Below are 131107 nucleotides of genomic sequence, written 5' to 3'. Positions count from 1 at the left end.
CTAAAGGTAAAGGTAAAGGTTCCCCTGCACATGCATCTCCGTTTCATAGCCGAAGAGCCAGCGTTTGTCCGAGGACGTCTCCGTGGTCATGTGGCCGGCATGACTAGACGCCAAAGGCGCACAGAACGCTGTTACCTTCCCACCGTAGTGGTCCCTATTTTTCTACTTGCATTTTTACGTGCTTTCGAACTGCTAGGTGGGCAGAAGCTGGGACGAGTAACAGGCGCTCACTCTGTTACGCGGCACTCGGGATTCAACCCGCCAAACTGCCGACCTTCTGATCGACAAGCTCAGTGTCCTAACCCACTGAGCCACCACGTCCCTTCATAAAACTAGACATACCCATTTCCACCAACCGTTCTTTAAATGTTTTAGCCTCCAGTCCCCTAAACATCTTTGTTGCTCTCCTCTGAACTTTTTCTAAGAGTCTCAATATCTTTTTTACATTGTGGTGACCAAAAGTGGGTGCAGAATTCCAAGTGTGGCCTCATCGGGGCATTATAAAGTGGTATTAACATTGCACCTGATCTTGGTTAATTGTCCCCACTGTTAGGAAGTTTCTCCTTAATTCCAGGTGGCTTCTCTCCTTGATTAGCTGCCATTTGTTGCTTCTTGTTCTGCTTTCAGGTGCTTTGGGGAATGTCTTGCCTTCTGACGATTCAGATTGTGTTGCTCTCAGATGACTCAGTTGATTAGTTTAGTTTATTGAATTTATATACCGCCCTTTTCCCATAGGACTCAGGGCAGTTTACAAAGTATTTAAAAACGTCAATACAATACAAAAGGTAAAGACAGTTAAAATAATTAAATTTAATCCCTGAACAAATATAAAACCCCATTTAAAAACTCTCAGCCTGAGCCAGAGAGCTCGAAGAGCCAGGTCTTCAGGTCCTGGAGGAATGAACAGAGGTCGGGGGCAATCCTAAGCTGCATGGGCAGCTGGTTCCAGAGGGCAGGTGCACCCACTGAGAAGGCCCTACCCCTGGGTGTTATCCGCCGGCAGTCTTTTACCGGCGGCACCCTGAGAAGGCCCTCCCTGTGGGAGCGCACAAAACGAAGGGAACTTGATGCCAGCAGCAGGTGTTCCCTTAAATATCCCGGACCCAAGCTATTTAGGGCTTTATAGGTCATCACCAGCACCTTGAATCTCACCCAGAAATAAGTATAACCAATGAATCCAACAGTCTTGAGTTCTTGCAACCTAGAACTGCAGAACTGGAAACAGCAGTTCAGGTTGCAAAGTCAATTCATAGTCATAACAAATTATAAGGGCTTGTATGACCAATTGCATCTACTGGAGTGTATTTTCTCTGAAATAAGCTCAGTGCATATTTTAGCACAATCTTCTCCTTTGCTTTTTACTTACAGTATTTGGTGACTGTTCAAAGTTACAATGGCACTAAAAAAGGGACTTATGACCGTTTTTCACACTTACAACTGTTGCAGCGTCCCCGTGGTCACACGTGATCAAAATTTGGATGCTTGGCAACTGGCTCCTATTCATGACAGTTGCGGGGCAGTGCCCCGAGGTGAGGTGATCACATTTTGTGACCTTCTGACAAGCAAAGTCAATGGGGAAGCCTGATTAATAGCCGTGTTACTAATTTAACAACTGCCGTGATTCACTTAACGACTGCCGCAAGAAAGGTCATAAAATGGGGTGAAATTTACCTAACATCTGTCTTGCTTAGCAACAGAAATTGTGGTCACAAATGAAGGGCTACCTGTATGTCAATTGAACTCAATGCTGAACAACCGAAGTGTTTCAAAATGGATTTGATTTAGCATTGAAATCCACAATAAAAAGCATACAGGCAGAATTCAGAAAAACACACACACATATTTCTGCATTACCAGCCTTGCTGCCTTGAATCAGTTACCTTGTCTGACCCTCAGCATATCGGCTGTTTTTTGGGGGTGGGTGGTGGGTGGAAATATGTATTTGTTTCAATAGCAAAACATATCTCTTCCTGTTTATCTGAGCTTCTGCTTTATCTTGGAATTGGGGACTAGACAAAAGTCAGCTTGTTCTGCTTTGAAGATAAAGACCGGATATCCCTTAACTACAGAAGATGCTAGCTCTCCCTGTTGGACAGTTACCAGAGATAAGGAGTCTGGAGCAATTCTGGGTAGCTTCTTAAGCACTTGTCCATACTCTGTGTCTTGCTTCCAAACGACAAATGGTGAAAGCTTTGGAAAGAAGCACGTGATTATTTTCCCAGGTATGAACTTATCCTGGAACTGTAAGTAACATAGTATGGGGTAGCCCGCCCTGGGGGAATATCATCCAACTGGAGATTAAATTGGTCTCAATCCCGCTGGTCTTCTGCAAGGCTTAAAAGACCTATTTCTGTGCTCAGGCTAGCTAGGTGTTTGATGGAGGTTAGCTTTACTTCCTTTGGGATAACAGTAACACTATTCATAATATACACAAATCTACCAATGTAGAAAAACTGCATCGTAATCTCAGCTATAATAGAGAGAAGGCATTATAAGACCATGGGACGCGGTGGCTCAGTGGGTTAGGACGCTGAGCTTGTCAATCAGAAGGTCGGCAGTTTGGCGGGTCGAATCCCGAGTGCCGCGTAGCAGAGTGAGCACCTGTTACTCATCCCAGCTTCTGCCAACCTAGCAGCTCGAAAGCACGTAAAAATGCAAGTAGAAAAATAGGGACCACTACGGTGGGAAGGTAACAGCGTTCCATGTACCTTTGGCGTCTAGTCATGCCGGCCACATGACCACGGAGATGTCCTCAGACAAGCGCTGGCTCTTCAGCTTTGAAACAGAGATGAGCACCGGCCCCTAGAGTCAGAAAGGACTAGCAAGCATGTGTGAGGAAACCTTTACCTTTACCGTTATTATAAGACCACACTGGAATATTGCATTCAATTTTGATCACAATATTAAAAAAGATATTGAGACTCTAGAAAGAGTGCAGAGAGGAGCAACAAAGATGATTAGGAGACTGGAGGTTAAAACATATAAGGAACAGTTGCTGGAATTGGGTATGTGTAGTTTAACGAAGAGAAGAGTGAGGGGTGACATGATAGCACTGTTCCAATATCTCAGGGGCTGCCCCAAAGAAGAGGGAGTCAAGCTATTCTCCAAAGCACCTGAAGGCAGGACAAGAAGCAACGGATGGAAACTAATCAAGGAGAGATCCAACCTAGAACTAAAGAGAATTTTTTTGACAGAGCAATTAAGTCAGTGGAGTGTCTATGGAGATTCTCAATCATCCAGGCAACGGTTGTCCCAAACGTGCTTCAAGAAGCTTCTTGGATGAGAAGCGAAACGTCTTCAAAGAAAAACAAGAAAGTCCAGTTGCCTCTTGAAAAAGCACCTTTGGGATAATCAGTGAAGTGGCTTGCCTTCAGAAGTTGTGAATGCTCCATCACTGGAAGTTTTTGAGAACTTTTGAAACGTTTTTGGACAGCCAAAATGGTATAGGGTTCCCTGTATGAGCAGGTGGTTGGACTAACTGACCTCCAAGATCATTTTAATCCCATTTAATCCCATTTATATCCCGCCCTTCTCCGAAGACTCAGGGCGGTTTACAATCTAAGAAGCACAAATCAATGTGCTTAGCAGTAGCCTTCATTCTATGTATATGCCTGCTTATTAGGGCTTTCACACAAACCCCCCAAGCGGCATTATTACAAAGTCAGCTTCTTGCCCCCAACAATCTGGGTCCTCATTTTACCTACCTCGGAAGGATGGAAGGCTGAGTCAACCTTGAGCCTGGTGGGACTCGAACCTGCACTAATTGCAGGCAGCTGGTTGGTTATTCTGTTCTGAATTTAGGGAAACCTGGTTTAAAAACAGCAACTGTGAGAGGGACCTTGGAGTCCTAATGGACGATCACTTGACTGTGAGCCAGCAGTGTGAGGCAGCAACCAATAAAGCTAATACAATCCTCAATTGTATAAACAGAGACATAGAATCAAGATCATGCAAAGTACTAGTACCATTTTATAAAACCCGAGTAAGACCACATCTGGAATACTGCAGCCAATTTTGGTCACCATGTCACAAAAAAAGATGTTGAGAGCTTGGGAAAAAAATTCAGAGAAGAGCAACTTAAATGATCAAAGGCCTGGAGACTAAAACATAATAAAGAACAGCTGCAGGACCAGGGCCTGGCTAGTCTAAAGAAAAGAAGAAATAGGAAAGATATGATAGCAGTATTCCAGTACTTGAGAGGCTGCCACTAAGAAGAGCGCGTCAAATTATTCTCCAAAGCACCAGAGGGCAGGACAAGAGTCAATGGTTGGAAACTGAAGAAAGAGAGAAGCAACCTGGAATTAAGGAGAAACTTCCTGACAATGAGGACAATTAAACAGTGGAGCAGCTTGCCTCTAGAAATCGTGGGCATGCCATCGTTGGAGATTTTTGGGAGAAGGCTGGACAGTCACTTGTCTGAGATAATAATAACAATAACAATAACAATAACAATAACAATAATTTTATTTGTATACCGCCCTTCTCCCGAAGGACTCAGGGCGGTGAACAGGGCAAACATATAAAAGTACAAAAATACAAAAATTAAAAAAAGAATTAAACGAGATGCCCAAGTTACAACAATAGATTAAAATACATTTAAAACAACAATAAAATCCAAACCCATCCCCCATCAGGCCAGGCCGGCTTGTTCGAACAAATAAGTCTTCAGATCGCGTCCGAAGGAGCGAAGGTCGGGCGCCATCCAGAGCTCAACCGGCAAACAATTCCATAAATCCGGGGCGCCCACAGAGAAGGACAGGTCTCATGTACAAATATACCTAGAAATTTATCTGATTTTCGAATAAAGCTGTGTAAGTCAGCAATGAAACTTGTCACAATCCCACTTCCTCCCCCCATGTACATTCAACTGGAAACTGGAAAAGGCTGAATGTTAAAACCTATCACCGGTTTCAGAACTTACAGAAAATATCAGACTGAAAATTCACATCCTACCAATCAGCAATCTGATATCAATAGATTACCTGGAACTGGTTCAATGTTATCACAGAGCAGCTTCAAAATAAGCAAGTGTGGTTTACATCCCCCCCCCAGTTTCTACTGTAATGTTTGATGTTATATTAAAACTGAGGAAAAAGACAGAAGTCAATTGTGCATGTTGAGCCTGAATGAATGAACGATCAATCAATCAATGTGCTTTTTAGGTTCTCCTGCTTGAGAAGGGGGCTGGACTAGAAGACCTCCAAGGTCCCTTTCAGCTCTAGTCTAGTCTAGTCTAGTCTAGTCTAGTCTATATTGTAGGGCCATTTCAGTTATAAGAGAGAGCTTTAGCGATCCTGATGCACCCTCTGGTGGATCTAGATGGAACTCTGCAGCTCCAGTTCTGAGATTGGATTCTCCCTGCTTCACTTCCTTCTGGTAGCATAACAGCTTTTCCATTAAATCGTTGACCGTGCAGAGGATGAGGAGAATAAGGAAGAGCACACTTGGGGTGCAGGAGATGGTTATCCTCAACCACGCTCATGTCTTAATGGGAGTAGACATGATGGAGAGGGCCAGATTGAAGGTCTGATGGGCAACTTGTAGAAGTAGACACTTTTATATGCAGGAGCGCTGAACTGAAATCAAATCACATTGATCCCAAGTCACAAAGGCAGTGCTGGCTGAGAGTTATGGAACATCAGTTTCAAATGTATTTCAAGGACACTGCAAGGTTCGGAGGGCAGGCAGGAAACTCATTTAGTGACCACAATTGGGATCAGCCACTGCGTTGCTATGTAAAGTGATTGCTAAGTAAAACTGCTACTGTGCTTCTTTTTATATATATAGAGAGAGAAGTTTTTTTTTTAAGGGATGCAGTGGCTCAGTGGGTTAGGACACTGAGCTTGTCGATCAGAACGTTGGCAGTTTGGTGGGTCGAATCCCAAGTGCCACGTAGCAGAGTGAGCACCTGTTACTCATCCCAGCTTCTGCCAACCTAGCAGTTCGAAAGCACGTAAAAATGCAAATAGAAAAATAGGGACCACTACGGTGGGAAGATAACAGCGTTCCTTGCGCCTTTGGCGTCTAGTCATGCCGGCCACATGACCACGGAGACGTCCTCGGACAAGCGCTGGCTCTTCGGCTTTGAAACGGAGATGAGCACCGGCCCCTAGAGTTGGAAACGACGAGCACGCATGTGCGGGGGAACCTTTACCTTTACTTAGAAGTTTTTTATTCATTTTTCCCATACATATAGTAGTAAGTTTTCAACCAACGTGCTGAGTTTACATGCTAATACATATTTAATTCCTAATCCTTTCTTCTTTCCTCTAGCCAATGGTAAAATAAGTCCCAGGTTTGATAATAGTCCATTTCTTTTTTTTTTCTTTTAATCTCATAGTCAATCTGTCCATCTCTGCGGATTCTAGTATTTTCTTTTTAATTACCGTATTTCTTCGTCTGATGGGATTCCTTCATTTTTCCATTGTTGCGCAAATACAATTCTTGCCACTGTTGTGACATGCAAAGTCAAGTATAAGCTTTGTTTATTAGTCTTTTTTGGCATTATACCTAATAAAAAAAGTTCAGGTTTAAAATCAACATGTTCTCCTAACATCTTTCCTAGCCAACTATGTATCTTTTCCCAATAATAGCTACTGTGCTTCTTATCTTACTTCAGGTTTCCTTTGCTTTCTAGTCATGTGAGGATAAGTGGGTGCAGTTGCTCTTTCATTATTGTCATAACTGTAAATGGTTGCTAAACAAGGCAGTTGCTAAATGACGACTGCTTTTGGTTAAAAAGGAATCTTCACAGAGGAGAGACCATATACTGTAAATGCACAAGTGTGGAAAGAGCTTTACTCAGAACGGATAACTAAATTCTCATAAAAGGATCCACATGGGATCAACTGTATAAATGCACAGTGCAAGTGTTACACCTTTTACCTGTCATAATGGGATCCACACAAGGGAAAATTAAAAATGCTTGAAAAGTGGAACAAGCTTCACTGAGAATAATGCACTTACTTCTCATAAAAAGATGCACACAGGAAAACCATACGAATCCCTGGAATTTGAATATTTGAAACATTTCAAAATAATCAACCTACCCTCCTTGGCTCGCTTTTCCCCCCATCCTGAGCAGTATCTGTCACGCCTCTTATGAATCTCACATCCTCCTTAAAATGTGCTTCTCCCACGCTCCCTCTGATCTGCATTCTCATACACAGCCTCACACTCTCATGCACCCACTTTGACCCACACTGTGTCTCTTATGTACCCTCTGGCACTCTTGCGCAACCATAACACTATCAACGGACTTGGGGGAACTCAAGGAATAACAGAATAAAAGAGCTGGAAGGGACATCAGAGATCTTCTAGTCCAACCCCCTGTTCAACCAAGAAACCCTAACATTTCAGATCGGTTGTCCAATTTCTTCTAAAACATTTCCAATCCTGGAGCATCCAAAACCTTTGCAGCAGGTGAAGTACTGAGGTGGCTGCACTGCTTATAATATTGAACCCTTTCTCCTGACTTCTAAATAATATTGTGGTTTTTTTAAAAAAAAAATCTACGATATTTTTCATATGGTTTATTTTATGGTCTGTTTTTTTATTATTATTGTATACCACGCAGAATCAGATTTTCGGGAGATGGCAGCTCCATAAATCTGAGGAATAAATAAATAAATGAAATATTCACACAGGGAGAAAGGCCATCAAATTGGTGTGAAGGAACCCGGAAACCATTTACTGTACTTCCTTACTTAATAATCAGTGAATAAATTGACTTGCTGGACGTCTGTCCTGCGGCTCGTAGAAGCTAGAGAACATAGAATCGTAGGAAGGGACCTCAAAGGTCTTCTTAAGGCAAATCTTATACCATCTGGGTGAAATGGTTGTATTCTCTCCCCCACTTCTTCCACCTATCCCAAGAACACATCTGTATTTCCAAGAAGATTCCGGAACAGAGACACTCCAGCTGCACGGAAACAACCATCAAGCCGATTTCTATCCCAAGGCCTCTTTGCTCATTCCAGCTTCCATTGTGCCCATCATCCTCAACCTCTGCATCCTTCTCCACCCTTCGCCTATCCTCTCTTGCTCCCAAGCCAAATGCTTTGCCTGCACTGGAGCTGAGGCAGATTTCTAGTGTCAGTGGGCAGGAAAAGCACAAGTGCACAAGACCTTTGCCCTCGACTTACAGCGGTTCATTTAGTAAACCGTTCAGTTACAACAGCACTGAAAAAGTGACTTCATGACCGTTTTTCACAGGACCATTGCAGCATCCCCATGGTCATGTGATCAAAATTCAGACACTTGGCAACTGACTCATATTTATGACAGTTGCAGGGTCCTGGGGTCACGTGGTCCCCTTTTTGTGACCTTCTGACAAGCAAAGTCAACGGGGAAGCCAGATTCACTTCACAACCGTTTGACTAACTTAACATCTGCAGTGATTCACTTAACAACTGTGGCAAAAATAGTCGTTAAGTGGGGCAAGATTCACCTAATAAATGACTCACTTGGCGACAGAATTTTTTGACTTATGTGGGAAGTCAGCCCCCCCCCCACAGAGAAGGAAATATTAAAGAAGCAGAAAAGCATGCCCAGTTTTCTTAATAGCCCAAAGTCTCCCTAAGCAGAAATCAGCTCTGTAGAAATGCACATGTAAACAATCCATTCAGGAAGGTTGGTGACCTCCAGCTAGACGCTTAGTAAGACAAGGACACCTAAAATCTACATATCCCACCCAAACTCTAAGACAGGACATAATAAGATTAACCCACAAATGCCAAAGGGGCACACTCAGACTCAGGTCAAAATACATGACACAGGAAATACAAAGCCTCATACAGGAACAAGAAACAACCTCCAGAGCCCTAGAGGGTATAAAAACCCACTCCCTACATGTGTTCTCTCTCTCTTTTCTTCCAGATCCATCTTTCTGTCTGGCTCTCCTCTTCAATAAACTGCAACCTTCTTTCTAAAGCAGTCACCATGTTGTTTATTTCTGGCTTGGACTGAACCATGATGAAGTCTTTTCCTTCAACACGTATGACCACAATTGAGTCTGAAACATTTGTTGCTAAGTGAAACATTTCTTAAGTGAATTTTGCCCCATTTTACGAGCTTTCCTGCCACAGTTGTTAAGTGAATTGCTGCAGTTCTTAAGCTAGTAGTGATGCAGTTATGAAGTGCATCTGGCTTCCTCGTTGACTTTTCTAGTCAAAAAAGGGGACTGCATGACCATCATAAATATGAACCAGTTGCCAAGTGTCCAAATTTTGATTCCGTCACCTTGGGGATGTTGCAACGGTCATAAGTATGGAAAAGTCATAAGTCACTTTTTAGCGCCATTGTAACCTTGAATGGTCACTAACCACAGTCATAAATCAAGAACTACCTGCATTCTCTGCCGTGCAACCCCACGGTTCCACGCTCCCTCCCAGGTTCTCTAGCCAAGAGCAAAAGAAGGAGGGAGGCCCGGCCGCATTTTGCCCCTCTAGGAAGCAGCGCTCTGTGACCGGGACTGGCGGAAACCAGGAGCATGCGGCGGGACATTTTGACGGGAACGCTTTGCAGTGGCTCCTCTCTGGTACAAGGAAGACACGAAGAAGCTGAGCGGCCTTTTCACCCCTCCTGGAGACTGGGAAGGGGCTGTGGAGGGTTGTGGGGGGCTCTTCCTTGGATCCTAGGGCTGAAGGCGCTTGAGGGGAACGTCTCTTCTCCCCACCCAGGTTCCACTTGGCCAGGGCTCTTCAAACTCGACCTTTTATGACTCATGGACTTCAATTCCCAGAATTCCCCAGCCAGGCTTTCTCGAAGTCTTCGTGTTTCGCCAGTTCTTCACATCTTCACTTCCCTTTCGGCTAGTGGCGAAAAAGAGTGTCCAGGCGGAATGATAGCGCCACTTCTGTAAACGAAGTCCGAAAGCGCCAAGCAGGGGAACGGGACGAGAAAGCGCTTAAGTTCCCCGCGAAGTTTTCAGCACTGCGGAAAATGGAAAAATCGCTCGAGACCAAACTCGATGGAATCAGCTGTAGGTCAGCCTAGTAGGGGTTGAGGTCTACATTGTGGCACACACACACACACCATCCCTGGCTTAACCCCCCCCCCCCGCCCGGCCAGACTCACTCCCTGGGCAGCGCTCTGCTTCCTCCGTCCCTCGTGGGTTTTGGGGACTGATCGCCCCCCACTCCTCCAACGCCCATCGCTCCAGGCTCCCATCCGGGCAGAGATCTTCAGTGCAGGAATTTCTCTGGGCTCTCGTGCTCGGGCGGCTCCATCCGCGGGTGGGTTCTGGCGGAGTGGATCCCGCCGCTTACATTAACTTCATTTTCTCCATGGAAGTTTTAAATCCCCCGCCCGTCAGGGGCAGAGGGACCCTGGCCGGTGCCTAATTTAAAGGTAGGAACTCAACCGTCTAAAAGCGCAGCAGAGCCATCAAAGGACCCGCTTGGGGTCCGCTTCCCCTTCCGAAGGGCCCTCTCCCCGTCCGTGACTAGACCCCCACCTCTGCCCTCAACCCCCACGGCACGTTGGGCCCGCCAGAGCCCCGCCCTGCCCTCCTGCTCCCCGTCTGACCGAGGCAGATAGCAGCCTCCCCTCGCTCACGGTCTCACCGCGCTGCATCACGGCTGCCTCGCCCGACCGAAAGCCTGGAAGAAGAACCGGAGAACCGCCTCGCAGCTGCCGACTGCAACGATTCTAGGCTGCCCGGTGCCACAGAGCTCGAAAGTGCTCTGAGCTTCGGAAAGTTGTAGGCGTTTTTAGGCGTCGGCTGACACGAAGCGATGGGGCTCCTGCGCAACTGGCCAGAACCGGCGAACTGCTCGACAGCTCCACGCTGCAACAATCAAGATTCCCTCTTATTTATACACAAACTTCTGTAACAGAAAACCAATCAGCTGGCGGTGTTTTCCCGCCACGCGGCGGCAGCCAATCAGGCGAGATCAGCTGCGGTAGCCGCGGCTGTCAACGAGCTGTTGCTGTGGCCAGCTGGCAGCTTTGACAGCTCCGGTTGTACTGCGCATGCGCTGCCCAGGCAGGTTTGACAGCTGTCAGTGAACTGTGCGTGCGCGGCATTTTGACAGTTGTCAAAATCAGCCGCTTGCTGCGCCGGTGGGGGGGGGGGTGAGCGGCGGCAGCCCTTTTGGCAGCTGTCAACGGGCTGCCGCGTCTTCCTCACGAACGTGTGAGGAGAATGAACTCGTGTTTCCCTCACGAACGTGTGAAGTGTTTAATTAGTTTAACATTCGATATGTTGCATCCCCCTCGTTGCGAGAGGAGAGACGGCGAAAGTGGAGAGCGAGAGAAGAGAAGCAGGACCAGCTCCGTTCTGGTGCCACTGGGGGCATTGCACGCCTAACGGTAATTAGCCGGTAACCTCCAGCCCCTGATCGCTGGCCATTTCTGTGTACATGTTTCAGGGCGCCCAGTTGGTTTGCGGTGGGCCAGGGCTGGGGCAGGGTGGGACGGTTCCCTGCCATTTCTGCAACACTGGGGGCCAAACCTGGGCCCTCCCCGGGCCGGATCCGGCCCGCGGGCCTTCTGTTTGACATATCTGCTGCGTTAGGGGCCGGAAGAGCCGCTGCGTGTTGTGGCTGGGAGACACTTTGCCAGTGGGGAAGGAGCACTGCAAGGTCTGGAACAGCGCCTGGGGGCCAAACCTGGGCCCTCCCCGGGCCGGATCCGGCCCGCGGGCCTTGTGTTTGACATGTCTGCGTTAGGGGCCGGAAGAGCCGCTGCGTGTTGTGGCTGGGAGACACTTTGCCAGTGGGGAAGGAGCCCTGCCAGATCCAACCTGCCGCGGGGGGTGGGAGTGGGACTTTAGTCACGGACGGCGAGAGGAACCTTCGGAAGGGGAAGCGGGAACAAAGAGGAGGGTAGAGCGATCGGGGAGCCGGTAACTCGATTTCCCCGAGAGGTTTTCAGCACTGGAGAAAATGCAAAATCGCTCGAGACCAAACTCGAAGGAATCAGCTGCCGGTGGGAGCGAGGCGATCCATGGGGGGGCGGGCGGGGGAGGGAAACGCCGGCGGAAGCGAAGAGATCCGATCACGCGACGAGGGGCAGGAGCCCTGGAAGTCGTGGTTAGCCTTGGTATAAAAGGCAGAAGAGTTTCGATTCCCTTCAAACGGTCCCGTGACAGCCAGTCGGACAAGCAACGCGAAGAGCGGCAGGGCTTTATTTTTGCACCGTGGAGCTCCCCCTCCCCCTCGCCCCAAGCTTCCCCTCCCTCCCCCTCCCCCCCAACTTCCCAGAGCTGAATGCAGGGTAGTAACCGGTAATTACCGGTAACCGGTAATTAGCCGGTAACTCAAGTTCCCCGAGAGGTTTTCAGCACTGGAGAAAATGCAAAATCGCTGAGACCAAACTCGATGGAATTAGCTGCTGGTGGGAGCGAGGCGATCCGTGCGGGAGGGGGCGGGGGGGGAACGCCGGCGGCAGCGAAGAGATCCGATCACGCGACGAGGGGGAGGAGCTCTGGAAGGCGTAGTTAGCCTTGGTGTGAAAGGCAGAAGAGTTTCGATTCCTTTCAAGCGGTCCCGTGACAGCCAGTCGGACAAGCAACGCGAAGAGCGGCAGGGCTTTATTTTTGCACCGTGGAGCTGCCGAGCTGTTCGCCGCTTCCGGCCAATGGCGCAGGAGCCCCACCGCGTCTTGTGAGCCGACTCCCGAAAACGCCTACAACTTTTTTTATTATTATTTTTTTATTATTTTTAATTCCATTTATATCCCGCCCTTCTCCGAAGACTCAGGGCGGCTTACAAGCTTAGCAGTTTGCGAAGCTCAGAGCAATTTCGAGGTTTTTGGCACCGGCCAGCCTGGAATCGTTGCAGCCGGCAGCTGCGAGGCGGTTCGCCGGTTCTTCTTCCAGGCTTTCACTCGGGCGAGGCAGCCGTGATGCAGCGCGGTGAGTCCCTGGGCGAGGGGCGGCTGCTGTCTGCCGCGCTCAGACGGGGAGCAGGAGGGCAGGGCGAGGGGGCTCTTGGAGCTCCTCGGAGCGGCCGGATCCTTTCAGGGCTGCCGTCCACTTTTCTACCGCTTTCACCTTTGATGTTTCAATTCTACCCCGCCGGGGGTCCCCCTGGGACGGAGGAAAACGCCGACGTAGGACGTTTATTGGATTATAAAAGGCCATTTGGCTACCCTGTGGATTACAATAGAAGATATAGAGACAAAGATGAGACATTTCTTATCTAAGACCTTGAAACCTTTCTGAGAAAACATTGCCTTTCCTTTATTTGGCCTCACAAGAGAGGCTATATTGATAAATCAATGGTTCTTGGAGCCATCTGCTCCCTTGGATTAAAACGGCGGGTGAGGGAGAGAAGCCGGTGAAAGGGAGGCGATCCGTGCGGGGGGGGGGAACCGTGGGAGGGGAGGAAAACGCCGACATTGGCGGGGAAGCGGGGGGGGGGGAGCGGGGAAAAAGGTACTATAGGTTTCGCCTTATGCACTTGGAGCAGCCCTGCCAGGCAGTGGAGAAGGGATACCTCTAGGGACTCAACTCACCCTTCTCTACCCTGTCAAGTCCCGGCTGGCAGAAAGAAGAACAGGCGGAGAAGCCGAGGAATGGTGTTTGGGGCGCCAAACTCCAGAAACAGGGGAGAGGAGGAACAATTCTGCTGGTTTTTAGGCAATTCCGGGCTTGATCCCCCCTTGTCCCAAACCTCCCTTAACCCGTAAGATAAGAGGCTGCCTCCTCTTCAATTGCCCCCATCGCCGGAGGCAGCGAGGGCGAGAGGAGGAAAAGGCCGGAGGGAGCGAGGCGATCCGGTCCCTCGACGAGGGGAGGAGGATGAGGAGCTCTGGAAGGCGTGGTTAGCCTTGCTGTGAAAGGGCGAACAGTTTCGATTCCTTTCAATCGGCCTCGCGGCAGCCAGTCTGAATAAAATGGCAGGAGGGGAGAAATACTTGCAGGATTCTGCATTGCAACCGTCCTTTAAGAGATAGAGCTAATAGTAATTCTCAAGTTTGTTGTCTGGACTACTTTGAAGGGCTGACAAATGCCTCTTCCAATCAGGAATTTATAATAAAAGGTGTTTTACAAATCACATAAAAGTTGTATTATATTTTTTTTTCTTGATCGGGTGGACTGGTCAAAAGGGGTGAAGAACTCAGCAGAATTTTACAAGAAACTATTAACACTATGAAGTTTACATTTGCTGATCTCCTGTTTAATCTAACTCTGCAAACTCTCAGAATATGAACAATGTTTATCTGGATTTGGTGCAAGAGTGGGAGCATCCTATCCGAAATTTCATGGCTGTGGAATACTATCAGCGATATAGATTCGTTAATGTTGACCAAATTCGGTCTTTTGTACATGCTATAGATGCTATTCGTAATGCTATACAGAATCTTTTGAATAATGTTGCTAGAGACATAGGTGCAAATGATTTTGTTCAACTCCGGTTGGATGCAGATGGGTTAAATCATCCTCTCTTTTCTCTGAGGAAAAATATGGATGGTTTAAATGCTGATGATTTTCTGACCAGTATTGAAAATCTGCTTCAAAGTAAAGCAGACATATTGGGGGGGGGGGGGGAGATTTACAATTAGTGGTTACCATTGTGAGGAACAATGAGGGGGAGGGCTTAGGAAGTTAAGCACTGTGCTGCTCACCAAAGTACTGGAGAAAAAAAAAAGATGTCACCTAGTAGATTTCAATGTGGAAGGCGCGTTTCTGTGTTTTGCTAGCTGCTTGCTCTGGCTCATTGGTGGGGGTGTTAGTGATGAAGAAATTATTACCAGGGCCAGGGAACTTCACATCAGACTGGGTATTTCTGCAGAAAACATGGTTAACTTTTCTCAGATACACCTCTTTGAAAAAGCTTTAGGGGTTACCATAAAGATCTTGGTTTATCTTCAGGATGGATGGAGGTTTTTTGTTACACGCCTCCCACAGCAAGAAAAAATAGTGTTTATATTGTTACACGACAATCATTACTATGCCGTCAAAAATATAAAGGGTTTCCTGGGCCAACGCTATTTCTGTAAATCAGCACGTGGCTTTGTTTACTTTGATGAGTCACTGTTCAAAACTACTGATAATTTCCACTAAAAGTTTGTATGTACTTATACTACTGGTGGGATATCTAACTTCAGAGCCGTCCTCTCCAGCTGCGGTGGCCGGGGGGGGGGGGGGGGAGGGCAGCGCGGGGCTCTAGGTACTCAAGATATTTGGGGGGGTCCAACCTGCCGTGGGGGTGGGGTGTGTGAGTGGGACTTTAGTCACGGAAGGCGAGAGAAACCTTCAGAAGGGGAAGCGGGAATGAAGAGAAGAGGAGGGTGGAGCAATCGGGGAGCCGGTAACTCAAGTTCCCCGAGAGGTTTTCAGCACTGGAGAAAATGCAAAATCGCTGGAGACGAAACTCGAAGGAATCAGCTGCCGGTGGGAGCGAGGCGATCCGTGCGGTCCCGTGAGAGCCAGTCGGACAAGCAATGCAAAGAGCGGCAGGGCTTTATTTTTGCACCGTGGAGCTCCCCCTCCCCCTCCCCCCAAACCTCCCCTCCCTCCCCCTCTCCCCCCACTTCCCAGAGCTGAATACAGGGTATTGCCTCTAACAAGCTTGAGCTAAACTATGCTAACCATCTATAATTAAACTTTTAAATCCTATCACACTTTAACTCCACTTAAACACAACTAAATAATAATACATCTTTTTTTATTGAAAAGTTTTACAGTACATTTTATCTTTAACAATCCCCCCTCCCCCCACCCCTACCTAACCCTCCCTATCCCTCCCCCCATTCCCCCCTCCCCCCCCACTTCCCAGAGCTAAGTACAAGGTATAAGAACAAAGAACAATCATAAACATCCATATGCTAACAACAATAAACTATTATTTCTATCGCCCTCTAAAATGACTACAAGCAATACTAATATTACATATAAAAAGAAAAAAGAAGAAAAGAAAACTTATTCAAATGCTAGGTGAAACTTTTCAGTCCCAAATTTGTTCTGGATATAATCAATCCACTTTTTCCACTCCATAATATAACGTTCTTGCGAATGATCTTTCAAGTAAGCCGAAATCTTTGCCATTTCCGCCAGGTCAGAAACCTTTAGAGTCCATTCTTCTATAGTCGGCAGTTCCTCCTTTTTCCAATATTGACCTATTAAGAGTCTTGCTGCTGTGATTAAGTTCAACATCAACTTAATGTCCACAACAGTAGCATCTGTAATTATGCCCAATAAAAACAATTGCGGACAAAACTTTATCCTTTGCTTAAAGATCTTCTGCATATTCCACCAAATTTTTATCCAAAAAGCCTTAACCTTTTTGCAGGTCCACCATATATGAAAATACGTTGCATCTTCGCCACCACACCTCCAACATTTAGGTTGATAATTCAGATACATACTTGCAAGCTTTTTAGGATCTAAATGCCATCTATAAAACATTTTATAAAAGTTCTCTCTTAGGTTTTGGGCTTGCGTAAATTTTACGTTCCTCACCCAGATCTTTTCCCACGTGTCCATTGTAATAACTCCTTGAATATTCTGGGCCCATTTTATCATACAGTCTTTAACAAGTTCTGTTTCTGAGTCAATATCTATCAATGCAAGATAAATCCGTTTGATATGTGCTGGACCCTGGTTTCTAATTTGCTTTATCAAATTTTCATCAGTCATTGAGAAACCAATTTTCTGGACTTCTTTCCACCTGGCACATAATTGACCATATTGAAACCAAGTTTGAACGATCTTCTCATCTCGCAAAAGATTGTACGGCTTCAAACACCAGACGTTCCTCTCCAAGCTTAAGATCTCCTTATACGTAGTCACATCATGTTTGAAGCCAACATTTATGTTTTCTATTGCATGTTTCGGAATTGCCCACAACGGCATCTTGTAGTCTAACTTATGTCTATACTTTTTCCAAACTCTCAACAATGCCTGTCTTAAAATATGCACTTTAAACACATTATCTACCTTCTTATCATACAACAAATATGCATGCCAGCCAAATAACAAGTCGTGGCCCTCAAGATTTAATAATCTCCCTTGTGTCAAATTAATCCAGTCACTTATTCCTGACAACGCAGCAGCTTCATAATATAATTTAAGATTAGGCATTTTAAGACCACCTCTTTCACGAGTATCCTGCATAATCTTAAGTTTAACTCGTGGCCTTTTCCCTGCCCACACAAATTTATTGATACCCCGTTGCCATTCTTCCAAATTAGAGTCTTTTTTAAGGACCGGTATCATTTGAAATAAAAATAAAAATTTAGGCAGGACATTCATTTTCACTGCTGCAATTCTTCCCAGCAAAGACAATTGCAGTTTTTCCCAACTCTCCAATTCTTTTTGAATTTTTCCCCATAACTTTTCATAATTATTTTTATATAACTTTGCATTGGAGGGTGACAAATACACCCCCAAATATTTAACCCTTTTAACAATCTCAAATCCAGTTAATCCTTCTAAAAGGGCCTTTTGCGGTGCTGTCATATTTTTGGCCAAAATTTTGGTTTTTTGTACATTAATTTTAAATCCAGAAACCTTCCCATATTGCATTATTATCTCCATCAGGTCCACAACAGAGTTTTCTGGCTGGGTCACCGTAACAACCAGATAGTCTGTAAACGCCCTCAATCTGTAATCCTGATCTCTAATTTGAATACCCTTAATTTATTCCGAGTTCCGTATTTTTATCAATAATATCTCCAATGTTAAAACAAATAATAAAGGTGATAACGGACACCCTTGTCTTGTGCCCTTCTCAATATTGCATACTTCAGTCAGGCTATTGTTAAGTATTATTCGGGCAGTTTGTTTTTGATATAATGCCCTAATTGGTTGTAGAAATTTATCCCCAAAATTCATTTTATCTAAAACTTTCATCAGAAATTGCCAATCCAATTGATCAAAAGCTTTTTCAGCATCTAAAATAATTAGCGCCGCAGGGATCTGGTTGTTCCTTTCCAAAAACTCCACCACATCAACTATATGCCTCACATTATTTTTCATTTGTCTACCACTAATAAACCCAGTTCGATCCCCATGAATCATCTGTTGCAAAACCCTCATCAATCTGTTAGCTAACACCTTAGCAAATATCTTGTAGTCTGTATTTAAAAGTGATATTGGTCTGTAGTTTTTTACTTGAGTAGCATCTTGATCTTCCTTCGGAATCAAAGAAATAAAAGCAGTTCTCCAAGACGGAGGCACCCTTCCCCCCCTCTGAATTGTCTGAAACAATTCCCTTAATGGCTTTATCAGCTCCAATTGTAAATTTTTGTAGTAGACCGCAGTCAGACCATCCGTACCTGGCGCTTTGTCCACCTTCAATTCCTTAATTGCTAAAAGAATTTCTTCTTCTGTTATCAATTGATTAATCTCCTCCTTTTGTTCTTGTGTAAGAACCGGGATGCTAGCATTCTTCAAATATACATCAATATCTGTTTCATTAATCTTCTCCTTAACATATAATTTGGAATAAAAATCCACAAAGGCTTCCTTGATAAGATCCTGTTGAAACACAACCTTTCCTTTGTATTCAATTTTATCTATATTAGAAGCCCTTTGTTTTTTAATTTAATTTAATTTAATTTAATTTAATTTATTGAGATTTATATACCGCCCTTCTCCCAAAGGGACTCAGGGCGGTTTACAGGGCATAAATATAAATAACAATATAAACATTACAAACATTAAAAAACAATTAAATCAGTGCCCAAGTTAAAACAAGAATAAAACAAGCCAATAAAAACCCATGTACCCCCATCAGGCTAGACCCGCTAGTTCAAATAAATGGGTCTTCAACCCGCGACGGAAGGATCGGAGGTCTGATGTCGTCCGGAGCTCCACCGGCAGTTGGTTCCACAAAGCCGGGGCACCCACAGAGAAGGCCCTCCCCCTGGGGGCCACCAGTCGACACTCCCTGACAGGAGGCACCCTGAGGAGGCCCTCTCTGTGGGCGCGCACAGGGTGGAGGGGAGTCGACGCCGGCAGCAGGTGGTCCTCGAGGTATTGCGGACCCATGCCATGTAGGGACTTAAAGATCATAACCAAAACCTTGAACCTTACCCGGAAGACAACCGGTAACCAATGTAGCTCACGGAGCAAAGGTGTAACATGGGAGTACCGGGAAACTCCCAAGACAACTCTCGCGGCCGCATTCTGTACCAGTTGGAGCCTCCGAGTAGTCTTCAAGGGAAGTCCCATGTAGAGAGCATTACAGTAGTCTAGGCGAGAGGTCACGAGCGCATGAGTAACCGTACATAAGGCCTCCCGGTCCAGATAGGGCCGCAACTGGCGCACCAGGCGAACCTGGGCAAAAGCCCCCCTAGTCACGGCCACTATGTGATCCTCCAAAGTGAGTCGTGAATCTAGGAGGACTCCCAAGTTGCGAGCCCTATCCACAGGGGGTAAAAGCTCACCCCCCATAGAAAGAGATGGAACATCCCAAGTGTCCCGGGGAGACGGAATGCACAGCCACTCAGTCTTGTCAGGGTTGAGTTGAAGTCTGTTCCTCCCCATCCAGACCCGAACCGCCTCCAGGCAACGGGACATCACAGCGAGGGCATCACTGGGGTGGTTTGGGGTCGAAATAAAAAGTTGGGTATCATCAGCATATTGATGATACCCAACTCCAAAACCACGAATGATCTCACCCAGCGGTTTCATATAGATGTTGAACAGGAGAGGCGAGAGGACCTGTTAACCTGTAGGCTAACCACCTACCTGGTTTATTGGCATTGCAAAAAGTATTATGCCTAGCAAACCGTAGGCAGTAAGCCATCAACTTATCAAATTGTCCTCTTAGCAGGTTAATGACCTCCTTAATCTTCACATCCGATGGATTCAAAATTAGGGCCTTTTCTTTTTCCCTGATTTCATTCTCCAGTTCTTTCCTTCTAACTTCCAAATTACGTCTATATTTATTATTCATATATATTAACACCCCTCTCATATAGGCTTTGCTAGCATCCCAAACCATATCCATAGAGGTATCCTTGTTCATATTAATTTCAGAAAAATCCTTCATCTGCTTTTTACATTCTTCCACATTTCTCTGATTTCTAAACAAATTCTCATTTACGCGCCAGGAGCGCCTATCTCTATTGTCCTTGTTGATCTCTAACCAGACTGGACTATGATCAGATAGTTCTTGCACAAATCTTTATCTTCTTAGTCCTAGAAAAAAAATCATTAGTCAGTAATATAAAATCAATCCTAGAAAAAGATTGATGTCTATCAGAAAAAAAGTATAATCCTTTTCATGTAAGTGTGTATCTCGCCAAATGTCTCGCAATTCCAGGTCGTCCTTCATTTCAAAAAAAGATTTAGGCAATCTAGCATGACTCGGGACACGCTTAAAGAAACCAGCTTTATCCAGCTGTACATCCAGGACACCATTCCAATCTCCCATAAAAATAAAAGATTTATAATCCAACTGGGTAATCTTTGTATGTAGTAAACTAAAAAAATCAGTTTGTTGTTGATTAGGAGCATACAGTCCAACTAAAAGCGTTTTTTTGCCTTCTAGCAGCAAATCTATCATAACATATCTTCCTTGTTTATCTACTTCAATTAGTTCCGCTGTCAGAGTACTCTTGACATAGATAACCACTCCATTTTTCTTATTCATTGCAGAAGCAATAAATTGCGTGCCCAGCCTTGAGTTCAACAAATACTTTTGGTCCATAACCCTAATATGCATTTCTTGCAAACAAATAACATCAGTCTTAAATTGTTTTAAATATTGAAAAACTTTCTTTCTCTTCTGTGGTGAATTTAATCCATTAACATTCCAGGTTAGGAACTTAGTCGCCATTCTTGGCCTCCCGAAGCTTCTGGAGCACGTCTGCCAGGACCCCTTTAACTTCCTTAGGCTGCGCCCCTCCCACAGCTTCACTGTAACTACGCTTTGGAGGTTCCATAACTTTCTGCTGATCTTGCTCTTGCTCTTGTCTCACTCGTCTTAAGGCGGCACGCGTCATCCTCTGCTCTCCAACAGCTGCCGATAAAACTGTAATTTGATCCCCTCCAGCACCGTTCTCCTCTATCTGTATTCCTTCAGCATCTTGAGGCTTTCCCTCGCCATTTCCCTTTACAGATTCCAGAAGTGGTAGAGGGGTTGCTTTTAAAACTTTACTGTAAAAATCACGTGCCTGAGTCACTGTAACCAGACAATGTATTTTACCTTCGTGCATCACCACCATGCCCACTGGAATCTCCCATCTAAACTTGATGTCACATTTCTTAAGTTCCTGTGCTAGAAAGGCAAAATCTTTCCTTCTCCTTAAAATCTTTGGAGGAATCTCTTTTAAGACCAGAACTTCTTGCTCAGCAACCACCAACTTAGTATCATAAGCAACTTGAATAACTTCATCCCTAATTGCTCTCTTTGTAAAGTAAACCACCACATCTCTAGGTAGCTTCCTCTGCCTTGCAATCCATGAGTTCACACAAAAGATTTTATCTATACTTCCCTCAATTTCAGCTGCTGACTGACCCAGTACCACTTCCAAAGCCTCGGAGACCAGCTGCTTTAAATCTTCTTTAGGATTCTCTTTCAAGCCCCTGATTCTGATAGCAAACTCCATCTGATGGTACTGGACGAGGCTCAAGTCTCCATCCATTTTATCCCTTATATTTTCATTCTCTAGTACTTTTGCTTCTAATATGGAATTCTTTTGACTAAGATCCTCCACTTTTTCACCCAAGCGTTGCACACATACAGCCACACCTTCAATTGTAGACAAGATGTCTGCCCTCATTGCTCTAAACTTCTCTTCCATCTTCTCCTCCAGTTTCTCGTCCAGCTTTTCCATCATATCTGACATTAATTGTGAATGCTTTTCGAAGGCATCCTGTAAATCCTTAAGCGTCAATGCTGGAGCAGGTGCAGGAGGAAGCAGAGCTTGCAACGAAGTCTGTTGCACCGGGGAAGCCCCCGCACTCCGAAAAACTTTGGAGGCTTTCGTCGCCATCTTCCCCCACTTTCACTTGCTGCGCACTTTCACTTTAAAGCCATAAAATCCATTGAGCTAGAGAGTAAAGATAAAAGTCCACGTCACCTTGACCTCCTGTACCGCTCTGCCTGCGTCTTCATACTCAAGAGTCTTTCCTTCTGGCAGGAGTGGTTGCTAACGCTTGGCTCTGCTCCAAAAATCACGGAGCAGAGACGCTGCGCAGCCCGGAGCAAACCCAGGCTTCGGGGGGGGGCTCAATCCTTCAGCCGCCCAAACGTAAAGCTCAGGCGGCCCCGGAGAGCTCAACCCCTACCTGGGGCCTCACCCCCTCCTCTTCTCCCGGGGAGGGGGCTTCCGAATCACCAAAACAGCTGATCGGCGCTGTTTTCAGTGATTCAACAAAGCTGCGGAGCGGACAGCCCGGAGATGGCTGTCTTCAGCGTCGCGTCGCCAATGGAAGTCCAATAATAATACATCTTATAATTCTAATATTCATATCCTAAATGAAATTTTTTAGTCCCATATTTATTCTGGATATAATCGATCCATCTTCTCCATTCCGAAATATATCTCTGTTGCGATTGTTCTTTCAAATATGCTGAAATTTTTGACATTTCTGCCAAGTTTGAAACTTTTAAAAGTCCACTCTTCTATAGTAGGCAGTGAAAAGTTTTTCCTTCAAATAGCTCTGATACAATCATGATAATTCTGAGTCTGTTATTTGATATTTTAACAAGTTTCCTATAGTTACAAACAAAAAATATAGATTCATTTGTTTATCACATTCCACAGATATATGGCTTGATATTTAATATGGCTTCTGTGATCTTTTGGTCCCTATTTTTCTTTATATCAAGATACTTTAATTGTAAAAATTGCAATTGTCTTTGTTGGGACGGATTGCAGCAGTGAAAATGAATGTCCTGCCTAAATTTCTATTTTTATTTCAAATGATACCTGTTCTTAAGAAAGACTCTAATTTGGAGGAATGGCAGCGAGGTATCAATAAATTTGTGTGGGCAGGGAAAAAGCCACGAGTCAAACTTAAGATTATGCAGGATACTCGTGAGAGAGGTGGCCTTAAACAGCCCAATTTTAAACTATATTATGAAGCTGCTGCATTAGTAGGAATAAGTGATTGGATTAATTTGACACAAGAGAGATTATTAAATCTTGAGGGCCATGATTTGTTGTTTGGCTGGCATGCATATTTGTTGTATGACAAGAAGGTAGACAATGTGTTTAGAGTGCATATTTTAAGACAGGCATTGCTGAGAGTTTGGAAGAAGTATAGACATAAGTTAGATTGCAAGATACCACTGTGGGCAATTCCAAAACATGCAATAGAAAATATACATGCTGGATTCAAACATGATGTGACTACGTAAAAGGAGATCCTAAGTTTGGAAAGAAATGTTTGGTGGTTGAAATCATATAGCCCACAGGTCGGCAACCTGCGGCTCCGGAGCCGCATGCGGCTCTTTGAGCCGTCTCTTGCGGCTCCCAGCCGCCCGGTGCGCGCGCACCTCTTCCAACGGGCAGTGGTGCGCGCGCACCTCTCCAAATGGAGAGTGGCACCGCCCGTTTGGAGAGGTGCACGCGCACCTCCCAGAATGGGCGGAGGTGCGCGCGCACCTCCCCAAACCTTTGGAGAGGTGCGCGCGTACCTCTGCGCGAATGGGCAGCGGTGCCGCTCTTTCAGGAAGCCCGCCGCGGCCCGTCTGTGAAGCTGCCGAAAGCGGCAGCTTAGCAGACGGGCCGCGGCAGCTTCCGCAAAGAGCGGCGCCCCTGCCCATTCCGAGAGGTGCGCGCGCACCTCTCCGAACGACCGGAGGTGCGCGCGTACCTCCGCGCGAATGGGCAGCGGTGCCACTCTTTCAGGAAGCCCGCCGCGGCCCGTCTGTGAAGCTGCCGAAAGCGGCAGCTTAGCAGAAGGGCCGCGGCAGCTTCCGCAAAGAGCGGCGCCCCTGCCCATTCCGAGAGGTGCGCGCGCACCTCTCCGAACGACCGGAGGTGCGCGCGTACCTCCGCGCGAATGGGCAGCGGTGCCGCTCTTTCAGGAAGCCCGCCGCGGCCCGTCTGTGAAGCTGCCGAAAGCGGCAGCTTAGCAGACGGGCCGCGGCAGCTTCCGCAAAGAGCGGCGCCCCTGCCCATTCCGAGAGGTGCGCGCGCACCTCTCCGAACGACCGGAGGTGCGCGCGCACCTCCCCAAACCTTTGGGGAGGTGCGCGCGCAACTCCGGTCGTTCGGAGAGGTGCGCACGCACCTCTCGGAATGGGCAGGGGCGCCGCTCTTTGCGGAAGCTGCCGCGGCCCGTCTGCTAAGCTGCCGCTTTCGGCAGCTTCACAGACGGGCCGCGGCGGGCTTCCTGAAAGAGCGGCACCGCTGCCCATTCGCGCGGAGGTACGCGCGCACCTCCGGTCGTTCGGAGAGGTGCGCGCGCACCTCTCGGAATGGGCAGGGGCGCCGCTCTTTGCGGAAGCTGCCACGGCCCGTCTGCAAAGCTGCCGAAAGCGGCAGCTTTGCAGACGGGCCGTCGCCATCAGGCAACCGGGAACCGGTTCCATCTCATTTTTTAAAAAATGGCAGCCGCGTGCGTCCGCGCATGCGCAAAAAACCTTTTTGCGCATGCGCGTGCATGGACACACGCACGCGGCTCCCTCTTTTTTTAATTTGTGATGGAACCGGTTCCCAGTGGCTCTTTTTCTTTTTTAGGTTGCCGACCCCTGATATAGCCTCTTGCGAGAAGAGAAGGTTGTTCAAAACTGGTTTCAATATACTCAGTTACGGGCCAGGTGGAAAGAAGACCAGAAAAATGGTTTTACAATGACTGATGAAAATTTGATAAAGCAAATTAGAAATCAGGGTCCAGCACATATTAAACGGATATATCTTGCATTGATAGAGATTGACTCAGAAACAGAGCTTGTTAAGGATTGTATGATAAAATGGGCCCAGAACATCCAGGAAGTTATTACAATGGACACGTGGGAAAAGATTTGGGTGAGGAACGTAACATTTACACAAGCTCAAAATCTAAGAGAGAATTTTTACAAAATGTTTTACAGATGGCATTTAGATCCTAAAAAGCTTGCAAGTATGTATCCGAATTATCAGCCTAAATGTTGGAGGTGCGGTGATGAAGATGCAACATATTTTCATATATGGTGGACATGTAAAAAGGTTAAGGCTTTTTGGATAAAAGTCTGGTGGAACATGCAGAAGATTTTTAAACAGAGGATAAAGTTTTGTCAGCAGCTTTTTTTGTTGGGAATAATTACAGATGCTACAGTTGTGGACACCAAGTTGATGTTGAATTTAATTACGGCAGCAAGACTCTTGATAGGTCAGTATTGGAAGAAACAGGAACTGCCGACCATAGAAGAGTGGACTTTAAAGGTTTCCGACCTGGCAGAGATGGCGAAGATTTCGGCCTATTTGAAAGATCACTCGCAAGAACGCTATATTATGGAATGGAGAAAATGGATTGAGTTTATCCAGAATAAGTATAGGGTTAAGAAGTTTTATGTAGCATTTGAATAAGTCTTCTTTCTTTTTTTTTCTTTTTTTCTTTTAGTTTTTTTTATATATATTTAATATTACTAAGGTTTGTTTTATCCTATATAAGCTAGAGAGTGATGGATTTTAGAGTTTATAGTTGTTAGTATATGATTGTTTATGATTGTTTTTTTATATATATACCTTGTATTTAGCTCTGGGAAGTCGGGGGGGAGGGGGGGAGGGGGGAGAGGTAGGGGGGGAGGGAGAAGGGAGGGGGAGGGGGTTTTAAAGGAAAATTGTATGTTAAAACTTTTCAATAAAAAAAGATACTTTAATTGTAGTACATTCACATTTCAAGTAAAAGCAAATCTCAGTAGAAAAATATTCATTATTAAAGTAATATTTTCTATGTATGGAATCCCTGAGGTCATTTAAATTCATTCATAAAAATAATGCCATTTTTCAAGTGCAAAGTATTTCTAACAGCAGAATAAAAACCGAATGGACTTCAATTTAACAATACTCTGAATTCTAATAGTTCAAATTCAAGTAGCCCCAAAAATGCTGCTGCGTTGCTAATTTTTTGGGGGGGCGTGCTGCCACCATGCGGCTGTTTTTGGGAAAATTACAATGTGGGCAGCCAGACCCTCCTACCCTATGATGTATTTCCTCTCTCCTCCCCTTTTTTGGGATGGACTTCCTCCTCCCTGGAGACTCTCTTCCTCCATAACCAGGAGACACACATGTGCTCCATAACCGGCAGACACACGTGCAGATGCTGTGAGTAATTACCGTCTTCTGACCTTGGGAATACTGTCCAAATATCATCTTAACCCAACTCATCTGCTGTAATCTAGTCTACATGCAAATAAAGGTATTTCTAGATGATAAAAGGTGTTTCCACGAGTTCTGCTATCTGGAAAAGGGCTTTTAACTGTGATAGCATCTGTTTATATAGACCAAGCGCAGAGGTCTTAATAAGGGATTAATCACAATACATCAGCTTGATCCAGAATAGGGGGTTATAAACCTTTCACAGTAAAAAGGCAGGTAAACATCCTGATTACAGATAATCCTTTTGTTCCTAAGTTATGGTTGTTGCTTCTTTTTGCGACCTTTCTTGCCACCGTTGTTAAGTGAATCACTGCAGTTGTTAAGTTAAAAACACAATTGTGAAGTGAATCTGGCTTCCCCCTTTACTTTGCTTGTCGAAAGGTTACAAAAGGAGATCACATGACCCCGGGACACAGCAACTGTCATAAATACTAGTCAGTTGCCAAGCGTCTGAATTTTGATCCCAGGACCGTGAGGATGCTGCAACCGTTATAGGTCTCTTTTTTCCCCCTGCCAAAGTAGCATTGAATGGCCAAATGTTTCAAAGAGGAAAGTATTAACATAGTCTTCTTTTTGTTGACTCCCTGCTGATAGAGGAGCAGAAAAAAAACCTAGTTCGATACCAGCTGGATCCGGCCATGCAGAAGTGTGTGATTCCCTAGAATTCAATTTGGAAGAACATTAATTAGAATGGAGCTGAGTTCCCATCATCACTCATTAAAACAACAAGAATTGCATTAACTTAAGGTTGGTAAAAGAGAAAATTATCGGAAAAGAGGAAATTGAGTAAAGTTATTGTGTGGATTATAGATTATAGAAATCAACTGTTAGTGAATGTTTCTTAAATGTAAACCCAGACAACACACCGTTTACGGAATATTAAGGTGATTATGTTAAAAAAATAATAAAACATATCTTTTTTTTTTAAAGGGAGTTGAGTTCCTTTTGTAATCCCCAGGCATCCTCTGTCCTCTTTGGCATATATGTTAAGTTCTGAATGCGGTATAGACCTAGGCCTAAGATGAATTCCCTGTGAAAGCTACAAAAGTTGCTTTGCCTTTGCTCAACACTAGGTCCTCATAGCTATTTGTTCAACTAGACAATTGGCTATTTATTTATTTATTATTAGGACTTATATTGCCAACCTTGATCTCATTCTCCCTGAATCCTGGAATCTCTGCGGAAGAGAATCAACCGAGGGTCAATCTTTGTGGTTCAAAAGGACTTACCAACAAAGTTGGGGAATCTTCCTTGAAAGTCAGAAGATAACTGGAGGCCTCCTGGAATTCTCCTTTGGATGCAAGAAAACGAGAAAGCAGCATGAGGAACATTTTGAACTCCAAAAGGAGAATATCCAGGATTGATTGAACGGCAAATATTGTTCATATATTTTCCTGGATACAAGCAATCCCCGGAATTAAAAAAATCAGTTGGCTTCTGCATGTTTTCATTGTGAAGGACAACTCTAGGCTGGGGCCCAAAATGCTGACCCCAGGGACCTCTTGCTGTCCCTAGAACTACCCAGAAGGATGGGATGGATGGATGGATGGATGGATGGATGGATGGATGGATGGATGGACGGACAATGAGAGATAATTCTGCCCTTTCTCTGCACACAGACATATATCAAGGCTGAAATGGGCTACTTCCTGGAACTTACCACCAATTGCTGAATAGCCTCAGAGCATAATAAGATATGCTGTGTCACTGGATTCACCTTGTCCTGTAACAATGAATATGAGACATTTGGAGGAATCAAGAACTGGATTGGATTTTAAAAGGCTCCATCTCTGGATATGGGAATACCCTTGAAATTCATTATGATAAATTGATTGTAGGGAATATCGGTCCTTGGAATATATCCTTTTTTATCCTTGATTTTTTCTATGTATTACACTGCAGCATTGACTCCTCCGGAAATGAAAACTGAGATTTGGGAGAGGATGATGAAGTGGGGGTCCCAGTGGGGAGATTCCCAAGGCAAGAAAACAGAATTTGGGGCAGATCCTCTTCCAACCCTACAATGAGCAAACTGGGCTGCCATTAATAAACTCATCCCTCCTTTCTTCATTTCAGATATGTGCAATTCAAGATGGAGGTTTACATTTTCAAAGGATCCCACATTTGAGTAGATCCACTGAAAGGAGTGAGATTTATTTATTTATTTATTTATTTAGATTTATATACCGCCCTTTCCCGAAGGACTCAGGGCGGTTTACAGGGCATTTAAAAAACAGTCAATACAAACGTTAAAACAAATTAAAAGAGATTAAATAGAACCCTGAGAAAATTAAAACCCAGTTAAAATTAAAATTAAAAATATTCTCAGCCTGGGCCAGAGAGCTCGAAGAGCCAGGTCTTCAGGTCCCGGCGGAATGAACGGAGGTTGGGGACAGTCCTAAGCTCCGCAGGCAGCTGGTTCCACAGGGCAGGCGCACCCACTGAGAAGGCCCTACCCCTGGGTGTTACCCGCCGGCAGTCTTTAACCGGCGGCACCCTGAGGAGACCCTCCCTGTGGGAGCGCACTGGACGAAGGGAACTTGATGCTGGCAGCAGGTGTTCCCTCAGATATCCCGGACCCAAGGCATTTCGGGCTTTATTGGTCATCACCAGCACCTTGAATCTCACCCAAAGGGCAACTGGAAGCCAATGCAGCTCGCGGAGTAGAGGTGTTACATGGGAGTATCGGGAGACCCCCATCACGATTCGCGCTGAGTCTTGTCAGATTCTTACCCCAAACCAGAAATACCTCCCAAACTCAAATTTGCTTACCATTGCAAGAGACAATTGAAGTTCCAAGCAAGCAGAGATCCCCCTTGATCTGTGAAGAAACAGACATCAGAGAGTTGTGACAGTTTGAGGAAAGCTGACCGCAAAAATCATCTTTCCTCCGTGGGAATACCAATTTTTCTCCAGGGACTCAGCTGTGCCTCAGAGCTCTCTTTGAATCCTCTGTATCTTTCCCTTAGTTGTAGAATATCCAGCACTCTTTTTGCATTTATGAGACCCTGTGGCTCCCCAAAATCACGGGGGGGGGGGAGCTTCTGTGCAAGGAGCCATCATGAAGATAACCCCAATTGTTCCTTGCTCTAGGCAATGCCTCTGCAGGAGTGGCTGTCAGAGCATCCTCCCAACTTCTCCCCCACACTCACCTCCTATCCCATGATTCCCAGCTTGGATCTGAAGATGGGCTGCAGTTTGGAATCCACCACAAGCTACAAGAACACCAAAGAAGCCGCTTCAGGCAGTTGATCACCATCACCCTTCACGAAACAGCTGTGCCAGATGGGCCACCCGGGGGCCCCATGAACTGCCCTGCCACAGCATGCTGCACCAGTTCTACCTTCCAAATTGTCTTCAAGGGTAGGCCCAAGCAGAGCCCATTGCAATAGTCAAAACCTGAGATGACCAGGGCACGGTTTTAAAAAATGTTCACTTTTTCTGCATTTTTGTTTAGCAACCCGTGGCTCCGGAGCCGCATGCGGCTCTTTCACCCGTCTCCTGCGGCTTCCAGTCCTCTGCCATGTGCAGTCAAAAAAAAAAAAAAAGTGGGACTAAAAAAGTTTAACCAATCAATTCAAATATGCAGGGTAGGTGCATATCTCGCCTTCAGTCAAACCCTGTTCTGCACATTCACGCATGTACACACATGCGCCCACATTTTTTGCGGCTCCCAGTTTTTCCTTTTGTGAGGGAACCGGTTCCGAGTGGCTCTTTCACTGTTTCAGGTTGCTGACCCCTGCTCTAGGCTATGCCTCTGCAGGAGTGGCTGTCAGAGCATCCTCCCCACTTCTCCCCCACACTCACCTCCTATCCCATGATTCCCAGCTTGGATCTGAAGATGGGCTGCAGTTTGGAATCCACCACGAGCTACAAGAACACCAAAGAAGCCCCTTCAGGCAGTTGATCACCATCACCCTTCACGAAACAGCTGTGCCACATGGGCCACCCGGGGGCCCCATGAACTGCCCTGCCATAGCATTCTGCACCAGTTCTACCTTCCAAATTGTCTTCAAGGGTAGGCCCAAGCAGAGCCCATTGCAATAGTCAAAACCTGAGATGACCAGATGACCAGATGAACACTTTAAAAAATGTTCACTTTTTCTGCATTTTTGTTTAGCCATCAGACATACAGGTTGTGGTCAAATAAAGTCCGTAGATAAAGGACTTTACTGACAATTTCTTCCTTGCTACTTTTCCTCCCTTTCTGAATTGTAACTTTTTGTTTTGGGAAGGGGGAGGGTCTCTTCCGAAGGAGCCTTACCGGCTCTGCAAAAGATCTGACCCTGTTTTGGCCTTCTCTCTTCCTCAAGTAGAGACTGCAAAGGTCTCTCCAGGATGCTTTCATCTGGAGGGCGACTCTGAGCAGCCACCAAATTTGGGGGGGCCTAAAAAGCTTCCTCTAGGATTCTGTGGCCGGACAGTGGGGGTCAGTCCGGGTGGGGGAGGGCTGGGCTCAGCTACCTTCCCAGGGGCAGCTCCTCCCTTTCAGGGGCAGCCAAAATCCAGCTTTTCCCCAAAGGTTTCCCTGGAAGATCCCTCAAAAAGGGTGGATTTAAGGAAGCTGGATTCCATCCCCTGCCAAGAGTGTCTTTTTCCTCTTGTTTTTCTCTTGTCAGCCCTACTTTTTCCATCCAGGGGAGATTTATTTATTTTATTTTTATTTTTATTCTATTTATATCCCGCCCTTCTCCGAAGACTCAGGGCGGCTTACAATTTAAGCACAAACCAATGGGCTTAGCAATAGCCTTCATTCTATGTATATGCCTGCTTATTAGGGCTTTCGGGGGGGGCAAGCGGCATTATTACAAAGTCAGCTTATTGCCCCCAACAATCTGGGTCCACATTTTACCTACCTCGGAAGGATGGAAGGCTGAGTCAACCTTGAGCCTGGTGGGACTCGAACCTGCACTAATTGCAGGCAGCTGGTGTTACTTAAGGACGCATTAGCCCACTGCTCCACCAAGGCTCCTTGCACGTTCAATATGTAAAATGTCTGTGTGTTTTTCTGGAAAAGGTTCTAGTCCCTTCACCTTTTGTAGAAAACCCTGGGAGTTTGTGAGAATGTCGGGGCCTCTGGCAGGAGCTTTTTACAAAGCCTGTCTAGCAGAGGGAGGAAGGAGAGAGATTGGATTGGGGCAATCTGGTTTCAAGCCCCCCAGGGCTCCTGGGCAAATTGGGGGTATTCGGTCTCCCTCCGGTTTCTTTCCCAAGGTTGTTACTGATAACCTCCCGGGACAGGTGCCCGGACAACCTGGAGAAAGGGCAAAGGATGTTAATGCCTTAAGCCAGTGATGGCGAACGTTTTAGAGACCAAGTGCCCAAACTGCAATCCCAAACCCACTTATGTATCATTGGGTGCCGGGCAGGAGTGGCCCGTTGGGGGTGTGTGGCCCATTGGGTTGTCCTGGCCAGTTGGGTGTGTGTGGCTGCGGTGGTAAAGGCAGACTAGGTGGGACTAAAAACTTCAATCAATTCCAACTATGGGAGATCTTTTTTCTGCAAGAAGTTGAAATTGATTTATTTAAAAAAATTTTTGCACACAGTGGTGGAGGCCTAGTGAAAAGATTTTATAAAACCCAGCTGAAGGCCTAGGACTGGGGTGAGGGCGTGCGTGCCCACAGAGAGGGCTCTGCGCGCCACAGGTTTGCCACCATGGCCTTAAGCAATAAATAAAGCCACAAATACAGGGAGGGCAGAGGCTGACCTGAGACTAGAGAAAGGCCCAGTTGCATCCTCAGATCTGCAAGAGAAGAATTGATCAGAGATGAAAATAAAGGTAAAGGTTTCCCCTGCACACATACGTGCTAGTTGTTTCCACCTCTAGGGGTCAGTGCATTTCAAAGCCAAAGCCACGTCTCCGTGGTCATGTGGCCGGCATGACTAGACGCCAAAGGCGCACGGAACACTGTTACCTTCCCACCTTAGTGGTCCCTATTTTCCCAGTTGCATTTTTACGTGCTTTCGAACTGCTAGGTTGGCAGAAGCTGGGACGAGTAACAGGCGCTCACTCTGTTACGTGGCACTCGGGATTCGACCCGCCAAACTGCTGACCTTCTGATCAACACGCTCAGCGTCCTAACCCACTGAGCCACTGCATCCCTTGAGATGAAAATACATACACACAAACATCAAGATGCTCCCCCCCTCTAAACCCCTGAGAGAGCCAAGACAGAAGCAGCCAGCAGAAAACAGCCCAAGAGGATTTTGGCTTCTCTGCCAACTGACCTCCGAATGTGGGGGGTTCTGGTGGGAGAGCCAGGGACAGGGACACCTCCAGTCTCCTTGGTCCTGCAACAAGGAACAGAGTAGGAATGACCCAGTTGATCCCACAGGAAGATTCATCCAAAATCCACAGGACTGTTTGGAGGTTCCCAGAAGTCCCTCCAGACCAGTCTAGATTCCCCTTCCGCCTTTCAAGGGGTTTTGATCTCCGATGGAGGGGGGAGAGCTGCAGGGAAGAAGGTGGAAAGAGAGATCAAGGTGGGGCCCTGGAGCCGGCTTCTGGCCAGGAGAAAACCATCAATGGCAGGAGGGGCATCTTTTACGTCCCCAGGATCACACAACGCCCCCCCCCCGCTGCTTTGTTTGCTGCTCTCAGAGCTTCCTCGTTTTCATGTGGACTAGCACTGATGCTGTTACCAAGTCTAAGGAATGAAGCGTCTGCAGGGAAAAAAAACCAAGCTCCGAGACCACCAAGGACCCCCTCATTTTCTCCCTGAGTCACAAATATTCTCCCTTATTCTTGAATGCCCCTCTCCCAGCGGGGGTGGGGGGTGCAGCTGCCATGCCGCGGCTGGAGTTGTGCGCAGGAAAATGTGGTGACTTTTTCTGTATTTGGGGAAGACGGAGAAGGAGGGGTGGTCTCTCATGGGGAGGGGGGAAGGGAAGGCCCAGCCCCATTCCAGAGCGGCTCAGTCAGGGACCAACTTGCTCCCTGTCCTTCTTACAACCCCGAGTCAACCCTGGCTTGGCGCACAAGGTTTTCGCTAAGTCTAATCCTAGCGCCAGTGATTCACACGTTCCTGCCGGCCACTCCCTCCCCTTTCTGCTAGCGGGGAAAGAGAGTCCAAGCGGAGCGGGAGGGAGCAGCTGCAGCAGCGGCCCCTTCTCTGAATGCGGCCAGAATGGCTCAGTCAGGGACTCGCTGCCCCAACTTCCTCCCTGTCCTCTTTACAACCGCTGGACTTGGCACACCAGGCTTTCTCGAAGTCTTCGCCTTTCGCCAGTTATTCACAGCTTCACTTCCCTTTCGGCTAGTGGCGAAAAAGAGTGTCCAGGCGGAATGATAGCGCCACTTCTGTAAACGAAGCCCGAAAGCGCCAAGCCGGGGAACGGGACGAGAAAGCGCTTAAGTTCCCCGCGACGTTTTCAGCACCGCGGAAAATGCAAAAATCGCTCGAGACCAAACTCGACGGATTCAGCTGTAGGTCAGCCTAGTAGGGGTTGAGGGGCAGCAACCTCGCCAGAGGCCGCGCACAAGCCATTAGGTAAGGCGCGCGAGCCCTTGGGGAGGCAGGGCGGGAGCGCGGTCCGGCCGCTAGGCTTCCTTTCCATCTTGTCCGCATCGCTGCAAGGAATTGCGTTGTTTGGGGACGGCGACGCTCGCCCATTCACACGCTGTCCAAACGCTGGTCATTTGCTACGGGGCTCCCGCTGGGAAGGGAAGGGAAGGGAAGATTTGTGAGGGGAAGATGCCCTATCGGGGTGGACATAAGGATCCTCCTCCTGAAAAGTGTTACCCCAAGTATTTGAGCCAGTCTGTCCCAATAAACTGCGAAGCCTTTCCAAATCCCAGGCTGGTTGTAGTCAGGGTGACCTTCGCGCATCTGGAAGGCACCGAGAGAGCGTTTTTTGTTGAATTGGAGCCATGGGCTAGTCGTGGTTAAGGCACTTGTAGGCGAAGCAAATCACAAAAGCCCCCAAATCCTTCTAAATGCAGCCCACGGGCGAGCTTCCCAAGTTGGTTTAATTTAGTTTGGACGTGGCAATAGAAATAAGCTTTTTTCCTCCTCAGCGGATCGGTGCCGTGAAGAGGCTGGGCTTCCCTCGGGGGAGGGGCCTTTCATTCCTGTACAAGGGGGAAGGGGAACTCTGTGCTTTTGTGTGCGCGTGTGTATGTGTGTGTGTGTGTGGCCCATCTGCAAAGCTGCCGAGGAAGGAGAAGCGGGATACTGGTTGGGTGGGGGAGCGGCAAAAGCGGGGGGGGGGAGAGAGAAACGGCTCCGCCTTTGATTCCCCCTCCTAAAGCACAGGGGCGCTAGAGAAAGTTTGGAGTTGGGTAAGGAAGCGCAAAATTCAGGAAGGAAAGCGGGGCGGCGGGCGAACGGGAGACCTGCCGACGTTTGGGGAGGTGCGCGCCGGGGAAAAGGCCGGGAGAGGAGGGGGTCCGGGCTGGGGGGGGAGGGATGGGGTGGTGGAGAAGGACGCTGTTGCTTTCCGCTTCTCTCCCCTGCCCTGCCCCCCCCCGCCTGCCCTCCTTCCTGCCTTCCTCCCCTCCGCCTCGCCTTCCCCGCTCCCGCGTTTTCCCTCTCCCCGCCTCGGATTCGGGGTGATTCCCCGGGAGAGGGCGATGGGATTCCGGCGAGCTTTCAAGCCTTCTCGGCGGTCTCCGGCACGGCTCAGGAAGCGTTTCTGCACCGCCCGGCCGGAGCCTTTGCTTTCAAGCCTTCTCGGCGGTCTCCGGCATGGCTCAGGAAGCGAGGAGGTGATCGACTCGCCCGATGCAGTCCACGCGGCCAGCCCCGTAAAGTCCGAGCTCGCACCGCGGGCGGAGAGGCAGGAAGCCGATAGGAAGACGACGCCAGGAAGCTCCGCCTCCTCCTCCTCCAGCGGCGACACCCCGGTCGGGCCCCAGTGGTGGAGGAGGCAGTGGCGGCGGCGGAAGGCGGCCGCAGCACAGGCAGCCTTCCTAGCAGCGGCAGAGACAGAGGCGGTGGCGGCGGCGGCGGAGGAGCGATCGGGGAGCCGGTAACTCAAGTTCCCCGAGAGGTTTTTGTCACTGCGTGTTTTTTAGTTTTGCCAGCTTCGCTCATTCCTAAGTGTACATCTCTTTCTGCTCTGTACCTTATCTTATCTTGTAACCATAGTGACTCCAGCTATGTCCAGCCAATGTTTTGGTTTTAAACTGCTTTGCGCGCAGGTCTGAAAAAGTTCACAGTTTCAGTTTTACTTTTTTTTTCTTCTTCTTCTGCCTGATGAAAGAATGTGGTCAGTCTAGGTCTTTTGTTTTCTCATTAAAAGTTTTACTATAGAATATGCCTTGGTTTTCTTTTCTTTGATATTGACCATGCAAATGAACCACGGTCCATCCACCTCTGGTCGGACTGTTAATTGTTCCGCGACATTTGGTAGCAGAGGATGGTTTATTTTTATTTTCAAGATTTATTGATAGGCAATTAGGCAGTTAGTCCAGCACTGAGGAGGCTGTGATTCATTGCTGAAAATATGCCCAGGAAAAGCAGAAAGAAGAAGGCCTGTTATCTGTCTGCTAAGGAGGAGGCAGCCGTTCCACAGAGAGATCTTCCTTCAAGTTTACAGACTCCCTTGGCATCAGCTACACGTCTTGAAGAAGCAGCCTCTGAGCCAAGGTCAGTTTCACCATTTTCTGTTTTTACAGACTCTCAAGCTGATGCCCCAGTTGTAACCTCTGCTCATGGGGATCAGGCTGATTATGAGAGATTTGGTACTAGACCTAAGGCTTCACTAGGGAAGGAGGTGAGCCATTATCCTCAAAATGCAGTTTCACAGATGTCCCTTCAGCAGGCATCGCTCCAAGCTGCCACACCTCCTCATTCATTGAGAGCTTCAGCTAGAATGCCTATTAATACTGCTACTATTAAAGTTCCTGTCTCAGATGGAGCACAGCAGCCTTTACCCCAAGTGCAGCCTCCACTGGTTCCTCAAATACAAAGGCCAGTGCTGACTGCAGGCCAACTTAATGTAGCAGCCCAAGCACCAGCACCTTCTGCTGGCCAGGGTGGTATTGCAGCTCAGGTACAGCCACCCCCAGCACCAGTACCTGTAGCAGCTTCAATGCAACTGCCGCAGGCTCTGGCTCAGGCACCACTGGTGCCCCCTGCTGGTTATGTCCGGATGGCACAGCCTACACAACCAGCGCCTCCTGCAGGCCAAGTCCCAATTGTACAACCTGCACAGCCAGTACCCCAATTGCATGTTCCTCAACAGGCATCCTCTATTGTACCACTGGCTGGTGATTCAAAACTAAAGCGGTCAGGACAAAATTACAGGGTATGGGTCAGTCAAGTTGGACTTTTGCTTCGTAGAGAAGGTACCCATGTGATGGTGTTTAATCCTCCTGCCCAGCCATGGCCTCCTGACATATGGGACTTGAATAATAGAGCATGCACAACATTATTGATGTCTATGGACACTGAATTGCAGCTCACTTTTTCACAAGATGCAACTGCCCAACAAATTTGGGCTCAATTAGAGGCATGTTACCGGCCTACGTCCATTGAGTCTACATGTTTGCTTTTGTCTGAGTTCCATGGTTCTAGATTAAAACCTGGTGAACATATTGGAGAACACTTAACTAAAATGAGAGGAATAAGAAAAGAACTGGGTGAAAGAGGCTATCCTATTGATGACTTTCAAATGATCAGCATTATCATTAACTCTTTGAATTATGACTGGAAAGATGCTATTTCTAAGATTAATCAAGTGCCTATTGCTCAACGCACAGTGGATCATGTATGCAGAATTTTAACCGAAGAAGAGGCACTTATGCAAGCCGCGCCACATTTAAGGGAACCACCTGCATCAAAGGCTTCAGTGAGGCGTTCCTTCCGTGGAAGGGCCTACGTTCCAAGGATGCCAAGATGCTACATCTGCAATCGTGTGGGACATGCCACCCGGGATTGTCCCCAACGGTTTCCAGCGCCCGCCATGTACCAGCCCAGAGGAACAGATTCCAGAGGAGGCAGAGGTAGAGGCGGACGACAAGGTCGTGGTCGTGGTCCCAGGCGTGATCCTCAAGCTCCACTTGCCACATTGGTTGTAACCAACGATCCACAGCCTCAACCAGAGTATGACAGACGCCTACTTTGGACTTTGGACAGCGGAGCAGCATTGTTGTGACTCAGGGCCAGCCTGTGGGTCCGACAGCCGGCTCCGAGGTATCGGAGGACTCAGATGTGGGGGAGGAGGGAAACGAACCGGCTGATGATGATTTGGAGACTTTGCAGAGTCCTCAGCCGGGAACCTCTGCTCAGCTGTGTGAGCCCGAGAGTGCGGAGGATGATGACCCACAGCTGGCCCTGTTCAAGGACGCCCGACGCAGGAGGCAGTCGAGCAGGGACAAACAAAGAAAGGCTATGGGACTCCTCGGGAGGAGGCACAGGGAGACCACGCCCTGAGCTCTCTATAAAAGGAGTGTTTGGGGAGGGGCTGGTTGCTGAAAGCAACTCTTTTGCTTGAGAAGATAAGCTCTTGTGTGTTTACTATTAAATCTTGGCAGAAGCCTTTTAACCTTGGACGCTTTCCAGTCTCTTCTTTTGAAATAGGGGTTGCGAGAAGAGGGCTGGTTCAGAACAAGCATTACATGTTACCTACAGAAAAGAGCTTTACACAGAGATGCACGAGCCTGAACCTGAACTTCGTGAACTGTACTCTTTTTCAAATCATCCTGTTCAGGTCATGGGAAAAGGAACTGTCTACATTGAAGAGCTCGGTGCATTCATTCCCGATGTTTACTACGTTCCGTCTGCCAGTAGTAGTTTGCTTAGTCAGAGTTACTTGTCTAGGGTGTCAAAATTCCAGGTTCACCATCTCAAAAAAGCAAGTTATGTAGTTAAAGATGGAGATATTGTTGCTGAAACCATGTTGATTGGTGGTGTTTATTACTTAAAACCAAAGTCTAAGCCGCAAGAGCAGGCAAGTATACAAGCTCCAAAAAGGGAGAGCACAGGCCCAGTGAGAGATGTCCCAGAGAGAGATCCTGTTACTATTTCAAAGGCTCCTAAAGCCAATAAAAGGACAAATAAGACACAGGTTACTCACAGCAAGCCTGAGGTTCCTAATAAAATGCTAATGTTGAGAATTCACTAACAGGTAAACCTTTGCATTCCAGGTGTATCCATAAGTGGCATAGAAGATTGGGTCATGTCAGTTTCTGTGTTCTGAAGAAGATGCCAGAGTTCACAAGAGGTTTGGATCTAAAGGGGTGTAAGGTGTTCTTGGACTGTGCTGTCTGCAAGAAAGCCAAATCTAAAGCAGCAGCAATTCCAAAACGCGCTACACGCCTGTCAACACGCATTTTTGATTTGGTACACACTGACATAGTGGGTCCTTTTGCACCAACAATTGGTGGTAAAAGATATTTCTTGACAATTGTTGATAATTACTCTAGATATGGTTATGTATTTCCTATGAAAGAAAAATCTGAGACCTTTCAGATCTTTAAAGACTTTGCCAATCTTGTCTATACCCAATTCGAAGTCAGCATTACCAGAATTCAGAGTGATCGTGGTGCTGAATTCATGTCTCAGCGTTTCCAGGACTGGATGTGTAACAGTGGGATACTACACCAGACCTCAGCTCCTTACACTCCAGTTCAGAATGGAGTGGCAGAACGCAGAAATGGAGTTCTGCAAACCATGATGCGTTGCCTTCTTGAAGATGCTAACCTCAGTCTTCCATACTGGGGTGAAGCTATCAAATATGCTAACCATATCATCAACCGCACTTGGAGTAGTGTGATAAATCAGACCCCTTATTACATGTTAAATGGACACAAGCCTGACCTCTCACGTCTCCATATTTTTGGTTCCTATGCTATGGTCAATATTCCTTTAGCCCAAAGGAAGAAAGGGGGTCCTGCAGCAAAAAGGATGAGATTTATGGGCATTGATGATAATTCAAAATGGAGCAAATACACTGACTCTCATCATGTCGTAGTGATTTCACAATCTGCTGTTTTTGAGGAAGATGCTGACTGGTCCAGGATTCATTCTAACGATCCTGGAGTTTATTTTCCTAGAGATGATGCTGCTGATGCCACACAGCCTGATGGTCAAGATGCACAGGTGAATGTTCCTTCCACGAGTTCTTCTCAACCCACTGTTCCGTCTTTGCAAGCCGCCGATGCTGCTGATGATGAAGACAAGGATGAAACGGAAGAAGAATGGACAGTTGTTCCGAGACGTTCCAAGAGGACCACAAAGGGAATTCCACCAAAACGGTATTCGTGGCAAGTAACCAAAGCACCTTTACCTTTGATTTGTAATGTTACACTTCCTCCTGAGACGTTCACACAAATCAAACATCTTCCTGAATCAGAGCAAGATAAATGGTTTGAGGCAATGCAGGCTGAAATGGACAGTCTAAAGAAACTTCAGGTGTTTACGCCTGCAAGCCCTCCAGCAAACAAGAAAGTTATTGGCACTCGGTGGGTCTACAGAATTAAAAAGAAGCCGAATGGTGAGTCGTTGTACAAGGCCAGACTTGTAGCCCAGGGTTTTGCTCAACGTTATCCTGAGGACTATACAAATACTTATTCACCCACAGTGCGGATGGAGAGTGTGAAAATCGCCTTAGCCACTGCAACTATCCTTGGCCTAGAAGTTTTCCAGTTTGATGTTGAAACAGCTTATCTACACGCTGATCTTGATGAAGAAATTTATGTCAAAGGTCCTCCAGGTTTCCGACAGCAAGAAGGGGATACTTGGTTTCTACACAAAAGTCTTTATGGTCTGAAACAGTCTGGTTTAATGTGGTACTTATGTCTTTCTGACAAACTAAATTCAATGGGCTTTATTAAATCCGAAACAGATGAATGCGTGTTTACAAAAAGATCTGATAATAGGTATGAGATAATTCTTGTTTATGTTGATGATATTGTTTATATTGGTTCAAATAAGCAGATGAGTGAATGTTTTGCTAACGCTTTACAACAGTTTTTCACATTGAGGTCTTTAGGACATATTAACACTTATTTAGGTGTTCAAGTTACAAAAACTCAGAAGGGGTTCAGTCTTACACAGGAAGATAAGATTGAACAACTATTGCATCACTGCAACATGAAGGATGCTAAACCTGTGAGTATACCCATGCAAACTGATTTTCACAACTTGACACATGAACCGAGTCCTGAGTTCGAGGATCAAACACTTTATCGCTCAGTCATTGGGTCGCTGCTATATATTAGTAGTTGGACTAGACCTGACATTGCACTTAGTGTTAATCTCCTATCACGACATGTAGGCAAGGCAAAGCAGTTTCATTGGACATGTGTTAAGAAATTATTGAGATCTAAAACACACCAAAGACATGAAGTTGTTGTTAGAACCCACACATACTGACTATGCAGAGTTATGTTGTTATGCAGATTCAGATTGGGCAAGTGATAAGAAATCACGTAAAAGCACTTCAGGTTATATGATGTTTTTGAATGGATGTCCTGTTTACTGGCATGTGCGTAAACAGAATTTTGTTTCTTGTTCTTCTACAGAAGCTGAGTATGCTTGTGTTTCAGATGCATGTAATTCTCTAACGTGGTTTGATGCCTTAGTCACAGATATCTGGACACCTCCGATTCGACCAATCACTGTGATGGAGGACAACGAATCTGTGGTCTATATATCTGAGAATCGCTTTACAGGTTCCAGGTCTAGACACATTGACATCCGTTACCAAAATATAAGACAAGCAGTTAAACAAGGTTTTGTCAAATTGCAGTATGTGCCTACACATGACCAAATTGCTGATATGCTGAACAAACCACTTCCTACAGCCCAACATGAGTACCTGCGCAAGAAGATGTGCCTTATCTGATTTTCTGCTTCGCTGAGAAAAGAAGGGGATGTCACTGCGTGTTTTTTAGTTTTGCCAGCTTCGCTCATTCCTAAGTGTACATCTCTTTCTGCTCTGTACCTTATCTTATCTTGTAACCATAGTGACTCCAGCTATGTCCAGCCAATGTTTTGGTTTTAAACTGCTTTGCGCGCAGGTCTGAAAAAGTTCACAGTTTCAGTTTTACTTTTTTTTTCTTCTTCTTCTGCCTGATGAAAGAATGTGGTCAGTCTAGGTCTTTTGTTTTCTCATTAAAAGTTTTACTATAGAATATGCCTTGGTTTTCTTTTCTTTGATATTGACCATGCAAATGAACCACGGTCCATCCACCTCTGGTCGGACTGTTAATTGTTCCGCGACAGTTTTCAGCACTGGAGAAAATGCAAAATCGCTCGAGACCAAACTCGATGGAATCAGCTGTAGGTCAGCCTAGTAGGGGTTGAGGGCTACTTTGTGGCACACACACACCCCATCCCCGGCTTAACCCCCCCCCGGCCAGACTCGCTCCCTGGGCAGCGCTCTGCTTCCTCCGTCCCTCGTGGGAACTGATCACCCCCCACTCCTCCAACGCCCATCGTCATCCGGGCAGAGATCCGCGGTGCAGGGATTTCTCTGGGCTCTCTTGCAGCCCTCCAAGGGGGCCCCCAGCGCCACTGCTCGGGCGGTTCCATCCGCGGGTGGGTTCTGGCGGAGTGGATCCCGCCGCTTACATTAACTTCATTTTCTCCATGGAAGTTTTAAATCCCCCCGCCCGTCAGGGGCAGAGGGACCCTGGCCGGTGCCTAATTTAAAGGTAGGAACCGTCTAAAAGCGCAGCAGAGTCATCAAAGGACCCGCTTGGGGTCCGCTTCCCCTTCCGAAGGGCCCTCTCCCCGTCCGTGACTAGACCCCCACCTCTGCCCTCAACCCCCACGGCACGTTGGGCCCGCCAGAGCCCCGCCCTGCCCTCCTGCTCCCCGTCTGACCGAGGCAGATAGCAGCCTCCCGTCGCTCACGGTCTCACCGCGCTGCATCACGGCTGCCTCGCCCGACCGAAAGCCTGGAATAAGAACCGGAGAACCGCCTCGCAGCTGCCGACTGCAACGATTCCACGCTTCCCGGTGCCACAGAGCTCGAAAGTGCTCTGATCTTCGCAAAGTTGTAGGCGTTTTTAGGCGTGGGCGGTGGGGCTCCTGCGCAATTGGCCAGAACCGGCGAACTGCTCGACAGCTCCACGCCGCAACAATAAAGCCCTGCCGCTCTTCCCTTGGGTTGGCCGTCTGTCAGATTGGCTTGTCTGGATCCGTGTGGAAGGACTCAAAACTGTTCGGCGTTTTATAGAGCTCCTCAAGCTCCTCCCCCTCGTTGCGAGACAAGAGACGGTGAAAGTGGAGAGCGAGAGAAGAGAAGCAGGACCAGCTCCGTTCTGCTGCCACTGGCACCGCCCGGCCGGAGTTTTTGCTTTCAAGCCTTCTCGGCGGTCTCCGGCACGGCTCAGGAAGCGTTTCTGCGCCGCGCGGCCGGAGTTTATGCTTTCAAGCCTTCTCGGCGGTCTCCCGCACGGCTCAGGAAGCGTTTCTGTGATTTTCCGGGAGAGGGCGATGGGATTCCGGCGAGCTTTCAAGCCTTCTCGGTGGTCTCCAGCACGGCTCAAGAAGCGTTTCTGTGCCGCCGGAGCCTTTGCTTTCAAGCCTTCTCGGCGGTCTCCGGCATGGCTCAGGAAGCGAGGAGGTGATCGACTCGCCCGACGCAGTCCGGGCGGCCAGCCCCGTAAAGTCCGAGCTCGCACCGCCGGCGGAGAGGCAGGAAGCCGAGAGGAAGACGACGCCAGGAAGCTGCCTCTGCAGCCGCCGCCGCCGCTGCCTCCTCCTCCTCCAGCGGCGACACCCCCGGTCGGGCCCCGGTGGCGGAGGAGGCAGTGGCGGCGGCGGAGGCGGCCGCAGCACCGGCAGCCTTCCTAGCAGCGGCAGAGACAGAGGCGGCGGCGGCGGAGGAGGAGGAGGAGCGATTGGGGAGTTTCGATTGCTGTCAAACGATCCCGTGACAGCCAGTAGGACAGCAACGAGAAGAGCGGCAGGGCTTTATTTTTTCACCGTGGAGCTCCCCCTCCCCCTCAACCTCCCCTCCCTCCCCTCCCCCCCACTTCCTAGAGCTGAATACAGGGTATTAACCGGTAACCGGTAATCGGTAATTACCGGTAATCGGTAATTAGCCGGTAACTCAAGTTCCCCGAGTGTTTTCAGCACTGGAGAAAATGCAAAATCGCTCGAGACCAAACTCGAAGGAATCCGCTGCCGGTCGGAGCGAGGCGATCTGTGGGGGGGGGGGCGGGGGTGGAAAACGCCGGCGGCAGCGAAGAGATCCGATCACGCGACGAGGGGGAGGAGCCCTGGAAGGCGTGGTTAGCCTTGGTATAAAAGGCAGAACAGTTTCGATTCCTTTCAAACGGTCCCGTGACAGCCAGTCGGACAAGCAACGCGAAGAGCGGCAGGGATTTATTTTTGCACTGTGGAGCTGCCGAGCAGTTCGCCGGTTCCGGCCAATGGCGCAGGAGCCCCACCGCGTCTTGTGAGCCGACGCCTGAAAACGCCTACAACTTTCCGAAGCTCAGAGCAATTTCGAGCTCTTTGGCACCGGCCAGCCTGGAATCGTTGCAGCCGGCAGCTGCGAGGCGGTTCGCCGGTTCTTCTTCCAGGCTTTCACTCGGGCGAGGCAGCCGTGATGCAGCGCGGTGAGTCCCTGGGCGAGGGGCGGCTGCTGTCTGCCGCGCTCAGACGGGGAGCAGGAGGGCAGGGCGAGGGGGCTCTTGGAGCTCCTCGGAGCGGCCCCTAAGCGGATCCTTCTTTCAGGGCTGCCGTCCACTTTTCTACCGCTTTCATCTTTGATGTTTCAATTCTATCCCGCCGGGGGTCCCCCTGGGACCCAGGAAAACGCCGACGTGGAGAGGAAAACTTGCAGCCATCTGCTCCCTTGGGTTATAACTATGGTGTTTTGGAAACATAACCGCAGGAGTTTATTGGATTATAAAAGCTGGCCATTTGGCTACCCTGTGGATTACAATATAAGATATAGAGACAAAGATGAGACATTTCTTATCTAAGACCTTGAAACCTTTCTGAGAAAACATTGCCTTTCCTTTATTTGGCCTCAGAAGACAGGCTATATTGATAAATCAATGGTTCCTGGAGCCATCTGCTCCCTTGGATTAAAACGGCGGGGGAGGGGGAGAAGCCGGTGAAAGGGAGGTGATCCGTGCGGGGGGGGGGGGGGTGGATCCGTGGGAGGGGAGGAAAACGCCGACATAGGCGGGGAAGCGGGGGAACAGGTACTATAGGTTTCGCCTTCTGCACTTGGAGCAGCCCTGCCAGGCAGTGGAGAAGGGATACCTCTAGGGCAGGGGTTTTCAAACTTGGCCCTTTGATGACTTGTGGACTTCAACTACCAGAATTCCTCAGCCAGCGTGCCTGGCTGAGGAATTCTGGGAGTTGAAGTCCACAAGTCATCAAAGGGCCAAGTTTGAAGACCCCTGCTCTAGGGACTCAACTCACCCTTATCTGCCCTGTCAAGATAAGAGACTGCCTCCTCTTCAATTCAAAAATAAAAATAAAAATAAATTGCCCGCATCGCCGGAGGCAGCGAGGGCGAGAGGAGGAAAAGGCCGGAGGGAGTGAGGCGATCTGGTCCCTCGACGAGGGTAGGAGCATGAGGAGCTCTGGAAGGCGTGGTTAGCATTGCTATGAAAGGCCGAACAGTTTCGATTCCTCTCTAAAGGCCTCGCAGCAGCCAGTCTGAATAAAGTGGCAGGAGGGGAGAAATACTTGCAAGATTCTGCATTCTAACCGTCCTTTAAGAGATAGAGCTAGTAGTAATTCTCAAGTTTGTTGTCTGGACTAATTTGAAGGGCTGACAAATGCCTCTTCCAATCAGGATTCCCGGACCAGAGATATAAAGCACACTGTGCCTGAATCCAAGATGGCTTCTGTACCCACCAAACACAAACACACACACACACACACAAACAGACAGGCACACGTACTTGTCCACATACCATTTGGTACATTCAGGTTCTGTGATCATTTTAAAGAGGACGTGTACTAAAGTAATTGTGAAACAAATGTATCCTTGTCCTAAGGAGAGACGCTGACCAAAATAGCCATAAGGACCCAGATTGTTGGGGGCAATAAACTGACTTTGTAATAATGCCGCTGGGGGGGCGAAAGCCCATAATAAGCAGGCATATACATAGAATGAAGGCTATTGCTAAGCACATTTGATTTGTGCTTAAACTGTAAGCCGCCCTGAGTCTTCGGAGAAGGGCGGGATATAAATTTATTTTATTACATTTATATACCGCCCTTTCTCTGAGGACTCCAGGCGGTTTACAGGGAGTTAAAAAACCAGCAATACAAAAGTTAAAACCAATTTAAAAAAGATTAAACTAGCCCTGTGCAATTAAAACCCCGATTAAAATAAATTACTCCTCAGCCTGGGCCCGAGAGTTCGAAGAGCCAGGTCTTCAGGCCCTGGCGGAATGACCGGAGGTCGGGGCAGTCCTCAGCTCCACTGGCAGCTGGTTCCAGAGGGCAGGCGCCCCCACTGAGAAGGCCCTATCCCTGGGTATCACCCGCCGGCAATCTCTTACTGGTGGGACCCTGAGCAGACCCTCCCTGTGGGAGCGCACTGGGCGAAGGGCATTTGATGCCGGCAGCAGGTGTTCCCTCAAATACCCCGGACCCAGGCCATGTAGGGCTTTATAGGTGATAACCAGCACCTTGAATTTCACCCGGAGGGCAACCAGAAGCCAATGCAGCTCGCGGTGTAGAGGTATTACATGGGAGTATCGGGAGACCCCCATTACAACTCGCGCGGCCGTATTCTGCACCAGTTGAAGCCTCCGAGTGGTCTTCAAGGGCAGCCCCATGTAGAAAGCGTTACAGTAGTCCAAACGGGAGGTCACGAGCGCATGAGTAACTGTGCGTAGGGCGTCTCGGTCCAGATAGGGACGCAACTGGCGCACCAGGCGAACCTGTGCAAAAGCCCCCCTGGTCACGGCTCCTATGTGGTCTTCAAAATTGAGTCGTGAATCCAGGAGGACGCCCAAGTTGCGAGCCCTATCAACGGGGGGTAACACCTCACCCCCCATCGTTAGAGGTGGAATAGTCTGGTTAGTCCGAGATGCCAATATGCACAGCCACTCAGTCTTGGCGGGATTGAGATGAAGCCTGTTTCTCCCCATCCAGACCTGAACCGCCTCCAGGCACCGGGACATCACGGCGAGGGCATCACTGGGTTGGTTCGGGGTGGAAAGAAAAAGTTGGGTATCATCAGCGTACTGATGATAACCCACCCCGAAAGGGCGGGATATAAATGGGATTAAAATAAATAAAAATAAATAAATAATCCTGTTAGCGCTGCACTATACCCGGTGATTGTCTTAAAGAGGAATGTACTAAAGTCCTTGTTTAAGCAAACATAGTCTTGTCCTTAAGGCAGATGATTGGGATAACTATATCCTGTCTGTGAAATAACACGTACTTCATGTAATTTTCTTCTCTAAACTGTTGTCTGATAAGAATGTGCAGGATGTAACCATATAAGGAACAATGTATAACAGTGTATAACTAGGAATTGGTCCCTATTTTTCTTTATGTCTTTATATCAAAATACTTTAATTGTAGTACATTCACATTTCAAGTAAAAGCAAATCTCAGTAGAAAAATATTCATTATTAAAGTAATATTTTCTATGTATGGAATCCCTGAGGTCATTTAAATTCATTCATAAAAATAATGCCATTTTTCAAGTGCAAAGTATTTCTAAAAGCAGAATAAAAACCGACGGGACTTCAATTTAACAATACTCTGAATTCTAACAGTGCAAATTCAAGTAGCCCCAAAGAATGCTGCTGCGTTGCTAATTTTTTTTTGGGGGGGGGGGCGTGCTGCCACCATGTGTTTTTTTTTGGGAAAATTACAATGTGGGCAGCCAGACCCTCCTACCCTATGATGTATTTCCTCTCTCCTCCACTTTTTTGGGATGGACTTCCTCCTCCCTGGAGACTCTCTTCCTCTGTAACCAGGAGACACACATGTGCTCCATAACCAGCAGACACACGTGCAGATGCTGTGAGTAATTACCGTCTTCTGACCTTGGGAATACTGTCCAAATATCATCTTAACACAACCCATCTGCTGTAATCTACTCTACATGCAAATATAGGTATTTCTAGATGATAAAAGGTGTTTCCACGAGTTCTGCTATCTGGAAAAGGGCTGCTAACTGTGATAGCATCTGTTTATATAGACCAAGCGCAGAGGTCTTAATAAGGGATTAATCACAATACATCAGCTTGTATTGTATAAACCTTTCACAGTAAAAAGGCAGGTAAACATCCTGATTACAGATAATCCTTTTGTTCCTACGTTATGGTTGTTGCTTCTTTTTACGACCTTTCTTGCCACCGTTGTTAAGTGAATCACTGCAGTTAAGTTAAAAACACAATTGTGAAGTGAATCTGGCTTCCCCCTTTACTTTGCTTGTCGAAAGGTTACAAAAGGAGATCACATGACCCCGGGACACAGCAACTGTCATAAATACTAGTCAGTTGCCAAGCGTCTGAATTTTGATCCCAGGACCGTGAGGATGCTGCAACCGTTATAGGTCTCTTTTTCCCCCCTGCCAAAGTAGCATTGAATGGCCAAATGTTTCAAAGAGGAAAGTATTAACATAGTCTTCTTTTTGTTGACTCCCTGCTGATAGAGGAGCAGAAAAAAAACCTAGTTCGATACCAGCTGGATCCGGCCATGAAGAAATGTGTGATTCCCTAGAATTCAATTTGGAAAAACCTTCATTAGAATGGAGCTGAGTTCCCATCATCACTCATTAAAACAACAAGAATTGCATTAACTTAAGGTTGGTAAAAGAGAGAAATATGGGAAAAAGAGGAAATTGAGTAAAGTTATTGTGTGGATTATAGATTATAGAAATCAACTGTTAGTGAATGTTTCTTAAATGTAAACCCAGACAACACACCGTTTACGGAATATTAAGGTGATTATGTTAAAAAAATAATAAAACATATCTTTTTTTTAAAAGGGAGTTGAGTTCCTTTTGTAATCCCCAGGCATCCTCTGTCCTCTTTGGCATATATGTTAAGTTCTGAATGCGGTATAGACCTAGGCCTAAGATGAATTCCCTGTGAAAGCTACAAAAGTTGCTTTGCCTTTGCTCAACACTAGGTCCTCATAGCTATTTGTTCAACTAGACAATTGGCTATTTATTTATTTAATATTGAGACTTATATTGCCAACCTTGATCTCATTCTCCCTGAATCCTGGAATCTCTGCGGAAGAGAATCAACCGAGGGTCAATCTTTGTGGTTCAAAAGGACTTACCAACAAAGTTGGGGAATCTTCCTTGAAAGTCAGAAGATAACTGGAGGCCTCCTGGAATTCTCCTTTGGATGCAAGAAAACGAGAAAGCAGCATGAGGAACATTTTGAACTCCAAAAGGAGAATATCCAGGATTGATTGAACTGCAGATATTGTTCATATATTTTCCTGGATACAAGCAATCCCCGGAATTAAAAAAATCAGTTGGCTTCTGCATGTTTTCATTGTGAAGGACAACTCTAGGCTGGGGCCCAAAATGCTGACCCCAGGGACCTCTTGCTGTCCCTAGAACTACCCAGAAGGATGGGATGGGATGGATGGATGGATGGATGGATGGATGGATGGATGGACGGACAATGAGAGATAATTCTGCCCTTTCTCTGCACACAGACATATATCAAGGCTGAAATGGGCTACTTCCTGGAACTTACCACCAATTGCTGAATAGCCTCAGAGCATAATAAGATATGCTGTGTCTCTGGATTCACCTTGTCCTGTAACAATGAATATGAGACATTTGGAGGAATCAAGAACTGGATTGGATTTTAAAAGGCTCCATCTCTGGATATGGGAATACCCTTGAAATTCATTATGATAAATTGATTGTAGGGAATATCGGTCCTTGGAATATATCCTTTTTTATCCTTGATTTTTTCTATGTATTACACTGCAGCATTGACTCCTCCGGAAATGAAAACTGAGATTTGGGAGAGGATGATGAAGTGGGGGTCCCAGTGGGGAGATTCCCAAGGCAAGAAAACAGAATTTGGGGCAGATCCTCTTCCAACCCTACAATGAGCAAACTGGGCTGCCATTAATAAACTCATCCCTCCTTTCTTCATTTCAGATATGTGCAATTCAAGATGGAGGTTTACATTTTCAAAGAATCCCACATTGAGTAGATCCACTGAAAGGAGTGAGATTTATTTATTTATTTATTTAGTTAGTTAGATTTATATACTGCCCTTTCCCGAAGGACTCAGGGCGGTTTACAGGGCATTTAAAAAACAGTCAATACAAACGTTAAAACAAATTAAAAGAGATTAAATAGAACCCTGAGAAAATTAAAACCCAGTTAAAATTAAAATTAAAAATATTCTCAGCCTGGGCCAGAGAGCTCGAAGAGCCAGGTCTTCAGGTCCCGGCGGAATGAACGGAGGTTGGGGGCAGTCCTAAGCTCCGCAGGCAGCTGGTTCCACAGGGCAGGCGCACCCACTGAGAAGGCCCTACCCCTGGGTGTTACCCGCCGGCAGTCTTTAACCGGTGGCACCCTCAGGAGACCCTCCCTGTGGGAGCGCACTGGACAAAGGGAACTTGATGCTGGCAGCAGGGGTTCCCTCAAATATCCCGGACCCTCGCCATTTAGGGCTTTATTGGTCATCACCAGCACCTTGAATCTCACCCATAGGGCAACTGGAAGCCAATGCAGCTCGCGGAGTAGAGGTGTTACATGGGAGTATCGGGAGACCCCCATCACGACTCACGCTGAGTCTTGTCAGATTCTTACCCCAAACCAGAAATACCTCCCAAACTCAAATTTGCTTACCATTGCAAGAGACAATTGAAGTTCCAAGCAAGCAGAGATCCCCCTTGATCTGTGAAGAAACAGACATCAGAGAGTTGTGACAGTTTGAGGAAAGCTGACCGCAAAAATCATCTTTCCTCCGTGGGAATACCAATTTTTCTCCAGGGACTCAGCTGTGCCTCACAGCTCTCTTTGAATCCTCTGGATCTTTCCCTTAGCTGTAGAATATCCAGCACTCTTTTTGTATTTGTGAGACCCTGTGGCTCCCCAAAATCACGGATGGGGGGAGCTTCTGTGCAAGGAGCCATCATGAAGATAACCCCAATTGTTCCTTGCTCTAGGCAATGCCTCTGCAGGAGTGGCTGTCAGAACATCCTCCCCACTTCTCCCCTACACTCACCTCCTATCCCATGATTCCCAGCTTGGATCTGAAGATGGGCTGCAGTTTGGAATCCACCACGAGCTACAAGAACACCAAAGAAGCCCCTTCAGGCAGTTGATCACCATCACCCTTCACGAAACAGCTGTGCCAGATGGGCCACCCGGGGCCCCCATGAACTGCCCTGCCACAGCATTCTGCACCAGTTCTACCTTCCAAATTGTCTTCAAGGGTAGGCCCAAGCAGAGCCCATTGCAATAGTCAAAACGTGAGATGACCAGGGCACGATTTTAAAAAATGTTCACTTTTTCTGCATTTTTGTTTAGCCATCAGACATACAGGTTGTGGTCCAATAAAGTCCATAGATAAAGGACTTTACTGACAATTTCTTCCTTGCTACCACCAAATTTGGGGGGCCTAAAAAGCTTCCTCTAGGATTCTGTGGCCGGACAGTGGGGGTCAGTCCGGGTGCGGGAGGGCTGGGCTCACCTACCTTCCCAGGGGCAGCTCCTCCCTTTCAGGGGCAGCCAAAATCCAGGTTTTCCCCAAAGGTTTCCCTGGAAGATCCCTCAAAAAGGGTGGATTTAGGGAAGCTGGATTCCATCCCCTGCCAAGAGTGTCTTCTTCCTCTTGTTTTTCTCTTGTCAGGCCTACTTTTTCCATCCAGGGGAGATGCACATTCAATATGTAAAATGTCTGTGTGTTTTTCTGAAAAAGGCTCTAGTCCCTTCACCTTTTGTAGAAAACCCTGGGAGTTTGTGAGAATATCGGGGCCTCTGGCAGGAGCTTTTTACAAAGCCTGTCTAGCAGAGGGAGGAAGGAGAGCGATTGGATTGGGGCAATCTGGTTTCAAGCCCCCCAGGGCTCCTGGGCGAATTGGGGGCATTTGGTCTCCATCCGGCTTTCACAAGATTGTTACTGATAACCTCCCGGGACAGGTGCCCGGACAACCTGGAGAAAGGGCAAAGGATGTTAATGCCTTAAGCCAGTGATGGCGAACCTTTTAGAGACCAAGTGCCCAAACTGCAATCCCAAACCCACTTATGTGTAATTGGGTGCCGGGCAGGAGTGGCCCATTGGGGGGGGTGGCCCATTGGGTGGGCATGGCCAGTTGGGTGTGTGTGGCTGCGGTGGTAAAGGCAGACTAGGTGGGACTAAAAACTTCAATCAATGCCAACTATGGGAGATCTTTTTTCTGCAAGAAGTTTAAATTGATTGATTGATTGATTTTTTTGCACACAGTGGTGGAGGCCTAGTGAAAGGATTTTATAAAACCCAGCTGAAGGCCTAGGACTGGGGTGAGGACGTGCGTGCCCACAGAGAGGGCTCTGCACGCCACAGGTTTGCCACCATGGCCTTAAGCAATAAATAAAGCCACAAATACAGGGAGGGCAGAGGCTGACCTGAGACTAGAGAAAGGCCCAGTTGCATCCTCAGATACAATCCTCTCCGGACTTCGTTTTGATCTGCAAGAGAAGAATTGATCAGAGATGAAAATAAAGGTAAAGGTAAAGGTTCCCCGCACACATGTGTGCTAGTTGTTTCCATCTCTAGGGGTCCATTCGTTTCAAAGCCAAAGAGCCAGCGCTTGTCCAAGGACGTCTCCGTGGTCATGTGGCTGGCATGACTAGATGCCAAAGGCGCATGGAACAATGTTACCTTCCCACCGTAGTGGTCCTTATTTTTCTACTTGCATTTTTACGTGCTTTCGAAATGCTATGTTGGCAGAAGCTGGGACGAGTAACAGGCTCTCACTCTGTTACGTGGCACTCGGGATTCGACCCACCAAACTGCTGACCTTCTGATCAACAAGCTCAGCGTCCTAACCCACTGAGCCACTGCATCCCTTGAGATGAAAATACATACACACAAACATCAAGATGCTCCCCCCCCCCTCAACCCCTGAGAGAGCCAAGACAGAAGCAGCCAGCAGAGAACAGCCCGAGAGGATTTTGGCTTCTCTGCCAACTGACCTCCGAATCTGGGGGGTCCTGGTGGGAGAGCCAGGGACAGGGACACCTCCAGTCTCCTTGGTCCTGCAACAAGGAACAGAATAAGAATGACCCAGTTGATCCCACAGGAAGATTCATCCAAAATCCACAGGGCTGTTTGGAGGTTCCCAGAAGTCCCTCCAGACCAGTCTAGATTCCCCTTCCGCCTTTCAAGGGGTTTTGATCTCCTATGGGGGGGGAGAGCTGCAGGGAAGAAGGTGGAAAGAGAGATCAAGGTGGGGCCCAGGAGCCGGCTTTTGGCCTGGAGAAAACCATCCATGGCAGGAGGGGCATCTTTTACATCCCCAGGATCACACAATGCCCGCTGCTTTGTTTGCTGCTCTCAGAGCTTCCTCGTTTTCATGTGGACTAGCACTGATGCTGTTACCAAGTCTAAGGAATGAAGCGTCTGCAAGGAAAAAAAACAAGCTCCGAGACCACCAAGGACCCCCTCATTTTCTCCCTGAGTCACAAATATTCTCCCTTATTCTTGAATGCCCCTCTCCCAGCGGGAGTTGGGGCTGCAGCTGCCATGCCACAGCTGGAGTTGTGCGCAGGAAAATGTGGCTTTTTCTGTATTTGTTGAAGACGGAGAAGGAGCGGTGGTCTCTCATGGGGGGGGAGGGAAGGCCCAGCCCCATTCCAGGGGGGCTCAGTCAGGGACCAACGTGCTCCCTGTCCTTCTTACAACCCCGAGTCATCCCTGGCTTGGAGCACCAGGTTTTCGCTAAGTCTAATCCTAGCGCCAGTTATTCACACGTTCATGCCGGCCACTCCCTCCCCTTTCTGCCAGCGGGGAAAGAGAGTCCAAGCGGAGCGGGAGGGAGCAGCTGCAGCGGCGGCCCCTTCTCTGAATGCGGCCAGAATGGCTCAGTCAGGGACTCGCTGCCCCAACTTCCTCCCTGTCCTCTTTACAACCGCTGGACTTGGCACACCAGGGTTTCTCGAAGTCTTCGCCTTTCGCCAGTTATTCACAGCTTCACTTCCCTTTCGGCTAGTGGCGAAAAAGAGTGTTTCGGAACGATAGCGCCACTTCTGTAAACGAATTCCGAAAGCGCGAAGATACGGAACGGGACGAGAAAACGTTTAATCGTTTAAGTTCCACCGCGAAGTTTTCAGCACTGCGGAAAATGCAAAAATCGCTCGAGACCAAACTCGATGGAATCAGCTGTAGGTCAGCCTAGTAGGGGTTGAGGGCTACTTTGTGGCACACACACACCCCATAGCCTGCTTAACCCCCCGGCCAGACTCTCTCCCTGGGCAGCGCTCCGCTTCCTCCGTCTGTCGTGGGGTTTGGGGACTGATCGCCCCCCACTCCTCCAACGCCCATCGCTCCAGGCTCCCATCCGGGCAGAGATCCGCGGTGCAGGGATTTCTCTGGGCTCTCGTGCAGCCCTCCAAGGGGGCGCCGAGCCCCACTGCTCGGGCGGTTCCATCCGCGGGTGGGTTCTGGCGAAGTGGATGCCGCCGCTTACATTAACTTCATTTTCTCCGTGGAAGTTTTAAATCCCCCGCTCGTCAGGGGCAGAGGGACCCTGGCCGGTGCATAATTTAAAGGTAGGAACTCAACCGTCTAAAAGCGCAGCAGAGTCATCAAAGGACCCGCTTGGGGTCCGCTTCCCCTTCCGAAGGGCCCTCTCCCCGTCCGTGACTAGACCCCCACCTCTGCCCTCAACCCCCGCGGCATCTTGGGTCCCCAGAGCCCCGCCCTGTCCTCCTGCTCCCCGTCTGACCGAGGCAGATAGCAGCCTCCCCTCGCTCAGGGTCTCACCGCGCTGCATCACGGCTGCCTCGTCCGACCGAAAGCCTGGAAGAAGAACCGGAGAACCGCCTCGCAGCTGCCGACTGCAACGATTCCAGGCTGCCCGGTGCCAAAGAGCGCGAAAGTGCTCTGAGCTTCGGAAAGTTGTAGGCGTTTTTAGGCGTCGGCTCACAAGAAGCGGTGGGGCTCCTGCGCCATTGGCCAGAACCGGCGAACTGCTCGACAGCTCCACGCTGCAACAATAAAGCCCTGCCGGTCTTCCCTTGGGTTGGCCGTCTGGCAGATTGGCTTGTCTGGAACCGTGTGGAAGGACTCAAAACTGTTCGGCGTTTTATAGAGCTCCTCAAGCTCCTCCCCCTCGTTGCGAGACGAGAGACCGTGAAAGTGGAGAGCGAGAGAAGAGAAGCAGGACCAACTCCGTTCTGCAGCCACTGGGGGCGCCTTGGCCTCTACATCCTCCCCGTCGTGGCTAGACGGAAACCGACGGCCAAAGTGGAGAGTGAAATAAGAGAAGCAGGACCAGCTCCGTTCTGGTGCCACTGGGGGCATTGCACGCCTAACGGTAATTAGCCGGTAACCTCCAGACCCTGATCGCTGGCTATTTCTGTGTACATGTTTCAGGGCGCCCAGTTGGTTTGCGGTGGGCCAGGGCTGGGGCAGCGCGGGCCGGTTCCTTGCCATTTCTGGAACAGCGCCTGAGGGCCAAACCTGGGTCCTCCCCGGGCCGGATCCGGCCCGCGGGCCTCGTGTTTGACATGTCTGCGTTAGAGGCCGGAAGAGCCGCTGCGTGTTGTGGCTGGGAGACACTTTGCCAGTGGGGAAGGAGCCCTGCAAGGTCTGGAACAGCGCCTGGGGGCCAAATCTGGGCTCTCCCCGGGCCGGATCCGGCCCGCGGGCCTTGTGTTTGACATGTCTGCGTTAGGGGCCAGAAGAGCCGCTGCTGCGTGTTGTGGCTGGGAGACACTTCGCCAGTGGGGAAGGAACCCTGCCAGGTCATAATTCCGCGGGTTGAGACGCGGCGAAGGAGGAGGGAAGGAGACACCCCTGGGGACGCAGGGCTGCCCTCTCCTGCCTCTCTCGCCCGGTGGAGAAAAGGGGGCAGCGGGAACCTCTGGGTGCCCAAGCTACGTCGGAGGGTCTCCAACCTGTGTGTGTGTGTGTGTGTGTGTGCGTGTGTGTGTGTGTGTGTGTGTGTGTGGCGGCGGGGGGGGGGAGAAATCAGTTTGGATCTTTTATTGATGTATCGTACTTTTATTAGGTATTAGTTTTTTATGGATCAATTATGAACACCCGGGGTCCTACTGCGACTGACGGGCGGGATATCTAACTTCAGAGCCGTCCTCTACGGCTGCAGTGGCCCGGGGGAGGGCAGCGCGGGGCTCTAGGTACTCAAGATAGTTGGGGGAGATCCAACCTGCCGCGGGGGGTGGGAGTGGGACTTTAGTCACGGACGGCGAGAGGAACCTTCGGAAGGAGAAGCGGGAACGAAGAGAAGATGAGGGTGGAGCGATCGCTGAGCCGGTAACTCAAGTTCCCCGAGAAGCTTTCAGAACTGGATAAAATGCAAAATCGCTGGAGACCAAACTCGATGGAATCAGCTGTCGGTGGGACCGAGGCGATCCGTGCGGGGGGGCGGGGGGGAACGCCGGCGGCAGCGAAGAGATCCGATCACGCGACTAGGGGGAGGAGCTCTGGAAGGCGTGGTTAGCCTTGGTATAAAAGGCAGAACAGTTTCGATTCCTTTCAAACGGTCCCGTGACAGCCAGTCGGACAAGCAACGCGAAGAGCTGCAGGGATTTATTTTTGCACCGTGGAGCTGCCCAGCTGTTCGCCGGTTCTTCTTCCAGGCTTTCACTCGGGCGAGGCAGCCGTGATGCAGCGCGGTGAGTCCCTGGGCGAGGGGCGGCTGCTGTCTGCCGCGCTCAGACGGGGAGCAGGAGGGCAGGGCGAGGGGGCTCTTGGAGCTCCTCGGAGCGGCCCCTGAGCGGATCCTTCTTTCAGGGCTGCCGTCCACTTTTCTACCGCTTTCACCTTTGATGTTTCAATTCTACCCCGCCGGGGGTCCCCCTGGGACGGAGGAAAACGCCGACGTGGAGAGGAAAACTTGCAGCCATCTGCTCCCTTGGATTATAACACTGGTGTTTTGGAAACATAACCGTAGGAGTTTATTGGATTATAAAAGCTGGCCATTTGGCTACCCTGTGGATTACAAACTCCAGAAACACGGGAGAGGAGGAACTATTCTGCTGGTTTTCAAGGCAAGGATCGCACTAAATCCAAGCAATTCCGGGCTTGATCCCCCCCTTGTCCCAAACCTCCCTTAACCCGTAAGATAAGAGACTGCCTCCTCTTCAATTCAAAAATAAAAATAAAAATAAATTGCCCCCATCGCCGGAGGCAGCGAGGGCGAGAGGAGGAAAAGGCCGGAGGGAGCGAGGCGATCCGGTCCCTCGACGAGGGGAGGAGGATGAGGAGCTCTGGAAGGCGTGGTTAGCCTTGCTATGAAAGGCCGAACAGTTTCGATTCCTTTCAAACGGCCTCGCGGCAGCCAGTCTAAATAAAGTGGCAGGAGGGGAGAAATACTTGCAGGATTCTGCATTGCAACCGTCCTTTAAGAGATAGAGCTTATAGTAATTCTCAAATTTGTTGTCTGGACTACTTTGAAGGGCTGACAAATGCTTCTTCCAATCAGGATTCCCGGACCAGAAATGAAAAGTACACTGTGCCTGAATCCAAGATGGCTTCTGTACCCACCAAACACACACAAACAGACAGGCACACGTACTTGTCCACATACCATTTGGTAAACAGGACGCGTACTAAAGTAATTGTGAAACAAATGTATCCTTGTCCTAAGGACAGACGCTGACCAAAGTAGCCAGTGTTGGAGCATTCACCACTTCTGGAGGCAGGTTGTTCCACTGGTTAGTTGTTCTGCGGTGGCCCGGGGGAGGGCAGCGCGGGGCTCTAGGTACTCAAGATAGTTGGGGGGGATCCAACCTGCCGCGGGGGGTGGGAGTGGGACTTTAGTCACGGACGGTGAGAGGGGAAGCGGGAACGAAGAGAAGATGAGGGTGGAGCGACCGGGGAGCCGGTAACTCGATGGAATCAGCTGCCGGTGGAACCGAGGCGATCCGTGCCGGGGGGGGGGCGGGGGCGGGGGGGAACGCCGGCGGCAGCGAAGAGATCCGATCACGCGACCAGGGGGAGGAGCTCTGGAAGGCGTGGTTAGCCTTGGTATTAAACGGTTACCGGTAATCGGTCATTAGCCGGTAACTCAAGTTCCCCGAGAGGTTTTCAGCACTGGAGAAAATGCAAAATCGCTCGAGACCAAACTCGATGGAATCAGCTGCCGGTGGGAGCGAGGCGATCCGTGCGGTCCCGTGACAGCCAGTCGGGCAAGCAACGCCAAGAGCGAGAGGGCTTTGTTTTTACACCGTGGAGGTCCCCCTCCCCCCAAACGATCCTCCCTCCCCCTCCCCCCCACTTCCCAGAGCTGAATACAAGGTATTAACCGGTTACCGGTAATCGGTCATTAGCCGGTAACTCAAGTTCCCCGAGAGGTTTTCAGCACTGGAGAAAATGCAAAATCGCTGGAGACCAAACTCGATGGAATCAGCTGCCGGTGGGAGCGAGGCGATCCGTGCGGTCCCGTGACAGCCAGTCGGGCAAGCAACGCCAAGAGCGGCAGGGCTTTATTTTTGCACCGTGGAGCTCCCCCTCCCCCAAAACCTCCCCTCCCTCCCCCTCCCCCCCACTTCCCAGACCTGAATACAGGGTATTAACCGGTAACCGGTAATTACCGGTAATCGGTAATTAGCCGGTAACTCAAGTTCCCCGAGAGGTTTTCAGCACTGGAGAAAATGCAAAATCGCTCGAGACCAAACTCGATGGAATCAGCTGCCGGTGGGAGCGAGGCGATCCGTGCGGTCCCGTGACAGCCAGTCGGGCAAGCAACGCCAAGAGCGAGAGGGCTTTGTTTTTACACCGTGGAGGTCCCCCTCCCCCCAAACGATCCTCCCTCCCCTTCCCTCCCCCACTTACCAGAGCTGAATACAGGGTATTAACCGGTTACCGGTAATCGGTCATTAGCCGGTAACTCAAGTTCCCCGAGAGGTTTTCAGCACTGGAGAAAATGCAAAATCCCTCGAGACCAAACTCGATGGAATCAGCTGCCGGTGGGAGCGAGGCGATCCGTGCGGTCCCGTGACGGGCAAGCAACGCCAAGAGCGAGAGGGCTTTGTTTTTACACCGTGGAGGTCCCCCTCCCCCCAAACGATCCTCCCTCCCCCTCCCCCCCACTTCCCATAGCTGAATACAAGGTATTAACCGGTTACCGGTAATCGGTCATTAGCCGGTAACTCAAGTTCCCCGAGAGGTTTTCAGCACTGGAGAAAATGCAAAATCGCTGGAGACCAAACACGATGGAATCAGCTGCCGGTGGGAGCGAGGCGATCCGTGCGGTCCCGTGACAGCCAGTCGGGCAAGCAACGCCAAGAGCGGCAGGGCTTTATTTTTGCACCGTGGAGCTCCCCCTCCCCCAAAACCTCCCCCCCCTCCCCCCCACTTCCCAGACCTGAATACAGGGTATTAACCGGTAACCGGTAATTACCGGTAATCGGTAATTAGCCGGTAACTCAAGTTCCCCGAGAGGTTTTCAGCACTGGAGAAAATGCAAAATCGCTCGAGACCAAACTCGATGGAATCAGCTGCCGGTGGGAGCGAGACGATCCGGGCGGTCCCGTGACAGCCAGTCGGGCAAGCAACGCCAAGAGCGAGAGGGCTTTATTTTTACACCGTGGAGGTCCCCCTCCCCCCAAACGATCCCCCCTCCCCCCCCCACTTACCAGAGCTGAATACAGGGTATTAACCGGTTACCGGTAATCGGTCATTAGCCGGTAACTCAAGTTCCCCGAGAGGTTTTCAACACTGGAGAAAATGCAAAATCGCTGGAGACCAAACTCGATGGAATCAGCTGCCGGTGGGAGCGAGGCGATCCGTGCGGTCCCGTGACAGCCAGTCGGGCAAGCAACGCCAAGAGCGAGAGGGCTTTATTTTTACACCGTGGAGGTCCCCCTCCCCCAAACGATCCTCCCTCCCCCTCCCCCCCACTTCCCATAGCTGAATACAAGGTATTAACCGGTTACCGGTAATCGGTCATTAGCTGGTAACTCAAGTTCCCCGAGAGGTTTTCAGCACTGGAGAAAATGCAAAATCGCTGGAGACCAAACTCGATGGAATCAGCTGCCGGTGGGAGCTAGGCGATCCGTGCGGTCCCGTGACAGCCAGTCGGGCAGGCAACGCCAAGAGCGGCAGGGCTTTATTTTTGCACCGTGGAGCTCCCCCTCCCCCAAAACCTCCCCTCCCTCCCCCTCCCCCCCACTTCCCAGACCTGAATACAGGGTATTAACCGGTAACCGGTAATTAGCCGGTAACTCAAGTTCCCCGAGAGGTTTTCAGCACTGGAGAATATGCAAAATCGCTGGAGTCCAAACTCGATGGAATCAGCTGCCGGTGGGAGCGAGGCGATCCGGGCGGTCCCGTGACAGCCAGTCGGGCAAGCAACGCCAAGAGCGAGAGGGCTTTATTTTTACACCGTGGAGGTCCCCCTCCCCCCAAACGATCCTCCCTCCCCCTCCCCCCCCCACTTACCAGCGCTGAATACAGGGTATTAAACGGTTACCGGTAATCGGTCATTAGCCGGTAACTCAAGTTCCCCGAGAGGTTTTCAGCACTGGAGAAAATGCAAAATCGCTCGAGTCCAAACTCGCCGGTGGGAGCGAGGTGATCCGTGCGGTCCCGTGACCGAACCTTTTAGAGACCAAGTGCCCAAACTGCAATCCCAAACCCACTTATGTATCATTGGGTGCCGGGCAGGAGTGGCCCATTGGGGGTGTGTGGCCCATTGGGTGGTCCTGGCCAGTTGGGTGTGTGTGGCTGCGGTGGTAAAGGCAGACTAGGTGGGACTAAAAACTTCAATTCCAACTATGGGAGATCTTTTTTCTGCAAGAAGTTGAAATAGATTGATTAAATTTTTTGCACACAGTGGTGGAGGCCTAGTGAAAGGATTTTATAAAATCCAGCTGAAGACCTAGGACTGGGGTGAAGGCGTTTGTGCCCACAGAGAGGGCTCTGCGTGCCACAGGTTTGCCACCATGGCCTTAAGCAATAAATAAAGCCACAAATACAGGGAGGGCAGAGGCTGACCTTAGACTAGAGAAAGGCCCAGTTGCATCCTCAGATACAATCCTCTCCGGATTCGTTTTGATCTGCAAGAGGAGAATTGATCTGAGATGAAAATAAAGGTAAAGGTAAAGGTTTCCCCCCCCCCCCCCGCACACATACTTGCTAGTTGTTTCCACCTCTAGGGGTCGGTGCGTTTCAAAGCCAAAGAGCCAGCACTTGTCCGAAGACGTCTCCGTGGTCATGTGGCCGGCATGACTAGACGCCGAAGGCGCATGGAACCATGTTACCTTCCCACCGTAGTGGTCCTTATTTTTCTACTTGCATTTTTACGTGCTTTCGAAATGCTACTTTGGCAGAAGCTGGGACGAGTAACAGGCGCTCACTCTGTTACGTGGCACTCGGGATTCGATCCGCCAAACTGCTGACCTTCTGATCAACAAGCTCAGCGTCCTAACCCACTGAGCCACTGCATCCCTTGTGTGTGTGTGTGGGGGGGGAAGAAATCAAATTGCATCTTTTTATTGATGTATCGTACTTTTATTCGGTATTAGGTTTTTATGGATCAATTATGAACAACCGGGGTCCCACTGCAACTTACGGGCGGGATACCTAACTTCAGAGCCGTCCTCTCTGGCTGCGGTGGCCCGGGGGAGGGCAGCGCGGGGCTCTAGGTACTCAAGATAGTTGGGGGGTATCCAACCTGCCGCGGGGGGTGGGAGTTGGACTTTAGTCACGAACGGCGAGAGGAAGCTTCGGAAGAGAATGCAGGAACGAAAAGAAGATGAGGGTGGAGCGATTGGGGAGCCGGTAACTCAAGTTCCCCAAGAGGCTCGAGACCAAACTCGATGGAACTATCTCATCCCATTGTCAGTCCAGTTTTCCCTGTTCTTCCTCTCCATCCTTCCCCCCACCCAAAAACCCCCCCAACAATCCCGACTGATACTTTTCCAGCTCATCTTTCATTCTGGATGGTTGGGAGGCAGGGCTGCTGAAAAGAAGGGGGCTTCTAATCAAGGAAGGGGTTCCTTCCCCTCCTCCTAATTATGCTGGAGGGTTTGGAGTAGAGGTCTGCCTGGAATAAAATTCCAGCTCAAACCAAAGATCTTTGCGCATTCCATGCATAAATAAGCTTCCTGTGGAGTCTGGATCTTTGGAGGATGAAGAAATTGATTGTTTTGAAGAAAGTTCAATCTATGGTTTCACTTGTTTTTTTCTATTTTATGAGAAATAAGCATCGTACACTCAGAGAAGCTAGACATTTTCAGGCATTTCCATTTTCCTCCTGTGTGGATCCCTCCTGTCAAAATTATTGTAGTCATTAAAGATTGTTTTCGCATTCCAAACATTTATGTTGTCTCCACAATATGGATCTTTTTATGATTCTCTTCCCTGTGTGGACCCCTTCATGAGAAATAAGATATACTTCCTTTCCACATTCCATTTAGTTATGTGTTCTCTCCCCAGTGTGAATCCTTTTATGAGAATTAAGGTTTCCCCTCCGAAAAAGCTCTTTCCATCTTCCAGGCATTTATACGGTCTCTTCCCAGTGTGGCTCCTTTCGTGAGAATTAAGACTATCTTTTTGAGTAAAGCTTTTTCAGGCATTTATGTGGTTTCTCCTCAGTGTGTAATGTTTTATGTACATTAAGATGTCCTTTCTCAGTAAAACTCTTTCCAAACTCAACATGTATTGGTTTCTCCCCAGTGTGTATCCTTTGGTGCTGAGTAAGGCATGTTTTGCTAAAAAAAAAACCTCTTTCTACATTCCAGGCATTTGTATGGTCTCTTCCCTGTGTGGATCCTTTGATGAAAAATAAAGTTTCGATTGTCAACAAAGCTCTTTCCACACTAAACATCGGAAGGCGTCCGATACACCTTTTCCAACTAACACGTTTCCTTAAAAAAAAAAGGTGCTTCGTGAGTGCCTCTTCCTTCGTCAGATGCATTACAGCAGCTAGAATGCTGCAAGATTTAAATTGGGGAGGGGGATTGGAGGGGAAGGTTGGTTGGATTGGGGGCTGCAAAGGAGGGAAAGCCAAAGCCTTGCTTTCTTTCTTGCCTTCGAAGTTCGCAGGAGTGGCTGGATCTGAAGCAGGTGCCTCTTTTCTGTCCCCTTCCTGGACACCAGGCTTCCCCTCCGTGCATAAAATTTTCCGCCTCTCTTACTGCTGTTCCCACTTAAAATATCATCCTGGTGGGGTTCATTACTGGATTACAAAAATGAGGGTAGATAACTGAGGGTCTCGGTTTAAGGGAGCTGACCCTGATCCCTATTTTTTTCATGTCTCTATTTAGGTCTTTTAATAGTCAACATTGATTTGGTGGCACATAATTTAAATAGTGGATCATCAAGATAAAAAACCAGGAACAAGCAAAACAAAAAACAAAAACCCTCAAATGCCAAATAATAACTAGATTTCTCAGAGTAGCATGTTTTATACTGAAACTTTATTATGTTTTGAATTTACAGTATCTACCATTTATTATTGTAAGGTTTTCCACTTAGCCTCACAATTGTCCCAGCATTACTCAGGAATTTAAAAGAGCCAAAGAAACTCCTGAGCAGAGGTTTCAGCAAGCAAACAACTTTTATTCTGATCAAAATAGAGTTGGGCAACCACATCTCTCTTCGTGGCTGGTAGAGATGAAGGCAACAACCAGGAAAGATGTCTTCCACCTTTTATACATCTCCAGAACAAAAAGATCAGGTCTTTGTATCAGGAAGGAAAAGATACAGAAGGCGGGAGAGCCTTGCAAAAACGAGAGACTGTTTGTTATTGGAAACTAACCCTTTTACATGACTGTATTCACAATGATCTACCACCCAAGTTGCTTCATAGAAGACCTGTGGTGGATTCGATAGAAGGCCAGGCGGTAGTCTGGCAGTTCCAACACCGGACAATATACACCTTAATCAACAACCACCACAGACGTATTGGAGCCTGGGCAATAGAGATTCAGAGACACTGAGAGTTCTGCCAGTCTACGCTGTTGCATCAACATTTTGACATCCTTAACTGCCATATAGACCAAGCTGTACAGAGAGCATGCCAATGCAAGACCGAGGTACTCCATAGAAAATTGGAGTCCTTGAGATGGGTGAATAACCACAATAATGCCAACAGACCGATCCATAATATATTGTCGAGGACCCTGACCAATGAACAAGTCAGGCTGCTACAACGGGACACGGGCCTCAACCTTATGGATGCATGGCCCATTGACTTCGTGGCAGCCTTAGAGAATATTACGACTAGCAAAGAGGTTAAGAACTCTATTAGGCAGCTGGTCACAGGACTACTTATGGGCCATAGGCCACGCCATATTCTATTGGCAATGGAGAGGGAGGCCCTAGAAGAGCTACAGAAGGACAACTCCATTGTCATTGTACCAGCAGATAAGGGCAGGGCCATTGTCATCATGGATAAATCCAAGTATGGTCATAAAGGTCGGTCTTTACATGACAACAGTAATGCATACAAAGTAGTCACAAAGGACCAGATGACATCAATTAAAAATCAGCTTAATAAGGTACTAGAGAGTCTTAGGGGACAGGGCAGGATCATTGAGGATTTGAGGGCTATGGGGCCAAAGGATGCGGCGATGGCGAGATTCTATGGGCTGCGGAAGATACATAAGGAAGGGATCCCATTAAGACCTATTGTAGCATTTACCCCAACATTTGGCTTGGCTAAATGGTTGAGTAGACGGATGCAATACCTGGTAGAGGGGAGTGCAACCACAGTAGAGTCAGCACAGGAGTTCCTGCAAAGACTGAAGCTAATAAAGATAGAGGATGATGAAATGAAGATATCATTCAATGTGACGTCTTTGTTCACATCGATACCGCAAGACCTAGCCATTTTGACAATAAAGGAACGATTACAACAGGAGGAGTCACTACATCATGATCACTTAGGATAGAAGACATCATCCTCTTACTACGCTTATGTCTTAGAACGCAGTTTAAATTCCAGGGACTAATGTATGAACAAATCAAGGGCACGCAGATGGGGTCTCCCATTTCAAGGGTCATCACAGAGGCGGTTATGCAGCAACTGGAATCTAGAGTGATGTCCAGCTATTGACCCAAATTTTGGGCCTAATATGTTGATGACACGTTCGCCATCATCAAACAGAAGGACAAGATTGGTTTCATGAGGCAACTGAATTCGATATTCCCAGATATTCAGTTTATGGCAGAGGAGGCGGCTGATAGCACTTTGGCCTTCCTCAATGTGTTGGTCAGTCGCCAAACCAATGGCACCCTCCACACGTCCGTTTACCGGAAAGGGACACATACAGATAAGATGCTACATTTTAAGAGTAATCATCCGACAGCCCATAAGATCACCTGCATCCGAACATTGTTTAAATGTATACACACACACTGTAGCACGAGGGGAGCCAAGGACAAGAACGTGCTCATCTGTATCGAGTATGCAGGTGTAATGGCTATCCAGCTAACTTTATTTGGTGATATAGTAGGCACCAGAAGCCCCACAGGACACAGAATGGCTTGGCGAATGGAACTTGGATGACGATTCCATGCCAATGGAGTGTCGGAAGCAATGGTCAGAATATTGGCGCCACACAATATTAACGTGGCACACCAGCCCAATCAGACACTCCATGCCAAGTTGATGCACCCCAAAGAGCAGCTACCTGAAGAAGTCATCAGTGGTCTATAGAGTGAGGTGCAAGGACTGCCAATGTAGTTACATTGGAGAGATAGCCAAACGATTAAAGACCAGAATCCACGAACACAGGTTGGCTGTCAAAAGGCAGGAGCAATACTCACAGGCATGGACACACATGATCAATAATGACCACTCCTTTGACTTTGCAGGGGTGCAGACCATTGCCCAAGACACCTCCAAAGGAGGCTGGCTGCTCAAGAAGGCCTGGTTGTCGGATAAATTTGCAATTAATCACCATATAGAATTGCTACCTGCCTACCAAGCATTAAGGGCGCATCAACAGCAATAAAAAAGTCTGCCCAGGTTAAGAAGGAGAGAAGCCAAAAGAGATCAAAATTGGGTGGCCCAGATGATGGAAGAAAGATCTGAGACACAACGCCCCACTGAGGTTGGAAGGCAAGAACAGGTGAGAAATAATCCTGTAACAACTCCTGAGGATTGGAGTTGGACAGAGCAAGGGGAGAGAAGACGGCATCTCATGCATGCATGAACAGATGGTGGGCACCCAGGGGATGCGGGCTGAACCAGGACAGGTAGACGGGTCAGCACCATGGACCGACAGGGACAACCAGCCCAGGATCCAGGAGGGAACAGGCAGACACGTGGCCTATCGAAAGAAAGACAACAGGCAGAAAATGGTGCAACTCATAGAGACCAGATATGCAGCAACTGGCCGGGAAGGTGAGGAATGATCCAATGAAGAATGGCTGAGGACGGCAAAATTGACTAGATCAGATAGCGGAAAGCAGGGGCAGCATAAAGATAGGCCAGGTGCATTTGGATGGCTAGCCCAGGGATCGGAGGAAGATCAGTGGATAGACATTGGAGGAAAGGCATACATGCCAGGATCGGGGCAGGTGGCTAATTGCAGAGATCATGGAAGGGAGAGAGTCGATGGGAAGCCTGGATATGGTACTGGATAGCCAAGCGCGAGTAAGGAAAGTGGGGAAGGGGGGCCACAAAGGAGTCCCAGGGCAGACAGCTATGGAAGTGGATGAGGCACAGCGAAAGACAGGGTCGATCAAGGTGGTCAAACCTAAGCAGGCAGGGATGAGAGCAATGGGAGGAAAAGGGATGGTAGGACCGGATTACAAGAAAGGGGATGCAAGGCAGTAAGAACAGTTATGGTTGGTTAGAGCAGGGCCCATCACACGCTCCATGAACAGAACGCACAGCCGAACAGGCTTATAAGCGGACTCTCCAACCTTCAATGCTCACTCTGATGACACCGACAGAGGATCGGTGAAAGCTTAGACAGTAGCTTTTACGGGTTTTATGGTTTTTAACAATAAATGATCCATCCCAGTGTTCAAAGATTTTAGTTTTACATACATACGTACATACATACACACACACACACACATAATGATTGCAAAGTATCACTGCTAATATCAACATCGCTAATATCAAGCTTAAGCATAATAAAATCCCTTCATTATTTAACATCCAAAACTCTTGGAAAATCAGATCATTGTTTTCAATTTATGTCCTTTGATAAAAACAAGAAATGACTTCAGAATTAAAATAGCTAGGTTGGTTCTTAAACCCTCCTCCAAATTTAAACATTTGCTGTAGGAGCCTTTTAGGTTTCTGATCAAGGGTCACAAGTAGTTTGTAAATAGGGGAAAGGAACTACTTACTTCCAATCCCAGCTTAACTCTAGCTATTCCAATAGACTTTGGGTGAGGAATTGCTGTGTAAAGAATAGCCCACTGTTAAATTATGCATTTGTAGTTTGATTATATCTCTGGCCCAAATTTTTACGTGTTTTTGTTATTTTAGAGGTATTGTTTTTAATTATCTTATTGGAGAATAGTTTGTGAGTAGTGTTTACGCATAGGTTCCTGAATAGAATAGAATAGAGAAGAGGATCTTGGAGGTCTTCTAGTCCAGCCCGCTAATCAAGCAGGAGAACCTATACCATTTCAGACAAGTGTCTATCTAGTCTCTTCTTAAAAACCTCCAGGTATGGAGCGCCCACGATTTCTGAAGGCAAGCTGTTCCAGCCTCTTTGACAAATAAACTTGTTATAATCATTTTTTCCCCACACTCCATAGACATATATGTTCTCTCCCCAGTGTTGATCCTTTTATGAGAATTGAGATGTCCCTTCCAAGAAAAGGTCTTTCCACATTCCAGGCATTTATATGGTCTCTCTCATGTGTGGCTCCTTTCGTGAGAATTAAGATTTTCCTTTCGAGTAAAGCTCTTTCCACACTTCAGACATTTATGTGGTTTCTCCCCAGTGTGTAACATTTTATGAGCATTAAGATTTCCTTTCTGAGTGAAGCTCTTTCCACATTTCAGACATTTATGTGGTTTCTCCCCAGTGTGGATACTATGGTGAACGCTAAGCTTACTCTTGCTATTGAAATTCTTTCCACACTGCAAGCATTTATATGGATTATCCACTGTGTGGATCCTTTGGTGGCGATTAAGACTACTTTTGTCACTGAAGTTCTTTCCACATTCCAAACATTTATGTGGTTTCTCCCCAGTGTGGATACTTTGGTGGATACTAAGCTTACTCTTGCTACTGAAATTCTTTCCACATTCCATGCATCTATATGGTCTCTCTCCGGTGTGGATCTTTTCATGAGAATTAAGATGTCCTTTCTGGGTAAATCCCTTTCCACACACCAGGCATTTATGTGGTTTCTCCCCAGTGTGGATCCTTTGGTGGAGGCTAAGCTTATTCTTCATATTGAAACACTTTCCACACTCCAAGCATTTATATGGATTATCCACTGTGTGGATCCTTTGGTGGCGATTAAGAGTACTTTTGTCACTGAAGTTCTTTCCACACTCCAAGCATTTATATGGTTCCTCCCCAGTGTGGATCCTTTGGTGGACGCTAAGCTTACTCTTGCTATTGAAATTCTTTTCACATTCCAGGCATTTATATGGGTTATCCACTATGTGGATCCTTTGATGGCGATTAAGTCTACTTTTGTCACTGAAATTCTTTCCACATTCCAGGCATCTACATGGTCTCTCTCCTGTGTGGATCTTTTCATGAGAATTAAGATGTCCTTTCTGGGTAAAGCTCTTTCCACACTCCAAGCATTTGTGTGGTTTCTCCCCAGTGTGATTCCTTTCATGAGAATTAAGACTTTCTTTTCGAGTAAAGCTCTTTTCACACTTCAGGCATTTATATGGTTTCTCTCCACTGTGTAATGTTTTATGAGCATTAAGATGTCCTTTCTGAGTAAAGCTCTTTCCACACTCCAGACATTTATGTGGTTTCTCCCCAGTGTGTATCCTTTGGTGCCGAATAAGGTGTGTTTTGCTAAGAAACCTCTTCCCACATTCCAGGCATTTGTATGGTCTCTTCCCTGTGTGGATCCTTTGATGAAAAATAAAGTTTCTGTTGTAAAGAAAGCCCTTTCCACACACTGTGCATTTATATGGTCTCTCTCCTGTGTGGGCCTTTTCATGAGAATTAAGATATCCTTTCTGAGTAAAGCTCTTCCCACACTCCAGGCATTTATAAGGTCTATCACCTGTGTGGACCCTCTTATGGTAGTTCAAATATCCTTTCCAAGTAAAGCTTTTTCCGCACTCTAGACATTTGTGTGGTCTCTCCCCAGTAGGGATCCTCTGATGGAGATTAAGTTTACTCTTGCTACCAATACTCTTTCCACACTTCAAGCTCAGTATCATCTCTCTGCTCTGACTGGAACCCCTGCCAGATGTTATAGAGGTCTGTGGTTTGTGTTTCTTATAGACAGTCTTAGATAAAGTAAGGGAAAAGGAATTTTTGACATATTTTCCATACTGTTGGGACTCAGAGAGTTTTGCTTTAGTCTGGTTTCTGCCATAGTCATATGTATCAAATGGATTTTTCTCTTTTTTTCCATATTGTGCTTTTCTCTTTACTTTCTCAACTTGCTGGAACAGGAAGCCATGGATTCCAATAGGAAGGAAAGTGGATGACCTCACCCCTCCTTCTCTGTGTTTTCTCTCTTGCCTTTTTATGTCCCCTTGATGGCCAAACATTACTTCCTGTATATCACGCTTCTCTGTTTCAAGTGGTTTCAACCTAGCTTTCTTGTCATTCTCTTTCTCCAGCCCATCATCGGCTTGGAAAAAAGAAAATAAATATTTGGGTTAGAATACAGAATGGCGAAGGATATATTGTCTTCCCTCACTAACAAACATGCCAACCTGCATTCCAGATTTGGCACCACCAACATTTAGCTAGGATGTGATAGCTGCAAATTGTTATTTAGGAGACTCTGATGGTATACAAATAATTTTTCAACTGAGAAACATATTAAAGCTTGGTGTTGATCCATCAGTCTGCCCAACCCTTTCCACAAAGCATCTAAACATTTCCCAAATCGATGGTGAGCATTTCTGCACTATGCAGATGCAACTATGTGCAAAAAACTTCCCTGCTCTCTTTCCACTGAAAAAGTGAAGGGAACCCAGAGCAACGCTTGGCCTTACCCAGAGCAGCAATATCTGTAGATATCTCCTCAATGACTTCCTTACATAAGGCCTTCTGGCCAGAATCCAGCAGACTCCACTCCTCCTCTGTGAAGTTCACAGCCACCTCCTCAAAGGGACTGGATCCCTAGAAAAAGAATAAAATTTTCTTTAGCAAGTAATACCAGGAAAGACTTCTAAGTTTTTTCTGTTATTACAGAAAACAGGTTTGCGATGGAGCAATGGGCATTTTCTAGCAGGACACATTTATGTCTGCATGTCAACAGAGTCCTTAGGGCTGGGAAGCTATAGCTGCACAAATCATGGCTTACGTGCATCCAGGTTGTAGAATGCAAAAAACAGACACCATTGGGAACCCAGCAAGGACATTTTGGGGAGAAGAATCCCCTAGGCTCAGATGCCTTGCTAAGTTCCTGAGAAAGCAGGACAATGACAATGAACCTGGAAATCCCAATTCACCTTACCAACAGTCTTATTATTGCAGCAACTTAGCACTGATTTAGAGGTTTTTTCTGTAATGCATTTTTATATATCGTATTTGGAAACCTCCAATCTCCTCATAAATCGCTTCTATCCTTTTTTATCCTATTCCTGTATGAAATCATGGCTTTCATTTTTGAACTAGTTTTCAACAGTCTTCAAAAAGCTTTAACATGTATTATTGTTGCACACCACTTAGTGTTGCATTAGGGGAATGTTCATATGAATCATTTTTAAGTGTATGTGCTAGCATATTTTTGAACCATTTCATAATCCTATTCTCATTGTTTCAATTTGCTGATTTCATTTCTAACTAGATTTCAGCACTCTTCTGAAAAGTATTAAACTCTTTCAACATATAAATTACAATTGTTAACACAACTTTCTCAGCATCTGCATCTACAGAAGAATTTTTAAAGCCGAATGTGTGAATTAGCAGGACCTCCTTGGGGGATACTCTGTTCAGATGCACACAGATTCAGAATTTGGTGGTAAAGGCAGCTTGTGAATGGATGGAGCTGGAACTCTACTGCTCTCGGAAGAAACCTGCACTTACCTGGCAAGGTGGCCCAAATTGAATCCTTCTGAAAAACAGCCCCTGAGAAAGGCTGGATCGATCTCTTCCTTGGAGCTCTTCTGAGATCTTCCTCATGATTGGCTCCTGTACCTGTCAGAATAGCCTGGTTTATGATCCACTTTGGAAGGACCATACCCATGTTAGTTCACTTACCTTTCCTTTTGCTTCTCTAACTATACTTCCCCAATCCATCAAAACAAGAGAACTCAGGGACTTTGCTCTGAACTGGCTTTCTCTTTCTCTTACCTTCTCCTTCAAACACTAAGGATAACTACCAGTAATCTGTGTATCTAATCTTAAAAATGGGTTTCCTTCAGGCTCTCTCCTGCCATCTGCTGGAAGGGAGCCTAGTGATCACTGTATTCTCTCTGCAGCTTAATTTTTTTTCTATCGTAAATATTTTTCATACAGGACTATCCTATTCACAACGGGTGCTCTGCTTAGAATAAAAAGCAGAAGACTTCTGATATTGCCTAATGAGGAGCAGGGTGCCGCAACCTTTAGAAAGCCCCTTTTCCAAAAACCTCTGCTGGACCCTAGCTTTCTGCAATTTTTTTGGTCAATTCTCTCCTTTGCAGTATTGAGATCTATTGCAAGAAGAGAGAGAGGCTGAACAAAGAATTGTGGCCACTTCCTCAAATTCAGCCGCCTCTTACATCCCTCAGGAGCATGGATGGATGAAATAGGGTTGAATTAGTCTTTTCTCCCACAGAATTATCTCCAAGAGGACACAGAAGCATTTGCCTCAAAAAGAAATCAGGTCTCCAAATATGAGGAATTCCTGAAAAGGCTGCAGACACAGGTTCTATTGCAAGATCCCTGATCAACCTCCATACCCACCCACCCCGCTCCCATGGAGCTCCCAGGATGAAGCGCCCCCCCCCCTCCTCACCTGCCCCTTTCCCGGCTCTTCCCGCTGGGCTTGGCTGAGGAGGAAGCCTTCGGCCAGAGCCACCGCCTGCGAACAGCTCTCGGCTCCGCACTCCCTCACCCAGCTCGCCATCTCCGCGGGCAGCAGGGCCAGCAGCTGCTCCAGCACCACCAGGTCCAGCATCTCCCCTTTGCTGCTCCTCTCCGGCCGCAGCCACTGCCGGCACAGGCGGTGAAGGCGGCTGCAAAGCTCCCGGGGCGTCTCGGCCTCCTGGCGGCAGCCGTCGACACCGCGGAAGCGCCGGCGGTGGATCTCTGGGCTGAGGGCGGCCTCGGGTAGACCTTCCGGGCGGCTTCTTCTTCCCGAGCCCCTTCCGCTCCCCTCCTGAAGGGCGGCGAGGGCTTCGGCTGCTCCCATCCCCGGAGTCCTCTCGGTCTCCGTGGGGTTTTCTGACAAAAGAAGCCCAAGAGACAAGCCGAGTTGTCCCCTCAAATCACCTGCCCTATCTCCCGGTTCCCAGGAGCGGAGAAACGGGGCTCGGAGACTCTTCGGGGCTGCTGCGCCTGAGGGGAGCAGCTGCGAAATACTCTCGCAGTAATTTCCCGCGCGCTCCTGAGCCCTGGCACCTCGCCAAGGAGCCTAGACGATAGATAGCGGCTGGCTAGACAGGACTTTCCTTTTCCGGCCAGCCGAGGGAGCTCGGATGCTGCTCTAATTGCTAGAGCCGGAGCTGCGGCTGAAAGGCGCGCGGCAGAAGCCGAGGCTGTGGCGGCGATGCGTCCAAAGTGCGGGGAAGGTCCTTCCTTCGTCAGATGCATTAGAGCGGCTACTAGAATAATGCAAAATTTGGATCGGGGAGGGGGATTGGAGGGGAAGGTGGGTTGGATTGGGGGGTGCCCTTTTTCTCGCCCTCGAAGATGGCAGGAGTGGCTGGATCCGAAGCAGGTGCCTCTTTTCTCTCCCCTTCCTGGACACCAGGCTTCCCCTCCGTGCATAAAGTTTTCCGCCTCTCTTACTGCTTTTCCCGCTTAAAATATCCTCCCGGTGGGGTTCATTGCCGGATTGCAAGAGCAAAAGTGAGGGTAGATAAATGAGGGTCTCGGTTTAAGGGAGCTGGCCCTGATCTCTAATTTTTTTCATGTCTCTATTTAGGTCTTTAAAAGTCAACATTGATTGGGTGGCACATAATTTAAATAGTGGATCATCAAGATAGAAAACCAGGAACAAAAAAAAACAACTAATGCCAAATGTTAACTAGACTTCTCAGAGTATCAATTTGTATGTTTTATACTGAAATTTTATTAGATTTTGAATTTACAGTATAAAAGTACCATTTATTATTTAACATCCAAAACTCTTGGAAAATCAGATCATTGTTTTCAATTGATGTCCTCTGATAAAAGACAAGAAGTGAATTCAGAATGAAAGTAGCAAGGTTGGTTCTTAAACTCTCCTCCAAATTTAAACATTTGTAGGAGCATTTTGTTTCTGATCAAGGGTCACAGGTAGTTTGTAAATAGGGAAAAGAAACTGCTTACTTCCAATCCTAGCTTAACTCTGGCTGTTCCAATGGATTTTGGGTGAGGAACTGCTGTGTAAAGAATAGCCCACTGCTAAATTATGCATTTGTAGTTTGATTATTCCTCTGGCCCAAGTTTTTACTTGTTTTTGTTATTTTAGAGGTATTCTTTTTAATTATCTTATTGGAGAATGGTTTGTGATAGTGTTTATGCATAAGTTCCTGAAGTAAATGGTCTGGAGTTGGGAAGGGTCTGGTGATGTAAAAGGTCTATAAAAGTGATAAATATGGGAATACATGGCAGCAGTAATACTACGTGGATTTTTGTTCATCTGTTTAAATTGTGCTTCAACTATAGAGTTCTAGGCCTTTTATCCAGCTGTGATGCTTATGGCGTGATCAACTCCCAACATTATTTGTTGGCTAAGATGTTATGTCACAAGCCTAGAATTGCTTGGGGCTTCGGTCAGTCCTTGCCTAATGACCAGCAAATTTGTAGTTCCTTGTATGCCTTTTCTGTGCCAAATGCTTCTGGTCAGGAGACTACCAGGAGACCACTGTAGACCTGGTTCTATGTGTGGCTTTCTCCACAAGCACTTTCTTCATCAGCAGGGATGGCTGAGCGAGCGGAGCCCCTGCAGGTGTTCCTCCTCCACCACCTTGCAGGGCTGCTCCAAACATAGAAGCAACAGGAATACATGAGATGAGATGCTGAGGGCAAGGCAGGGAAAAGAGGGTCCGTTGCCCAGCCACTTTCATCTTGAACAGCCAGGAGGGACCTTGCAGATCTCAATCCTGAGAGCTGCAGTTCTTTGTAGCTGAACCTCTGGAGTTTCCCAGCATCCCTTTCGCTACCTGAGCTGTCCTGGCCAGGTGCTCCCTGTTTTTCATAGCCCTTCTTACTCTCCTTTGGTCTCCTTCCCAACCTCCATTCTGCCCTTGCCCTGGAAATCGGCAACCTTGGTTCCCCCTCCCACCTTCAGTAATAATGGTTTGGTCATTAGGTTATATCAGAATACCAAATATAAAACGCAAAATAATAAAACCGTGTGTAACAAAGCAGAATTTAAAAGGCAAAGCTAAAGGCAAATGCCTCTCAGGATACTGAGTGAACCTTACAAGGTGCTCCAATTAGATCCACATACACAGTTCTTAATTCTTTTGTTCTCGTGGAGGCTCTTTTTCCAGCTCGCCTACTCCTTGGTTGAGTATAGACAGATGCCCATTTAGAGTCAAAGAGTTGGGGTCTTCACCCTTGATGTGGAATCCTAACTAGAGGAGTCAGTCCTTTGATATAGACCAGACAAGAATTGAGAATTAACACTCGCTTTATCTGTATTGTGAGGCCACAATACAAAAACTTTACCTTTTAAAAGTATTTCTCCTCCCACCTCTCCTTTCACTCTCAGGAAAACTAGGGGGATTTTCTTCTGATATTTTTCCAATGCCCCCCACCCTCCCAGTGGGGACTTTTACATGACATTTACATTCTGCAGTTCTTCCCTGTCTCCAAGGTCATTACTGCATTCCAACACATATTCTTTAGCTGTCTTTTCTCAGTGACAATTTATAAAGAGAAACTAGTATTAAGACTTCAAAATAAGGTTTATTGTACTGTCAATAAACATGCGTAGTTTGAATAATAGTAGCTGAAATGGGAAAAGTGCCTCAATTCCTGCACTAGAGGAAAGAAGGAAAGGAAAGTAGAAAATAACAGAGTTGGAAGGGACCAACTCAATATCCGCAGCATTTTGCTGGTCCACTAATTTTGTCACTTTGTCAAAGGGTGCAATAAGATTTTCCTTATTTGTTTCTGACAAATCCATGTTGGCTTGTGGTTATAACTTTTGTTTCCCTTTAGGTCAGACATGTCAGATTCGCGACGTCATGTGACATTGCACAACGTATCGGAGCTTTTTCTCCATTGCCGGCAATGGGATGGGCACGGTTTTGGGATGATGCATTCAGCCCGCGGGCCGGCAGTTTAACACCCCTGCTCTAGGTGTTCACAGATTCGTTACTTAATTTTTTCAGAATCTTTCCAGGTATTGATGTCAAGCTAATATGTCTGTAGTTTCCCAGTTCCATTTTCCCCCCACCTTTTTTGAAGATGGGAACTACACCAGCCCTTTTCTAGTCATCTGGTAGTTCCCCAGTGCTCCTTGATATAGTTGAGGTTCTGAGATTTCATCTGCCAATTCTTCCAGAAACCTTCTGGTGGATTGAACTCTAGACTAGACAGGTATTCTCTTTAACATTTTCTTGCTTATTTTGACTTGCATTCCTATCTGCATTTTAGGTTTTTTTTATAGGTTGTTTTTTTGTGTGTGTGTGTAAAGACAGATGCAGAGAAGGAGTCCTGGACGTTCTCTCAAAACCTGGAGCCTTTTACATGCCTCAGCAGGCTTGAAGAATAGAATAGAATAGAATAGAATAGAATAGAATAGAATAGAATAGAATAGAATAGAATAGAATAGAAACAGAATAGGAACAGAATAGAATAGAGAAAGAAAATAGAATAGAGAAGAGGATCTTGGAGGTCTTCCTAGTCCATCCCCCTACTCAAGCAGGAGAACCTATACCATTTCAGACAAATGACTGTAGTCCAGGGATTGGCAACCTTAAATACTCAAAGAGCCGCTTGGACCCGTTTCTTACAGAGAAGAAAACATTGGGAGCCACAAAACCCTTTTGATATCTAAAATGAAGATAACACTGCATATATCCTTTTTTACCTTTATGCTATGTATAAAAAAACAATAGTGTGTTGCATTTATGAAATCAATGAACTGCTACAAAAACAAATTTTTATGCCGGAGAAAGAAGGGGGAAAAACCTTCATTGCAACAAGTGAAAACAATTTTAGTAGCTTATCCACCATCTTTAAATACAGCATAATTATCCCCGTACCTCATCTCTTAATAAAAAAAAAATCAAAATATTTCATTAAGCGTTTACTAAAAGTCCAGTAAAGACAGCCACATATATACATATTTTCTCTCTCTCCTCTCCCTTTCTTTTTCTCCCTCCATTTCCTCTCCCTCTTTCCACTTCCTCTCTCTGTCTTCCCCTTCCTCTTCCTCTTTTTCTCTCCCTTTCTCTTCTCCTTCTCTCTCCCTCTTTCTTTCCTTCCTCCCCATCTCTGATCTTCTGCTCACCTGGCCAACTGGCCTCACACCACATTCTTATTGGGCTGGCTCTCTCCTGCCTTTGGTCTACCAGTCCTCTTCCCTAAGTAAGTAAAATTGTTTGTATGTGTGTGAGAGAGAAAGAGAGAAAGTGCAAGTGCCTCTCTCTGTCTCTGCCTCTCTCTCTGCAAATGGCGGAGGACTGAGAGCCGCAGTAGAAGGCTGCAGGTGGCCCACTCTTGGTCTAGTCTCTTCTTAAAAACCTACAAGGATGGAACGCCCACGATTTCTGAAGGCAAGCTGTTCCAATGGTTAATTGTCCTCACTGTTAGGAAGTTTCTCCTTAATTCCAGGTTGCTTCTCTCCTTGATCAGTTTCCATCTATTATTTCTTGTCCTGCCTCTGGTGCTTTGGAGAATAATTTGACCCCCTCTACTTTGTGACAACCCCTCAAATACTGGAATACTGCTATCGTGTCGCCCGCTTCTTTTCTTTAGACTAGCCCAGGGGTCAGCAACCTGAAACAGTGAAAGAGCCACTCGGAACCGATTCCCTCACAAAAGAAAAAACTGCGAGGGGGGAAAAAACACTGCACTGCCGGCTGCCTCTTCCCGCCGTTCCTGCGGGTCTGACAAACATACGAGGGGGGGGGAAATGCCGGACTGCCAGCTGCCTCTTCCCTCCTTTCCCACGGGTCTGACAAACGTACGAGGGGGGGAAAACGCCGAACTGCCGGCTGCCTCTTCCAACCATTCCCACGGGGGACACACACACACACACACATGAGGGGGGAAACAACGCTGGACCGCTGCCTCCCTAGCAGACCTCCCTTGCAGGATATGCTGCCCGGAAGCCGGGCAGCCCGATGAGCAGACCATACGAACTGCTGCCCATCGGCTAAGGCCGGGCCAGCTCTGGGGTGCCGCCAGAATCAACGAGGGGCTCGGCATGGTTCTGACATGGTCGGCACAGCCACTACCCCCACTTGACCAAGCCACTCACCTTTCCAGCAGTCCTCCCGTCTTCCTCTGCTGCCACCACGTGCAATCTGAAGAAGAGGTTTGTGGGCAGTCCCAGAAACCAAAGAACTTCAAGCAATCAATTTAAACTTCACAAGTTTTTTTTCCCATGAGAAGTTTGAATTGATTGAACATTTTTAGTCCCACTTTTTTTTTCTGGACTGCCCATGGTGGCTGAGGAGGACTAGAAGCAGGTTGCCAACCCATGGACTAGCCAAACCAAAGTCCTGCAGCTGTTCTTCATATATTTTAGTCTCCAGGGCAGCCTTTGATCATTTTAGTTGCTCTTCTCTGAATGTTTTTGTAGTATGGTGACCAAAATTGGTTGCAGTATTCCATGTGTGGTCTTACTAGGATTTTATAGGGTGGTACTAATACTTTGTGTGATCTTGATTCTATGCCTCTCTTTATTAAATCCAGGATGAAATAGGGTTGAATTTATTTTCCTCTCCTGAATTATATCTCAGAAGAAACAGAAGCATTTCCCTCAAGAAATAATAAGATCATTGATCCACCATCAGCAATTCTGATATTCAATTGCTTTTCTCCTGTATGGCTGCTTGATATTAAATAAGATTCCAGCAGAAGATTTTTGCACTCTCCATGCATTAATAACCACCCTGCCATGTCTAGATTCTCATATGATGAAAAAGTTGACAGTTGCAAATAAAGCTCAAGGCATGGACTCACTTGGTTTTTCCTATGCGGATTGTTTTATGAAAAGTAAGCAAACTATTTTCAGTGAAAGTTGTTCCACTTTTCGTGCATTTCCATTGTTCTCCTCTGTGGATGCCTCTTTGAAAAATAAACTTGTTATAATCATTATTTTTTTCACACTCCATAGACATATATGTTCTCTTCCCAGTGTTGATCCTTTTATGAGAATTAAGATGTCACTTCCGAGAAAAGGTCTTTCCACATTCCAGGCATTTATATGGTCTCTTTCATGTGTGGCTCCTTTTGTGAGAATTAAGATTTTCCTTTCGAGTAAAGCTCTTTCCACACTTCAGACATTTATGTGGTTTCTCCCCAGTGTGTAACATTTCATGAGCATTAAGATTTCCTTTCTGAGTAAAGCTCTTTCCACACTTCAGACATTTATGTGGTTTCTCCCCAGTGTGGATCCTTTGGTGGACGCTAAGCTTACTCTTGCTATTGAAATTCTTTCCACATTCCAGGCATTTATGTGGTTTCTCCCCAGTGTGGATCCTTTGGTGGAGGCTAAGCTTATTCTTCATATTGAAACACTTTCCACACTCCAAGCATTTATATGGATTATCCACTGTGTGGATCCTTTGGTGGCGATTAAGAGTACTTTTGTCACTGAAGTTCTTTCCACACTCCAAGCATTTATATGGTTCCTCCCCAGTGTGAATCCTTTGGTGGACGCTAAGCTTACTCTTGCTATTGAAATGCTTTTCACATTCCAGGCATTTATATGGGTTATCCACTATGTGGATACTTTGATGGCGATTAAGTCTACTTTTGTCACTGAAATTCTTTCCACATTCCAGGCATCTACATGGTCTCTCTCCTGTGTGGATCTTTTCATGAGAATTAAGATGTCCTTTCTGGGTAAAGCTCTTTCCACACTCCAAGCATTTGTGTGGTTTCTCCCCAGTGTGATTCCTTTCATGAGAATTAAGACTTTCTTTTCGAGTAAAGCTCTTTTCACACTTCAGGCATTTATATGGTTTCTCTCCACTGTGTAATGTTTTATGAGCATTAAGATGTCCTTTCTGAGTAAAGCTCTTTCCACACTCCAGACATTTATGTGGTTTCTCCCCAGTGTGTATCCTTTGGTGCCGAATAAGGTGTGTTTTGCTAAGAAACCTCTTCCCACATTCCAGGCATTTGTATGGTCTCTTCCCTGTGTGGATCCTTTGATGAAAAATAAAGTTTCTGTTGTAAAGAAAGCCCTTTCCACACACTGTGCATTTATATGGTCTCTCTCCTGTGTGGGCCTTTTCATGAGAATTAAGATCTCCTTTCTGAGTAAAGCTCTTCCCACACTCCAGGCATTTATAAGGTCTATCACCTGTGTGGACCCTCTTATGGTAGTTCAAATATCCTTTCCAAGTAAAGCTTTTTCCGCACTCTAGACATTTATGTGGTCTCTCCCCAGTAGGGATCCTCTGATGGAGATTAAGTTTACTCTTGCTACCAATACTCTTTCCACACTTCAAGCTCAGTATCATCTCTCTGCTCTGACTGGAACCTCTGCCAGATGTTATAGAGGTCTGTGGTTTGTGTTTCTTATAGACAGTCTTAGATAAAGTAAGGGAAAAGGAATTTTTGACATATTTTCCATACTGTTGGGACTCAGAGAGTTTTGCTTTAGTCTGGTTTCTGCCATAGTCATATGTATCAAATGGATTTTTCTCTTTTTTCCCATATTGTCCTTTTCCCTTTACTTTCTCAACTTGCTGGGACAGGAAGCCATGGATTCCAATAGGAAGGAAAGTGGATGACCTCACCCCTCCTTCTCTGTGGTTTCTCTCTTGCCTTTTTATGTCCCCTTGACGGCCAAACATTACTTCCTGTATGTCATGCTTCTCTGTTTCAAGTGGTTTCAACCTACCTTTCTTGTCGTTCTCTTTCTCCAGCCCATCATTGGCTTGGAAAAAAGAAAATAAATATTTGGGTTAGAATACAGAATGGCGAAGGATATACTGTCTTCCCTCACTAAGAAACATGCCAACCTGCATTCCAGATTTGGCACTACCCACATTTAGCTAGGATAGGGGTCGGCAACCTAAAAAAGGAAAAGAGCCACTGGGAACCGGTTCCATCACAAATTAAAAAAAGTGGGAGCCGCGTGCGTGTGTCCACGCACGTGCATGCACAAAAAATGTTTTGCGCATGCGCAAAATGGGCTTTTGCGCATGTGCGGACGCACGCGGTTGCCATTTTTTTAAAAGTGAGATGGAACCGGTTCCCGGTTGCCCGACGGCGACGGCCCTTCTGCAAAGCTGCCGCTTTCGGCAGCTTTGCAGATGGGCCGCGGCAGCTTTCTCGAAGAGCGGCGCCCCTGCCCATTCCGAGAGGTGCGCGCGCACCTCTCCGAATGACCGGAGGTGCGCACGCACCTCCCCAAACCTTTGGAGAGGTGCGCGCGTACCTCTGCGCGAACGGGCAGCGGTGCCGCTCTTTGAGGAAGCTGCCGCGGCCCGTCTGCGAAGCTGCCGCTTTCGGCAGCTTTGCAGACAGGCTGCAGCAGCTTCCTCAAAGAGCGGCACCGCTGCCCGTTCGCGCAGAGGTACGCGAGCACCTCTCCAAAGGTTTGGGGAGGTGCGCGCGCACCTCTCCGAACGACCGGAGGTGCGCGCGCACCTCTCGGAATGGGCAGGGGCGCCGCTCTTTGAGGAAGCTGCTGCAGCCCGTCTGCAAAGCTGCCAAAAGCGGCAGCTTCGCAGACGGCCGCGGCAGCTTCCTCAAAGAGCGGCGCCGCTGCCCCTTCGTGCGGAGGTACGGGCGCACCTCTCCAAAAGGTTGGGGAGGTGCGCGCGCACCTCCGCCCATTCGGGAAGGTGCACGCGCACCTCTCCAAACGGGCGGTGCCACTCTCCATTTGGAGAGGTGCGCGCGCACCACTGCCCGTTCGAAGAGGTGCGCGCGCACCACGCGGCTGGGAGCCGCAGGAGACAGCTCAAAGAGCCGCATGCGGCTCCAGAGCCGTGGGTTGCCGACCCGTGAGCTAGGATGTGATAGCTGCAAATTGTTATTTAGGAGACTCTGATGGTATACAAATAATTTTTCAACTGAGAAACATATTAAAGCTTGGCGTTGATCCATCAGTCTGCCCAACCCTTTCCACAAAGCATCTAAACATTTCCCAAATCGATGGTGAATATTTCTACACTGCCTTATAAAGATGCAACTATGTGCAAACAACTTCCCTGCTTTCTTTCCACTGAAAAAGTGAAGGGAACCCAGAGCAACGCTTGGCCTTACCCAGAGCAGCAATATCTGTAGATATCTCCTCAATGACTTCCTTACATAAGGCCTTCTGGCCAGAATCCAGCAGACTCCACTCCTCCTCTGTGAAGTTCACAGCCACCTCCTCAAAGGGACTGGATCCCTAGAAAGAGAATAAAATTTTCTTTAGCAATTAATACCAGGAAAGACTTCTAAGTTTTTTCTCTTATTACAGAAAACAGGTTTGCGATGGAGCAATGGGCATTTTCTAGCAGGACAGATTTATGTCTGCATGTCAACAGAGTCCTTAGGGCTGGGAAGCTATAGCTGCACTAATCATGGCTTAGGTGCATCCAGGTTGTAGAATGCTAAAACAGACACCATTGGAGAGCTTTCCACTGCACTAAAATATCCCAACAAGGAGATTTCGGGGAGAAGAATCCCCTAGGCTCACATGCTCGCTGAGAAAACACGACACATTCACTGGGAATTTCTTTCCTAACCTATTTCAAAATGTTGACAATGAGCCTGGAAATACCAAGTCACTTGACCAACAATCTTGTTATTGCAGAAAGTTAGCACCAATTTATCGGTTTCTCCTTTCACTAATGCATTTTTATATATCATATTTAGAAATCTCCAATCTCCTCATTATTCCCTTCTATGCTTTTTTTATCCTATTCCTGTTGCTTAAAATCATGGCTTTCATTTTTGAACTAGTTTTCAACACTCTTCAAAAAGCTTTAACATGTATTATTGTTGCAGCCACTTAGTGTTGAATTAGGGGTTCTTCTTATGAAGAGGGTTGTCAGAATCCATTTATATTTCATTTCTAACTCTCTTTTCTGTGCAAACTCTAATCTCTCCCCCCCCCTTTGGATTCTGCCATTCCCAAGGAGAGGGAATAAACATGGGAGTTTATTGCTTTCACTTCCTTTCCTTAGATGTAACTTTTTGTTTATTTCACCTGCCTGTTATCCATCACAATAAGATCAATGAGAGGCATTTTCCCTTTTATCTTAGGGGCAACTAAGAAAGGGGGTGGGGAAAAAACCACCCTCCAGAACCTGGTTTGTTTCTCCACATGGAATGTGAAGGGGTGGGATTGATTCTGCCATGAATGGACTGATGTTTCTCCTTTTCCCACAAGGGGCTTACCACCTAGAACTTGGCTGATCCGGAACTGACCGAATGAACTGTGGGGTGGGGCTTGTTTGGGGACATTTAAAAATATTGATCTGTGAAGGGATTTCTCAGGTCCTACTATACCTTCTATCATCTATATCTTAATAAAAGTTCCTGCTTGGATAATCTTGTCCCCAAGAATCTTTCTTTAAGATGGGGATTGAAGTGGGTTCTGACATTAGACAGGATCTGTATTAAGAGTCAACCTGGAAGGAAGAACCTTACCGGGGGACTTTGCAAAAAATACAATGTCCAACGATGAGGCAGGGAAGGAGGGAACCTCTATGGAAAGGGAACTCCCCCCCCCCACTGACCGGAGGCTGAAGTGGCATATTCCTCCGGAGAAGAGGTGGTAGAGATGCGTGACCGCAAACTGCGGTGATCAATGGGTATTGGAAGGAAAAGCTAGTGGGAAAAGGCATCGCTGAAAGTGAACCTGAGATGAGACAGCACCAACTCGAATGGAAGCAAGAGATGGAGAGCTCCCTGCACGTCAGCAAAGAGGACGGGAGTTATGCACCACATGCAGACTGGATCCTAGAGAAATCTATTGACCTGATGAAAAAAATCCTTGGCTCACTAAGGGAGGAGAAACCTGAGTCCTGCACCGCGCCTGGAGCTGCAACTGGAGAGACGGGGGGGGGGGATCCAGAACCTGTAGCACTGGTGGCGTCCGCTGAACCCGGAGCTACCACCTCAGCAGCACCCCCCCCACCGACCCACAGATGGGGATCAGGATGGGGGGCAATACTGCCAGCGGCGTAGGCACCAATCCATTCAAAGACTCCCACCTCTGGAAGCAAAATTCAAGGGGGAGCCGCCACACTTGGGGTTTTTCCTAACTCAAGTCCTCAGTTATATGGAAGAATATGGACAGGACATCCCCAGCGACAAAGCCTGCATCCACATCGTGCAATCCGCCTTGGATGGACCAGCTGCAGACTGGGTGGTGAATCTGCATGACTTCAACACCCCAGAACTCAATGACTTCAACCGGTTCATGTCATCCTTAAGGAGGCGATTTGAGGACCTTTTGGCTGATGGTAAGGCCCGGGAGAGAATCAAAATGGTGAGGCAGGGCAGACAGCCGGTGGCTGAATATATACAAGAATTCTGGACCATTGCCAATAAGCTGAACTGGCTGGAAGACATCCTCCTTAGCCATTTCAAAGATGTGCTAACCTACGATCTGTATGACACTTGTCTGCCTCAAGGAAACCCACACCACCTCATGACTGGTACGTCCTGGCAGAGGAGGCGGAGATAGACCTACTGAGAGGCACTGCCAAGGGAAACCATGGGCCCGCCTCCCGAGCAAATAAGTGAGCCAGCGAAACTACTGGCTACGGCTAAGAAATCAACGGGCTGTTTCAATTGTGGGAGAGAGGGCCACTGCGCCACAGAATGCTGGACAAAAGCCCCCCCCAGCAGAAATCAGATCCATCACCAGCCAGGAGCTCAGGAAAGTCCCCAGCCAAACCAAAAGAACCCATCATGTGGGGGATAGAGGTTGCAGAATCCCAAACCCCTGCAAAGGAATGGGAGAGAACTCCAGCCTACACTGCAGGGGCGGTGGACAGCTCGGAGGGCGAAACCCTGGTAAATGGATCCATTCCACCCATCCTCAATACAGTGACTATGTTAGCCCCCTCTATTATTTTATTTATTTATTATTATTTAAATTTATATACAGCCCTATTCCCGTAGGACTCAGGGTGGTTTACAGGGAAGAATTAAAATACATAACATACAAAGTTAAAATCGATTAAAACTATAAGTCCCTGAATTTAAACTAAAACCCCATTAAATAAATAATTAAAACCCCTCAGTCTGGGCCAGACAGCTCGAAAAACCAAGTTTTCAAGTCCCTGTGAAATGAGGGAAGGTCGGGGGCAGTACTAAGCTCCGTGGGAAGTTGGTTCCAAAGGGCCGGCACGCCCACAGAGAACGCCCTTCCCCTGGGAATAACCCGCCGGCATTCCTTAACCGGCGGTACCCTAAGAAGGCCCTCCCTGTGGGAGCGCACAGGACGATGGGAAGTTGATGCCGGCAGCAGGTGTTCCCTTAGATAATCCGGACCCAAGCCATTTAGAGCTTTATAGGTCATTACCAGCACCTTGAATCTCACCCGGAGGGCAACCGGAAGCCAATGCAGCTCACGGAGAAGAGGTGTTACATGGGAGTATCGGGAGACTCCCACAACAACTCGCGCAGCTGCATTCTCCACCAGTTGAAGCCTCCGAGGGGTCCTCAAGGGCAGCCCCATGTAGAGAGCGTTGCAGTAGTCTATGCCCAAAGCTGTCAAAGTGAAAGCCTTAGACTCTGGCTGCACCCGCTGCCTCATTAGCCCAATGCTAATGGGGAACGTGGGAATTCTGGTGAGGAGACTAAAGCAACCTATCTCCTTTGGCTAGTTAGATGGGTCCATAGCGGGGGGGGGTACCAGCTACCCTAGCCACCTTACCAGTTCACCTGTCCCTGGTGACACATGAGGAAGATATACAGGGAGTGCAGAATTATTAGGCAAGTTGTATTTTTGAGGATTAATTTTATTATTGAACAACAACCATGTTCTCAATGAACCCAAAAAACTCATTAATATCAAAGCTGAATATTTTTGGAAGTAGTTTTTAGTTTGTTTTTAGTTATAGCTATTTTAGGGGGATATCTGTGTGTGCAGGTGACTATTACTGTGCATAATTATTAGGCAACTTAACAAAAAACAAATATATACCCATTTCAATTATTTATTTTTACCAGTGAAACCAATATAACATCTCAACATTCACAAATATACATTTCTGACATTCAAAAACATAACAAAAACAAATCAGTGACCAATATAGCCACCTTTCTTTGCAAGGACACTCAAAAGCCTGCCATCCATGGATTCTGTCAGTGTTTTGATCTGTTCACCATCAACATTGCGTGCAGCAGCAACCACAGCCTCCCAGACACTGTTCAGAGAGGTGTACTGTTTTCCCTCCTTGTAAATCTCACATTTGATGATGGACCACAGGTTCTCAATGGGGTTCAGATCAGGTGAACAAGGAGGCCATGTCATTAGATTTCCTTCTTTTATACCCTTTCTTGCCAGCCACGCTGTGGAGTACTTGGACGCGTGTGATGGAGCATTGTCCTGCATGAAAATCATGTTTTTCTTGAAGGATGCAGACTTCTTCCTGTACCACTGCTTGAAGAAGATGTCTTCCAGAAACTGGCAGTAGGACTGGGAGTTGAGCTTGACTCCATCCTCAACCCGAAAAGGCCCCACAAGCTCATCTTTGATGATACCAGCCCAAACCAGTACTCCACCTCCACCTTGCTGGCGTCTGAGTCGGACTGGAGCTCTCTGCCCTTTACCAATCCAGCCACGGGCCCATCCATCTGGCCCATCAAGACTCACTCTCATTTCATCAGTCCATAAAACCTTAGAAAAATCAGTCTTGAGATATTTCTTGGCCCAGTCTTGACGTTTCAGCTTGTGTGTCTTTTTCAGTGGTGGTCGTCTTTCAGCCTTTCTTACCTTGGCCATGTCTCTGAGTATTGCACACCTTGTGCTTTTGGGCACTCCAGTGATGTTGCAGCTCTGAAATATGGCCAAACTGGTGGCAAGTGGCATCTTGGCAGCTGCACGCTTGACTTTTCTCAGTTCATGGGCAGTTATTTTGCGCCTTGGTTTCTCCACACGCTTCTTGCGACCCTGTTGACTATTTTGAATGAAACGCTTGATTGTTCGATGATCACGCTTCAGAAGCTTTCCAATTTTAAGAGTGCTGCATCCCTCTGCAAGATATCTCACTATTTTTGACTTTTCTGAGCCTGTCAAGTCCTTCTTTTGACCCATTTTGCCAAAGGAAAGGAAGTTGCCTAATAATTATGCACACCTGATACAGGGTGTTGATGTCATTAGACCACACCCCTTCTCATTACAGAGATGCACATCACCTAATATGCTTAATTGGTAGTAGGCTTTCAAGCCTATACAGCTTGGAGTAAGACAACATGCATAAAGAGGATGATGTGGTCAAAATACTCATTTGCCTAATAATTCTGCATTCCCTGTAATGTTTGTAGTGACCCCAGGCGTGGAATGCCCAATGATTTTAGGGCTGGAATGGTTAAAGAAATGGAACAGCTGGGTAAATTGGAAGACAGCAGAACTCAACTTCCCAGAGGGGGAGCGTGTGAACTCAGAAGCCCAAAAGCCCCCCAAACCCGAGGAATGGAGACAGCATCAATGGAAGAAGAGAAGGGGTTACCAGAAATATCAGAAGAATACCGGGACCTTGCTGAAGTTTTCAGAGAGGAATGGGCGGATGCGGTCCCTCCTCACTGACCCACAGACTATGCTATAGAAATCAAACCCGGGGCAAAACTCCCAAAGCCCAGACTATACTCCATGAGCCCTAAAGGGACGGAGGAGATGGAAAGATTCATAAATAAAAATTTCGAAAGGGGATTTATTGAACCTGCCAAACCCAAAGTGGCCGCTCCGGTCCTAGAGAGAAGGATGGCACTATGCGCTTGTGCGAAGATTACCATGTCCTAAACGCAATTAGTGAAAATAATCTGTATCCCCTACCCCTCATGAAGGATATGCTATCCCACCTATCAAAAGGAAGGATTTTTACCAAACTAGACCTAAGAGAAGCATACTACTGCGTTAGGATCAAGGTATCAGCCCCACGTCCAACGAGGCAAAAGAATGCAACCGGAACGAGAGCTGGTTCTTCTGAGCAACGTTTATTCTGCACCATAAACAATCACCCAAAGACAAACGAAGTCAGCATTGGTTGCCCAGCACAACCAACGCTGCTAAATAGCCGGGAAGGCCCACACCCACCACCACGCCCAAACAAGCTAACAACCCACACCCCCCTACTTAGGCACCACCCTCCCTGGCCACCACCCTTTGGTTCCTGCTCTCCGCATGGACCACCGTTCCGTTCCGCAGGTGCGTACCCCCCCTGACCCCGACCCACCACTACTGCAGATGGCAAGCCACCCCCCACCCAGGGCGACCCCCCTTGCAGGTCCAGGACCCTACATTCCCACCACCCCCCCACAGGTCCCTGAACCGCCACGGCCTGCACAGCCTGGGCTGCATTCCATCGCCACCTGTCCTGCAGCTCCTCAGCAAGGCCGGCAGTAGGTGGCTTCCGTGCCGGCATCGCAGGCGGGCCCACCAGGCCCGGTTGCAGACCCTGGGGAAAAGCAAACAAGGCCTCGAAGCGAGGTGTCTTCAGGGGGGCCTCCACGGAGACACTGTGCAAGCGTGCCCTCCCCCGACCCACCGGAGGTCCCCAGCGGCCTCCGGGACAAGCTGGCAGATGGACGCTGAGACGGCCTGGCGGGCGCACTTCCCCGGCCCGCCGGAAGGCCCCGGTGGATGCTGGGACGGCCTGGCGTGTGCGTTCTTTCCCGGCCCACCGGGAGGTCTCGGTGAGTGCAAGGCCTCGTTGCGAGGCCGGTTGCGGGCATCTGCTGGCCCGCCGGTGAGTTGTCCCGGGGCCTCACCGAGTGTCGGGCCTCCTGGGCCCGACACAAGGAAGGGGACGAATGGAAGACCGCATTTAATTGTCCAATGGGTTGCTACCAGTTCAAAGTTCTGCCGTTTGGACTGCAAGGGCAGTTTTTATGCAATTAATCAATGAACTGCTAAGAGAGCACCTATTTAAGGGGGTCCTGGTTTACTTAGATGACATCCTTATCTTCACTGAGACCAAGGAGGAGCATATTAATCTAGTCAGAGCAATTCTAAAAAAGTTGCGAGCCGCCCACCTGTATGCAAAATTATCAAAATGTGAATTCCACCAGGAAAGAATAGACTACCTGGGGTATTGCATATTCCCGCAAGGCATCGAAATGGACCCCGAGAAAGTCAAGGCAGTATTAGAATGGGCACCACCCCGCACAAGGAAGCAACTGCAAAGTTATCTGGGTTTTGCAAATTTCTACCGCCAATTCATCCCTTCATTCACCCAAATAGACCTGCCCCTCACAAACTTGTTGATAGGGGCGGGCAGTGAAACCGAGCCAGCCCCTGAAATGGACAATGGAATGTCAAGCAGCATTTGAGAGGCTTAAGAGGCTTTTCTCTGCCGAGCCCGTACTAAGACACCCAGATACTGATAAACCTTTCATAATACAGGCAGACACAAGCGATGTGGCAGTGGGAGCTGTATTATTACAGGAAAATGACGGGGATACTGCAACCGTGTGCATATACGTCCAAGAAACTCACGAAGACAGAACAACGTTGGCCCATCTGGGAGAAGGAGGCTTACGCTGTGAGATGGTTATTACTTACATGGCGTCATTTCCTTGAAGGAAATAAAATCTCCTTCCAGGTTTGGACAGACCACAAAAATTTGGAAGTGCTTAAAACACTCATGAAACTCACTCCTAAGCAAGCCCATTGGTCTCAGCATTTTCACTGAATCCATTTCACACTTAAAACACTTACCGGGGGGAAAGAATTTCCTGGCAGATGCACTGTCTTACATGCCCCAATATAACAGCACACGGGCCTCTGACTCTAAACTACTTATGCCCAGACAACTGGCAGCGGCAGTAACCACCAGGGCCCAAGCTAAAATGAAGCCACAGCTGGATAGCCGAACTGGGATTGAATTCTGGAAGTCCTTGGAAACAGATGAATGGTTCCAGAAAAATAGACATGTGTGCACAATCAAAAATGGATTACCGTGGGTGGGGGAGAATGTATACATACCGGCCACCCAGAGGATCAATTTCATGCAGTTGTGCCATGATACAAAATCAGCAGGATATTTTGGGTTTGTAAAAACCTTACATTTAACTAAAGGGAAATTTTAGTGGCCATCTATGAAAAAGGACATAAAAAGCTACGTGGCCAGCTAGCTGCCAAACGTGCGTGACGGCTAAGAGGCTGCAAGGAAAGTCGCCTGGACTGTTACAACCAGCCCTCAGCCCCCTGGAAAGAAATAGCCATAGACTTTATAGTGGAATTACCAGAAAGCAACAGGAACAGTGTCATCTGGGGGGTTATGGATCTGTTTTCTAAACAGGTACACTTTATCCCTTGCCAAAAAATTCCCACCTCAAAAACCTTAGCGAAACTATTCGTGCAGCATATTTACAGACTGCATGGGGCACCTCAACGCATCATATCTGATAGGGGAGTACAATGTATGTCCAAGTTTTGGAAGGAATTTTTATCCCTCTTAGGAACTACTCAGCGATTAACATCTAGTCATCATCCTCAGGGGAATGGTCAATTGGAACACGGGAACTCTGTACTTAAGCAATATTTAAGATGCTTTATTATTTTTCAACAATCAAATTGGATGGACCTACTCCCTTTCGCAGAAGTTGCTTACAATAACGCAGTCCACTCCAGCACAGGCTACAATCCTTTTGAAATAGCCACCGGTCAAAGTTTCAACCCTATGCTAGAACTAATCCCAACTGAACCGGAAATCCCATCGCTGAAAGAATGGATGGCAGAATTGCAAAGCACCTGGCCAATCGTTAGAAAAGCTTTAGACGAAGCTAGGCAAGCATACAAAGCACAGGCAGACAAGAAGAGAGTCAATCCCACACAATTCAGGGTAGGAGAGATGGTATATCCATCTAGAAAAAACCTAAAATCTCTACAGCCCTGCAAAAAACCTGGACCGAAATGTATAGGACCTTTTCCAATTAAAAGAATCATAAACCCACTAATGGTAGAATTAGAACTACCCAAAAACCTTAGGCAAAAACATCCAATCTTCCACTGCAATTTGCTAAAAAGGGAAACACAGTCACCCTTACAGCCAAAAACCCCACCACCACCATCACCACCACCTCCAATCATGGTTGAAGAAGAACAACACTTCAAAGTAAAAGAAATCCTAGATTCTAGAAAGTATCATGGGTGGATTCAATATTTAGTAGCTTGGAAACACCTTCCCTCATCACAAAATGAGTGGGTCAACAAACATCACATCAGAGCACCGAAGCTGCTAAGCAAGTTTCATACAGAATACCCCAACAGGCCTGGCTAACAATTATAATTTGGTCTCCTCTACAGGTGGATCACTCCCATCTTTAAGGAGAACGGGTTGTCAGAATCCATTTATATTTCATTTCTAACTCTCTTTTCTGTGCAAACCCAAATCTCTTCCCCCACCCCCTTGGATTCTGCCATTCCCAAGGAGGAGAGGGAATAAACATGGGATTTTATTGCTTTCACTTCCTTTCCTTAGATGTAACTTTATTTCGCCTGTCTGTTATCCATCACAATAAGATCAATGAGAGGTATTTTCCCTCTCATTTTATGGGCAACTAAAAAAGAGGGTGGGGAAAAAAAACCCATCCGGAATCTGGTTTGTTTCTCTGCATGGAATGTGAAGGGGTGGGATTGATTCTGCCATGAAAGGACTGATGTTTCTCCTTTTTAAGTGTATCTGCTAGCATATTTTTGAACCATTTCATAATCCTATTCTCATTGTTTCAATTTGCTGATTTCATTTCTAACTAGATTTCAGCACACTTCTGAAAAGTATTAAGAAGTATTCAACTCTTTCAACATATAAATTACATTTGCTAACACAACTTTCTCAGCATTTGCATCTCCTGAACAATTTCAAAAGCCGAATGTGTGACTCAGCAGGACCTTCTTGGGGGATACTCTGTTCAGATGCACACATACTCAGCATTTGGTGGTAAAGGCAGCTTGTGAATGGAGGGAGCTGGAACTCTACTGCTCTCGGAAGAAACTTGCACTTACCTGGCAAGGTGGCCCAAGTTGAATCCTTCTGAAAAGCAGCTCCTGAGAAAGGCTGGATCGATCTCCTCTTCCCAGGAGCTCTGCTGAGATCTTCCTCATGACTGGCTCCTGTACGTGTCAGAACAGCCTGGTTGAGGATCCACTTTGGAAGGACCATAACCATGTTAGTTCACTTACCTTTCCTTTTGCTTCTCTAACTATACTTCCCCAATCCATCAAAATGGGAGAACTCGGGGACTCTGCTCTGAACTGGCTAATGTTTTGGGGTAAATGAGGAACAGATGGACTCTGTACTAGAGGCAGTTCACATAGTACAAATGTTTGTCCTTATTTGGCTAGAAGATCAGAATGTAAAGATTGAAGTACACTACATGTGGACAACATTAGGGAAGTGTGTAAAGAGGAGAGAAAGCTCTTTAATAGTTGAGCAAACCCTTTTAGAGGAAAAGGTGTGTGTAATTGCAATCCCTTTGGTGGATGAAATAGGATTGATTTAGTCTTTTCTCCCACAGAATTATCTCCAAGAGGAGATTTGCTTCAATAAGAAATCAGGTCTCCAAATATGAGGAATTCCTGAAAAGGCTGCAGACAGGTTCTGAATCTCTTTGACTTGTTGCAAACATGGCTAGATTCTTGATCTCCCACCCCCACCTCCTATGGAGCTCCCAGGATGAAGCCCCCCTCCTCCTCACCTGCCCCTTTCCCGCCTCTTCCCGCTGGGATTGGCTGAGGAGGAAGCCTTCGGCCAGGGCCACCGCCTGCGAACAGCTCTCGGCTCCGCACTCCCTCACCCAGCACGCCATCTCCGCGGGCAGCAGGGCCAGCAGCTGCTCCAGCACCACCAGGTCCAGCATCTCCCCTTTGCTGCTCCTCTCCGGCCGCAGCCACTGGCGGCACAGGCGGTGAAGGCGGCTGCAAAGCTCCCGGGGCGTCTCGGCCTCCTGGCGGCAGCCGTCGAGACCGCGGAAGCGCCGGCGGTGGATCTCTGGGCTGAGGGCGGCCTCGGGTAGACCTTCCGGGCGGCTTCTTCCCTCGGAGCCCCCTCCGCTCCCCTCCTGAAGGGCGGCGGGGACTTCGGCTGTTCCCATCCCCGGAGTCCTCTCGGTCTCCGTGGGGTTTTCTGACAAAAGAAGCCCAAGAGACAAGCCGAGTTGTCCCCTCAACCTGCCCTATTTCCCGGTTCCCAGGAGGGGAGAAACGGGGCTCGGGGCCTCTTCGGGGCTGCTGCGCCTGAGGGGAACAGCTGCGAATTGCTCTGGCTATAATTTCCCGCGCGCTCCTGAGCCTTGGCACCTCGCCAAGGAGCCTAGACGATAGATAGCGGCTGGCTAGACCGGACTCTCCTTTTCCGGCCAGCCGAGGGAGCTCGGATGCTGCTCTAATTGCCGGACCTGGAGCTGCGGCTGAAAGGCGCTCGGCAGGAGCCGGGGCTGCGGCGGCGATGCGTGCAAAGTGCGGGGAAGGTCCTGTGGCCTTGCAGGCCAATTAGGGGAGCCTCCGCTAAAAGATGGGGACTTTCTTCGTCTCTGAGTCCGGTTCGGGATGAATAGATCCGAGGCTAAACATCGGAAGGCGTCCGATACACCTTTTCCAACTAACACGCTTCCTTAAAAAACAAAACAAGTGCTTCGTGAGTGCCTCTTCTTTCGTCAGAGCGGCTACCAGAATAACGCAAGATTTAGATCGGGGAGGGGGATTAGAGGGGAAGGTGGGTTGGATTGGGGGCTGCAAAGGAGGGAAAGCCAAAGCCTTGCCCGGTTTCTCGCCTTCGAAGATCGCAGGAGTGACTGGATCCGAAGCAGGTGCCTCTTTTCTCTCTCCTGGACACCAGGCTTCCCCTCCGTGCATAAAGTTTTCCGCCTCTCCTACTGCTCTTCCCGCTTAAAATATCCTCCCGGTGGGGTTCATTGCCAGATTGCAAGAGCAAAAGTGAGGGTAGATAGCTGAGGGTCTCGTTTAAGGGAGCTGACCCTGGTCCCTAAATTTTGGTGGCACATAATTTAAATACTGGCTCATCAAGATAGAAAACCAGGAACAAGCAAAAATAATAATGCCAAATGATAACTAGATTTCTCAGATTAGCAATTTGTATGTTTTATATTGAAATTTTATTAGGTTTTGAATTTACAGTATAAAAGAATCTGCCATTTATTATTGTAAGGTTTTCCACTTAGCCTCACAATTTTCCCAGCATTATTCAAGAATTTAAAAGAGCCAAAGAAACTCCTGAGCCGAGGTTTCAGCAAGCAAACAACTTTTATTTTGATCAAAATAGAGTTGGGTGACCCCATCTCTCTTTGTGGCTGGTAGAGAGATGAAGGCAACAACCAGGAAAGATGTCTTCCACCATTTATACCTTTCCAGAACAAAAAGATACAGAAAAATAATTCCAAGATGACTTATACACAGCAACCCAGGCTCCATCCCAAACTCCTTTTCCCCCTCCCCTTACCATGCTCTTTTCATGTAAGCAATCCCCTGTACCTAATGCATGAAAGATTTACTTTTATATAACTAATTTCCCAATATAAAGCACCTACAAAGCTGCTTACACATAAACAAAGATGATTACAAAGTATCACTACTAATATCAATATTACTAACATCAAGCTTAAGCATAATAAAATCCCTTCATTATTTAACATCCAAAACTCTTGGAAAATCAGATCATTGTTTTCAAATGATGTCCTTTGATAAAAGACAAGAAATGAATTCAGAATAAAAGTAGCAAGGTTGGTTCTTAAACTCTCCTCCAAATTTAAACATTTGTAGGAGCATTTTGTTTCTGATCAAGGGTCACAGGTAGTTTGTAAATAGGGAAAAGAAACTGCTTACTTCCAATCCTAGCTTAACTCTGGCTGTTCCAATGGATTTTAGGTGAGGAACTGCTGTGTAAAGAATAGCCCACTGCTAAATTATGCATTTGTAGTTTGATTATTCCTCTGGCCCAAATTTTTACTTCTTTTTGTTATTTTAGAGGTATTCTTTTTAATTATCTTATTGGAGAATGGTTTGTGATAGTGTTTATGCATAAGTTCCTGAAGCAAATGGTCTGGAGTTGGGAAGGGTCTGGTGATCTAAAAATAAAGGTCTATAAAAGTGATAAATATGGGAATACATGGCAGCAGTAATACTGTGTGGATTTTTGTTCATCTGTTTAAATTGTGCTTCAACTATAGAGTTCTAGGCCTTTTATCCAGCTGTGATGCTTATGGTGTGATCATCTCCCAACATTATGTGTTGACTAAGATGTTATGTCACAAGCCTGGGATTGCTTGGGGCTTCGGTCAGTCCTAACAACCAGCAGAATTGTGGTTCCTCATTTGCCCTGTCTCTGCCAAACGCTTTGGGTCAGGAGACCACTGTGGACCTGGTTCTGCGGTGCGGCTTTGTCCACCAGCACTTCCTTCATCAGCGGGGATGGCTGAATGAGCGGAGCCCCCGCAGGTGTCCCTCCTCCACCACCTTGCAGGGCTGCTCCAAACATAGAAGGCGAGACCAATGGCAACAGGAATACATGAGATGCTGAGGGCAAGGCAGGGAAAAGGGTCCGCTGCCCAGCCGCTTTCATCTTGAACAGCCAGGAGGGACCTTACAGATCTCAATCCTGAGGGCTGCAGCTCTTCGTAGCTGAACCTCTGGAGTTTCTCAGCATCCCTTTTGCTACCTGAGCTCTCCTGGCCAGGTGCTCCCTGTTTGTCGTAGCCCTTCTTACTCTTCTTTGGTCCCCTTCCTGACCGCCATTCTGCCCTTGCCCTGGAAATCGTCAGCCTTGGTTCCCCCTCCCACCTTCAGTAATACAAATACTTCATGGATTAGTCATTAGGTCTTATCAGAATACTGAATATAAAATGCAAAATAATAAAACCATGTGTAACAAAGCAGAATTTAAAAGGCAAGAGTAATTATTTTGACCGCATAAGGGCTCTTTTTGCAGCTGGGTTACTCCATGGTTGAGTATAGACAGAGATGCCACTTGGAGTCAAAGGGATGGGGTCTTCACCCTTGATGTGGAATCCTGATTGGAGGAGTCATTTGTCAGTCCTTTGATATAGACTAGACAAGGAACATTGAGAATTAACACTAGCTTTATCTATATTGTGAGGCCACAATACAAAAACCTTACATCTTTTAAAAGTATTTCTCCCCCCATCTCTCCTTTCACTCTGGAAAACTAGGGAGTGTTTCTTCTGATATTTTTCCAATGCCCCCCACCCTCCCAATGGGGACTTTTACATGACATTTACATTCTGAAGTTCTTCCCTGTCTCCAAGGTCACTACTCCATTCCAACACGTATTCTTTAGCTGTCTTTTCTCAGTGACAATTTGTAAAGAAGAGAAACAGAGGGATTAAGATTTCAAAATAAGGTTTATTGTATTGTCAATGAACATGAGTAGTTTGAATAATATTAGCTGAACTGGAAAAAGTGCCTCAATTAATTCCTGCACTAGAGGAAAGAAGAAAAGAAGGATATAAAATAACAGAGTAACAGAGTTGGAAGGGACCAACTCAACATCCACAGCATTTTGTTGGTCCACTAATTTTGTCACTTTGTCAAAGGGTGCAATAAGATTTGCCTTATTTATGTTGGCTTGTGGTTATAACTTTGTTTCCCTCTAGGTCACAGGTCTGCAACCTGTGGCTCTGGAGCCGCATGCGGCTCCCAGTCCTCTGACATGTGCAGTCCAAAAAAAAAGGTGGAACTAAAAAAGTTCAACCAATCAATTCAAATATGCAGGGTAGGTGCATATCTCGCCTTGGCTCCACTCTTCAGTCAAACCCTGTTCTGGTGCATGCCTGCATGTACGTACATGCGCACACATTTTTTGCGGCTCCCAGTTTTTCCTTTTGTGAGGGAACCGGTTCCGAGTGGCTCTTTCACTGTTTCAGGTTGCTGACCCCTGCTCTAGGTGTTCACAGATTCGTTACTTAATTTTTCCACAATCTTTCCAGGTATTGATGACAGGCTAATATATCTGTAGTTTCCCGGTTCCATTTTTCTCTCCTTTTCTGAACATGGAAACTACACCACCCTCTTTATAGTCATTTGGATGTTTCCCAGTGCTCCTTGATATAGTTCAGAGGTTCTGAGATTTTATCTGCCAAGTCTTTCAGAACCTTCTGATGGTTTGAACTCGTCTAGAGTAGATAGGTGTTCTCTTACCATTGTCATGTTTATGTTGACTTGCATTCCTAATCTGCATTTTACAGTATTTTTTTAATAAATTGGTCTGGGGTTTTTTTCTGTTGTGTAAACATAGATGCAGAGAAGAATAGAATAGAATAGAATAGAATAGAATAGAATAGAATAGAATAGAATAGAATAGAATAGAATAGAATAGAATAGGACCTTGGAGGTTTTCTATCTAATCCACCCCCCCCCCCCTGCTCAAGCAGAACCCATACCATTTCAGACAAGTGACTGTCTAGTAGTCTCTCCTTCAAAACCTACAGCAATGGAGCACCCACAATTTCTGAAGGCAAGTTGTTTCACTGGTTGATTGTCCTATTAGGAAGTTTCTCCTTAATTCCAGGTTGCTTCTCTCTTTGGTCAGTTTCCAACCATTGTTTCTTGTCCTGCCTCTGATGGTTTGGAGAATAATTTGACCCCCTTCTACTTTGTGGCAGCCCCTCAAATACTGGAATATTGCTATCATGTCACCTGTTTACTTTTTTCTTTAGATTAATGAAACCTAAGTCCTGCAGCTGTTCTTCATATATTTTAATCTTCAGTCCTTTGGTCATTTTAGTTGCTCTTCTCTGAACTTTTTCCAAAGTCTTAACATCTTTTTTGTACTATGGTGACCAAAACTGGTTGCAGTATGCCATGTGCGGTCTTACTAGGGTTTTATAAGGCAGTACTAATACTTTGCATGATCTTGTTTCTGTGCCTCTCTTTATACAACCCAAGATGAAATAGGGTTCAATTTATTTTCCCATCCTGAATTATCTCTCAGAAGAAACAGAAGCATTTGCCTCAAGAAATAAAAAGATCACTGATCCACCGTCAGCATTTCTGATATTCAGTTGCTTATAGCTCTTCTCCTGTATGTTAAATAAGATTCCAGCAGAAGATCTTTGCACACTCAATGCATTAATAAGCATCCTGCCATATCTAAATCCTGGCATCATGAAAAAGTTGACAGCTGCAAACAAAGCTCAAGGCATGGATTCATTTGGCTTTTCCTATGCAGATTGTTTTATGAAAAGTAAGCAAACTATTTTCAGTGAAGGTTGTTCCATTTTTCATGCATTTCCATTGTTTTCCACTGTGGGTGCCTCTATGTAATCATTTTTTTCCACACTCCATAGACATATATGTTCTCTCCCCAGTGTTGATCCTTTTATGAGAATTAAGATGTCCCTTCTGAGAAAATGTCTTTCCACATTCCAGGCATTTATATGGTCTCTCTCCTGTGTGGCTCCTTTTGTGAGAATTAAGACTTTCTTTTTGAGTAAAGCTCTTTCCACACTTCAGGCACTTATGTGGTTTCTCCCCAGTGTGTAACATTTTATGAACATTAAGATGTCCTTTCTGTGTAAAGCTCTTTCCACACTTCAGACATTTATGTGGTTTCTCCCCAGTGTGGATCCTTTGGTGGATACTAAGCTTACTCTTACTAATGAAATTCTTTCCACATTCCAGGCATCTATATGGTCTCTCTCCTGTGTCGATCCTTTGGTGACAATTAAGAGTACTTTTGTCACTGAAGTTCTTTCCACACTCCAAGCATTTATATGGTTTCTCCCCAGTGTGGATCCTTTGGTGGAAGCTAAGCCTACTCTTGGCATTGAAATTCTTTCCACATTCCAGGCATCTATATGGTCTCTCTCCTGTGTGGATCCTTTGGTGACGATTAAGACTACTTTTGTCACTGACATTCTTTCCACACTCCAAGCATTTATATGGTTTCTCCCCAGTGTGAATCCTTTGATGGATGCTAAGGTAACTCTTGCTATTGAAATTCTTTCCACATTCCAGGCATTTATGTGGTTTCTCCCCAGTGTGGATCCTTTGATGGATGCTAAGGTAACTCTTGCTATTGAAATTCTTTCCACATTCCAGGCATTTATGTGGTTTCTCCCCAGTGTGGATCCTTTGGTGGAGGCTAAGCTTATTCTTCATATTGAAACACTTTCCACACTCCAAGCATTTATATGGATTATCCACTGTGTGGATCCTTTGGTGGCGATTAAGAGTACTTTTGTCACTGAAGTTCTTTCCACACTCCAAGCATTTATATGGTTTCTCCCCAGTGTGGATCCTTTGATGGATGCTAAGGTAACTCTTGCTATTGAAATTCTTTCCACATTCCAGGCATTTATGTGGTTTCTCCCCAGTGTGGATCCTTTGGTGGAGGCTAAGATTATTCTTCATATTGAAACACTTTCCACACTCCAAGCATTTATATGGTTTCTCCCCAGTGTGGATCCTTTGATGGATGCTAAGGTTACTCTTGCTACTGAAATTTTTTCCACATTCCAGGCATTTATATGGGTTATCCACTGTGTGGATCCTTTCGTGGCGATTAAGAGTACTTTTGTCAATGAAGCACTTTCCACACTCCAAGCATTTATGTGGTTTCTCCCCAGTGTGGATCCTTTGGTGGGCGTTAAGCTTACTCTTGCTATTGAAATTCTTTTCACATTCCAGGCATTTATATGGATTATCCAGTATGTGGATCCTTTGGTGGCGATTAAGAGTACTTTTGTCACTGAAGTTCTTTCCACACTCCAAGCATTTATATGGTTTCTCCCCAGTGTGGATCCTTTGATGGATGCTGAGGTTACTCTTGCTATTGAAATTCTTTCCACATTCCAAGCATCTATATGGTCTCTCTCCTGTGTGGATCCTTTGGTGACGATTAAGAGTACTTTTGTAACTGAAGTTCTTTCCACACTCCAAGCATTTATATGGTTTCTCCCCAGTGTGGATCCTTTGATGGATGCTAAGGTTACTCTTGCTACTGAATTTTTTTCCACATTCCAGGCATTTATATGGGTTATCCATTGTGTGGATCCCTTTGTGCCGATTAAGAGTACTTTTGTCACTGAAGCACTTTCCACATTCCTGGCATCTAAATGGTCTCTCTCCTGTGTGGATCTTTTCGTGAGAATTAAGATGTCCTTTCTTGGTAAAGCTCTTTCCACACTCCAAGCATTTGTCTGGTTTATCCCCAGTGTGATTCCTTTCGTGAGTACTAAGACTTTCTTTTCGAGTAAAGCTCTTTTCACACTTCAGGCATTTATGTGGTTTCTCCCCAGTGTGTATCCTTTGGTGCTGTGTAAGGTGTGTTTTGGTCAGAAACCTCTTCCCACATTCCAGGCATTTGTATGGTCTCTTCCCTGTGTGGATCCTTTGATGAAAAATAAAGTTTCTGTTGTAAACAAAGTCCTTTCCACACACTGTGCATTTATATATTCTCTCTCCTGTGTGGGCCTTTTCATGAGAATTAAGATCTCCTTCCTGAGTAAAGCTCTCCCCACACTCCAGGCATTTATAAGGTCTATCACCTGTGTGGACCCTCTTATGGTAGTTCAAATATCCTTTCCAAGTAAAGCTTTTTCCGCACTCTAGACATTTATGTGGTCTCTCCCCAGTAGGGATCCTCTTATTGAGATTAAGTTTACTCTTGCTACCAATACTCTTTCCACACTTCAAGCTCAGTATCGTCTGTCTGCTCCAACTGGAACCCCTGCCAGATGTTATAGAGGTCTGTGGTTTGTGTTTCTTATAGACTGTCTTAGATAAAGTAAGGGCAAAGGAATTCTTGACATATTTTCCATAGTGTTGAGACTTAGAGAGATTTCCTTTAGCCTGGTTTCTACCATAGTCATATGTATCGAATGGATTTTTCTCTTTTTTCCCATATTGTGCTTTTCTCTTTACTTTCTCAACTTGCTGGGACAGGAAGCCATGGATTCCAATAGGAAGGAAAGTGAATGACCTCACCCCTCCTATGTGGTTTCTCTCTTGCCTTTTTATGTCCCCTTGACGGCCAAACATTACTTCCTGTATATCATGCTTCTCTGTTTCAAGTGGTTTCAATCTAGCTTTCTTGTCGTTCTCTTTCTCCAGCCCATCATCGGCTTGGAAAAAAGAAAATAAATATTTGGGTTAGAATACAGAATGGCAAAGGATATGTTGTCTTCCCTCACTAACAAACATGCCAATCTGCATTCCAGATTTGGCACCACCCACATTTAGTTACGATGCGATAGCTGCAAATTGTTATTTAGGAGACTCTGATGGTATACAAATAACTTTTCAACTGAGATATGTATTAAAGCTTTGGTGTTGATCCACCAGTCTGCCCAACTCTTTCCACAAAGCAAGTAAACATTTCCCAAATCGATGATATTTCTGCACTGCCTTATTTATTTATTTATTTTTTATTAATTTAATTTCTATAAAGATGCAACTATGTGCAAACAACATCCCTGTTCTCTTTCCACTGAAAAAATGCAGAACCCAGAGCAAAGCTTGGTCTTACCCAGAGCAGCCATATCCGTAGAAATCTCCTCAATGACTTCCCTACATAAGGCCTTCTGGCCAGAATCTAGCAGACTCCACTCCTCCTCTGTGAAGTTCACAGCCATCTCCTCAGAGGGACTGGATCCCTAGAAAGAGAATAAAATTTTCTTTAGTGGGCAATACCAGGAAAGACTTCTAAGTTTTTTCTGTTATTACAGAAAACAGGTTTGCGATGGACCAATGGGAATTTTGTATACATTTCTGTATACATTCCTTCCTCTGTACACCGCCCCGAGTCCCTCGGGAGAAGGGCGGTTTATAAAAACTAATAAATAAATAAATAAATAAATAAATAAATAAATTTTCTAGCAGGACAGATTTATGTCTGCATGTCAACAGAATCCTTAGGGCTAGGAAGCTGTAGCTGCACAAATCATGGCTTAAGTGCATCCAGGTTGTAGAATGCTAAAACAGACACCATTGGGGAGCTTTCCACTGGACCCAAAAAACCCAGCAAATACCGTATGTTTTGGGAGAAGAATCCCCTAGGCTCACATGCTTGCTGAGAAAACAGGACACATCCACTGGGAATTTCTTTCCTAATCTATTTCAAAATGTTGACAATGAGCCTGGAAATAACCAAGTCATTTGACTAACAATCTTATTATTGCAGAAACCTAGCACCGATTTAGGGGTTTCTGCTTTCTGTGATGCATTTTTATATATCATATTTAGAAACCTCCAATCTCCTCATTATTCGCTTCTATGCTTTTTTTATTCTATTCCTATTCTTTGAAATCATGGCTTTCATTTTTGAACTAGTTTTCAACAGTCTTCAAAAAGCTGTAACATGTATTATTGTTGCAGCCACTTAGTGTTGAATTAGGGGTTGTTCTTCATATGAATCACTTTTAAGTGTATCTGCTAGCATATTTTTGAACCATTTCATAATCCTATTCTCATTGTTTCAATTTGCTGACTTCATTTCTAACTAGATTTCAGCACTCTTCTGAAAAGTATTAAACTCTTTCAACATATAAATTACAATTCTTAACACAAGTTTCTCAGCATTTGCATCTCCTGAACAATTTCAAAAGCCGAATGTGTGACTCAGCAGGACCTCCTTGGGGGATACTCTGTTCAGATGCACACATACTCAGCATTTGGTGGTAAAGGCAGCTTGTGAATGGAGGGAGCTGGAACTCTACTGCTCTCGGAAGAAACTTGCACTTACCTGGCAAGGTGGCCCAAGTTGAATCCTTCTGAAAAGCAGCTCCTGAGAAAGGCTGGATCGATCTCCTCTTCCCAGGAGCTCTGCTGAGATCTTCCTCATGACTGGCTCCTGTACGTGTCAGAACAGCCTGGTTGAGGATCCACTTTGGAAGGACCATAACCATGTTAGTTCACTTACCTTTCCTTTTGCTTCTCTAACTATACTTCCCCAATCCATCAAAATGGGAGAACTCGGGGACTCTGCTCTGAACTGGCTAATGTTTTGGGGTAAATGATGAACAGATGGACTCTGTACTAGAGGCAGTTCACATAGTACAAATGTTTGTCCTTATTTGGCTAGAAGATCAGAATGTAAAGATTGAAGTACACTACATGTGGACAACATTAGGGAAGTGTGTAAAGAGAAGAGAAAGCTCTTTAATAGTTGAGCAAACCCTTTTAGAGGAAAAGGTGTGTGTAATTGCAATCCCTTTGGTGGATGAAATAGGATTGATTTAGTCTTTTCTCCCACAGAATTATCTCCAAGAGGAGATTTGCTTCAATAAGAAATCAGGTCTCCAAATATGAGGAATTCCTGAAAAGGCTGCAGACAGGTTCTGAATCTCTTTGACTTGTTGCAAACATGGCTAGATTCTTGATCTCCCACCCCCACCTCCTATGGAGCTCCCAGGATGAAGCCCCCCGCCTCCTCACCTGCCCCTTTCCCGCCTCTTCCCGCTGGGATTGGCTGAGGAGGAAGCCTTCGGCCAGGGCCACCGCCTGCGAACAGCTCTCGGCTCCGCACTCCCTCACCCAGCACGCCATCTCCGCGGGCAGCAGGGCCAGCAGCTGCTCCAGCACCACCAGGTCCAGCATCTCCCCTTTGCTGCTCCTCTCCGGCCGCAGCCACTGGCGGCACAGGCGGTGAAGGCGGCTGCAAAGCTCCCGGGGCGTCTCGGCCTCCTGGCGGCAGCCGTCGAGACCGCGGAAGCGCCGGCGGTGGATCTCTGGGCTGAGGGCGGCCTCGGGTAGACCTTCCGGGCGGCTTCTTCCCTCGGAGCCCCCTCCGCTCCCCTCCTGAAGGGCGGCGGGGACTTCGGCTGTTCCCATCCCCGGAGTCCTCTCGGTCTCCGTGGGGTTTTCTGACAAAAGAAGCCCAAGAGACAAGCCGAGTTGTCCCCTCAACCTGCCCTATTTCCCGGTTCCCAGGAGGGGAGAAACGGGGCTCGGGGCCTCTTCGGGGCTGCTGCGCCTGAGGGGAACAGCTGCGAATTGCTCTGGCTATAATTTCCCGCGCGCTCCTGAGCCTTGGCACCTCGCCAAGGAGCCTAGACGATAGATAGCGGCTGGCTAGACCGGACTCTCCTTTTCCGGCCAGCCGAGGGAGCTCGGATGCTGCTCTAATTGCCGGACCTGGAGCTGCGGCTGAAAGGCGCTCGGCAGGAGCCGGGGCTGCGGCGGCGATGCGTGCAAAGTGCGGGGAAGGTCCTGTGGCCTTGCAGGCCAATTAGGGGAGCCTCCGCTAAAAGATGGGGACTTTCTTCGTCTCTGAGTCCGGTTCGGGATGAATAGATCCGAGGCTAAACATCGGAAGGCGTCCGATACACCTTTTCCAACTAACACGCTTCCTTAAAAAACAAAACAAGTGCTTCGTGAGTGCCTCTTCTTTCGTCAGAGCGGCTACCAGAATAACGCAAGATTTAGATCGGGGAGGGGGATTAGAGGGGAAGGTGGGTTGGATTGGGGGCTGCAAAGGAGGGAAAGCCAAAGCCTTGCCCGGTTTCTCGCCTTCGAAGATCGCAGGAGTGACTGGATCCGAAGCAGGTGCCTCTTTTCTCTCTCCTGGACACCAGGCTTCCCCTCCGTGCATAAAGTTTTCCGCCTCTCCTACTGCTCTTCCCGCTTAAAATATCCTCCCGGTGGGGTTCATTGCCAGATTGCAAGAGCAAAAGTGAGGGTAGATAGCTGAGGGTCTCGTTTAAGGGAGCTGACCCTGGTCCCTAAATTTTGGTGGCACATAATTTAAATACTGGCTCATCAAGATAGAAAACCAGGAACAAGCAAAAATAATAATGCCAAATGATAACTAGATTTCTCAGATTAGCAATTTGTATGTTTTATATTGAAATTTTATTAGGTTTTGAATTTACAGTATAAAAGAATCTGCCATTTATTATTGTAAGGTTTTCCACTTAGCCTCACAATTTTCCCAGCATTATTCAAGAATTTAAAAGAGCCAAAGAAACTCCTGAGCCGAGGTTTCAGCAAGCAAACAACTTTTATTTTGATCAAAATAGAGTTGGGTGACCCCATCTCTCTTTGTGGCTGGTAGAGAGATGAAGGCAACAACCAGGAAAGATGTCTTCCACCATTTATACCTTTCCAGAACAAAAAGATACAGAAAAATAATTCCAAGATGACTTATACACAGCAACCCAGGCTCCATCCCAAACTCCTTTTCCCCCTCCCCTTACCATGCTCTTTTCATGTAAGCAATCCCCTGTACCTAATGCATGAAAGATTTACTGTTATATAACTAATTTCCCAATATAAAGCACCTACAAAGCTGCTTACACATAAACAAAGATGATTACAAAGTATCACTACTAATATCAATATTACTAACATCAAGCTTAAGCATAATAAAATCCCTTCATTATTTAACATCCAAAACTCTTGGAAAATCAGATCATTGTTTTCAAATGATGTCCTTTGATAAAAGACAAGAAATGAATTCAGAATAAAAGTAGCAAGGTTGGTTCTTAAACTCTCCTCCAAATTTAAACATTTGTAGGAGCATTTTGTTTCTGATCAAGGGTCACAGGTAGTTTGTAAATAGGGAAAAGAAACTGCTTACTTCCAATCCTAGCTTAACTCTGGCTGTTCCAATGGATTTTAGGTGAGGAACTGCTGTGTAAAGAATAGCCCACTGCTAAATTATGCATTTGTAGTTTGATTATTCCTCTGGCCCAAATTTTTACTTGTTTTTGTTATTTTAGAGGTATTCTTTTTAATTATCTTATTGGAGAATGGTTTGTGATAGTGTTTATGCATAAGTTCCTGAAGCAAATGGTCTGGAGTTGGGAAGGGTCTGGTGATCTAAAAATAAAGGTCTATAAAAGTGATAAATATGGGAATACATGGCAGCAGTAATACTGTGTGGATTTTTGTTCATCTGTTTAAATTGTGCTTCAACTATAGAGTTCTAGGCCTTTTATCCAGCTGTGATGCTTATGGTGTGATCATCTCCCAACATTATGTGTTGACTAAGATGTTATGTCACAAGCCTGGGATTGCTTGGGGCTTCGGTCAGTCCTTGCCTAACAACCAGCAGAATTGTGGTTCCTCATTTGCCCTGTCTCTGCCAAACGCTTTGGGTCAGGAAACCACTGTGGACCTGGTTCTGCGGTGCGGCTTTGTCCACCAGCACTTCCTTCATCAGCGGGGATGGCTGAACGAGCGGAGCCCCCGCAGGTGTCCCTCCTCCACCACCTTGCAGGGCTGCTCCAAACATAGAAGGCGAGACCAATGGCAACAGGAATACATGAGATGCTGAGGGCAAGGCAGGGAAAAGGGTCCGCTGCCCAGCTGCTTTCAACAGCCAGGAGGGACCTTGCAGATCTCAATCCTGAGGGCTGCAGCTCTTCGTAGCTGAACCTCTGGAGTTTATCAGCATCCCTTTTGCTACCTGAGCTCTCCTGGCCAGGTGCTCCCTGTTTTTCGTAGCCCTTCTTACTCTTCTTTGGTCCCCTTCCTGACCGCCATTCTGCCCTTGCCCTGGAAATCGTCAGCCTTGGTTCCCCCTCCCACCTTCAGTAATACAAATACTTCATGGATTAGTCATTAGGTCTTATCAGAATACTGAATATAAAATGCAAAATAATAAAACCATGTGTAACAAAGCAGAATTTAAAAGGCATGACTAATTCTTTTGATCGCATAAGGGCTCTTTTTGCAGCTGGGTTACTCCATGGTTGAGTATAGACAGAGATGCCACTTGGAGTCAAAGGGTTGGGGTCTTCACCCTTGATGTGGAATCCTGATTGGAGGAGTCATTTGTCAGTCCTTTGATATAGACTAGACAAGGAGCATTGAGAACACTAGCTTTATCTATATTGTGAGGCCACAATACAAAAACCTTACATCTTTTAAAAGTATTTCTCCCCCCATCTCTCCTTTCACTCTGGAAAACTAGGGGGTGTTTCTTCTGATATTTTTCCAATGCCCCCCACCCTCCCAATGGGGACTTTTACATGACATTTACATTCTGCGGTTCTTCCCTGTCTCCAAGGTCATTACTCCGTTCCAACACGTATTCTTTAGTTGTCTTTTCTCAGTGACAATTTGTAAAGAAGAGAAACAGAGGGATTAAGATTTCAAAATAAGGTTTATTGTATCGTCAATGAACATGAGTAGTTTGAATAATATTAGCTGAACTGGAAAAAGTGCCTCAATTAATTCCTGCACTAGAGGAAAGAAGAAAAGAAGGATATAAAATAACAGAGTAACAGAGTTGGAAGGGACCAACTCAACATCCACAGCATTTTGTTGGTCCACTAATTTTGTCACTTTGTCAAAGGGTGCAATAAGAGTTGCCTTATTCATGTTGGCTTGTGGTTATAACTTTGTTTCCCTCTAGGTGTTCACAGATTCGTTACTTAATTTTTCCACAATCTTTCCAGGTATTGATGACAGGCTAATATATCTGTAGTTTCCCGGTTCCATTTTTCTCTCCTTTTTTGAACATGGAAACTACACCACCCTCTTTATAATCATTTGGTTGTTTCCCAGTGCTCCTTGATATAGTTCAGAGGTTCTGAGATTTCATCTGCCAAGTCATTCAGAACCTTCTGATGGTTTGAACTCATCTAGAGTAGATAGGTGTTCTCTTACCATTGTCATGTTTATGTTGACTTGCATTCCTAATCTGCATTTTACAGTATTTTTTTAATAAATTGGTCTGGCTTTTTTTCTGTTGTGTAAAGATAGATGCAGAGAATAGAATAGAATAGAATAGAATAGAATAGAATAGAATAGAATAGAATAGAATAGAATAGAATAGAATAGAATAGAATAGAATAGAATAGGACCTTGGAGGTCTTCTATCTAATACACACCCCCTGCTCAAGCAGAACCCATACCATTTCAGACAAGTGACTGTCTAGTAGTCTCTCCTTCAAAACCTACAGCGATGGAGCACCCACAATTTCTGAAGGCAAGTTGTTTCACTGGTTGATTGTCCTTACTATTAGGAAGTTTCTCCTTAATTCCAGGTTGCTTCTCTCTTTGGTCAGTTTCCAACCATTGTTTCTTGTCCTGCCTCTGATGGTTTGGAGAATAATTTGACCCCCTTCTACTTTGTGGCAGCCCCTCAAATACTGGAATATTGCTATCATGTCACCTGTTTACTTTTTTCTTTAGATTAATGAAACCTAAGTCCTGCAGCTGTTCTTCATATATTTTAATCTTCAGTCCTTTGGTCATTTTAGTTGCTCTTCTCTGAACTTTTTCCAAAGTCTTAACATCTTTTTTGTACTATGGTGACCAAAATTGGTTGCAGTATACCATGTGCAGTCTTACTAGGGTTTTATAAGGCAGTACTAATACTTTGCATGATCTTGTTTCTGTGCCTCTCTTTATACAACCCAAGATGAAATAGGGTTCAATTTATTTTCCCATCCTGAATTATCTCTCAGAAGAAACAGAAGCATTTGCCTCAAGAAATAAAAAGATCACTGATCCACCGTCAGCATTTCTGATATTCAGTTGCTTATAGCTTTTCTCCTGTATGTTAAATAAGATTCCAGCAGAAGATCTTTGCACACTCAATGCATTAATAAGCATCCTGCCATATCTAAATCTTGGCATCATGAAAAAGTTGACAGCTGCAAACAAAACTCAAGGCATGGATTCATTTGGCTTTTCCTATGCAGATTGTTTTATGAAATGTAAGCAAACTATTTTCAGTGAAGGTTGTTCCATTTTTCATGCATTTCCATTGTTTTCCACTGTGGATGCCTCTATGTAATCATTATTTTTTTCCACACTCCATAGACATAAATGTTCTCTCCCCAGTGTTGATCCTTTCATGAGAATTAAGATGTCCCTTCCGAGAAAATGTCTTTCCACATTCCAGGCATTTATATGGTCTCTCTCCTGTGTGGCTCCTTTTGTGAGAATTAAGACTTTCTTTTTGAGTAAAGCTCTTTTCACACTTCAGGCACTTATGTGGTTTCTCCCCAGTGTGTAACATTTTATGAACATTAAGATGTCCTTTCTGTGTAAAGCTCTTTCCACACTTCAGACATTTATGTGGTTTCTCCCCAGTGTGGTTCCTTTGGTGGACACTAAGCTTACTCTTGCTAATGAAATTCTTTCCACATTCCAGGCATCTATATGGTCTCTCTCCTGTGTGGATCCTTTGGTGACAATTAAGACTACTTTTGTAACTGAAGTTCTTTCCACACTCCAAGCATCTATATGGTCTCTCTCCTGTGTGGATCCTTTGGTGACGATTAAGACTACTTTTGTCACTGAAGTTCTTTCCACACTCCAAGCATTTATATGGTTCCTCCCCAGTGTGGATCCTTTGGTGGATACTAAGCTTACTCTTGCTATTGAAATTCTTTCCACATTCCAGGCATTTATGTGGTTTCTCCCCAGTGTGGATCCTTTGGTGGAGGCTAAGCTTATTCTTCATATTGAAACACTTTCCACACTCCAAGCATTTATATGGATTATCCACTGTGTGGATCCTTTGGTGGCGATTAAGACTACTTTTGTCACTGAAGTTCTTTCCACACTCCAAGCATTTATATGGTTTCTCCCCAGTGTGGATCCTTTGATGGATGCTAAGGTTACTCTTGCTACTGAAATTTTTTCCACATTCCAGGCATTTATATGGGTTATCCACTAGGTGGATCCTTTCGTGGCGATTAAGATTACTTTTGTTACTGAAGCACTTTCCACACTCCAAGCATTTATGTGGTTTCTCCCCAGTGTGGATCCTTTGGTGGACACTAAGCTTACTCTTGCTAATGAAATTCTTTCCACATTCCAGGCATTTATATGGGTTATCCACTATGTGGATCCTTTGGTGGTAATTAAGAGTACTTTTGTCACTGAAGTTCTTTCCACACTCCAAGCATCTATATGGTCTCTCTCCTGTGTGGATCTTTTGGTGACGATTAAGACTACTTTTGTCATTGAAGTTCTTTCCACACTCCAAGCATTTATATGGTTCCTCCCCAGTGTGAATCCTTTGGTGGATACTAAGCTTACTCTTGCTATTGAAATTCTTTCCACATTCCAGGCATTTATGTGGTTTCTCCCCAGTGTGGATCCTTTGGTGGAGGCTAAGCTTATTCTTCATATTGAAACACTTTCCACACTCCAAGCATTTATATGGATTATCCACTGTGTGGATCCTTTGGTGGCGATTAAGAGTACTTTTGTCACTGAAGTTCTTTCCACACTCCAAGCATTTATATGGTTTCTCCCCAGTGTGGATCCTTTGATGGATGCTAAGGTTACTCTTGCTACTGAAATTTTTTCCACATTCCAGGCATTTATATGGGTTATCCACTAGGTGGATCCTTTCGTGGCGATTAAGATTACTTTTGTCACTAAAGCACTTTCCACACTCCAAGCATTTATGTGGTTTCTCCCCAGTGTGGATCCTTTGGTGGACACTAAGCTTACTTTTGCTAATGAAATTCTTTCCACATTCCAGGCATTTATATGGGTTATCCACTATGTGGATCCTTTGGTGGCGATTAAGAGTACTTTTGTCACTGAAGTTCTTTCCACATTCCTGGCATCTATATGGTCTCTCTCCTGTGTGGATCTTTTCGTGAGAATTAAGATGTCCTTTCTTGGTAAAGCATTTGTCTGGTTTATCCCCAGTGTGATTCCTTTCGTGAGTACTAAGTCTTTCTTTTCGAGTAAAGCTCTTTTCACACTTCAGGCATTTATGTGGTTTCTCTCCACTGTTTAATGTTTTATGAGCATTAAGATGTCCTTTCTGAGTAAAGCTCTTTCCACACTCCAGACATTTATGTGGTTTCTCCCCAGTATGTATCCTTTGGTGCTGAGTAAGGTGTGTTTTGGTCAGAAACCTCTTCCCACATTCCAAGCATTTGTATGGTCTCTTCCCTGTGTGGATCCTTTGATGAAAAATAAAGTTTCTGTTGTAAACAAAGTCCTTTCCACACACTGTGCATTTATATATTCTCTCTCCTGTGTGGGCCTTTTCATGAGAATTAAGATCTCCTTCCTGAGTAAAGCTCTTCCCACACTCCAGGCATTTATAAGGTCTATCACCTGTGTGGACCCTCTTATGGTAGTTCAAATATCCTTTCCAAGTAAAGCTTTTTCCGCACTCTAGACATTTGTGTGGTCTCTCCCCAGTAGGGATCCTCTTATTGAGATTAAGTTTACTCTTGCTACCAATACTCTTTCCACACTTCAAGCTCAGTATCGTCTGTCTGCTCCAACTGGAACCCCTGCCAGATGTTATAGAGGTCTGTGGTTTGTGTTTCTTATAGACTGTCTTAGATAAAGTAAGGGCAAAGGAATTCTTGACATATTTTCCATAGTGTTGAGACTTAGAGAGATTTCCTTTAGCCTGGTTTCTACCATAGTCATATGTATCGAATGGATTTTTCCCTTTTCCCCCATATTGTCCTTTTCTCTTTACTTTCTCAACTTGCTGGGACAGGAAGCCATGGATTCCATTAGGAAGGAAAGTGAATGACCTCACCCCTCCTATGTGGTTTCTCTCTTGCCTTTTTATGTCCCCTTGACGGCCAAACATTACTTCCTGTATATCATGCTTCTCTGTTTCAAGTGGTTTCAATCTAGCTTTCTTGTCGTTCTCTTTCTCCAGCCCATCATCGGCTTGGAAAAAAGAAAATAAATATTTGGGTTAGAATACAGAATGGCAAAGGATATGTTGTCTTCCCTCACTAACAAACATGCCAATCTGCATTCCAGATTTGGCACCACCCACATTTAGTTACGATGCGATAGCTGCAAATTGTTATTTAGGAGACTCTGATGGTATACAAATAACTTTTCAACTGAGATATGTAGTAAAGCTTTGGTGTTGATCCATCAGTCTGCCCAACTCTTTCCAAAAAGCAAGTAAACATTTCCCAAATCGATGGTATTTCTGCACTGCCTTATTTATTTATTTATTGTTTATTAATTTAATTTCTATAAAGATGCAACTATGTGCAAACAACTTCCCTGTTCTCTTTCCACTGAAAAAATGAAGAACCCAGAGCAAAGCTTGGTCTTACCCAGAGCAGCCATATCCGTAGAAATCTCCTCAATGACTTCCCTACATAAGGCCTTCTGGCCAGAATCTAGCAGACTCCACTCCTCCTCTGTGAAGTTCACAGCCATCTCCTCAGAGGGACTGGATCCCTAGAAAGAGAATAAAATTTTCTTTAGTGGGCAATACCAGGAAAGACTTCTAAGTTTTTTCTGTTATTACAGAAAACAGGTTTGCGATGGACCAATGGGAATTTTCTAGCAGGACAGATTTATGTCTGCATGTCAACAGAATCCTTAGGGCTAGGAAGCTGTAGCTGCACAAATCATGGCTTAAGTGCATCCAGGTTGTAGAATGCTAAAACAGACACCATTGGGGAGCTTTCCACTGGACCCAAAAAACCCAGCAAATATGTTTTGGGAGAAGAATCCCCTAGGCTCACATGCTTGCTGAGAAAACAGGACACATCCACTGGGAATTTCTTTCCTAATCTATTTCAAAATGTTGACAATGAGCCTGGAAATAACCAAGTCACTTGACTAACAATCTTATTATTGCAGAAACCTAGCACCGATTTAGGGGTTTCTGCTTTCTGTGATGCATTTTTATATATCATATTTAGAAACCTCCAATCTCCTCATTATTCGCTTCTATGCTTTTTTTATTCTATTCCTATTCTTTGAAATCATGGCTTTCATTTTTGAACTAGTTTTCAACAGTCTTCAAAAAGCTGTAACATGTATTATTGTTGCAGCCACTTAGTGTTGAATTAGGGGTTGTTCTTCATATGAATCACTAAGTGTATCTGCTAGCATATTTTTGAACCATTTCATAATCCTATTCTCATTGTTTCAATTTGCTGATTTCATTTCTAACTGGATTTCAGCACACTTCTGAAAAGTATTAAGAAGTATTCAACTCTTTCAACATATAAATTACATTTGCTAACACAACTTTCTCAGCATTTGCATCTCCTGAACAATTTCAAAAGCCGAATGTGTGACTCAGCAGGACCTTCTTGGGGGATACTCTGTTCAGATGCACACATACTCAGCATTTGGTGGTAAAGGCAGCTTGTGAATGGAGGGAGCTGGAACTCTACTGCTCTCGGAAGAAACTTGCACTTACCTGGCAAGGTGGCCCAAGTTGAATCCTTCTGAAAAGCAGCTCCTGAGAAAGGCTGGATCGATCTCCTCTAACCAGGAGCTCTGCTGAGATCTTCCTCATGACTGGCTCCTGTACGTGTCAGAACAGCCTGGTTGATGATCCACTTTGGAAGGACCATAACCATGTTAGTTCACTTACCTTTCCTTTTGCTTCTCTAACTATACTTCCCCAATCCATCAAAATGGGAGAACTCGGGGACTCTGCTCTGAACTGGCTAATGTTTTGGGGTAAATGATGAACAGATGGACTCTGTACTAGAGGCAGTTCACATAGTACAAATGTTTGTCCTTATTTGGCTAGAAGATCAGAATGTAAAGATTGAAGTACACTACATGTGGACAACATTAGGGAAGTGTGTAAAGAGAAGAGAAAGCTCTTTAATAGTTGAGCAAACCCTTTTAGAGGAAAAGGTGTGTGTAATTGCAATCCCTTTGGTGGATGAAATAGGATTGATTTAGTCTTTTCTCCCACAGAATTATCTCCAAGAGGAGATTTGCTTCAATAAGAAATCAGGTCTCCAAATATGAGGAATTCCTGAAAAGGCTGCAGACAGGTTCTGAATCTCTTTGACTTGTTGCAAACATGGCTAGATTCTTGATCTCCCACCCCCACCTCCTATGGAGCTCCCAGGATGAAGCCCCCCGCCTCCTCACCTGCCCCTTTCCCGCCTCTTCCCGCTGGGATTGGCTGAGGAGGAAGCCTTCGGCCAGGGCCACCGCCTGCGAACAGCTCTCGGCTCCGCACTCCCTCACCCAGCACGCCATCTCCGCGGGCAGCAGGGCCAGCAGCTGCTCCAGCACCACCAGGTCCAGCATCTCCCCTTTGCTGCTCCTCTCCGGCCGCAGCCACTGGCGGCACAGGCGGTGAAGGCGGCTGCAAAGCTCCCGGGGCGTCTCGGCCTCCTGGCGGCAGCCGTCGAGACCGCGGAAGCGCCGGCGGTGGATCTCTGGGCTGAGGGCGGCCTCGGGTAGACCTTCCGGGCGGCTTCTTCCCTCGGAGCCCCCTCCGCTCCCCTCCTGAAGGGCGGCGGGGACTTCGGCTGTTCCCATCCCCGGAGTCCTCTCGGTCTCCGTGGGGTTTTCTGACAAAAGAAGCCCAAGAGACAAGCCGAGTTGTCCCCTCAACCTGCCCTATTTCCCGGTTCCCAGGAGGGGAGAAACGGGGCTCGGGGCCTCTTCGGGGCTGCTGCGCCTGAGGGGAACAGCTGCGAATTGCTCTGGCTATAATTTCCCGCGCGCTCCTGAGCCTTGGCACCTCGCCAAGGAGCCTAGACGATAGATAGCGGCTGGCTAGACCGGACTCTCCTTTTCCGGCCAGCCGAGGGAGCTCGGATGCTGCTCTAATTGCCAGACCTGGAGCTGCGGCTGAAAGGCGCTCGGCAGGAGCCGGGGCTGCGGCGGCGATACGTACAAAGTGCGGGGAAGGTCCTGTGGCCTTGCAGGCCAATTAGGGGAGCCTCCGCTAAAAGATGGGGACTTTCTTCGTCTCTGAGTCCGGTTCGGGATGAATAGATCCGAGGCTAAACATCGGAAGGCGTCCGATACACCTTTTCCAACTAACACGCTTCCTTAAAAAACAAAACAAGTGCTTCGTGAGTGCCTCTTCTTTCGTCAGAGCGGCTACCAGAATAACGCAAGATTTAGATCGGGGAGGGGGATTAGAGGGGAAGGTGGGTTGGATTGGGGGCTGCAAAGGAGGGAAAGCCAAAGCCTTGCCCGGTTTCTCGCCTTCGAAGATCGCAGGAGTGACTGGATCCGAAGCAGGTGCCTCTTTTCTCTCTCCTGGACACCAGGCTTCCCCTCCGTGCATAAAGTTTTCCGCCTCTCCTACTGCTCTTCCCGCTTAAAATATCCTCCCGGTGGGGTTCATTGCCAGATTGCAAGAGCAAAAGTGAGGGTAGATAGCTGAGGGTCTCGTTTAAGGGAGCTGACCCTGGTCCCTAAATTTTGGTGGCACATAATTTAAATACTGGCTCATCAAGATAGAAAACCAGGAACAAGCAAAAATAATAATGCCAAATGATAACTAGATTTCTCAGATTAGCAATTTGTATGTTTTATATTGAAATTTTATTAGGTTTTGAATTTACAGTATAAATGAATCTGTCATTTATTATTGTAAGGTTTTCCACTTAGCCTCACAATTTTCCCAACATTATTCAAGAATTTAAAAGAGCCAAAGAAACTCCTGAGCCGAGGTTTCAGCAACCAAACAACTTTTATTTTGATCAAAATAGAGTTGGGTGACCCCATCTCTCTTTGTGGCTGGTAGAGAGATGAAGGCAACAACCAGGAAAGATGTCTTCCACCATTTATACCTTTCCAGAACAAAAAGATACAGAAAAATAATTCCAAGATGACTTATACACAGCAACCCAGGCTCCATCCCAAACTCCTTTTCCCCCTCCCCTTACCATGCTCTTTTCATGTAAGCAATCCCCTGTACCTAATGCATGAAAGATTTACTTTTATATAACTAATTTCCCAATATAAAGCACCTACAAAGCTGCTTACACATAAACAAAGATGATTACAAAGTATCACTACTAATATCAATATTACTAACATCAAGCTTAAGCATAATAAAATCCCTTCATTATTTAACATCCAAAACTCTTGGAAAATCAGATCATTGTTTTCAAATGATGTCCTTTGATAAAAGACAAGAAATGAATTCAGAATAAAAGTAGCAAGGTTGGTTCTTAAACTCTCCTCCAAATTTAAACATTTGTAGGAGCATTTTGTTTCTGATCAAGGGTCACAGGTAGTTTGTAAATAGGGAAAAGAAACTGCTTACTTCCAATCCTAGCTTAACTCTGGCTGTTCCAATGGATTTTAGGTGAGGAACTGCTGTGTAAAGAATAGCCCACTGCTAAATTATGCATTTGTAGTTTGATTATTCCTCTGGCCCAAATTTTTACTTCTTTTTGTTATTTTAGAGGTATTCTTTTTAATTATCTTATTGGAGAATGGTTTGTGATAGTGTTTATGCATAAGTTCCTGAAGCAAATGGTCTGGAGTTGGGAAGGGTCTGGTGATCTAAAAATAAAGGTCTATAAAAGTGATAAATATGGGAATACATGGCAGCAGTAATACTGTGTGGATTTTTGTTCATCTGTTTAAATTGTGCTTCAACTATAGAGTTCTAGGCCTTTTATCCAGCTGTGATGCTTATGGTGTGATCATCTCCCAACATTATGTGTTGACTAAGATGTTATGTCACAAGCCTGGGATTGCTTGGGGCTTCGGTCAGTCCTTGCCTAACAACCAGCAGAATTGTGGTTCCTCATTTGCCCTGTCTCTGCCAAACGCTTTGGGTCAGGAGACCACTGTGGACCTGGTTCTGCGGTGCGGCTTTGTCCACCAGCACTTCCTTCATCAGCGGGGATGGCTGAATGAGCGGAGCCCCCGCAGGTGTCCCTCCTCCACCACCTTGCAGGACTGCTCCAAACATAGAAGGCGAGACCAATGGCAACAGGAATACATGAGATGCTGAGGGCAAGGCAGGGAAAAGGGTCCGCTGCCCAGCCGCTTTCATCTTGAACAGCCAGGAGGGACCTTACAGATCTCAATCCTGAGGGCTGCAGCTCTTCGTAGCTGAACCTCTGGAGTTTATCAGCATCCCTTTTGCTACCTGAGCTCTCCTGGCCAGGTGCTCCCTGTTTTTCGTAGCCCTTCTTACTCTTCTTTGGTCGCCTTCCTGACCGCCATTCTGCCCTTGCCCTGGAAATCGTCAGCCTTGGTTCCCCCTCCCACCTTCAGTAATACAAATACTTCATGGATTAGTCATTAGGTCTTATCAGAATACTGAATATAAAATGCAAAATAATAAAACCATGTGTAACAAAGCAGAATTTAAAAGGCATGAGTAATTATTTTGACCGCATAAGGGCTCTTTTTGCAGCTGGGTTACTCCATGGTTGAGTATAGACAGAGATGCCACTTGGAGTCAAAGGGTTGGGGTCTTCACCCTTGATGTGGAATCCTGATTGGAGGAGTCATTTGTCAGTCCTTTGATATAGACTAGACAAGGAACATTGAGAATTAACACTAGCTTTATCTATATTGTGAGGCCACAATACAAAAACCTTACATCTTTTAAAAGTATTTCTCCCCCCATCTCTCCTTTCACTCTGGAAAACTAGGGAGTGTTTCTTCTGATATTTTTCCAATGCCCCCCACCCACCCAATGGGGACTTTTACATGACATTTACATTCTGCGGTTCTTCCCTGTCTCCAAGGTCATTACTCCATTCCAACACGTATTCTTTAGCTGTCTTTTCTCAGTGACAATTTGTAAAGAAGAGAAACAGAGGGATTAAGATTTCAAAATAAGGTTTATTGTATTGTCAATGAACATGAGTAGTTTGAATAATATTAGCTGAACTGGAAAAAGTGCCTCAATTAATTCCTGCACTAGAGGAAAGAAGAAAAGAAGGATATAAAATAACAGAGTAAGAGAGTTGGAAGGGACCAACTCAACATCCACAGCATTTTGTTGGTCCACTAATTTTGTCACTTTGTCAAAGGGTGCAATAAGATTTGCCTTATTCATGTTGGCTTGTGGTTATAACTTTGTTTCCCTCTAGGTGTTCACAGATTCGTTACTTAATTTTTCCACAATCTTTCCAGGTATTGATGACAGGCTAATATATCTGTAGTTTCCCGGTTCCATTTTTCTCTCCTTTTTTGAACATGGAAACTACACCACCCTCTTTATAGTCATTTGGATGTTTCCCAGTGCTCCTTGATATAGTTCAGAGGTTCTGAGATTTCATCTGCCAAGTCTTTCAGAACCTTCTGATGGTTTGAACTCGTCTAGAGTAGATAGGTGTTCTCTTACCATTGTCATGTTTATGTTGACTTGCATTCCTAATCTGCATTTTACAGTATTTTTTTAATAAATTGGTCTGGGTTTTTTTCTGTTGTGTAAAGATAGATGCAGAGAAGAATAGAATAGAATAGAATAGAATAGAATAGAATAGAATAGAATAGAATAGAATAGAATAGGACCTTGGAGGTTTTCTATCTAATCCACCCCCCCCCCCCCCCGCTCAAGCAGAACCCATACCATTTCAGACAAGTGACTGTCTAGTAGTCTCTCCTTCAAAACCTACAGCGATGGAGCACCCACAATTTCTGAAGGCAAGTTGTTTCACTGGTTGATTGTCCTATTAGGAAGTTTCTCCTTAATTGGTCAGTTTCCAACCATTGTTTCTTGTCCTGCCTCTGATGGTTTGGAGAATAATTTGACCCCCTTCTACTTTGTGGCAGCCCCTCAAATACTGGAATATTGCTATCATGTCACCTGTTTCCTTTTTTCTTTAGATTAATGAAACCTAAGTCCTGCAGCTGTTCTTCATATATTTTAATCTTCAGTCCTTTGGTCATTTTAGTTGCTCTTCTCTGAACTTTTTCCAAAGTCTTAACATCTTTTTTGTACTATGGTGACCAAAACTGGTTGCAGTATTCCATGTGCGGTCTTACTAGGGTTTTATAAGGCAGTACTAATACTTTGCATGATCTTGTTTCTGTGCCTCTCTTTATACAACCCAAGATGAAATAGGGTTCAATTTATTTTCCCATCCTGAATTATCTCTCAGAAGAAACAGAAGCATTTGCCTCAAGAAATAAAAAGATCACTGATCCACCGTCAGCATTTCTGATATTCAGTTGCTTATAGCTTTTCTCCTGTATGTTAAATAAGATTCCAGCAGAAGATCTTTGCACACTCAATGCATTAATAAGCATCCTGCCATATCTAAATCCTGGCATCATGAAAAAGTTGACAGCTGCAAACAAAGCTCAAGGCATGGATTCATTTGGCTTTTCCTATGCAGATTGTTTTATAAAAAGTAAGCAAACTATTTTCAGTGAAGGTTGTTCCATTTTTCATGCATTTCCATTGTTTTCCACTGTGGGTGCCTCTATGTAATCATTATTTTTTTCCACACTCCATAGACATATATGTTCTCTCCCCAGTGTTGATCCTTTTATGAGAATTAAGATGTCCCTTCCGAGAAAATGTCTTTCCACATTCCAGGCATTTATATGGTCTCTCTCCTGTGTGGCTCCTTTTGTGAGCATTAAGACTTTCTTTTCGAGTAAAGCTCTTTTCACACTTCAGGCACTTATGTGGTTTCTCCCCAGTGTGTAACATTTTATGAACATTAAGATGTCCTTTCTGTGTAAAGCTCTTTCCACACTTCAGACATTTATGTGGTTTCTCCCCAGTATGGATCCTTTGGTGGACACTAAGCTTACTCTTGCTATTGAAATTCTTTCCACATTCCAGGCATTTATATGGGTTATCCACTGTGTGGATCCTTTGGTGGCAAATAAGACTACTTTTGTCACTGAAGTTCTTTCCACACTCCATGCATTTATATGGTTTCTCCCCAGTGTGGATCCTTTGGTGGAAGCTAAGCCTACTCTTGGCATTGAAATTCTTTCCACATTCCAGGCATTTACACGGGTTATCCACAGTGTGGATCCTTTGGTGGCGTTTAAGAGTACTTTTGTCACTAAAGTTCTTTCCACACTCCAAACATTTATACGGTTTCTCCCCAGTGTGAATCCTTTGGTGGATGCTAAGCTTACTCTTGTTATTGAAATTCTTTCCACATTCCAGGCATCTATATGGTCTGTCTCCTGTGTGGATCCTTTGGTGACGATTAAGAGTACTTTTGTCACTGAAGTTCTTTCCACACTCCAAGCATTTATATGGTTTCTCCCCAGTGTGGATCCTTTGATGGATGCTAAGGTTACTCTTGCTACTGAAATTTTTTCCACACTCCAGGCATTTATATGGGTTATCCACTGTGTGGATCCTTTCGTGGCGATTAAGAGTACTTTTGTCACTGAAGCACTTTCCACACTCCAAGCATTTATGTGGTTTCTCCCCAGTGTGGATCCTTTGGTGGGCGTTAAGCTTACTCTTGCTATTGAAATTCTTTTCACATTCCAGGCATTTATATGGGTTATCCACTATGTGGATCCTTTGGTGGTGATTAAGTCTAGTTTTGTCACTGAAGTTCTTTCCACATTCCTGGCATCTAAATGGTCTCTCTCCTGTGTGGATCTTTTTGTGAGAATTAAGATGTCCTTTCTTGGTAAAGCTCTTTCCACACTCCAAGCATTTGTGTGGTTTATCTCCAGTGTGATTCCTTTCGTGATTACTAAGACTTTCTTTTCGAGTAAAGCTCTTTTCACACTTCAGGCATTTATGTGGTTTCTCTCCACTGTGTAATGTTTTATGAGCATTAAGATGTCCTTTCTGAGTAAAGCTCTTTCCACACTCCAGACATTTATGTGGTTTCTCCCCAGTGTGTATCCTTTGGTGCTGAGTAAGGTGTGTTTTGGTCAGAAACGTCTTCCCACATTCCAGGCATTTGTATGGTCTCTTCCCTGTGTGGATCCTTTGATGAAAAATAAAGTTTCTGTTGTAAACAAAGTCCTTTCCACACACTGTGCATTTATATATTCTCTCTCCTGTGTGGGCCTTTTTATGAGAATTAAGATCTCCTTTCTGAGTAAAGCTCTTCCCACACTCCAGGCATTTATAAGGTCTATCACCTGTGTGGACCCTCTTATGGTAGTTCAAATATCCTTTCCAAGTAAAGCTTTTTCCACACTCTAGACATTTGTGTGGTCTGTCCCCAGTAGGGATCCTCTTATTGAGATTAAGTTTACTCTTGCTACCAATACTCTTTCCACACTTCAAGCTCAGTATCGTCTGTCTGCTCCAACTGGAACCCCTGCCAGATGTTATAGAGGTCTGTGGTTTGTGTTTCTTATAGACTGTCTTAGATAAAGTAAGGGCAAAGGAATTCTTGACATATTTTCCATAGTGTTGAGACTTAGAGAGATTTCCTTTAGCCTGGTTTCTACCATAGTCATATGTATCGAATGGATTTTTCCCTTTTCCCCCATATTGTCCTTTTCTCTTTACTTTCTCAACTTGCTGGGACAGGAAGCCATGGATTCCATTAGGAAGGAAAGTGAATGACCTCACCCCTCCTATGTGGTTTCTCTCTTGCCTTTTTATGTCCCCTTGACGGCCAAACATTACTTCCTGTATATCATGCTTCTCTGTTTCAAGTGGTTTCAATCTAGCTTTCTTGTCGTTCACTTTCTCCAGCCCATCATCGGCTTGGAAAAAAGAAAATAAATATTTGGGTTAGAATACAGAATGGCAAAGGATATGTTGTCTTCCCTCACTAACAAACATGCCAATCTGCATTCCAGATTTGGCACCACCCACATTTAGTTACGATGTGATAGCTGCAAATTGTTATTTATGAGACTCTGATGGTATACAAATAATTTTTCAACTGAGAAAAGTATTAAAGCTTTGGTGTTGATCCATCAGTCTGCCCAATTCTTTCCACAAAGCATCTAAACATTTCCCAAATCGATGGTGAGTATTTCTGCACTGCCTTATAAAGATGCAACTATGTGCAAACAATTTCCCTGTTCTCTTTCCACTGAAAAAATGAAGGGAACCCAGAGCAAAGCTTGGTCTTACCCAGAGCAGCCATATCCGTAGAAATCTCCTCAATGACTTCCCTACATAAGGCCTTCTGGCCAGAATCTAGCAGACTCCACTCCTCCTCTGTGAAGTACACAGCCATCTCCTCAGAGGGACTGGATCCCTAGAAAGAGAATAAAATTTTCTTTAGTGGGCAATACCAGGAAAGACTTCTAAGTTTTTTCTGTTATTACAGAAAACAGGTTTGCGATGGACCAATGGGCATTTTCTAGCAGGACAGATTTATGTCTGCATGTCAACAGAATCCTTAGGGCTAGGAAGCTGTAGCTGCACAAATCATGGCTTAAGTGCATCCAGATTGTAGAATGCTAAAACAGACACCATTGGGGAGCTTTCCACTGGACCCAAAAAACCCAGCAAATAAGTTTTGGGAGAAGAATCCCCTAGGCTCACATGCTTGCTGAGAAAACAGGACACATCCACTGGGAATTTCTTTCCTAATCTATTTCAAAATCTTGGCAATGAGCCTGGAAATACCAAGTCACTTGACCAACAATCTTATTATTGCAGAAACCTAGCACCGATTTAGGGGTTTCTGCTTTCTGTGATGCATTTTTATATATCATATTTAGAAACCTCCAATCTCCTCATTATTTGCTTCTATGCGTTTTTTATTCTATTCCTATTGTTTGAAATCATGGCTTTCATTTTTGAACTAGTTTTCAACAGTCTTCAAAAAGCTGTAACATGTATTATTGTTGCAGCCACTTAGTGTTGAATTAGGGGTTGTTCTTCATATGAATCACTTTTAAGTGTATCTGCTAGCATATTTTTGAACCATTTCATAATCCTATTCTCATTGTTTCAATTTGCTGATTTCATTTCTAACTAGATTTCAGCACACTTCTGAAAAGTATTAAGAAGTATTCAACTCTTTCAACATATAAATTACATTTGCTAACACAACTTTCTCAGCATTTGCATCTCCTGAACAATTTCAAAAGCCGAATGTGTGACTCAGCAGGACCTTCTTGGGGGATACTCTGTTCAGATGCACACATACTCAGCATTTGGTGGTAAAGGCAGCTTGTGAATGGAGGGAGCTGGAACTCTACTGCTCTCGGAAGAAACTTGCACTTACCTGGCAAGGTGGCCCAAGTTGAATCCTTCTGAAAAGCAGCTCCTGAGAAAGGCTGGATCGATCTCCTCTTCCCAGGAGCTCTGCTGAGATCTTCCTCATGACTGGCTCCTGTACGTGTCAGAACAGCCTGGTTGAGGATCCACTTTGGAAGGACCATAACCATGTTAGTTCACTTACCTTTCCTTTTGCTTCTCTAACTATACTTCCCCAATCCATCAAAATGGGAGAACTCGGGGACTCTGCTCTGAACTGGCTAATCTTTTGGGGTAAATGAGGAACAGATGAACTCTGCACTATTGGCAGTTCACATAATACAAATGTTTGTCCTTATTTGGCTAGAAGATCAGAATGTAAACATTGAAGTACACTACATGTGGACAACATTAGGGAGGTGCGTAAAGGGAAGAGAAAGCTCTTTAATAGTTGAGCAAACCCTTTCAGAGGAAAGGGTGTGTGTAATTTGCATAATTCCCTTTATCTTTGGTGGATGAAATAGGGCTGATTTAGTCTTTTCTCCCACAGAATTATCTCCAAGAGGACACAGAAGCATTTGCCTCAAAAAGAAATCAGGTCTCCAAATATGAGGAATTCCTGAAAAGGCTGCAGACAGGTTCTGAATCTCTTTGACTTGTTGCAAATATGGCTAGATTCCTGTTCCCACCGCCACAATCATGGAGCTCCCAGGATGAAGCCCCCCTCCTCCTCACCTGCCCCTTTCCCGGCTCTTCCCACTGGGCTTGGCTGAGGAGGAAGCCTTCGGCCAGGGCCAGCGCCTGCGAACAGCTCTCGGCTCCGCACTCCCTCACCCAGCTCGCCATCTCCGCGGGCAGCAGGGCCAGCAGCTGCTCCAGCACCACCAGGTCCAGCATCTCCCCTTTGCTGCTCCTCTCCGGCCGCAGCCACTGGCGGCACAGGCGGTGCAGGCGGCTGCAAAGCTCCCGGGGCCCCTCGGCCTCTTGGCGGCAGCCGTCGAGACCGCGGAAGCACCGGCGGAGGATCTCTGGGCTGTGGGCGGCCTCGGGTAGACCTTCCGGGCGGCTTCTTTCCCTGAAGCCCCCTCCGCTCCCCTCCTGAAGGGCGGCGGGAACTTTGGCTGTTCCCATCCCCGGAGTCCTCTCGGTCTCCGTGGGGTTTTCTCACACAAGAAGCCCCTCAAATCACCTGCCCTATCTCCCGGTTCCCAGGAGGTGAGAAACGGGGCTCGGGGCCTCTTCGGAGCTACTGCGCCTGAGGGGAGCAGCTGCAAATCGCTCCCACAATAATTTCCCGCGCGCTCCAAACGATAGATACGGGTTTGCTAGATCGGACCTTCCTTTTTCAGGCTGCTGGGCTCTCAGCGCTGCTGCTCTTGGGAGGTGGGAGGTGTCGCCGGAAACTGGTTGGAAAAAGCGTGAACTTGAGCGGCCGTGCGTGCAAATCAACGATGCTCTCGTTATCGCCCCTCTAAATCTTGCTGTACCGTGCAAGAAACTCCGAGAGGCGAAAGATAGGGACCAGCTGAGAATGGGGAGCTAAGCATTGGAAAGCGTCTGGTAACCACCTTTCCCAATTAACACCTTTTCTGAGCAAGCAGGAGCTCCTTGAGCGCAGGTCCCCTCCTCCAAGCATAGAGGGCTATTTAAATCGGGAAGAGGGATTGGAGGCGGGATCGATTTGGGGTTGCCAAGGAGGGGAAGCCACCATCTTAGAGACAGTGTCTTAAGAGAAAATGTTACCCAAGTGGTCATTAAGTCAGAAACGATCTCCAATGCAGTGTTAACTATATGCAGTCCTCAAGCATAGCAATTTCTCTATATTTTTCGCAGGAATCATACTTTCCTCCTTGAACTTTTGAATTTATACTTTAGAAACATGTATCATTTTTAACACCCAAAGCTCTTCAAAAATCAGACCATTGTTTTTATACAAACACATTTGTATTCTTATATCTGGATTTAACAGATTTCATGATTTTTCACCGCCTACGCATTTGCTTGAGAAAGGTGGCAATAAGCACAAAAATAATACAAAAAATTATAAGTAATGCAGGTACCACACTACTTCACCAGTTCCTTGGGATCCCCAGGCCTGCTGACATAGCCTTTCTTGAGGAACCAACAACAGAAAAGACCCGTCTTCTAGGTCCTGGCAGATAGTAAGGGCATGGGTGACTCTGAGCAGATCCATTAACAGAAGCAACTGGTGCACAACACGAAGCTGTGCAAAGACTACTGGCCACAACTTCTATACATTATTTGAGCAGACGTTGAGTCTAGGACTGCCAGGTTGCACACTGAGATTTACTTACCGAGTAAATATGATTACTTTTGAAACAATAGATTATCTGTAGTTTATCAGCTATTGTCAAAATCAAATACTGTTTATAGTTCTTTCCAGTTTACATAATCTTTACTGCATATAATCTGTCTACATGCAACCTTTCATGAGAACTAGCACAATTCCTCAGTGAAACACTTTATAAATTCTGTTCTCACTAGGGGGGACTTGTATTGGAATTCCTGGTGGTCTACCATCCCATTTCTAACCATTTCAAATCCTGCTTATCTAGATAAGGTTGGCCAGGTGCCAGAAAGTACCCAATCCCATTTTAGTCTCATCTGATGTTATAGGGACCCATTTGGTGGGTCACTCCATCCACAATCTTCCATGTTTAATTCTAGTATTTTGGATTCCTCCTTTGGCTTCTTTTCTCAAAAAGGGAGAGCTTAGAGGCGTAGCTCACTTTAACGTGCTTAATTGAGCAAGTTCATTGGTGCCATTCTTCCAAGCATATTTGCTAATTACCAATAAAGTATATTTTAATTAAGGTATGTTACATTGGGGTTTTTTAAGGCATAGTACTATTATACACTTAATAGACCTACAATACACTATATAACTTTTATATCCATTAGAAAACCAAAAAAAATGACTGCATCCCCCTTCTCTCTGTCCTTTTGGGTAGCCTGCTCAGTGGCAATTCTCAGTGGTGGAAGCAGCAACACTGCGGCTGAATTAGAGGCCTGGGCCTTCAGCAGTTTGAACTGGCTGCTGTAGCCCTCAGGCCTCTACTAAAGTCAGCACCCCTGAGGAATTCAGTCTGACCCTCTGTACCAGAGGTAGGCACCTCAAAGCCACAGCCACCTCATGCTCCACAAGTTCTGCCATGCCCAATTTACCTTCACCATGTTCCTCCCTCTTAATCAGGCAGGTGCAGCCTTCAGGGAGGTTGGGTCAGACCCTCTTCCAGATGCTGCTCACAGCGTTCTCCAAATTGCACCGGCCCCTCTTTCTTAAGAGGTATACTCGGTTTCTATGTGGAAACCCTTTGGAAAGATTCTGGGGCCTTCCAAAGCATTGCAGATCTGGGTTTGCTTGCTATTCTACAAAAGGTGCTGCAAAAGAGAGTGATGGGAGAATGGAAGGCGCACACTGTTCTCATGATACAGGAAGTGGTTTTGCCCAGTGGGAAATAGCAGAGGCTGTCTCAGGGACTTGTGTAGGAGAAGCTGAGGGAGTCCTCAGTGCATTCTCATTGGGTGAAAGCGCTTCCAGCATCATCCCTTTGCAGAATCCTGGGCAGGGGTTGGGCTGACTTTGTGATGGGAAAGGGGAGAATCTGAAAGGCAGATTTCACCTTTTTTGCAGTGCAAAGCCAGCCCTATACATCCAGGAACATGATGCAAAGGGACATTTGTGCACTCTAGCCCAGTGTTTCTCAACCTGTGGCAACTTTTAAGAGGTATGGACTTCAATTCCCAGGGTTCCCCAGCCAGCATGGTAGTTGAAGTGCACACGTCTTAAAAGTTGCCATGGTTGATAAACACCGGGCTAGCTCATTTAAGTGGAAAACCAGCCTCGTATAGCCCAGGAGCCTGACACAAAGGGGCATTTTGGCATACTCTAGTTCAGCGGCCCCCAACCAGGGACCAGTTCTGTGAAGAAAGGTTTTTCAGCAGACTGGAGGGGACGTGGTTTTACGTATTGCCGATGGGACTTTGCGCGGCCCAGTTTCTGGCATGCCCTGGGGCAGCTGACCACAGGGTGGCATGGGTCTTGGAGTGCAGTCTACCAAAGGCAATTGTGAGTGGAGTAGTTGTATGGCGAAGATACTGGGCTAGAAATCAGGAGAACAAGAGTTCTAATCCCATCTTAACCATAGTGACCTTGAGCCAGTCATACCCTCAGCCCAAGGAAGCAGGCAATGGCAAACCACTTCTAAGATCTTGCAAAGAAAACTGAAGGGTATGGTCCAGGCCATCATATGGACTATAGTTCAGCGGCCCCCAACCACAATGACTTGAAGACACGGCCACACAGACAGAAAGAGAGAAAAGCTCAAACATTTCTTGGGTGTTCTCTGAATTTAGGGGAATTCAGTGCCCAAGTGCAGAATGTCTTTTCTGCAGGCATTTTACCAGTCGTTTCACCTTGCATTCCAGGAAGACAGCACAAAAGTTGCTGCACAGGTACTCAACTTATAACAGTTTAGTGACCATTCGAACTTACAACAGCACTGAAAAAAGGGACCTATGACCGTTTTTCACACATTGCAGCATCCCCAGGGTCACGTGATCAAAATTCAAATGCTTGGCAACTAATTCACCACGGCTGCAGTGTCCCAGGATCATGAGATCATAGTTTACGACCTTCTGGCAAGCAAACTCAATGGGGAAGCTAGATTCACTTCCATCCATGTTATAATTGCAGTGATTTACTGAACTATGGCAAGGTAGGTTGTAAGATGGAGCAAAATAACTGTCTCACTTAAAACATAAATTTGCTGCTCAATTGTGGTCATAAGTCAAGGACTACTTACATCCAGTCTGTGTGAAATCTGAATTTAATGGCGCCCCTCAGTTAGAAACTATTTAGGCAGTATTGAGGGATTACATGGAGGAAACCTTCATCTTAAGATCAGAGCTTATGACAGACCTGGGTCACCATTATCCCTAGAGATTGTTACCATTCTCTTTCTCTTCCAATCTGAGCCTAAATAACGTAGCAAACATATCTAATACTCATTCCTTCTACTTGCCCACAACCGCCACTTCGTCAAGATGAACTGGGTTGACAGAGAGTGACTGGTCCAAAATCTCCCAGTCGGCTTTCATTGCTAAATTGAGACCGGAACTCAATCCCAAATTCCTAGTCAGGTGTATTAATCTCTAGTCTAGGCCAAACTGCTGCTCTAGGTTTTTTCCCCCTCTCTCTCTCTCCTACTGTCAACAGCCCAGGAGAGATGCTTTTAAGAAATCATGAAACATATTCATTTATACAATTGGAAAACTATAATACCAGTAGGAATGTGTGGGTTTGGGCAACGTACGTTAGGATTACAAAAAAACATCCAGTTTGCATTTACATAGACCTTTACATATGCCTAACACAGCAGCCCTAGGCAGATTCTGTCTGAAGAAATTCGTAAAGACTTTCAAGAACTTCTTTCTTTGAAGATGTAAAACAAAAATTATAAATTATAAACGTCCTCTTCCATTCACTTTCCTTTAGCTGTACAGTGTCTTTTCTTGTCCCACCTCTCATGGCTGCCACATCACATCCAGTCTAACCTCATTTCTTTTTATTTTTCTATTCATTCATTCATTCATTCATTCATTCATTCATTCATTCAGTGACCGCTCATCTTACCATAAGGTAACTCTGGGCGGCTTACAGACAGAAAAATACATCTACATTAAAACCTGAAGAAATTAAAACCAAAGATTAAAATCCAGGACACATAAGTGGGGGTAGGCTGTTAATCAATCTCCTCCACTGTGCTGTTCCTCCATTAGGACCCCACACCAACTGGCAGAGCCAGTTCTTTAGGGCCTTACGAAAGGAGGATTGGCAAACCTCGCATGGGGAGGGGCAAGATGTTCGAGAGGGCAGGAGCTGTAGCAGAGAAGGCCCTCCCAGATCCTGCCAGTCGGAATAATTTGGCCTCTGCTGGGACAAGTGGTGCAGGCCAATCCCAGTGGGGTGAAAAGGTCCCTCAGCTGTAGCCTCTGAATGCTCTTCGAGGGTACACCATGTAGAGTGCGTTATAACAGTCCAACTGTGAGATGGCTAGGGACTGAACTTCTGAACGATCATACGCCCTGCACTAAAACAATACCAAGATAACCAACTTTAAAAGAGATTATATGTCCTCCATATTTGAGAATACGTTTAAAAAGTGTACGATGAGTGAGACAATAGTGCATTTTCACTAACTCGCCCATACTTCTATGTTTCTGTGGTAACTCTCCTGAATGGGTCATCCTACGAAAAATTAAGCCGCTGATCCATCTTCAGTTCTTTCCACATTTGAGGGCTTATACCTTTTCTTGTGTGTGGCTGCTTGGATGATAAACAAGATTCAGGCTTAAGAAAAACATCTTTGCATGTTCCGTGCATTAATAAGCTGCCTCCATGTCTGGATTCTTGGATGATGAATACATTGGCGGTTGCAAATAAAGCTCAGTCCATGGATTTGTACAGTTTTTCACGTGTGCATCCTTTTATGAGAGGTGAGACCTTATACTCAGTGAAGCTTGATCCACTTTCCACGCATTTCTAATTTTCCTCTGACAACTAAAGGTGATGTAGTCATTAAAGGATTCTTCAAACTCAAGGCATTTATATGTTCCCTCCCGCATGGATCCTTTGGTGACGAGTAACACTTGTCTTGTCATAAAAGCTCTTTCCACATTCCAGGCATTTATAAGGTCTCTCCCCTGTGTGGATCCTTTCATGAGAAGTGAGATATCCCTTTCGGGTAAAGCCCTTTCCACACTCCATGCATTTATATGGTCTCTCCCCTCTGTGGATTCGTTCATGACAATTAAGCTGTCCTTTCTGGGTAAAGCTCTTTCCACATTCCATGCACTGATACGGCCTCTCCCCTGTGTGGATCCGTTCATGAGAATTAAGTGGTCCTTTCTGAGTAAAGCTCTTTCCACACTCCAGGCATTTATATGGCCTCTCTCCTGTGTGGATCCTTTGGTGGCGCGTAACTTCTTTCTTCTCAGAAAAGCTCTTTCCACACTCCATGCATTTATATGGCCTCTCCCCTGTGTGGATCTTGTTATGAGAATTAAGATGCCCTTTCTGGGTAAAGCTTTTTCCACACTCCAGGCATTTATGTGGTCTCTCGCCAGTGTGGATCCTTTGGTGGAGAATAAGTTTACTCTTGCTAATGAATCTCTTCCCACACTCCATGCATAGTTTCATCTCTGTGCTCCGACTGGAATCCCTCCCAGATTTTACAAAGGTGTGTAGTTTGCTTCTGCTGTAGAGTTCCTTTAGTAAAGTAAGAGAGAAAGAATGACTGATGTATTTTTCATACATTGCATACATTTTTCCTTCAGTCTGGTTTTCTTCACATTCATGTAAGTCAAGTGGATTTTTCTCTTTCCCCCCATATTTTTCCTTTTTATTTCCTTCCAGGTCTTGCTGGAACAGGAAACTAGGGATTCCGACAGGAACAGAAATGGATGACTTCTCTCCATCTTCTGAGTGCTTTCTCTCTTGTCTTCTTCTGTCCTCTTCGTGGCCAAATATCACTTCTTCAACTTCATGCTTCTCTGTCTTTAACCCTCCTTGCTTGCTATTCTCATTTTCCAGCCCAACAGCTCCTTGGAAAAAAGAAAATAAAAGTTTGTTACAATTGAGAATGGTGAAAGGAGGGTCTCCCCCTTTCAAAAACATGTGTTCCAGGTTGGCACCAGACATGTGTCTAGCTAGGATGTGATGGCTGCAAATTGTTATCTAGGAGACCCTGAAGGTATACAAAGAATTTTTCAGCCAAGAAATATATTAACTCTTGTACTGATTGGACAATCTGCTCAGCCATTTCCATGGAACATCTAGGACATTTTCAGAGTCTATGGTATTTACAGCAAGGGGTTAAGGAGAGATGATCACCTTAAGCATCTGAGTGTAAATATCTTCCCTATTCATCTTCCCCTGAAAAAAAACATCTCCCAGTGAATGGAAGCCAGAGCAAAGCCTGGCCTTACCCAGAGCAGCCATATTCTTCATCATGTCCCACATGACTTCCCTGCACAACGTCTTCTGACCAGAATCTAGCAGCTCCCACTCCTCCAACGTGAAGTCCACAATCACCTCTTCAAATGGACCAGATCCCTGATGAAAAAGAAAATGTTCCTTGGCAGACATTAACAGGAAAGACTTGTAAATTTTATTGCACAAAATGGAAACAGAATTTTGCAAGGGACTAAACAGATACTTTCTTACCAGAAACTATTTTATGCCTGCATCTCCACATAGTCTTTGGGGCTGGGAAGCCATAGCTGCACAAATCATGTCTTAGGTGCATCCAGGTTGTGGAATGGCAACACAGTCACCATTGCAGAGCTTCCCAGTGAGCCAGAATAACACAGCAAGAGATTTTGGGGAACAGAATCCTCTAGACTAGCAAACTAGTAAACATGACACATCCACCTAGAGGTTTTCCTAACCTATCTCAAAATTTTGGCAATGAGCCTAGAAATCCCAAGTCACCTGGCCATCAGTCTTACTGTTGCAGCTGTTTAGCACTGATTTAAACATAGGATGAAGGATGAAGCCCTAAGTCCGTATGTAGTTTTTAATCTTATTTCTATTGTTTCAATTCATTTCTATCTAGTTTTCAGCTCTCTTCTGAAAAGTATTAAGAAATATTTAGAGTATTAAGAAATGTTTTAAGAAAAGTATTAAGAAATGTTTCTACCAAACAAATTTCATTGCCTAATGCAAGACTCTCAGTCTCTAAATTTTCTCTTTTGCAACTCCAGAACAATCTTGAATGCTGAGTGTGACTCATCAGGATATTCAGGGGGGACACTGTGTTCAAACAGACACACTCAGCATTTGGTGGTAAAAGCAACTCATGAACGGAGAGAGGTGGAAATGCTGTTCTCAGAAGAAACCTGCACTTACCTGCCAAGGAGGCCCATGTTGGATCCTCCTAAAAAGCAGCTCCTGAGAAGAGCTTGATGGATCTCCTCTTTCCTGGAGCTCTGCTGAGATCTCCCCAATGAATGGCTCCTGCACCTGACAGAAGAGTCTGGTTTATGATTCACTTTCAGAGAACCATAATGAGATTAGTTTGCTTGCCTTACTTTTTGCCGTTCCACCTGTATTTCTCCAACCCAAGTGAAAGTAAGGCAGCTCGACTCTGTACTGCACATGACTTCTGTTTTGGGGTAAATGCCTACTGTTTTAGATAAAAATTAGAATTAAAGAGCCTTGCTGCAATAACTAACAGAAGATCAAACTCTAATTGGTGGGAAACAGCTATGAAAATCACAAGTACTCCCATAATGTAGAGCTGTTCAGGGGGAGACCAGTGTTTCATAAACTTCTTTAAAAAGAAATATTCAGTTACATGACTGAGAAAAAACCTACAGGTTACAACCCAACATTTTAGGTGATAAAGTCAGAAATACTTGAGTGATTGTGAATTGTTTGAATATCATCAGCTGAAATGGAAAACGTGGCCCAATTAATTCCTGCACTAGAGGAAACAAAAAGA

The 131107-nt window shown here is 46.2% G+C and overlaps 6 protein-coding genes and 2 long non-coding RNA genes across 9 annotated transcripts in view; 2 read left to right on the top strand and 6 right to left on the bottom strand.

Annotated features, from left to right (window-relative positions):
- Positions 1 to 25696: 25696 nt before the first annotated feature.
- On the bottom strand, positions 25697 to 54733 carry LOC310634751 (uncharacterized protein; the record flags this gene model as incomplete). Its single annotated transcript, XM_083353286.1, has 10 exons — positions 25697 to 26872; positions 27444 to 27505; positions 27875 to 27937; positions 28987 to 29035; positions 30022 to 30084; positions 50321 to 50383; positions 51703 to 51765; positions 52273 to 52335; positions 54062 to 54371; positions 54469 to 54733. The coding sequence occupies 9 exons, from the start codon at positions 54731 to 54733 to the stop codon at positions 27473 to 27475; spliced, it is 972 nt and encodes a 323-aa protein (XP_083209412.1). The 3' UTR covers positions 25697 to 26872; positions 27444 to 27472.
- Positions 46296 to 49225, top strand: LOC310636141. The gene is made up of 3 exons (XR_014491614.1): positions 46296 to 47223; positions 47764 to 47916; positions 48786 to 49225. It is a non-coding gene; the product is annotated as an uncharacterized lncRNA (long non-coding RNA).
- An 11093-nt stretch (positions 54734 to 65826) lies between the features above and the next one.
- LOC310634749 (uncharacterized protein) lies at positions 65827 to 94415 on the bottom strand (the record flags this gene model as incomplete). The annotated part of the gene is made up of 10 exons (XM_083353284.1): positions 65827 to 69019; positions 69390 to 69516; positions 70426 to 70536; positions 71339 to 71766; positions 78745 to 78864; positions 79565 to 79600; positions 80938 to 81064; positions 90845 to 90952; positions 91537 to 91964; positions 94172 to 94415. The coding sequence occupies 10 exons, from the start codon at positions 94413 to 94415 to the stop codon at positions 67095 to 67097; spliced, it is 3654 nt and encodes a 1217-aa protein (XP_083209410.1). The 3' UTR covers positions 65827 to 67094.
- Positions 94416 to 94859: 444 nt separating this feature from the next.
- Positions 94860 to 117079, top strand: LOC310636144. The gene is made up of 3 exons (XR_014491617.1): positions 94860 to 95466; positions 95757 to 96203; positions 116947 to 117079. It is a non-coding gene; the product is annotated as an uncharacterized lncRNA (long non-coding RNA).
- Positions 97136 to 101702, bottom strand: LOC310636107 (uncharacterized protein; the record flags this gene model as incomplete). The annotated part of the gene is made up of 3 exons (XM_083355634.1): positions 101556 to 101702; positions 100341 to 100467; positions 97136 to 99936 (listed from the first exon to the last, which is right to left on the bottom strand). Exons 1-3 carry the CDS (start codon positions 101652 to 101654, stop codon positions 97136 to 97138), a joined length of 3027 nt encoding a protein of 1008 aa, XP_083211760.1. The 5' UTR covers positions 101655 to 101702.
- Positions 105908 to 115514, bottom strand: LOC310633351 (uncharacterized protein; the record flags this gene model as incomplete). Its single annotated transcript, XM_083351053.1, has 5 exons — positions 105908 to 110431; positions 110836 to 110962; positions 111939 to 112046; positions 112631 to 113058; positions 115271 to 115514. The coding sequence occupies 5 exons, from the start codon at positions 115512 to 115514 to the stop codon at positions 107565 to 107567; spliced, it is 3774 nt and encodes a 1257-aa protein (XP_083207179.1). The 3' UTR covers positions 105908 to 107564.
- Positions 116295 to 122290, bottom strand: LOC310636108 (uncharacterized protein). Of its 2 annotated transcripts, XM_083355636.1 has the most exons (4): positions 121609 to 122290; positions 120504 to 120630; positions 119991 to 120127; positions 119265 to 119394 (listed from the first exon to the last, which is right to left on the bottom strand). In XM_083355636.1, exons 1-4 carry the CDS (start codon positions 121705 to 121707, stop codon positions 119284 to 119286), a joined length of 474 nt encoding a protein of 157 aa, XP_083211762.1. In that variant the 5' UTR covers positions 121708 to 122290; the 3' UTR covers positions 119265 to 119283. The 2 variants fall into 2 exon arrangements, with proteins under 2 accessions (XP_083211761.1, XP_083211762.1); XM_083355635.1 differs by having other exon boundaries at positions 116295 to 120127.
- A 4892-nt stretch (positions 122291 to 127182) lies between these two features.
- Positions 127183 to 131107, bottom strand: part of LOC310636125 (zinc finger protein with KRAB and SCAN domains 1-like) — a 5027-nt gene continuing 1102 nt past the window's right edge. The window contains exons 2-4 of the mRNA XM_083355665.1: positions 130513 to 130626; positions 129591 to 129717; positions 127183 to 129206 (exon numbers count right to left, since the gene is read on the bottom strand). Of these exons, the coding sequence (XP_083211791.1) occupies positions 128209 to 129206; positions 129591 to 129717; positions 130513 to 130626 (1239 nt within the window). The 3' untranslated portion in view covers positions 127183 to 128208. The remainder of the gene's footprint in view (positions 129207 to 129590; positions 129718 to 130512; positions 130627 to 131107) is intronic.

The sequence above is a fragment of the Vipera ursinii genome (assembly GCF_947247035.1).
Source record: "Vipera ursinii genome assembly, chromosome: 2".
Taxonomy (NCBI): Eukaryota; Metazoa; Chordata; class Lepidosauria; order Squamata; family Viperidae; genus Vipera; species Vipera ursinii.
This window is presented reverse-complemented; position numbering and strand designations above follow the sequence as displayed.

Excerpts from the sequence above, each read along its gene's own strand:
- LOC310636108 (XM_083355635.1), bottom strand. The coding sequence starts at position 121,707 with ATGAGGAAGATCTCAGCAGAGCTCCTGGGAAGAGGAGATCGATCCAGC. Across the intron at positions 120,631-121,608 it reads AACTTGGGCCACCTTGCCAG|GGATCCAGTCCCTCTGAGGA; the intron begins GTAAGTGCAAGT and ends TTCTCTTTCTAG. Across the intron at positions 120,128-120,503 it reads TACGGATATGGCTGCTCTGG|CCGATGATGGGCTGGAGAAA; the intron begins GTAAGACCAAGC and ends CTTTTTTCCAAG.